This window comes from Drosophila willistoni (genome assembly GCF_018902025.1).
Source record: "Drosophila willistoni isolate 14030-0811.24 chromosome XR unlocalized genomic scaffold, UCI_dwil_1.1 Seg144, whole genome shotgun sequence".
NCBI classification, from domain to species: Eukaryota; Metazoa; Arthropoda; class Insecta; order Diptera; family Drosophilidae; genus Drosophila; species Drosophila willistoni.
Window position 1 is genome coordinate 4,635,251 of NW_025814057.1, and position 144,179 is coordinate 4,779,429.

The 144,179-nt window shown below is 37.1% G+C and overlaps 3 protein-coding genes, 1 long non-coding RNA gene and 11 other non-coding genes across 15 annotated transcripts; 5 read left to right on the forward strand and 10 right to left on the reverse strand.

Annotated features, from left to right (window-relative positions):
* Nucleotides 1-2,743: 2,743 nt before the first annotated feature.
* On the reverse strand, nt 2,744-3,617 carry LOC111519500 (UNC93-like protein). Its single transcript, XM_023180698.2, has 3 exons — nt 3,307-3,617; nt 3,054-3,250; nt 2,744-2,996 (listed from the first exon to the last, which is right to left on the reverse strand). Exons 1-3 carry the CDS (start codon nt 3,517-3,519, stop codon nt 2,759-2,761), a joined length of 648 nt encoding a protein of 215 aa, XP_023036466.1. The 5' UTR covers nt 3,520-3,617; the 3' UTR covers nt 2,744-2,758.
* A 3,193-nt stretch (nt 3,618-6,810) lies between these two features.
* Nucleotides 6,811-7,256, forward strand: LOC124460714. Its single transcript, XR_006954730.1, has 2 exons — nt 6,811-6,985; nt 7,047-7,256. It is a non-coding gene; the product is annotated as an uncharacterized LOC124460714 (long non-coding RNA).
* Nucleotides 7,257-32,903: 25,647 nt separating this feature from the next.
* On the reverse strand, nt 32,904-32,985 carry Trnal-aag. Its single transcript has one exon. It is a non-coding gene; the product is annotated as a tRNA-Leu (tRNA).
* A 2,427-nt stretch (nt 32,986-35,412) lies between these two features.
* Nucleotides 35,413-38,721, reverse strand: LOC124459663 (leucine-rich repeat neuronal protein 3). The gene is given in 1 exon segment (XM_047012234.1): nt 35,413-38,721. A coding segment is annotated over 1 exon segment (2,364 nt). The 5' UTR covers nt 38,552-38,721; the 3' UTR covers nt 35,413-36,187.
* Nucleotides 38,722-38,736: 15 nt separating this feature from the next.
* Nucleotides 38,737-100,719, reverse strand: LOC6639139. The gene is made up of 5 exons (XR_006954747.1): nt 100,653-100,719; nt 87,019-87,085; nt 70,893-70,964; nt 52,311-52,513; nt 38,737-38,852 (listed from the first exon to the last, which is right to left on the reverse strand). It is a non-coding gene; the product is annotated as an uncharacterized LOC6639139 (transcript).
* LOC6639138 lies at nt 73,011-74,710 on the forward strand. Its single transcript, XM_002062190.3, has 2 exons — nt 73,011-73,794; nt 73,850-74,710. Exons 1-2 carry the CDS (start codon nt 73,095-73,097, stop codon nt 74,683-74,685), a joined length of 1,536 nt encoding a protein of 511 aa, XP_002062226.1. The 5' UTR covers nt 73,011-73,094; the 3' UTR covers nt 74,686-74,710.
* On the reverse strand, nt 74,735-74,816 carry Trnas-aga. Its single transcript has one exon. It is a non-coding gene; the product is annotated as a tRNA-Ser (tRNA).
* Nucleotides 100,720-115,919: 15,200 nt separating the features above from the next.
* Trnal-caa lies at nt 115,920-116,046 on the forward strand. Its single transcript has 2 exons — nt 115,920-115,957; nt 116,002-116,046. It is a non-coding gene; the product is annotated as a tRNA-Leu (tRNA).
* Nucleotides 116,047-116,296: 250 nt separating this feature from the next.
* Trnal-caa lies at nt 116,297-116,419 on the forward strand. Its single transcript has 2 exons — nt 116,297-116,334; nt 116,375-116,419. It is a non-coding gene; the product is annotated as a tRNA-Leu (tRNA).
* Nucleotides 116,420-116,484: 65 nt separating this feature from the next.
* On the reverse strand, nt 116,485-116,605 carry Trnal-caa. Its single transcript has 2 exons — nt 116,568-116,605; nt 116,485-116,529 (listed from the first exon to the last, which is right to left on the reverse strand). It is a non-coding gene; the product is annotated as a tRNA-Leu (tRNA).
* Nucleotides 116,606-117,457: 852 nt separating this feature from the next.
* Nucleotides 117,458-117,581, forward strand: Trnal-caa. The gene is made up of 2 exons: nt 117,458-117,495; nt 117,537-117,581. It is a non-coding gene; the product is annotated as a tRNA-Leu (tRNA).
* A 1,990-nt stretch (nt 117,582-119,571) lies between these two features.
* Nucleotides 119,572-119,693, reverse strand: Trnal-caa. Its single transcript has 2 exons — nt 119,656-119,693; nt 119,572-119,616 (listed from the first exon to the last, which is right to left on the reverse strand). It is a non-coding gene; the product is annotated as a tRNA-Leu (tRNA).
* A 552-nt stretch (nt 119,694-120,245) lies between these two features.
* Trnal-caa lies at nt 120,246-120,367 on the reverse strand. The gene is made up of 2 exons: nt 120,330-120,367; nt 120,246-120,290 (listed from the first exon to the last, which is right to left on the reverse strand). It is a non-coding gene; the product is annotated as a tRNA-Leu (tRNA).
* A 2,237-nt stretch (nt 120,368-122,604) lies between these two features.
* On the reverse strand, nt 122,605-122,676 carry Trnap-agg. The gene has a single exon. It is a non-coding gene; the product is annotated as a tRNA-Pro (tRNA).
* A 15,538-nt stretch (nt 122,677-138,214) lies between these two features.
* Nucleotides 138,215-138,296, reverse strand: Trnal-aag. Its single transcript has one exon. It is a non-coding gene; the product is annotated as a tRNA-Leu (tRNA).
* Nucleotides 138,297-144,179: the final 5,883 nt, after the last annotated feature.

The following is a 144,179-nucleotide window of genomic DNA, read 5'->3' on the forward strand; positions in this document are numbered from 1 at the left end:
TTATTTTCTGTGTCATGTTGGTAAGTGTTAAACTAAATATTAAGTGACTATGAGCAAGTTGTGCCACAGCAAAATGACATTTTATAACCCACATATATTAAAAAATCAAAACTAAGAAAATGAAAAAAGCCACAAGAACCAAAAGTAACAAGTAAGAGTATTAAAAAACCCAATAGATACAAATGCAGTCCAGCAGAATGGCATAGCCCAAGAGATTTAAAAAGAGAAACCTTATGTACACACATATCCTCTGCTTTTGAGAACTATTATCCTTATTTAAAAGCAAAACCAAAAAGTCTAAAATGTTGTGTGACAAAATTTCCAAAGTAATTCTAAGTGTATTTTCGATATTATGTCTTTTGATCAACTCTTAAATAGAGTAACTATAATTTGTTATTGTAAATTATTCCAATTTCTTTTTTTTTTTGTAAAATACCACACACACATTTCCACCCGTGCCATACACCTCTACCTCTGCCCTGGGATAACCGCCAGCAATTTACATTGAATATATTTCGATTAATGCAATTTGCGTTTGCTTTTGCTTTCGATTTTCCTTGTTCTCTTGTATAAATTGAATTATGTGCGGAATTTAAGTGGAATTTTCCAGGGGGTATATGATGATGAAGCATAGCGAAAATTCTGCGAAAATCTGCATCAATTTGAACAGAAAGAAAATGATGGGTGGGTTAGATGGGTGATTGGTTGGATGGTTGTGGTCGATGGGTTGGGATTTCGTCTCTGTGTGTGTGTGTGTGAGTGTTGGAAATCTTCTAGAATTGTGTGGTATGTGAATGTTTTGTAGAGCATTATTGAGTTAATAAATCAAATCAGATGCCGTCTTCAATTATCGCCGCCGCATTTGTTATCTCGAAAAATTCCATTCGTTTTCACTAACTGAATGAGTGAGTGGATGGGGTGAATGGAAAAGTGAATGACTGACTGACTGACTGACTGACAAGCTGCTTTCGTTTCTTTTATTGGAATGTTGTTTTGGGTTTGGAGTATGCGACAAAATGTCATTACCAGCCACTTGAAATATATTCGAATTTCCTATTCAGATGCTAAATTTGCGTAATAATTCAAGGCACAGACACAGACACAATCACAGAAGGTTTTCTCTGTGTTTGTCTGTGTCTGTCGCTCTCTGCTCACACAGTCAAAACCAATTCGCGCTTGTTTGCCATTTTCAAAGTGTTGAAAATTGGGCGTATCGTTTGACTGATGAAAGACTGTACGATTGAATGAATGTCTCGAGACTGGTTTGAAAATTGAATTAAATTCTTTCACCATTTTGCTTTTCGTCTTCTATTTCCCCTGGACGCCCTTTAAAATATCAACTGCTTGAAATGCTTCTAGAAATCTTTGAGGAAATTACCATAGAAATCCGTACAACAATAAGACAGAGAACGCAAGGAGCGAGAGAGAGGGGAGAGAGGAGCAGAGAGCTTTCCCCATCAACAGACAATTAAAGACTTCATCTTGGACTTAACTGCACATTGTTTATAATTTATGAGCTCTTGCGTCATTGTCTACCCCTGCCAGCTCTATTTCTCTCACTCTCTTATTCAGCCTACTTTATGTTATATCCTATTCCTGAAAATGGCCTCTAATTTCCTTTCTCCATTGCCTTTCCCTTTTTTCTTATAGTTCGACTCCATTAGACAATTACGCCATAAGCTTTTAGCTTAAGCTTTCAACTCTCAGACTTTGACTCAGACTCCGATTCCGATTCCGGAGGAGTCTTGTTGTTTTTTCTTCTGGTTCCCTGCCGCCTTGAGGCGTGGCAGAGCCGAGGGGAAGGCTAATTATTTCTTAATGTCTGCCTGCCAGCGAAAACATTTCCGTTTCCGTTGTCAACTGAATGCCGCCATCATCAATCTATATATCTACAAAATATATGTATATATATACGGGAATGTATACGCTTGTAATAAAGACCCCATTGTCTAATATTTCAAATGGCCAAATGCTTTTAAGTAGCTGTTGGCATATTCGATTTAGTAGATCTTACATCCTAAACTAAGCACTTCCGAGTTTACACGAGTTTACCCAACTAGGACAATGCGCACTTGGGCAAACAAATTACATATAATTACATGGGCAAAAAGGCCATGGCATAGTTGAAACTACCAACATGTACATGACCTCACACTCCCCCAATCCACCCAGTCTCCCCCGTCGCCACACTCCACCTGATACCAGGTGCTGCATGCTTCTCTCATTCTGTCTCTCCCCCTCTGCCTGGCCACAGGCCAACTCCACTAACTGCAGGTGTAAACTGGCCCACTTTGTTGCAGGTGTGCTGCTGGGCTGGGTCTGTACTCGGTTGAGTGTGTGTGTGTCACTTGTTGTTAACGTCTGCGGTGTGAAGGAGAGCAGGATGATGATTGTTGTTGTGGCTAACTGGAACTGACTAACTGCCTCTGCCCACTGCCGCCGCCTCATTGGGGTGGCTAGGGAGAGGGTCAACAGCATAAACTGAAAGCCCTCTCTCATCTAATCAGAAATGCAATTATAAAGGTAAATGATATTGGCCTTAGTGCTTTTGGGTTTCCAGTCGAGTTTGTGGGTCTCCTCTCTCATGCAATGACTTTCGAGACGGAATGTGAATGTGAATGTGAATGGCCAAACAAGCAATGCTAGGAAATCTCATTTTTAGGCACCCTGATCTTAAGAGTGAATTGATAAATGTGCCCAAGAGAATAAATGAATAAAAGTTTCATCTACATAGAGACAGCCAAAAGATCACTTCTCGTTAGTGCAATCGAGAGGCAAGATACTTACCTAAACTGGATAATAAATTTCCAAGTGTATCAGCGTTTTGCCAGGCAAAGAAAAATATGCCAAAAAACAATGTGATAACAGCATCCAATTCCGAATCAGTTATTATCGAATATATCTGGCCGATTTGAGTTAAATAAGTGGCCTGAGCTGCCCACATTGGAGCCGCAGCAATTCCCAATAGAATTCCAGACGGAAGTAATGTATAGAATCTAGGAAATGTATTAATTAATTCACATGCAAGTCTTCAAGTGCTTAAATCGCTTCACCTCGAATGCAATTGAAAGCCTATATAGGGTAGAAAGCATGTCATACAAATGACCAATGTCCATTTACAGGTAACATAACGAATCATTAGGGTGGGTAAAACCATGCAGGATATGCCCATGGATAGGTAAATGCAAGATAAGGAAATAGTGCCCAAACCTTGTTCAGCATTCAAAGACGATTGCAAATTGAGAGTGCCCTATGAAAGGTGAAATACAGAATTGGAGTAGAGTAGAAGAGCAGGAAAGGACTTACCTGATAAGCTACATATTGGACCATCATGGCCAATGATATAACAAAGACATTCTTCCAAATGCGCCATTTTTCACCTTGATGAACATAGATCTTATCCCGATTGGGATCGTCCTCACCGACGTGGCCAACTTTGTAATATTTTTTAGGTTTGACCACAACCTCTAAGAGATCACCAGCATAGGATGCATAGGATCCTCGACGTGATTCTGGCATTGTGTGAAAGTGTTTTTCTTTTTCAAGTTTTTTTTTATTTTTCTATTTGTTGTTTCTCAGTGAAGCTGTGAAGTTATACTAAACTTGCTGTATCCCAATCGTCTGGAAGTAATATATTAATGGGAGAAAAGGTAAAGAAGTTAAAAGTCAAAGCCAACTTTTATATATTTTTTGATTTTCCTTTCATTAAGTACGCCAATTGCAATGCGTTGAGTTGGGTTTAATGACCTGCCATGTGCCATATTTTGCATTGTCTGAGCAAGTTTGATGCTGATGATGATAATGATAATGACGATGATGATGATGATGATGAGACATCTATGTACGTCGTTGTCTCCTAGCCATTGTCTGTGACTATTGTAGTAGCTCTTTGTTTTTGTGTGTGTGTGTCTGTGTGTGTGTTGTCTAATAAAAGCGCATCACAATGTGGGTCATTGTACCCGCAGTCAACATCATATGGCTTTGCATTTGTCAGCAACAGGCAAAGGAATAAAGCAAGCGTCTCCTTCTGCAACCATTTTACCCACATAACACACACACACACACACACACAGAAACACACACACACATACACATATATACAAATTTCAGGCAGCAGGCACTAGAACAAACGAAGCGCCTCTGCTGCTAATTGCAAACACACAAGTCGCTGCTGCTCCGTCTTGTCATATCCTTTGTGGCCTCGCCTCAAAAGTCACCATCAGCATCCGCATTCGCAACATCCGCAGTAGCAACAGCAGACGGCATCACCCAACCAATAGACGTCAACAGAGGGAACAATCAGAACAAAAGCTCACAAAATGTCAGACCGATTACGAATCGATATGGCATTTGCCTATAATTAGAATTTGATTAATTGTGCAATGGGGAAAAAGTGAGAAAAAACCAAATTTGGAAAAGGGAGATGGTTAGATGAAAAAATGTAGGTGGGTGGGGAGTGGAGAAACGGTGGGTTAACGGTATAAGCATTTATCATTTATTTATTCAATAATTGTGAAATTAAAAAGCAATATTTTGGTTGGAATTAAGACCAAATTAAATTCACTTTGCATAGATAAATTCAATTTTCGATTTAATATTTATTAATGCAAATGTTGAATAAATTTGCCAATTAAAGAATTGTGTATTTGATTGCATGCTTTTCGGCTGCAATCGTAATAATGCCAAAGCCGAAAAGTAGGCAGCTAATTTTAATAATCCAATTGTAAACAAATCTTAAAAACATTCAATTAAATTCAAAAAGATCAAATAATAAGAGGAGAAAAAAATCCACTTCATATTGGATGAATCATCAACAGGGAAAGAAAACACCTTTAATATTCACTTTGACTAACAAAGACTGAGAATTAGTTTCGATTAGTCTGTTTACTTCAGCAGTGCGTAAAGTAGTTGCCCGTGATAATACATTGGATTCTTAATTATATGTATATATATCCACATATATATTTGTATTATTTTGGCTTTAGTTTAGATGCGATCGTCATTGAGCCATCTCTTTCTTCTTAAAGAAGTAAATCGACTATAAAGCTTCGGCCTCTGCTTGTAGTTCGATCTCTCCCATTACGACCTATTGTAATACTGTTGTAACAGTTCTGCCCCATTTCATTTACATATAATTATAATTGATCGCATTCATGCCTAAGCACTTGTTCGGCTAAAATAGAATAAACCATGTTTTTGCTTATCTCTAATTAAAATATTTTAACTTACAGGAGACGTCTTTTGGTTGTCCTATCATTACTTAAGGTAAGCATTTGATTAATAAGCTGTAAATGAAAACATGATTTTAAGGTGATGTATCAAATTCCTTTTAGTTTTCGTTAAAGTGAGTTCAATTCAAATTTGTTAGTTGTTCATCAGATATTTCCTCAATTATATGTTCAAGCAATTCTTCAATATTAAGGTTTCCTGTCGGTTTCTTGCTGTCTCTCTCCTCTGTCTGCACTTTGCTACCATTATCTTGCCAAATTTAACCCAATGCTAAGAGGCAAAAAGGAAAAATCTCAGTTTACGTCAACTCAGCCTTAACCAGCATACATATATGTATGTCTTCATTGCTCAGACACTAACTGGCAGCAGCACACAACTTTGAGTATTCTATGTGGTACTCTCATAACGCCTTTAGGCTATGGAAATCAACGTTGCATTGTAGTTGGCATTAAATTGTAGCAGAAATCGATGGCCAGGCACTAACTAAAGCAGCAAAACTGCTGCTGCTGCTGCTGCTACGGAAGAGTGAAAGGCTGAAAGAAAAAACACAACACAAAACAAAACCAAAATCCACCTAAAACTTCAACTTGCTGCAGGAGAGAACTAAACAAAGCCAAAGCCAAAGCAGAAAAAAACAAAAAAAAATAAAACTATAATAGTTGGTGTGCAGCTGGTCGAGATCTTGGTAACCTGATTCAATGAGCTTGGAAATCTATCACCCAACCGGCAAACCAACCAACTGAGCCAACCATGCGAAGCCTTTCTTTTTGCACTTTATTGCAAACTATTTTAGCCTATAAAAACTAAAACTTGATTGACCAGCAGCATTTTTCCTCCGCTTTTATATTTTGTTTTTGTTTGCTGCTTACCCTATGTATACATATACATCTAAACAAAACCTTAATACTTTCTAAAGCAAATGCTTTAAGCTTGGCCCGTAGTTGTTTTATTACAAATTGGAAATTTGTCTCAAATGTGACCGCGATTTGCTAACAAAGTGGAAAAAGTCAGGGACAAAAAAAAGTTTGCATGCGGCAAATAAACCAAATTTCGTCCAATATTTTATCATTAGTAAAGAATTCTGCAAAAGATGATTCTACGACAATTGGCAATTGACCAATTGACGTTTTTTTATTGGCTCTAAATGATAACATTTTTATTATTTCAACCAATGAAATTTATAATTAATTTGTAGATTTCATTTTATGATTATTTTCATTTCATTTTACCTTGGTTTAGATAATCCTTGAAAAAATGTTGAAACATTTTAGCAAAGAACTGGAAGAAACTCTACACCTTTGCGAGTCGAAAACTATGTAACCAAATAAACTGAACAATATTTTACATTAAACAAAAATCAGATATAGGCGAAATTTGTGAGAAGTAAAAGATGACAAGGCGAAAATATTATAAATTCGTGAGTTTTTGTAAGTGAAATGTCTACTGAACTAAAATCTTTTAGAGTAGATAAACTTTTTTATTTTCCATTTAAATTGATGACTAATCCAATTAGCAACGTAAAATTAAATAACTGTGAACGCTTCTTTGTTTAATTTTATTATTTCCTGTGTAATACTCTCGTAAGCATATCGAATTACAATTCGTTCGTTCAATTATCTTACCTGCAACGACTATATAAATCAGCTTTAATGACAATTTTATAAAATAGTCAGAATGCAAGCTCCAATATCAATCTTGCTACTAGTTTTGGCCATTGTTAGTCAGTCAATGGCTAATCCAAATCCTGAAAGAGGAGGTATGTAAACCTTGAATTTATATTGAGAAACTCTTTGACCATAATTTTATTCCGATTCAAGGTGATAAAGGCAAATGGTGTCGTTTAAATTTGGGCCCAGCCTATGGTGGAAGATGCTAGTTAAAGGGAAAAGATGAAAATGAAATGAAGAAAATTGACCAGACACACACACAATAACAAAAATTGTGGAATATTTTCTTAAATAAACTTTAAAACTCATCAATTAAAGTGATTCTTAGACCTAAATAATAAAAGTTATATCACAAACACACAGACATACACACTCATTACATGCTTGGTGAATTTTCCACTAAAGTATAAGTTTTATGCCATGCCCAATTACACACACTCACAAACACACATATACACACAGTCGCCCAAATGTCTCATTATCATGGCATGTAATTCTCAACTCTCATGAGGAGTTCTCAGTTCTCAGTTTCTGTGAGTTTGTCGCTCGCGGACAATGGCACAAAACTTTTGTGTTTCGGCTCGATAAAGTATCTGTTAGATACAATTTACAATATTTTTTGGCATAGACACACACACACACACACACACCAACACTGGCAAGTGAAAGTTTCGCCTTCGTGTATGGCTTTAATGATAATGACTTTAGCTATGGCAGGCGAAAAAGTAGCACAAAAGTTTTAGAATACGCCAACGCCAACGCTTTTGGGGATTTTCGCTCAAAAATTCCAAGTGGTTAGAAGTTTTCTATAGCCAAAAAGATACGCAACACAATGCAACGAGTTGAGAGTTTTATGTCTGTATATATGAGTGTGTGTGTGTGTGTGTGTGTGTGTATGGGAGGGGACCAGAAAAGTTTGGCATTTTTTCTCTCATTTTAACGTGTTATTGTGGGTAAGGTGAGGTAGCTGGAGGAGAGTTCGCAATATGAAATTGATAAGACTGAAATATGAGAACTGTGAATTTGAAACAAAAAGTTAAGTTCAAAATGCGAAAGAGAGAGTGAAATTAAGAGAAATTATCAAAGTAAACTTTAAGCTAAACTAAGTTGTACTTACTTGCTTTATATTTCTTGTTCTCTTTTTTTTTTATAATTTTTACACTTTTAAGTGAATTATGTATGAAAAATTATATTAAGAAACAGATATGGCGAAATGGAAAACTAATATTTTTTAGCAAGACTTTACATTTTACAACATGAAGGGATTCAGAATGGTTGGGAACTTAATAACTCAATGAATACTAGTCGAAAGCATTATTCTCTTTTGTAATGTAGATTATGACTGATATTAAGTCGTATAAAGTGTGATTTGAAGAACAAAAGGTTCAGGTTGCAAAAAATTTAATAAATTCACATTTTGTTCCTCATTTTGGAATGTATAGAGTCTAGGAAGGAATACTTTACTCTATAGAGATAAATTTTTAACTCTAAGCATAATCATTTCCATGGAGTCTCTTGTCTTTCTTGTTACATTTACCCATCAACTTTATGGTCAGTTAGTGCATATTTTACACGTTGCTAATTTTCCAGCATTGCATTTTGCAGTTTCTTGAACAGTCTTCTCTTTAGCTGGCATTGGTTTCAACCTCTAGTGAACCTTAACAAATAGCGACGAAAATTGCAACAAATGTGTTACGAATGGTTCGTGATCGTGGCATGACAGAATGTCGCCGGTAACAACAACAACAAATGCAACAACAAACCGCAAAAGCTCTGATCTAGAGAATTGTAGACCAATAGAGAGAAGAAGCAAAAAAAAAGCACTAAAGAAACAACGAAACGATGAGGAAATCGTTGCCTTGGCTTGAACCACTAAACATCACGAGTTGAACTCTTAACAGCCTGAGACTAAGCTGTGACTGAGACGAAGTCTAAGTCTAAAACTGAGACTGAGACTGAGACTGTGACTTTGCTCCGCCTGATGAGCCTTAGGATGAAGAGGATGAAGGCAAAGTTGTCAACAGCAAACAACCGCAGCAATAACAACAACAACAACAACAAGATTAGCGCGTTGATGAGGCTGCCGAAATGCCAGGGCAAGTAACACAGAGATACCTTTAGAGTAACTGAAGAGAGACAACCAAGGTACATACATACATACATATAACCCATGAAGCTTCTTACCTCAATTGGTGGCAAAGAGTCTTTTTCTTGTTGTAGGCTGCTGCTGAGGTTGCTTGTTTGTATCTCGTAACTGAGTGCTGCTGATGCAATAAATCGCTGACATTGTTTTGCTTAGTTGTTTGCTGCTGCCGCTCTTAGGTCTTGGTCTTCCTCTCCTCTGTGATAAAATTAAATCGTTGCCCAATGGCCGCAAATCGTGTGAGTGTGTCTCGCTAAGTGTAAGTAGTGTAAAAAGAAGTTTTTGGCTCTAATGTAAAGACTTTAACAAGGACCCAAATTGTGCATACTTTGGAGAACAAAAGCAGAAACATCGAACTGAAATCCCCCATCTCTATCAATTAGAAGAACAACTACAAAAGAACTTTGGCTAAAATTGAAAGAAAAATTTTTACCAACCAACTTTGTCCACTATTCAAATATTGAATGCACTATTCATAGAAAATTGTGTTGTTCTTAAAGTTCTTAAGACAGATCTTAAATATAATCACCATATAAAATACAGAATGGAGTAAAAGATGTCTTACTATTACTATTGAATATTAAAAACTTATTACATAATAGTAAATTGTAAAGATAAAAACATTTCTGTGCAATTCTTGCTTTTTATTTTGTTGCCTGGAAAGTCTAATATAAATGTGGGTTAAATTTTTAACTGTCTTTTGTCGAATGAGATTGACGCTAAGAGTTAACTTAACACAAATGTCAGAGTTAATGCAAAACTATTGACGGTCAAAAAGTGACAAAACAATTAACATCAAGTTTCAAAATTTCATACATTTTACATTAAAATCTTGTAGAAATATCGGATTCTACAAAGAATTCTAAGCAACTTTTACCAAGGTACTCGGTGTCTTCAAAAAATTCCTATTTAGCAGGAAAAAAATTTACTTACTCCAATGATGATTATGAAAAGTATTTACATACATCAAATTTTTGGAGTTGATCTCATTTGCTTTCTAGTATTGTGCCTCTATGAATTGTAAAGTGTATAGACCACCAATACAATATGTCAATCAATATATGTACATATACATATGTACATATGTATGTAGATATATATGTATGTGTGTTTTCGCCCCTTCAATTTGCATTGTCTTTGCATTTATGGCACTTCAAATAATGGTCCACTAATTGTTTAATTGATATCCAGGTGCCACATCTCGCCAATGCCCCCCAACTATACATATGCACACACATACATACATACAAACATATCTCTCTATCTCTTTCAGTTGCAATTTGTGCAAATTGCACGCACATCAATGCTATTCCCCTTACCATTCCCATTCCTATTCGATTTCACATTGCCATTGCCAATGCCGTTGCTGTGTTTCCTCACCTAGTGGCACTTTCATTCCTGTTGCCCGAAAACCTACACTCAGACAGTCTATAAACATATCAACACCTGTTATAGGTTTGTCTCTCTCTCTCGCTCTATGTGTGTGTGTGTGTGTGTGTGTGTGTGTGTATTCATGTTGAATGTTGGTAACCTGCTGCAAATATTGAAAATCACTGACATCATTGTGTGTGCACATACGAGTCGCGCTCTCATTCCTGCCACTATATCGCCCTGTCTCTGGCGCTGGTTCTGGCCGTTGTTCCACAATTTAACCTAAATAAATTTTATTTGCTTGATTTTCGCATCAGCATTGCAACAGCAACAACAACAACAACTACAATGAAAAATAAAATAAATATATATATTGATATATTTGTATGTATACACACTGCAGGCTGAACGACGTGTGTTCCTAGTCAATCAATGGACACGAACTGGACATGAGTTGAAGTGGTGGACTCTCTGCATCAACCGTCAGGTGGGCATGGTTGTTAATCCCGCACGTTGGCCGTTTGACGCGTGCAAAAATATTTCCATCTGCACTGAGAAAACAACAAAAACACTGCTAATTTTTTTTACGATACATATGAAAAGGGCATGAAATGTGGAATTCTAAATTTATTTTTTAGCTAACTTTTGGATATTTTACCAAATTGCTGTTTATTGTTGTTCTAATTTTATTTCAAACTTTTTCTTAAGTCAGGTAAAGAATAAATTCGATCTCAGATTACTGCAAACGCATCTTCAATTTGAGGATTTACTTCATATCATTTATTTATGTAAACTATGATCTATCCTTAATCTTAAGATGTAGAAAATTTGAGTAAAGTTCTATATTCTTTAATCCCATATTAATGGAAGGGTTTTTGTTTTAAGTGTATTTTACACCCTTCTGCTCAGCCTTTTGCTTGTTGTTGCCTTCTCTTTTAGCTGGCATTGTCAATTTCACACGCGGCTAGGTCTGGACATTGTCCTCGTCCTATTTGATGCTCTGCTCTGCTTGTACTCTGCTGGCTGTCCTCGATGTCCTTGCCTGACTGACTGACTGACTGCCTGCCAGGCTACCCAGCTTGTCGCCTTGTATGGTACTTCCCGTAGTATATTTTGTTATTGCTAACCATTCGTGGCACGTTCAATTGATTGAATTGAAGTCGCGCTCCAATTTGTTATTGTTATTGTTGTTGTTGTTGCCTGGGCTTGTTAGGCCCAGACTTGTCCGATCATCGTATGTATGTATGTATATACGGACCTACATATATTCAGATACTGACTGCCGATGCTGCTGCTGCATCCTGATATGTCCTGCCATGTAACAATTATTCAATTTGATTTGCTTTCCACCCTTTTCCTCATACTCCACCCACTTTGTTCCATTCCTTTTCCCTTCTGTCTCTCGCTTTCTCTCTCTCTCTCCCTCTCTCTCTCTCTCTCTCTCTCTCTCTCTCTTTGTTTTCCCTCGGTTTCCTATGGTTTGTTGTTGTCACACTTGAATAGCTGCCAAATGTGTCGCCCGTTGGCGGCGTCACAGTTTACACCTGTTTCAACTAGAGATATGGAAATGCAGAGAAATACCCACAGAGAAAGAGAGACAGAGAGAGATAGAGATTGAAAGGGATGGAGAGGTGTGAATACACACAACGGAAGCGGTTGCAAGCCCCCAACCCATCACCTTCTCTTCTGACCCTCATCTCTTCTTTGACTCCATCCCAATCGAACGGAAGTGAATTTAATGCGATTGCAATTTGCAAACCAGTTTTAGTAAGCACATTAACACCATTGGAAACTGCTAGATTGATTATACATATTTTAATGATAGCCCACTCCCCTCCCCCTTACCCCTTAACGAATCCGTCCATTGTTTGTTGAAGCTATTAGCACAGGAAGATCTTTAAATCACAGTTATATATTTATGACAAAAACGTTTGTTAATCCATTGTAAATTGTTAATATGTCATGGCAGTGATTACCATAGATATTGCAAATGAATGATTCAATTGCTATCATATACATATCTATTTAATGAGATGTCTATTTTGTTCGGTTAACTATTAACGATTTAAGAGTAGAATCCTGTATCTAAATATCTTGAGCTTAAGAAACGATGACTTCTCCCTTAAAGTTGATTAGTTAATTTTTAATTCTTATCTACGTCATTTAACTAAATAGCTCTTAAATAGAGCGAACCGATGCAAATTCCATGAATAAAATGTTATTTAAACGAATATATATAAATTTTACAGGCCATTTAGAGCCATGAAAATCATGTAAGCTGTCTTTTAAACCCTCTGAGAGTCTCTTCAACACTATTATAAATATTTTTTTTTTTTTAGAATAAAACTCTCATAACTCTTGAAAGAATTTTTCCCAGCCCACTCAGAACGAGGGGGGAGGGGTGGGAGTGGGAGTGGGGGAAAAACCTTCTTCTCTTTATGCCACTTGCTTCACGCCACTTGCCACTTGCCACTGCACTGGCTGGCTGAATGTTGCCGCTGCTGCTGCTGCTGCAATTGCTGCTCTGCTCATTATGCTAATCATCATGAACATGAAAAGCCAGCACCAAAAGAACGAAAAGAAAACCTAATTGAACTTAAACGGAAACTCATAAAATGCACTTCAGCGCAAATGTAAACTGTTTACATGCAAAGCTCATTGAAGCTGCCACTTGCCCCCGACTGACAACTGACACTGCCAGCTGCTGTCTGTCTATCTGTCTGTTTGCCCGCCACAGTGAACCCACGCGATTAGTCCATGGAACATAGAAAGTAGCAACAAAGTAGCAAAAGAAGCAAAAAAAAGAAGAAGACCAAGCCTATGCCCAACTCAACTCAACTTAGTTTCGAGTTCACAACTCAGCTCGAGTGTCAATTAAATTAATATCAATTAAATGCGGCTGCAACTTGTTGCATCAACTCAATTTTTTTCATTTTTTTTTTTTTGTGTGTGTTCCTTCTTCTTAATGCTGTTGCAAAATTATGCACGCCTCCACAGTGTGCAGTGCAGTGTGGTGGAGTTGGCGGCGCTGTGTGGAGGGGGAGGGCACTTAATAAAGGGTTAGTTGACTAGCCGCTTGCTGCTGTAGAAATTTAATCAGCAATTTCCTGTGCCAACTTAAAGATACAAAATTGATGCAGCGTCTCTGTGGCACAGCTTACAGTTTGTCAGCGTCAGCAAGGATTAATAGAACATTGCAGGAGAAAGAGTAGGAGCACACATGACGTGTGAGTGTGTATAAGTGTGTAAGGAGGAGCTGAACTCTCTCAAGTTAAAGCCAAGACCCAGGGAGAAATGACAGCCAGAGATGCAATCAAATGTAAGCTCACTTAAGTCACCGTGATTGGGAAAGTCTTTACAACAAATGGAAACATCAATATAACGAAAAGGTTTCACATTTTCATTCTATTCTTAAAGGGAATCTATATATCAATATATAAATAGCTATAAATAGATATATCCATTGACAAAACAGTATCAAAGTTTAAAAGAAAGTAGACTAATAATACTTATAGTTAGAACAATAAATGGATATATTTTTAGAGAAAACTAATAACTTATTAATAAACAAACTTAATTTAGTCTTACTACTGAAGATAAAATTGCCGTGAAGAAGTTTAACCGTAATAAAATTGAGCTCGAATTTCGCTTAGTTATATAAACTTGTGTTTAATATGGTGTAGCAGTTACTGACGAAATATCAGTTTATTCCTGAGTTCCCAACATCATTATGAACATCATGAACTTCATTATCGTTATTATTGGCATCCCTGACTGGCACACATGTCACCATGTATTGAATGTCGCTGCTGTTGTTGCTGCTGTCGTCTCCATCTCCATTTGGTCGCTGCTTAGCCTGATGCCAAGGTTGTCGTTAGGAAGGAAGCAGAAGCTAAAGGGGGGTCGGCCCCCTCTCACCATCATTCCACTGACTTTGGCTACTGGTGCAACGTTTGCCCCATCTGCTGCTGATGCTGGTGGATGATGCTGCTGTTGCTGTTGCTGTTGCTGCTGCTGCTTCTGCTTCATCTTCAACTTACGCACGCACACGCATTCAACATTCTGGCTACATCCGTGGCAAAGTCAAGGAAATGTGCAAAAAGTTGTGCACTGGCAAATTTATAGCGACAAATGTTGACTTGAGATACGACAACGAGGACAACAGTGGAGCGCGTATATCGTTGCAAGACGTAGACGTACAGGAGACAAAGAGGAGGATGAAGGGGGGAGTATAGTATAGTATAGTATAGTAGACCCAGTCACTCGTAGAGCTCCATCTCAAATTGAATGTCAATCGATTTTAGTTTTTAATTTAAAAAACTACTACGCCACGTTGTCTTCTTCTTGTCTGCACTGCGTTGCATTGCATTGCGTTCCGTTGCGTTGCGTCGCCTTGTAATTTAGCTTGGCGTTTGCACTTGAAGAGGAAAATTGAGCTATGCGCTTGATTGCAGGCACCTCCATCTGCCTCCATCTTCTTCATATTATAGTTGTTCGCGTGTGTGTGTGTATGTGTGTGGGCGTGGCAATCAGGGAATAGAGGTTAACGGTAAATGAAACCACAGAGTTCAATTTCAATTTGAAGAGATGCAAACAATTACAAGAATAGAAGAAAATCTAGCGTTAATATCCTCACCTCAGAGTAAAATATATCAAGCATTTAATAGTTGATCACTTGAATCCATTGAAAATTCTCAAGGAAAAGCTATACAATTTTCAATTTCCAAAAAAAAAAAAAAGAAAAACCTTTAGCATGATAACCAATGCCCATTCAAAATTCTTAAACCATTAGGAAAAAAGTACATAGAATTTCGCTAGAAGTTTGCGACGCAAAGAAGAAATCATCTCTAGGTACCAGTAAGCTATAAGCAAAATCAGAAAACTATATATCTTGTTCTTCCAAGGGTATACAAAGTTCGTCCAAAGTTAGCTTGGCCTTCTGCTGTTTTATGTTAGTATAGCGGGTGGAGCAAAGATACATTTATATTTCTAAACCTTTTTTTTCGTTTTGTTTTTCTTGGAGGGGAAGTGCACGACTTTAGCATTTTTTGATGAATGCGACGACGGTTACCGAAGTCTCTGTGTCTGGACTATTGCCTGATTGCTGAAATTCACGCGACTGGACAGCAGCTGGAGCTGGAGCTGGAGCTGAAGCTGAAGCAGACTAGACCAGATTTAGACTGTACTTACCTGGACAGGGACAGGCTAAAGTTATGAGCTTTAGTTTTAGTTAAAAGGTTTTTTGCTTTTTGCTTGCTCATAAACAAATTTTGTGCCAAAGCCAATGGGAAAGTAATTTAAATGCAATGCGGTGCAGGCAAATTGTGGCCATTTAATGAGCGATTAGAGAGAGCACGTAGACCTTTCAGATGATAATGATGATGATGATGATCATGGTAATGATGATGTTGTTGTAGGTGCTGTTGTTGTTGTTTTTGTTGACGATGATGGCAAGCAGGCACGACAAATGAAGGGAGATAGACAGACAAGGGCTTCAGTTTGTGAGCATGGCATGGTGCAATAAGCTAACAAGTTACCGTTATGATTAGCAAGAGGATTGCCTTGTGGATGCCATTTTGGGCCAAGACATTTCCAAATGCATTCAACATGAAATGTTATAGCTAAGCAACAGATATATAAATCAGATATGAATTGTACGCAAATATCAATTTTCAACAATTGAAAATGTGAAAATTCTTATCAAACTATGTACTTAAAGTATTTTAATAAGGAAATGTAGTAATTTCCTGTAACTTCTTATTATTGTTGTTATCAGAGAGTGAATAGGAAATAGTTTACTCAATATTGACGAAATAACTTAGACTTGAAAAAAATCTATTAAAAAATATACTATTCCAAATAAAAGTCGTTTATTTTGGCATTTTTAGACCAAGTTGGGTTTATTTTAGTTCATTCACCTTCTTTCATTTAATGAACAGAAGAAAAAAAACAAAAAGAAAGCATTGTTAACGAATTGCCTATAAATTTTCCATTTCAATTGTCAAATGAAATCGATTGAAAACCCATTAAACCAAAAATAAATTCATAATTTCCACAATTTTCACCCTTTCGACTTCCCTTCAACACTTTTCGTTAGTTATGTTGGTACTTCAAAAGGAATTTAAAATATTTATTAGCGCTGTAAAATGGTTCAGCTCATGTATATATAAAACTTGGCCAGGTTGTAAATATTAATAAATAGAGAGAAAAACTAAAGGAGACATGACGAAGAGGGAGCGAGCAGAAGGGGCGCCAGAAGTTGGGAGAATGGAACCAATTAAGCGCACTTCAAGTGCTACAAAAATAACGCCAGGAAAATACTTAATAAGGTGACGAAGCATAGCCGAAAACAGAACTTCATTTCACTCCACTCCACTCCACATCATTCCACTCCACTCGACTCGACTATTACATAATGCAGATGCCCATGGGGGGATTAGAGGTACAATGTGTGTGTGTGTGTGTGTGGAGGTGTAGGTAGCTAGGTACAGATGATGCTGCCTTCTGTGGAATGGGGGGAACCCTGACATTGAAAAGTAACGCGTGCAGCATTGCATACAAAATTAAAAATAAACAGACCAAAAGATAGACACCAAGATACGGACAGAGGGTAGAGGCATGGAAAGATGAGTCGGCAAACATAAATTAAAACTACAACCAGCATTAAGAGATCAAACATAAAGTTGAGGGAGGGCGAGTGTGAAAAGAAGAAGGAATACGGCAAGGGGGCGGCAAGCAAGTATCAGAAGTTGTCTAACTGCATCTGCATCTGCCCCAGATGCCGGGGGAGCAACGAAACGGCTATTGAAATGTTGTAAATTTTAATTACAAGTGATTCTCAAAAAATAAGAGGCAACTGCAACAACTTTTTCTAATTACCAAGAACAGATAAAAAGTTAAAACATCTATTCAAATTCTAAGCAAATCAAATAGATTCCAAGATAACAAAACTTAGTTTAGTCCTAGTTTAATTGTTGACCGAATTCTATTCATTAGACCAGATTGATCTTATTTCATTACTTTACTTCTAACTAAACTAAAAATATATTTAACCGTTTTTTAAGAAATTTACTAAGAAATTCGTATTTGAAGTATTTAAATAAGCTAAAAGCATTTCCAAACAAATTAAAGTAACCACAAAAACAAATACATATTTATTAGATATTTCTATAATAATATTTTTAGATGGCTGTAATCTGTAATGTAGATACAAACATGATTTAGACTCTGTTTAACTGCTTTGGTTTACAGAAAATGCCGTTTAAAGCATCTCTTAGCCGACATTCTGTGTTAACCCTTCAGCTGAACTTCCTGGTCTCAAATTGTTTTAGCGGCTACAATTCTCTGCAAAATTCTACAATGTGCAATTGCCTGGCTGGCTCAACTCTACTCTAGGATGGTCATAAATAATAATCATTGACAATATTTAGCCCAAAGCAATGTGCAAAGGCAACAACAAAAAAAAACACAAAAAACGTTAACGTTTTGAAGGGGGGTAAGAAAAAAAATTAAAAGAAAAGCATAAAGAAATACTAAACTTCGTTGTCGTTTCGGGCTCGATTTGATGCCAAGCCAAGTCGAATGAATCTTGCGAAAGTCTCTTTGGTGTGGTGTGCCTCCTTTTGTCTTTTGCCGCAGTTTGTTGACATTGGTTGTTCTATTGGTCTATTCTATGGGAGCTTATCAACCAAAAAATAAAAGAAGAAAAAAAATAAGTCTAAGCGCTTAAGGAGAAGGAAAAGGAGTAGGAAAAATTGCTTGGATAGGTAAAAATTGTTGAGAGAGTGCTGAGGCTGTAAAGCAATAAACGAAACACAAAATGAAACTTACACTTTTCAACCGGCTGAGAGGTTCACAAATGCATCTCCGTCTGCTGCTTCAACTTCATCCACATACCCAGCACCCAGCTACAGTTTCAGAGACTCTTCTTACTTCTCCTACCCCTCGCCGACGTCATCCACTTTGCTGCTGGCATAGCCACAATTCTTGACATTCGTTGGCGAGATTAATGCGCCTTTGGTTGCAGCCGCCGAAGGGCTATGGGAGATGTTCTGTCTGGGTCTACGGTCAGCTGAAGTTCTCTCTACAGATACTCTATGCCAAGACAGATGCTTATGTATTGTAATTTTGCTAACACAACTTTTTACATGATCTAAGAGGAAAACTAAATTTCAATTAACATCTAGAATTGAAAATCATTCAAAATTCTTATTCTAAATAAATAAGTATATAAATTAGTTTCATGCCATTTGACAAAGTCTATGTACCCTTTATTTTTGATTACCTTAACCTTGTTTCTTAATTTTTTTCTTAGTTTGTTGCTGTTTTTGCTTGTTGCATTGTCGTCGAGCCAAGTCTCTCAGTCTCAGTCTCAGTTTCTCGGATTGCGCAATAAGAATCCGACAAAAAAACAAAAAAAAAAAAAATAAACAGAAGAAGCACAGAAAATAAGCAAGACAAGGAAGCTGGAGGAGCCACCACAGCAAATTGTTAAAAATAATTTATATTAAAACCCGGCACAAAAAGACATTGCAATGAAAATTGTGCAAACAATTCAGAAAACGAGATGCCAGAGATCTCACAATTGAGATAAAGGAACCCAGGGAAAACCGGGACCTACTACTACTACTACTACCAATTCCAAGGGGTCGGCATGATGTTGGGGCCAAAAGGCAGAAGGTAGAAGGAAAAGAAGCTGCAAACAAATGTCCAAATGATATTTTGTCATAATAAATGGCACAACTATGATTATTTATGACTTCGAAATGCGATCGCTCTCCACTTGCAGTCAATTGAAGTCTCATAATCGGCAAAACAGACAAGAGAGAGGGGGAGAAAGAGAGAGAAAAGGTAACACAAAGAAAAAAAAAAGCTAAAAGCAAAAACCTTTAGTCATGATTTCGATTTCTTGGCCAGGCATAATTTATAGTGCCAAAGAAGAGTATTGAACATGGACTTGGTTTGCCTTTGCAATCAAATCGCAGCCCGTAAGACAGAGAGAGAGAGAGAGAGAGGGGCCTAAGCCACGAACCAGCTTGGATAATATTGTTCAATTGTCTGATTTGCTATACGTTTAGGCTCGAATTGCAATTGTGATTGTTGTGAGCCATCATTAGAAGACTGTAAATCAACAAAATATGACTTAATGCAACTACCATTATGATTGAGTTAAACTGAACCAACGAAATTGCTTAGAATCGACTTGGAATCATTTTCCCAAACAATTAGCAAAGCTAACTCTAAAGATCTAACCAATTATAATTTTCAATAACCTATATACATATATCAAATGCCGACTTTTCTTAATGGCATTCACACGCAGAACATGGTTAAGTTATTGTTATTGCCATGCATAATTATAAATCATTAAAGCTCAATTAAATGTTTTGCAGGCTTCCCTAAACTAAATACCCTTTAATACTTTATAATACCAATCTCTTGCATTGTGTAGGCGATATTTGTAGGAAAGGAACATATGTATGTCTCGTCTCTTTAAGTTACTGAACTTAACTAAACCAAACATAACTTGGATTATATATGCTGGATATATGTTTTGTTTGAGGTTCCCTAAGAGAAGTCATGCAGGGTATACTGTAGTCGCCATTACTCGTCTTGGGTTGTCCCATTTGAATAGCCTTCATAATGTATTGGGCGCGCACCCACCACAAAATAGCAAAACACCTTAACCAAAATGCTATACAATTTCTTTTTTCTTAAGTCTTAAGGTTTTTTTTTTTGTTTTTCGACTTTGATAGTGCCTACATAATTATTATTTAATTTTGATTAATGATTTTTGAAATGGCGGCGATTAAAACGTGACTTTTTTTGCTGTATGAAACAATTTCTGTATTTTTTTTTTGCCAAGGCAAAAGAAATCATTGCCCCTCTGCCGCAGCCGCCGCTGGACTGTGAAATAATTCGATTCTTCTTTTCCCCCCCCTCCTAATTCAACCCACTCGAACACATTTCATGCGAATCGAAGCAGCATATTCTAGGGAATAGGAGCAGCTTAAATCAATATGTTCTTGCAACTTCCAACCATTGTCGCAACACCCCCAGCTGCCTCTTCCTCTCTCTACCTCTCCCTACCTCGCTATATATAAAGTCTATAAAACGCTTTCTGATTGTAAACAATACAGACGATTTAATATTGCTCCGCTCGTTGACTTCTCTCTCTTTTCCCCACACACACTCTCTCTCCCTTTCACTCCTTTGCCCTAGTCAAGTTTGACTCAACTCCCTGCGGAAACTTCAAATAAGCAAACAACACGCTGAGCACGCGGCATACCAGGAATCAGTCCAAACACATACAAAAAAAAAAAAAGAAAATTTATTTAGAAAAAAAAAGAGGAAGAAGTGGAATTGAAACGCATGTGCGCAACGGAATTGTTGACTACGGCAACGGGAGTATATAGTAGGGATGTGTGTGGTAGGGGAATTTTTTTGTCCAATGTGTGAGTGTGTGTGTGAATGGAAATGAAAAAAGTTTAAGTTTAATTTGAAATTGCAAAAAAAGCCGAGGAACACACAAAAAACCTTCAGACAGTAAGAGAAGGGGTTCAGAAATGATGAAAAATCACAAGAGCAGCCTAGATACAACATGAGAACGGAAGTATCTACATATAGAAGTACATAGATATTGACAGTTATGTGCAAATTTTTCGCTTTTTTTCCATTTGCTTTTCGCTGTCCTTTTGATAAGCAATCAAATAAGTTAAATTATAAAGGAAGAAAAACAGTAAATATGAACGAAAGAGATAATGGACTGAAATTGTCACCCTTCTAGCACAACCTTTAAGGTTTAAAGTAAATTCATGGAATCTCTTCTTACCATGACACTGAGTTATGATTCTTGTTTATTTCCCCTCAACTCCTAGTTGACATTAAGCGCCTACTTACTTTTTAAAAGGAAACTTGTTTCAATTAAAATAACCTTTAAGTAATTACAGCCAATTGATATTGGTTAAATATCAATTGGCTCAATTTCAAAGTAAAGTGAAAATAAAATGAAATGTTGACAAGTCGAAGAGACTATAATTTGAAAGGACAACAATTATTTGATCACTGTTGAAATTTAATACAAAGAGATGAGTAAAAAGGATACAGAAGACCATGAATTACTGAAAGGACTTTGTATGTAAGTAAGTTTGCATCTGTATTGTGTTGTGCGTAGGTGACAATGCTTAAACTGTAAATACAGACTTATGTGGGACTTTGTCTGGACTGTTGTCGTTTTCTCCAGGGTTTATGTGACCTTTCACTTTTGTAAGATGTCAAAATGTTGGACTTTTCACCTTTTTTAAGTTTTGTTAAAACATTTGGCCATTAAACTGATTATAGCTTGCGTCAACGGAGTTAAACTCGCTTATCAAAAACAGTTTCTGGCTAAAAAACGATTTCTGGTCTCATTTGAGTCTGACTAAGTGTCATTATGGCCCTTTCATGCCATCCACTTTCATATCAACTAAAGGGTTAAGAATTTACTTCAACTTTCTTTTTATAAGCTTGATGATTTAACATTCGGGAATATAGAAAGGAAAACCTTTTATTAACATAAACTGTATAAACTAAGCCATTAAATACCATAAACATAATTTAAGGTTTATACAATGAAAAGCCAAGGCGCATTTGGTATCTCTCTCCCATAACTAATGATGGTCAAGTTTACCCTAAATGAATTTTGTAAAAATTTCATAAGTCAAAAGAACTAAAGTGTCATGCTAAAAAGCTATTCAAAATGTTGATGCACACTTTAGTTACCTTAGAGCAAGCGAATTCACAGTAAGATTAAACGTAGATGCATTTTAATAGTTTAGCGTAACTGAGACAGGACCGCATTTAAAGGAACCGCAGGAGGGGGGCTAAAAGAGGAGCCGCTTCTCTAAACTCATTCCTAAACTAAGTAGTTGTATAGTCCAATATCTTATACGTTTTTAGAAAACTTACTAAACTATAAGTTAATTAAATTAGATCAAAAGCCATATTACATATTGTTTTGTTGGGAATATATAGTCAATCTTTGATCTCAAAAGATTTCAACACTTTTCGCCCTTACATTCATTCCCTTCATCATGAGGAAACTTCTGTCAGTTGGTTTCGCTCACGTTTATCTGGCAATAAAATGATTTTCCTCTCGGGCTGGCTGATAGCAATAATCTCCAACTAAATAAATTATCATTTTATTTTTCACAATAAAATCTCAACTTTTCAAAATCCCCCAGCCGTGTTTACATGCATGTTAAGCTAACAGAGGAGCAACTGGACAAAAAAAAAAGAAACAGTAAACCAAATATAAAAAAAAAATCCCAAAAAAAAGTAAAACCCACAGCAAACAGATTGTTTAAATTGCTTGTAAAGGCCAACAACAAAAATTGTACGGGGAAAAAATGAAATAATAACAACAAACAAGTAGCAGCAACAACAACAACAACAATAACAATGACCAGCACATTGAGTTTTTGTTGTAACTGTGTTGATTTTTTACAAGCCACGACAAGGACGAGAATGTTGATGAGGATCAGGAGAGGTGTGGAGAGTGGGAGTCGGAGTAGGATTGGGTGTTCAGGGTACGAGGAAGGTAAAGGCGATGGAGCCAGTGTGAAGAGAAAAAAAAAAGGCAGCAACATTTATGCAGCAATTGAACCCGCAAGGGCCAAAGGGTAAATGTGAAAAACTCCCTTTCTCAGGACATTCCCCAGCCCCGGCACCGCTAAATTTGTACAACGTAGGTGCCATCCCACCTCGTCCCATCATCATCATCATCATCCTCATCGTCATCGTCATCGGCGTCGGGGTAGTTGGACTAAGGCTAAATGAAATGCGCTTCGAGTTGGGAGTTCAACTTGGAAAATTGCATTTTATTACACGTTCGATTGATTTTACCAGGCAATCAGCAAAAGAAGTACATGTTGTGTCAGGGGTGGGGGGCTAGGGGTAGGGTAGGGATCGCCACTCGCCATTATTAAGTGGAGAGTTTATGTTTATATTTACAACAGAAACACATTTGTATCTGTATCTGTTTCTGTATAGGAGGTCTATGAGTGTGTGTTTTTGTATCAGTGTGTCCCACCACCACCGTCACCCCTCAGGGAATGTATCGCTTCAAATTGAAATTGTCGATTTAACATTTTGAATTATCGTTTAGCAAATGGTCAATATTTTCCCTTCTCTTTGCCGCCCCCCCTCGACTCTGTACACCGATTCATCCATCCATCTACTAACCGATTCGCCCCATTTGCCGTAACTCCTACAACTGCTACACATAAAATTGTGGCACACATAAATTGTATTGCCATAAACAATCAATTACTTTATATCTGTATGTGTATCTGTGTGTGTGTGTGTGTATACATTTACCACTCAAGGGACTTGGTCTGTTTGCAATTCCGTTCTCTTTATCAACAACTGCAAAACAAAAAAAACCAAACAGGAGAAAATCATATATATAAATATATATATATATATATGTGAAGAAGTTATTGTTGTTCTTTATAGTTGATGTTTACAATACGGATTTCGGTTTCGACTTGTGTGAAAATAAACACAAAACGCAAAAGAAACTTTAAATGGCCTTTTATACAATTGAAAAGTCAAGGACATTCATTCAGTCCATGATGAAGTTACAAACACAATTGAAAGATATTAAAAACTCAAGAAAAGTGGCCCAAAAGGAATTGACTCACAGAGAATAGGAAATATGTACTTCAATCAAGACAAGCAACTTAAAATCAATAAAATGAAATTTATTTACCCTTGCTGTGAATTTAGAATGAAAAAATTTGTAAAGAATATTAATTTAAGGCAACTTGAACTCCAAACTATCTTATTAATTCTAATTTTAATATTCTGGAAATAAGTTATATGCCTACCTATTGGAATTGTTTACTTTCTTCAACATTTAGCTTAAATTTATATTAATTTGCCCTTACTATTCGATAATTTAATATTCGAAAGATGATATGCTGTAGAAAATATATTAGAAATATAAATTAATCTATATGCATCTTAATACAATTATGTTTAAAAGGGATTCAATGGCAATGCCACAACAGAAAAGTACTTTTTAAACTCGTTTTTAAACTGTCTTGAATTTGTTCTAATATCAATTTAACATTTGTTTATTCACTAATAGTAGAAATGTTTATATGTACATTTGTTTTGTGACATTTATATTTTAAATTTTGTGTGTAATATTTCAAACTTTGCTTAGCAATAAGAAGTAATTAAAAATTTCATGGCAAGTACTTAATTTTTAAACTTATATGAATTTCAAGATAGGAAATGAGTATTTTGTTGTTAAACATATCGAAATTAGAAAACGTAATCATTAGCAATTTCATAATAATCTGAAAATTCAAATTTTTGATTTATTTTTCTCTTTTCTGTGCAATTTTTGCCAAAAATGGGCAACGAGATTTCGTAATAATAAATATTGACTATAGGGCCTATTACGTTATGTACTCGTAACGTAATCGATTAGTTCTGGTCGATTTCATAAATTTCATAAACAAATTTGTTCAAGTCTTCTGATTCTCGGTCTCTTTTTTGCCTTTATTCTCTCTCTCTCTCTCTCTCTCTCTCTCTTTCTCTCTCTCTCTCTCTGTCTCTTTTGAGTTCTGTTTCCGCCTTTCTCTGCCTTATTGAAAAATGAACAATGCAATTTGCTACACACAAAAAAGGAAAGAAAATCGAGGGGGAAAATGAAATGGAAACAACAAATTTTGCAGAACGCAAGGATAATCCATTGTCTGACTTTGACTGCAGTTAAGGCAATTATGTAATTTTTAATAGTTTTCGTTGTCGTCGTTGTCGATGTCGTCGTCGCCGTCGTTACGCAATTTACGAGAGGCGCTCTGTATAAAAGTCAAAGGATAATTTATTATTGTCAGATGATGAGCCAGCGACTGCTGCCTTCACCCACCTACTGTTTTGCCCCTCCCTCCCCTGTGCCAAATGAGAAACGATTAAATACGTCAAAAAATAAAAGTAGATTCGGTTGAAAGAGCCACCAGTCGTTGCAGGCACGTGACATGTGCATTGCTTGCAGGGATTCCAAAGGACTTCAAGTGTTAATTGTGGATTTCTGTCAGGGTGAGAACTGGTACGTGCTACATCCCCTAGATACCCAGAGCCACCAACCATTGAAGCAAAACTCTAATAAAATATGACTGGCCATGGAGGGAGCAGATGGTTGGAGTATCACACATACACTCGTACGAGGGTGGTCACAATTGTTAGAAGCACTAAATTTCTCAACTCCTGAAAACTTTCCGAAACACCCTCGCCCTATTCCATACATCCAGCATAGACTAGCCATGGAGTCTCCGCTGAAAATGTTGCCAGGACGCGTTGTTAAAACGAACAGAGAGATGAAAGAGCGTGCAAGTGCAAGCGTTTAGTATCCAATGGATCCATAAACTTGGGGATTTAACTAGCTGACCAAATGTGAACAGAAAATAAAAAGGAATATAAATGTATAAATATATATATATTTTAGTTTCAGTCTTGCAAAAATGTTAATATTCAATTGTTTTATGCAATTTCATTTCAATTTCAACTTTAAATTCTTATTAAAAGAAAATACACATACAAATACATATATAAATTCTTAACTTGTTTTTATTATTCTGCAGTTTCAATTCAAAGGAAATTCAATTCCAACTTTTCTAACATAAACAAAAGCAAACTAGACTTTAAATTCCAAAGAAATTTTTCTTTAAAATAATATGATTTAATGTCTTTCTAGAGTGAGTTATAAATGTCTTTTCTATCAATGATGGCAACTGTTTAAGACTTAAATTGAGATGGTAAAAAGCATTTACCAGATTAGTTAATATTTTTAGCATTTGCAAAGCGCATGAATTTTTAGTTGGTTATCAATTTGAGCAACTTTCATACTAGTTGTTTACTTTATTAACGTATCTATGGCAGAAACAAAAGTTCCAATGACGAGTAGTCAGAGTTTGTGTTCGTTTCATCATCACACTCCCCTCCCAAAAAGCCTTTGACTGACCACATCTCAGTGTCCGGTCCTAGTTTCGGTCATTGCCCCATATAATATCGTAGAGGAGTTAAACCCGAAGCAGAGCCAGTTACATATAGTCGAAACTCCACTCGAGTTGGCCCTTTTATGCCAACTTTGTTGCTGTGACTCCACCTGGCGTTGGCTAGTTAGACTTTGCGTATCAAGTAGCGACTACTTCAACGAGATTCCTCTTCACTCCACTTCAAACAAAAAATGGAATAAAAAACGAACGAAACCGCAACTTAATAATTTTTGCTTCCCCTAGTTTTTGTACCGTTTTATATATAAATTTTTTGCTTTTTTGGGTGCTGCGGCAATTAAAAATTTTTACCTTATTTGCTCCAGTTTTTTGCATGTGGCAAGTGGCGTAGATGGCGAGCAAGATGGAGATGAAGAGCGAAGGACTCTCAACTTTTGCTATCTTTGCGAAAAATTTGCATGGTCATTTACTCGTTTTTCCTTTTTTTTTTTTTTGTTTTTTTGGTTTTTTGCAGTTTTTTTTCTTTCATTCTTGATACTTGTTTTTTTTTTTTTTTTGTTAGTTTTGTCTGTTTTATTCTACTGTGTGACATCTAGATTGTGGTACGCAATGTTCGTCTCTTTCTGCATTCTGACCAACTCGCGTTGTTACTAATTAAAAACGCAAATGGGTTTATGATGTTGCACAAGTTGCGGTTTCGCCTTCAGGGGAGTAATGTCGTCGGAGAAGGGATGGGGAGGGGGAAAGGAAAAGGGAGATACTTTTTTACTGCTGTCGCTGCAAAAATTGCACAAAAAATATATATAGGGAAGAATGGTGAGAGAGAGTGACAGAGAGGGGGAAGAGAAAACTGAAAAGAAGTTATAAAGAAAAGCATAAAAAAGTGAGGCATTAAAACAAATTTTTGTTCTGCACAAAACAAGCCCTGGTTCTGGCTCTGCTTCTGGTCCTTTGCGGTTGCCTGTGGGCCAGGATGGCAAAGGGAGTCCGTTTGGATCCTAACCCCCCCTCATACCCGCACCCACCATTTAGAATTGTCAACTCTGACTTTATCGCCTTGCTGCCAAAAAAAAAAAAAAACAAAAAAACACAGAACAGAACAACAAAAAGGGATCTCAGAAAACAGTGTAGAGAGAGGAGCTGGTGGAGGAGGAGGGACTTTCACGCTTTTCACATTGCTGTGGCATGTTTTGTGTTTTATTAGCGTGAAAATTTTTCAAAGGTGTCAGCAGTTTTTATGTTATTTTCTTTGTTCCGTTTCTGTTTGCCATCCCTTCCAAGAAAAAGTGAGACTTTCGTTTTTTTCTTTTTACCCTGTGCTTCCGTAAGGTATATAATTTTTTTTTCTTTCTTTTTTTGCATATTAAATATGTTTCTTGCCAAAATACAATAATAAAGGAAAGTGGACATCTTGGAAGCTAATTTTCGTACCCTTAAGCAGCAGAATTATAATGAATTATATGGACTTGTAGATACTACGGAGAGAGCTGACTCTCTAGACTTTGATAATTAGGAGATAAAAGTAATCCAAACAAAATATGTGGTCAAGATATTCATTATCATAATCAAGAGTTGAGCTTTACCAAAAATAATTCAGAGAAATGAATAAGCAAAGTGATTGAACTACTGATTGAGCCTATAAATTTTTGCCTACCTAAATTTAACAAACGTTTCTGTGTGAAAGCAAATTGTTGTTCACTTTTAAAGAGACTTTTAAATAAATTTTCACCATTTACTTTGTTGCCTACCAAAACTAAATCCAAAGTGGAAAAAAAAACCCCAACTGGCCGGAAATCCTTACAACACGCGCCGCACCACAAATCCATGCCCCATCGCCTTTTTTGACCCTCCTTCCCTTCCCTTTCGACCCCTAGTTCGACGCGGTCTTCCACCACCACCTCCCCCATCATGGGTCGCTTGGGGGGCGTGGCCATTGTGTAATATCCGTTGACTATTATTCTAATTCATGCCGAAAATTAAAAAGCTGCCTATAAGCCTTGTTCTCGTTTTTCTCAGCCTTTTTGTCCGAGTTCAGCGAAAATTTCATGCAAAATAAAACGCAAAAAATGCCTGTTATGCCTTTTTCTCATTCTCATGCTCATTTTTTTTTTCGTTTTTATTCTATCCTTTCCGTTTTTCTATTCAAAATAAAGCGACCGCATCAACAAAATATATAAAATAGCTGGCACAAAATAATATTTCGACTATATATACATATATATGGAAGGAAATATGAAAACAACAACAGCAACAGCAAAATAAAAAACATAAAAAATTAACATATAAATTAGCACAATAGGCAGAAAGAAAAAAAAAACACAGAGCCTTAGGACAGGGGAGATAGCAAAAGGACAAAAGGGCAGGAGGGATAGACGACGAAAGTCCTCCTTTTGTTTTGAAAAACAATTTTTGGGTAGGTAGCATAAATTTCGGTGGCAATTAAAAATATTTTGTAATTTTTCTTAGTTGACCGCATTTTATGGGGTCTAGACTGGTCCAACCATAACAATAATAACAACAACAAACAGATAAATGGAAACTTTAATTAAATTTAATGAAAATGTCCTTGTCAAATACTTTCAAATTTCACTCGCAAATTAGTATCTCGAAGATATATTGGTTTAGCTTTGAAAATTATAATGATATGAAAATTGGATGAATTCTTATTGTTTAAGAATAAACATCGGGTTCATCTGAAGCGGCTTCACCAAATCAGATGCACTAAAGAAAATATAATACAACTGTACTTTGGCACAAAACAACTAACCTAGCATATGACTAGAATTACTATCAGCCACACGCGTTGTGGGAAAAAACACTTGTAATTGTAAACTAACCCAAACGATCACGACGGCAGGATGTCAAGTGGCCGACGCCGTGCCCAAAATAATACTAATTTTTCAACCCCCGAATGCGTGGGTGTGAGTCGTACTAGAATAAGATCTCCTTAAGAACAATTGTTACCTACTAGAGCCTAAGATTTCCTATATAAACTCCGTACTTTAGTAAATAAAATCAGTTCATATTTTGAATTCAACGAATGAAGATTGGGTTATTTTCCTTCTCCCGGAATCCCTATTCATTTTGGTCCTTCGAGCCGGATGGATCATGTTTGGTCCTTCGATAAAAAAGAACTCTGTAGTTTTCCCCCACCAGTGGTAAGAGACTCAGAGGTTCAATCAGCTCCTTAAGGTCTGAATTCTTACGATAAGATCAGATAAAGGTAGCAAAATAAAAAACTCTTGTTTTCCCCCACCAGTGGTAAGAGACAGAGTATAAAATTAAAGCAAAATATTATTGCTTAATAAATAAAAAATGCGTGCGTCTGAATTTAAAGGCAGTTTGGCTAGTGGAGCAACTGTAGTATCTTCAGCGGCGGGAGAGTTTTTAACCGATCTTAAAGGCAGTTTGGCTAGTGGAGCAACTGTAGTAATTTCGGCAGTGTATATGTACACTAATATCGTTGCAAACGCTGTATGTAGTTGCAAGTAGGCAACAAAGATCAGCAGCAGAGCAATGAAACAGTTGCAATTAGCCAACAAAGGACAGCAGAAGAGCAATGAAATATTTGCAAAGAGGCAACACGTTAGCAGAAGAGCAACAACATAGTTTCAGAGACGAAAAGGATGGTGCCAGGTGGCCGCAGGAGCAGATCGGAGAGGCGAGCGGAGTTCGAACGAGTTTAAGGAGAGGCGAGCGGAGGCAAAGCATGGTTTTCTAACAATTTAAAGGTCGCTTAAATAAAAAACTAATTACATACTATACAAATAAATCCCACTTGCCCCATTTGGTGGCCCCTTGCAGAATGTTTAAGAATAAACATCGGGTTCATCTGAAGCGGCTTCACCAAATCAGATGCACTAAAGAAAATATAATACAACTGTACTTTGGCACAAAACAACTAACCTAGCATATGACTAGAATTACTATCAGCCACACGCGTTGTGGGAAAAACACTTGTAATTGTAAACTAACCCAAACGATCACGACGGCAGGATGTCAAGTGGCCGACGCCGTGCCCAAAATAATACTAATTTTTCAACCCCCGAATGCGTGGGTGTGAGTCGTACTAGAATAAGATCTCCTTAAGAACAATTGTTACCTACTAGAGCCTAAGATTTCCTATATAAACTCCGTACTTTAGTAAATAAAATCAGTTCATATTTTGAATTCAACGAATGAAGATTGGGTTATTTTCCTTCTCCCGGAATCCCTATTCACTTATTATGATTTAATTATTCTTTGTTTAAGTGGCATTTGGATATTATTTTAAGTCATTTAAGTAGCGTCAACTATGTATATAATCATTAGACAAGGAGGTAAAGAGCCTAAATGAGTTTATTTTATTTATTCTCATCAGTTGTTCTATTAAATTGATGAACAAGAAATATCAGATAAGTATCTTTAACTATAGTTATATAGACATAAACTTGATTTGCTGTTAATCGAAATATACTTTCATAGTCATTAAATAATCATCGATGAATTGCCCTTTCGTTTTTAGCCGTGTAGTAAACTGGCTAGCACTTCTTTAAATACGTTTACGATTGAAGTGAAATTCAAGTTAAATTGGCTACATGTATTAGCCCTTATGTTAATGGTAACCATAATTTTAATGGGGCATCTCTCGAGTTTGCTTGTCTTCTACAGTCTGCTTCCCATCTTTTTATCCCCTTCCCCGTACGATATACCAGCAAAACGTTCGCCTTGTAAAACAATTTATAACTTTTGCGCTTTTGCCTAATAAGTTGGCATGTTGTGGCCAATAAGTTGTGGGCAACAACAACAACAACAACAAAAACAATGGCACAACAAAGTCATAGTAGCTCTTCCCTCCCGGCTCCCGTTTTGCCACTCTTTTAGCCAGTCTCTTTCTATAAATTTTGCCAGGGAAATGCAACTCGCTCTAAAACTAAATTACAAGTATAGCATCAGCAGCAACAGCAACAGCAACAGCAACAACAACAGCCGTTGGCAATGCGATATTCCCGCTACGCTTAACTCCACTCCTTTTTGCTCCCCACCCCCCTCCACCATCCTCATCTCATCCCTTACATACCTAGCACACATCTTGCCAACAAGTTTAGGTGCTCTCGTTGTTGTTGTTGTTGTTGTTAGTTAGTTGCTCTTGCTGCCTTAACTGCTGTTAATTCTTCTAATTGTGTGTACGTTGTTTGCGTGCGCTAATGTCGCATATGCACAAACAACAACAACAACAACAACAACATGAACACTAACAACAAAAATACCAACACCCAAAGGGAGGCAAACAACATGCAAATGTGTAGCACTTGTTCCTAGAGATGGGCAACTGTATCATTATCATAAGCATCATCATCATCATCATAATCGTGAGGTAATCCAAGTGAATTTGCATTTAATTGTGAGATTGAAAAAAAAGAAAACCATGTAAATGATCTTTCGGGGCAAAAGTGTTTGCGAATTTCGCTTTTCCAATTCTTAGTGAAATGAGAACTCGCAGTGAGAGTTTTCTAGATAGAAGATTCTACTTTCAAACTTTCGCATATTAATGCTTCAATTATAATTTTCGTATACCTTATTTCTACCTGAACTCACAAAAAGTTCTGAAAATATAACAAACTTTGTTTCTAATCTATAAAATTTGTATTATCTAATGAGTATGCTTAATGTTTTAGATATTATGATATTTTTTGAATAAATATTAAGAATTGGCAATTTCTAGAACGCATTTTTACTGGAAAACAGATAAGATTACAACGTTATTTATATTAAAAAGTAACTAAACTGTATAATTTGCACTAGTTCCCAGTTTGTAGAGGTATAGTTAGGACTTATAGTTTTAATTTATAAATCAAAGTGTTTTATCGTCTTTGTTGTACTTGAAATATATATAAAATGTACTAACGTATACGTGATTTATCACAACCATCTCTCATATCGTACGTACTCGTATTACTCACTTGAGATTTTTAGTCCGCATCACTTGACAACTTACATGGAGCAAAACCCAAACTCTTTCTCTCTCTTTCTCTCTCTCTCCCTCTCGTTCGCTGTCTCTGTCTACCCGCCACCCCATTTTGCTTATTAGCGCAAAACGTTGCACGTAGTACACGTTGCAGTGTGTTTTTGTTATTGTTAAATGTAATTAAATTATGCAGATGAGTGCCAACGATGTTGCTCCCTCTGCTGAGCTATGCTGCTGCTCTACTCTGCCCTATTTTGCTGTTTGCTGGCATATTAACTAAAATGCCATAGAAAAGTGTTTCTCTTTTTTCCCAGGTATTTGCAACTGACGTTGACACAAGGTACATAGTACATACATATATGTAGCTAGCTAGCTTGTAGTTACTCTTATCACACAACTTCCAAAAACCCTAGCTGACAGATTGCCTAACAAGCAAAATGTCAAATACAATTTTAACTGAAACAACAGCTTGTTTGTCATTTCACCTAAGTGTTGCCCAAATAATCAACAATTAAATGCATAAAAAAAAGTAATGCACACTTTGGCAGCGGTGGGATTCGAACCCACGCCTCCGAGGAGACTGGTGCCTTAAACCAGCGCCTTAGACCGCTCGGCCACGCTACCATATGTCCGAGTGTTAAAAAGAGACTATCTCTAATCGACACGGCAATTTGAAATTCTAAAAATATTTTTTTCTGTAATATATTTTCTTGATCAGGAAAATAAGCAACTTGCTATAGAAATCATCTTGAATAATTATTTAGCATCAGTTTCTGTTCTTTAATGACTAAAACTCTCTGTTTGGATCTGAAGACTATAAAATTACTGATTGTCTCTTAAATATGTAAGATAAGTAATTAAAATTTTCAAATTTATAACTTATTAGTAATACAAGATCATCCACAATTAATGCAGTCCCATTCTTTAGTTACAATAATTATTGGTAAAATAATGAAAAGTGCCAGCGCAGCAAATACAGTCTCAATTTAAAGTATACTCCACAAAATATCCAAGATTCATGAACATTGCCAGTTTAGACGCATACCTGTAGCTTCCCTTGTCAGTTTAACATGTGATATTGGCATTTGCATTATGTTCAAAAAGATGAGGAAGATGATGAAGCCATTTAATGGTGTTCTATCGATAAAAATGGTGAGAAAAATGTCATACTTTGATTATTTTTGAAGTCCTCGAGAAAAGAAAAACAATTGTCGTATTAAATGTGTTAAGTTTGCCGTTTATTTGATTTTATCTTCTAGTTCTTGAACATTTTTGGGGGATGTATTATCCCTTCATTATGCTTTGTTTTGTTTTTGTTTCTTTACATTTATGCATATAAACTAAGTATTTTTTGTTGAGAATTCCTTGTATGCTTTTGTTTTTTTTTTTTTTTTTTCTTTTGTTCTTCTGCTCCACTTTAGTGATACGATTAGAGATGATGATCCACATATTTGATTACTTTGAGTATAATTAGTATACTCATTCTATCTGTCTGTCTTTGCAGCTTAATTTTTTGTTTTCTTAATTTGCCAGAGCTGCAAACTGATAGCTTGTTTTCGGTTAAGAGGGATTCCTACGATCGATTCTCAGTCCTTTGGAAAGATAGTTTTTGGACTGATTTCTAGCTAGTATTAAACACCGAACTATAGCGAATGATAGGGGTACTTGGATAATGTGAATAATGATATGAATATCGTTGCCACATTCACTGGGGGTCTCAATCATTATAGTTATAGTGTTTCAAATCGAAACCGAATCAAGCATTGCTGTGTGATTGCAGCTCTGGTTATTTCCCTTGTAATTTACTTAAATTGTATTTTGCGAATGTAATTTTAATTTATTCATTAATGTATTTTCATTTGTGTGCTTTTTCTTTAACTTCATTTCATTTTTTTCATATTCATTTAGTTTTCTTTTGGTTTCGTATAACTAGATGAAAGATCGGTTTTTTATATGTGTGTGTGTGTGTTTGTGTTTATGAAATATATGAATATGGATTTACGTTTGAATAAGTTTTTCAATTACAATGCTTTTTTTCCACCCATTTCTCTCTCTGTGTGTTTGTGTGTGTGTGTGTGTGCATGTGAGTGGGTGTGTGTTTGTATTTATGTTTGTGTATAGGTTACTTTTAACTCCCTTGTATTGGTTTTTGCAATTTGTTCCATTAAATTTGTTAAATATGTACAGTTTTATGCCCATAGAGCTGCCAACTTGTTGCAGAGATAAAGAGTTGGCTGAATCGAATGAATACTAAATGAATGAGGAATGAATAAAAAAGTAAATTGTTAAATCCAATCAGCCAAATAGCCAAAAAAATAAAAATAAAAATAAAAAGTCAACTCAACTCATTTCTCATTTTTTTCGGCTATGTATTTTATATTTCGTTCTTTTTTTTTTAAATTTTTTCCATATTTTTGTTTTTTTGTTTATTATTTACACATACAATATTTCATAATTGTTTATCTTTTTCCACAAAAAAAAAAAAAAAAAAATGTATACATATGTATATGTATCTATATATATTTTTATCAATTTTGTTTGTCGTATATATATATATATATATATATATATATATATATATATATGTATATATATATATGAATATTGCATAGTTTTGCATAATTGTTGCTATTTTTTGTTTTTTTATTGTTATTTATTTAATCAATGTAAGTAATATAAGTTTATGGTGTTCTGAGTCTATTAACTATATAAAAATGGGCCGATTTTGTGGTTGATTTTATTTAAATATTTCTCCATCTTTGTCGTCTTTGTTTGCCTTTTCTATGTATTTAATTTATTTAATATTCTTGTTCTTTATTTCTCGTTTTGTTTTTTGGATTAGTTGATTTGTTGCATTTCTGTTAGGTTTTTATATTTTATTCTTTTGCAAATATCTTTTATACTAAATACATACATATTTTTAATGACTTGTGCTTAAGCGCGTAAATTATGTATAAGAAAAAAAATTTATTTATTAGTTATGTTTTGTGTGTTTTTTATGTGTTTTTTTTTTTTAATTTTTAAAAAAATTTTAATATTTTTTTTTTTTGTTTTTCGTATTTTTTTTTGTTTTGTGGTTGGAAAAAGCTTTAAATTATTTACAGGAATTTTTGTTGCAGTAATTCTTTTACTTCTTTTTGTGTTTTAAGCAAAACTTAATAATTAAGATCACTGGATGCAAAAAAAAAGGACCTTCAGATGCGAAAGAGTTTGAACAAAACGTTTTCAGAACCCATTTTTTTTTCTTATAGAGAATTGTGACTTTTCAGGAATTGAAATCCATTTAGGAAAATCCCATTCTTGCGATTTCAGGCATCTAAAAGCTGGCTGAGAGCCATTCCAAGGAGCTCTTTGACTTTGACGTTTACTAACCTGAAGTTTTGAAGCTATCTAGGATTGGTTTTTCCACTTGGTGGCTCTGTTATCCTGCCCCGTTCTTACACTTACTTACTATATATGTCCGCTTTCTGTTTATATATAGACATCTTGAATTCAAACCTCTTTTCGCTTGCGGTTCCCTTTTTTTGCCATCAACTAAAGTCTAATTTTTACAAAAATGCTTTCGCCTGAATACACGTAACGTAAATACACATATATAATAGGTATATATAAAACAGATATTATAAATTAATGGATAAAAATAAAGTACTCTTTCTTGTAACACAAAAGCACCCGTTCGCCGTTCGCCTTTCGCAGTCGACATCAGCAATCATCATCATTGTCCTTGTGTTCTCGTTTAGCCCTTGTAGAAGTGATACAATTCGATATCTGGATTGATTTTCGGTTTGATGGTGCGACCCATTGTGCCGCACGTTTTCAGTGAATATCAGTGATACCGTCGTAGACTCCCATTGTTATTGGTAGCCAAAATGACACCACCAGGACCAGGACCTCCAGATCCACCAGCATTGTGATTGTTGTTCGAAAGAGTGGCCACATTATTGTTATTAGCATTGAATGAACGTCTGCCCGTGGTATTGCCATGTATCATGGCCATACCGACACCATTGCGTAGTGGTAGAGCCGGCGGTGGTGGTGTCGGTGTGGGACTTGGTGGCATATCGTGATCCAGGGGCAGCGAGTAATGGGAATTGTTGTGTATGTAGCCGGGATCGTTCATGGCATCACAGGGCTTGGCATAGACGGCACCATTATGATTGAAATGATCCTGGGTGAGACGAATCCCGCCATGACCATTGGCAAGTGGTTGGCTATAGTGTGACAAGGTGCTCTCCTGCATGGCCCTGTGACGTGGCAAAGAGGCGGCATTTAATGGCTTGCCACCGCCATTGGCCATCAAACGCATATCCTGCTGGGAATGGTGGGTATTGCGCGTGGTTGCAGTCGACGCAGTAGTGGGCGAATGATTGTTGGTCATGTAATGGATCTGACTGAGTTGGGCAAATGCGGCATGATCGACGGGGCTGGGCACTTGTAGCTGCTGTAGGGTTGTGGGTTGTGTGGTGGCTGCGACACTCGTGCCTGTGCTAGATGACGATGTTGTGGGACCACCCCGACCCCGCAACTGAGGTGGGGGTGGTGCTTCTAGCTATAGCTCGGTCACTGGAATGGGCCGAGTGCTGCCCATGTATTGGGATTGTTGGGGATTGTAGCTTGGATAGCCCGACGATGGATGCACTCCACCGCAACCAGCGGGCGCTGGCCTCGTCATATAATCCTCATCCGAGAAAGTCTTCTGATACTCGCGTTCCTTGCGTCCCAATGCCGAATGGCCCTTCAACATTTCCCTTATGCGACGACGGCAAGTGTACAACACTAGGGCCAAAGTTGTTATCAATGCAGCGCAGACTACGACTAGAACTCCAATAATGGCCTGCTTATTAGCTGCTCCATGGCTGCAACCGATCAAGGGCTCTGAGAGTTGTGTCAATGGCAACTCCCTGAGGGTCTGAGGATAGGCGCAAATCACTGGAGCGAACTGACTACTCGAATTCTTGGTAATCAAGAGATTACGCAACCACATCAACTGGCAATCGCAAACGAAGGGATTCTCCGACAAGTCAAGGGTTTGCAACGATGTCCATGATATTAGACCCTGATCCAGTGTACTCAATTGGTTCTCCTTCAAGATGACTGTAGTCAAATGTGGCAGACTACGCAAAGCATTGGCATGCAATTCGCTCAACTGTTTGTTTTTCGCCAAGACCAACTGCTCCAGATTGGTATTCGAAGTGAAGGCATCGCTCTCGACACGACGCAAACGTTGAGCTCCAGTGATTTTCAATTGACGCAGCTCACGTAGACCCGCAAATGCACCCGTTGCAATTACCTCAAAGTCATTCTGGCCTAAACTCAATTGCTCAAGGCGTTCCAAGTGTTGTAATGCCAGAGTGGGCACTTCCGTGAGACGATTATCGGAGAGATCTATGTAACGCAAAGTTTCCAATCCCTTGAGGGCTTCTTTTGAAATGTTATGCAAACCGGCACCACGCAAATCCAAACGTGTCAAACCCTTGAGATCTTGGAATGCTCCATCACGTATGGTCATAAATGAATTTGTGCCCAAATATAACTCGGCCAGCTTTGGCAGTGCCTTGAAGGTCATCTCTGCTGGCACCGTGGTCAAGGTATTGTCATCTAGATAGAGCAAACGTAAATTGGCCAGACCATCCAGAGCATTGGGATCAATGTGACTTATGCGATTCTGGCCGAGATTCAATTCCTCCAACATCACCATGTGCGAGAAGGTGTGATACTCTAGCTCAGCTATGAGATTACCTCTTAGGTTTAACACACTACAATTGGATAGACCCAGGAAGGTCTTATTCGAAACTTGACCAATTTTATTGTTATTCAAGTGTAGCTCTTGCAGTTTCGAATGATAGGCAAATGAGCGTTCCGGTATGTTAATCATTTCGTTAAAGGATAAATCAAGAATCGTTAGCTGGGCATAGAACTGCATCGATGAATCGATGGTCTTAAGCTTATTATTCTTGATAACGAGACGCTGTATGGCCGGATTAAGGGCAATGGGCAAGACATCGAGCGTACCCTCACCGCAGTTGACCATGAGTGTGTCATCATCGCATTCGCAGCCATTTGGACAATTTGCCAGGCCATTTGCGGACACCACCAGGAGCACCATCACCATCATGGCCATGCAGAGCTGACTCAGGCCCGGCGACGACGACATGGTAATTGCCCTGGACGACGACCGTCGTCTGCTCATTATATAGGCGCTCTCTGTCCCGTCCCCTCCTCTGTCCCTGTCTGCCCTTTGCCTTCGACTCTGGCTGGTTTCCACTGTGTCTTCCTCCTCCTCTCGAACCTTGTTCGTTCGGTGGCTGTTTTGGTGTTTGTGTTTCGCTTTTTTCACTCTGCTCCTCTTTCTCCTTTTTGGTTTGTTGTATTTTTTTTATGCTTTACTTCTTCCTTCTGTTTTTTTTTTTTTTTACTTTTTGTTGGGTTAAATACGTTTTAGCCAAGTTTGCCAATGGCTTTCAAATTTAGCGTCCGACATTCGTAGAGCTCTGCAAAGAGATAGAAGAGAAAGAAAAAGGGGTAAGATGTGCGCTTTAAATTGATTTTCCATTAGAGTTCAAAATTGCTTGGCTTTTGGATTTTCATTGGATTTGGCAGCTGCAGCAATCGCATTGGTCTACTACTCCAACAACAACTACAACTACAAAAGCTTCTGCCCTCTGGGAGTTAATCGGTAGTTTTCTGTATTTTCGTCTGTATTTTCGTTTTGCTACGTTTTGTGGATTATTTTGCTTCGTCTGGTTTGCTGGTTTCGCTTTGTCCAGCAGTAAACAAATGAAGACAATTTAAATGGCCACGGCATAGACATTAGGAATTGGCATTAGCCAAAAGAATCAAAAGGGGAAATCGAAGTAACAAACAAAAAAAAAAGAAAGAAAAAAAATAAAATTGGAGTTGGCAAAATGGAAGCTAAAACAGTTGCAACACAGTTTAAGCTTTAATGGCTGAGGTTAAGTAGACTCTTTGGCGAATAGATTTGAACTTAAAGTTGCATCATTTTGGCTTAAAGTAAGCTAACACACACACACACACACACACACTCATACACATACACATGGCCTTACCCTAACCCCATTTACCCTTTCCTAACGATTTGGTTTTTGTGTGTCAACTCCAAAGTCCCCAAAGTCAAAACCTTGTCTCACACTCTTATCATTTTCCAGCTCCCCGAAGGCTCACACACAAACACACACACACAGTTGAAAGGGCAAAAAAACAAAAACAACAAAAAAAACTTAAAAAACAACTTGCACTTTGTTTGCTTTGGGGATATTTATCAGTTCAGGACAAATGGCAAACAAAACTTAATTTAGCGGCGGCAACTCTTCTCCCCCACTTTATCCTTCTCCTCCTTCCCTCTCTCTCTCTCTCTCTCTTGCTAGCTAACCCTCCCCTATGTCTGAGTGTGTGTGTGGTTGGCGGAGGTTCAAGGATGATGGCCCGAAAAAAAAAAATGGTAACCATTGGCAGATCCCAAAACTGGGACTGTAAAATAAATAAAACAAAAGCAAAAATACAAAAGGCTGTTTGTATTTCTCTTCGTTTTTTTTTTTCTGTCCTCTGTTAAATATTTTTCGACTTGGGCGTGGCTTGGCCTGGTTGTCGGAGGGGAGGGTTGAGGCCCCAAAGGCGCTATGAAAATAATCATAGATGTGGGTCATACTTCAGAGGCAGAGCCAGAAACAGAGACTGAGCGGCAAAAGGAGCCTTCCTTTGTCCTGTAACAACAAATAAAAAAATACAACAACAAAAAAAAAGAAAGGATAACTGCTGCCAGCAAACTCTTGACTCATCTCAACTCTCGTTTTTTATTATGTAAATATCGCATAAACACCCGGGAGCAACTCAGGCGCAATCATATGAAACAACGCCAAAAAAAAAAACATGAATCAACTTTCAGTTTTAAAGAGGCCGATTATTGAGTTACCCTAACCGAAGAAGGAACTACAGAAATCCTCTCAAACATATGACAATCTACCTCACTGAAGTGTAGCATATGCAAAGGGAAACGTGCCTACTTCAACAATATTTGCAACAATTTTCGGTAGCTTGCATTGGCTTAAGTAAGTAGAACTTAAGTTGGATGCATTTTGATTTGGTTCTTCAAAGATATTGCCAAGTTACCTTTTGGTCTGTCTGCTTCATAAGATGTGACTACTTTAATATACCCAATGGGCCGTATAGGGTACACAACAGCATAAACAAAGAAAAGAAGAGAGAGAGAAAGGGGGGCCGGAAAAAAAAAAACGAACGGAAAATGGCGCCCGTACAGGGACTTGTAGTGGTGGTGATGGGTAGTAGTAGTAGTCGTCGTCGTCGTTGTAGTCGTCCTCTCCATCATTATCATGCATATGCCATAAAGCAACTTGTTGAGACAGAGCAAGGAGGCGACGGCGATGGCCAACACTGACTTTTTTTCCTGGTTCTTTTGGTCTTGTTCTTTTGGCAGCGACTGACAACATTTTGTGTGAAATAAAAACAAAAGCAATGGAGTTTTTTTCCCCATTTCATATTTTATTTTTTTTCCTTTCTTTTTGGTTTGGTGGCAAAGCACAGCTGCTTAGACAGTCAGTCAACACACAGTAAATTTTTTTTTCTCTTTTGTGTTCCTTGCATATGGGTAGAAAATCAAATTTAAATTGCTAAAAATTCTGTTAAATGGCCAAAGAAACAATGCCGCTGGCATGAAAAAACAAAAAGGACCGTAACAAACTAGAAATTGGCCTTGTTTTGCCCCAAGAGTATAAACTGGGCTAAGAAAATGTCAGTTGAGCCGTTTGGGATGACCAAATGTGTTTACGCAAAAACACAAAGCTACCAAAAGGTAACACAAAACTCTATGGATAACAATACTTTGTTTAGATGACTCTTGAGCCCTATATTGCTAACAGTTTACATAATAAGACCTACAAATGATAGAAAATGCAATGGATAAAAAGGAGAGAAAGAGAAACTTAAAGTGATAGGATAAAATTTACTAAAATAGACATTAAGGTGCAATGTGAACAGAAAGAAAGAGAACTTTCCTCTTAGTGAATTTATAAAATTTAGTAAGACAGAACTCCAAAATGTCTATATGAATTTTTTTCTAGTGCATATTTGTTGTAGGAAATAGAAAAAGAATAAAATACAACAAGATCAAACATTTTCATTGTATCAGCTGATCGTTTTGGTATAATTAAGGTCAAAACAATTTGCAATTAGCTGAGTAATTTAAACAGCTTGAGTTGCATTAAATTGCAAAAAAAAAGATAAGAAACTACAGAACTATGCCGCTTTAATGTAATGCCAGTTGTCTCAATATTTAAGCGAATTCTCACAACAATTTAGCTCTCTTTCTTCTCCCTCTCTCTCTCACACACAACTTTTTGCTTTAACCAGTTTTCGAAATGAAGTTCTCTAGACAGAAATACTACTCCTACTCCTCTTTTTATAGTTGCCGTAATTTAAATTGTCACCCACACAAAATGTTTCACCTATTCTCTCCCTCACTCTCAGACTCCAAAAAGTATGCTCTAAATATTTTATAGCCACCCGCTGCTGCTGTTGCTGAGGTTTATTTTTTGTTTTTTTTTGTTCGTTGGTACGTTTTTTGTTTCAGACATTTTTATTTTGGTTTTTGTGCGGACCTCTTTTTGGTTCTTGTTGTTTCTTTTTTTTGGGGATTGCAGCTCTGCTCTGCTCTGTTGCTGAACTCATTTATTAGTTCCGCTTGTGCCCGTCCAGGAGCCGCCACCACCACCACCACCAGCACCACTGCCCACAGTTAGAGTCTCCATACTCTTTGTCCAAACCAAAACTGTGTCCATTGTTATAAATGTTTGGCTGTCAGTTGAACTCTAACTGTGACTGGACGGTCAGCCTTGCGGCCATGGCCCACAAAAAGCGACAAAAAAATAAGACAAAACAAAAAATATCAAAAGGAAAAGCTATTCGCGACGAGCCCGAATTATATATACTCTTCCTGGTCAACAGCAAAATACATACTACCAAATTGGAAAATGATCTTAGTTCATCGCCATCTCTCTGATATGATGATATGTTGAGAAGTTTCTCTCTTATTTCTAATACCCATTCACCTGTTTCCCTGGAATGTGCTGAGAACTTTGCGTTCCAACCAATTTAAGGGTATAAAAAGAAGAGAAAATAGAAACAAATAATAGAAAACTCTGGACAAAATAGAAAAAAACAAAAAATTAAAATAAAGGCAAACTCTTTTTTTTATTGTATCTGTCTGGTTCCGTCTTCTGTCTTTGTCTCTCTCTCTCTCTCTCTCTCTCTTTGCACCAGTCCGGATTTCGGTTGCTTTAGTTTCGCTTTGGCTATGACTTCCGCCTACACTTGCCTTCCCTGCATGCCCCCCACCCGCTTTTAACCCCCATTTTACACTTATTGGTTTTCTCATTTTTGAAAATTTGCCAAAACAACAAAAAAAAAAAAATAACCATAGAAAATAGAAGAAAATAGAAACTTTTTTTTGCCTGTATTTTATTTTTTGTGTAAGGGAAATTGCAAAATAAATGCCTTGTTTCTGGTTTAATAGGAAGCAGGCAAGACCAAAGAAAAAATAAAAGTGAAAAGAAGGTTGTGGGAGCGTTTAAATTGTTGAGTACAGTTGTGCTGATATCTATATACGTATATATATATATATTTGATGATGTTACAGAACCGACGCCTTTGATATTTTGAAAAGTTCCCTTTTAGGCTCGAGTTAGGCTCCAATTTCCACTCTAGTTCGTCAGCAATAAACTTCAACTTTTGCTTGTTTTCATATTTCAAAGTGACGCCAGCCAATATCCGCAACCAGCTCGTCTAACCCACTCACTTGTACAACCTACCCCTGGCAGGCACCAACCATTCACTCAGTCACCCACCCATTCACCAACACACACACACACACACACACACACACACCACCCCTTATGTTATTTATATGACAATTTCGCTTGAGCGCGCGTTAAAATATCGCTGACAATATTTTATGCTCAATGCCTTGGCTCATGTTTTGCCAACGAATTTGCTACACCCCTCCTTTTCGCACACTTCCCCCCTCCCACCTACATCCCTAAGGGGAGACAGAGCTGCTTCCTATGCATATACAATCTATCCAGCTATGATAAACTTGGCAAATTTATCCTGCTTTGTGCCATACGTCTTTTGGCACAGTTTTTCCTTCTTGCTAGAATGCGATACGTAAGTGGCGGATTGTTTTGCTCCAGTGCGGGATGGTGGGAGGAGGTAGAGAGGTTGGCATTAGTACAACAACTATTTGCACAGTTTACAGTTTCAAGTTTTTGTTTCTTCTCTTTTCTCTTAGTCCAAATATTTGAGACAAAACAAGAAAGAAAGAAGCTCACGCACGCTCCATCCAAAAAAAAAAAAGAAACAGGCAACCCATACCAATCACCCAATCACCCAACCACCCACAAGGAGAAGGCTGTGTGTGTGTCAGTGAAAGTCGGCAACTGCGGCCACAATCATACAATACAGTCAGTTAGTCAGTCGTCTGTGAAATAGAAAAGCGAAACAATGTCTGCCAGTGTTGGAGGGGCGTGGATCTTGGGGGCACAGTGAAGTGGCCGCCAGGGGCTCTTCTACAATTGCAATGAGACGCCGCCCGTTGCCGTTGCTCCCACCCTCAACGCAATCATTGGAAGTCATCCCAGTCGTCGTCGTCGTCGTCGTCGACGTCGTCACACATGTTACTTCAATTTTCAGTAATGGTAATCGGCAAAAGTTTCTCGGTCTGGTAGCGTTCATTCGTTCGTTTGTTCGTTTTGCCCAAGCAATTGAATTGGATTTGAATTTAGATTTTTGGGGGAAATTGAACTGGTTTTCTTTAACGATAGGGATATGTTTGTTTGTCTATTTGTTTGTTTGTTTATGCACCACACTTGCAAGCAACATGACTATGATTGTAATCAGTGTACAAATTATGGAAAGTTGAGTATACAGTATGAGCCATAAGGCCAAAGGCAAGAGGCAAGAGGATATTAAAATTTTTGAATTGAAATTGAAATCAAGACCTACTTTTTCTTTTCCTTTTAAGTCCATATACCCAAAAAGTAGGTTAAAGAAACAAGTTTCGTTAGTTAAATAACATTCAAATGTAAAAGGGTCCATTAAATTGGCAAAATATTACACGTTCAGATGTCAGAAACTTCAATAGTATATCTATACAAAGAAAAGTTTTCAAATATGTAATACATTATTTTGTTTCTCATTGTCTTATTCTCATATACTCTCACTCTTTCTCACTATGCCTTTGGAAAAATGAGAGGAGGAGACATTAAGTGCTCTGATCTAAGAGATTTTTAGAATTTTTATATCGTTTATGTGTCCATCTCATTTTACTGTCGCGTTTTCGTTACATCGAAATTCAAATTACAAGGATTTTAAAGAAGTTTTTAATTCAAAAATGGGCTTGTTCATGTGATGAAAAGAAGTCTCCATTTCTTTCCAAACAAAAGTTTATTAGAACCTTTTCTTGCATCTAATAACATGTAAGAATAACTAGATGCAGCAATGAAATTAACTAAACTGGTTTTCAGTTTAATCAAGGAGAGATATCTAAGCCATATATATATACATACATGTATATATGTGTTCAGACGGTATATCTTTACCTTAGCTATGCGTCCTTTGTTTGCCTTGTCTCAACATTTGTAGTTATATAGTATTTTTTTGTTTTTATAACCATAGAATTTATGTCTCAACTCTAAGCCAAGTTTTGCACTATCTCGCCTTATTTTTAAAGCCCTCTACACTAAACGTTCCCTCTCGAAAATCTCTTCATGGTGAAGCACAAAGTTTATGTTCGACATGCTGTTACGACGCCATATGCGCGTTTATCAAAGCTAAAATCCACCTTTTTCACCCGTCCCCCGCGCCAACCATCCACTTCGACCCCTCATCATACAGTTTGCCACACTCTAACTGAAAGAAAAATAAAGTAGAGCCAGAGCTAGTTTTCCGTTTGCCATATAAATTTGTTTAAGTCATATAGCAAGGATCAATAGCTTGGATTTATTGTCTGCCACACATAACTTTGGCTTGGCTTTAAAGTTTTCACTATGAGACAGAGCGAGAAAAAAAACAAGCCAGAGAAAGAGAGCGAGCGAGAGAGAGCCAAGGCAAGGTCGATGGGCAAAACTTTTTTACCTACTTTTTCCTTGTCGCCGTTTTTATGGGCATGGGGCCAACCCGAAAAAAAAAAACGAAAAACCAAAAAAATTATGGCAAAAACGGCGACGTCGTCTAGCCCATTCCAAGAAACTCGACTACGTCGTCGGCTTGCGGTCGTTTATATGTAAAATATTTGGTTTACTTTATGACTGCTTTGGGTATTACTCTTTACTTTCTTGCCATGCCATGCTATGCCACGCCATGCCATGCCAATTCGCCAAACGCCGAGCTCTCTGCTAGCCAAAAACTTTTTGGCTGGCAAAAAAAAATACGTTCTAACATGCTAGAAGAGAGAAAACCTAAAAAGACGGTGCTACGAATTATGCCATAAAAGGCATCGAAGTCGTCGCCGTCGTCGTCGTCGTTGGCGGCGTGGTTGTCGTAGTTCCAACTTTGCCAAATTCTTGGTTCATCGTCGTCGTCGTCGGCGTCTTGGTCGTCGCCTAGTCTCAATGTTCAAGGGACACATAAAATACTTTCATGTTGTTATTGTTCATGTTATGGTGTGAGAGATTACCGTTGAGGGAGTTTAGCTTTATAAAAGGAAAGTAGAGACCAACAAATGAGCTAGCTCTAAGGGAGGGCTCTTTAAGTGGTGAATTTTCAGTGAAAGTGAACTGCACTAAGAGTTAAGAATACTCGAAAATCTTTGGAAACTTCTTGTAGACTTGACTCAAACTTTTAACAAACAAATGCTCGCTGCCAACATACACGTTAGGACTTTCGTTTCTATTTCGTGCAAGTCCAAACCTTACCTAACCTTACCTTACCTTATCTAGCATTATCTAAATTTTCAAAATGATCCCAAAATTCAAATGAATTGCTTCAAGTACAAAAAACTTTTTCACCCATTGTTGAGCTTAGCAAATTAAATGGCCATTTCAGAGCCAAACGATTTTTTTTCTTCCTTGTGCAAGAAGGAAAAAAAACTTTTTGCCAAGTTTTGCCATCATTTCTGTGGCCTTATCGACAAAAGTCAGCAAACAGATCGGATTTGTATTTAAATTAAGCACTAAATAGTACAGCAAAGCTAAGGGCGAGGCCAATGGGCAATAGAAGGAAAGGTAAATGAAATGGAGCCAACTTAAAAGCGCGTAAAGGATTTACCCCAAACACAAAAAAAAAAAAAGGAAAGAAGAAAAGTGGTGTAGGACTTAAAGGCCTTACGACATTTTGCTGACAGGCATTAGAAATGGTGTCGGCGGAGTCGGTTGTCGGTTGTCCGTTGTCGGCAGACGACAACGATATTCCCTTCCCCCAGTTTACGTTTTGCAATTTTGTTGCTGACTCCAGCAGCAAGTGCAATGCAGCAACAAGCCGATGGTGGCGCTTTTGGGACAATACCTGCGACTAAGTAGCATCAGCCAAAACCATCGTTGACCACGTTGCTACCGAACCGTCGAGCGAGCGGGCTACCAAGCATAGAAGGCGGTGACCATAAATCTTTTGGAAAATCGCGACCGGGCGCAAAGTGCACCACAAAATGGTGAAAATTGCACGGCAAAAGGAAATAACAAGTAGCGTCAGCAGGGAAAACTACTGAATGCAAGGAGAGCATACAAAAATAGAGTGAGAGACAAGAATCTAACCGGGGACCGGAGCTTACATTGTAGTAGTCGTGAAGCTTTACGGTATGGACACAGACAGGGCAAAAGATAGAGTAAACGAGAGAGACACACAGAGAGAAGCGGATACGGGGACCAGAGGACCGGGACTGGAGTTTTTGGGTTAGGTTCTTGGCGTTGGCGTTGCGTAAATTTAGTGCGCTTGAAATTTAGTTGCACAGTTGCGGTGATTTAGTTGGCCATGCCAACAGTGGGGCAGGTGGACAGGTGGGCAGAAAGATCTGCTGCTGCTGCTGCTGCTGGAGGTCACCAAAGTAAACAATAAAGTAAGTGGACCAAAGGTAGCAACAACAATGAAACAAAAGAAAAGTTTTCCGCCCTTCCTACCCTTCTTGGCTATTAAATAAAATTGAAAAATATGCTGCTCTCTAGGGTTATTTACGTTGCGGATAATAAACTCGCTCTTCGGTCGCTTATTTTGCGCCAAAATTATTAAATGAAGACTTTGATCTCTGCCTTTTCTTTGGGCTATCAAATGAACAATGTTTTCTATAAATAACAAACATTTCTGCTTAAGTTTGTTCCACTGTGCATTTAAAATGTTCCATATTGTTTGCATTTGCTTTTAAATTTCCACGCTCAACATTGTAGAACAGAAAGAAAAAAAACTTTTGCCTACTGTCGACCATTCTCTCCTTTCAACTCCTCCCTCCTGTTAACATCATGATGATTCTTGGGTCCCCCGCTGAATTTAACATGAAGGAAAGCAGCCGCCACCGCCGTTGCCGTTGCCGTTGCCACTGCCGCATCCACTGCAGAGGAACGTCACATGTGTGCCAGCGTTGTCGTTATGTGGGGTAAATGGAGGGGCACATGGCAGAGGAGTTGAGGATAGTTGAGGTTTTTGCTTTAAACAGCGTCATTGTTTATGCACAGAGAGCGACAGTGACAGAGAGAGAGAGGGAGAGAAACACAGGGGCTGGGGGGCAATAGAGAAGAACAAAACCAGACTCATTTAAAGAGAGAGACCTCGAGACATGAGTTAAGTGCGATGGTAAAATTTATGCGAAGAATGCAACGCGCGGCAGCAATATGTGCAGCAGCAACTCCAATCCCAGGCAGCCACATGGTTTTCTGTGTCGGTTTTGCTACCACTCTGCCAAAAGACCAGTAAGGCGCCAGGATAGAGTCCTTTCCTTTATTCTTGCATCCTTTTTTTCTGCCTCTTTATATACATATAGGTATATATATTTTGTTTTTGTCAGAAAATAAGCATTTGCTGTGCCCAGTGGTTCTTCTTCTTCGTCTCTCGTTTGTGGCTTCAATGTGTGAGTAAGTAAGCTTTATGGGTAATTTCTGTGTTTCCTTTTTTTCCTCATTAAAGATATTTACCTAGATTTCGAGTAAAAGTTTATCAAGTAACTAATAGACTATTGATTCGATTTTCCGAAAGCCTTTAAGCTGCTTTTGAATCCAAAAAAAAAACACAATTTCATTGTTTTCTTTTGCATTTTCATCAATTAGCCATTACCTGTAAGTCAGTTGGTAGTATTAATTAAGTGTTTGGCAATTCATTTGCTTGTCAAGCAAACGAACTTGTGGCTTTTTTATTATTTACCCCGACTCTCTGGTCAAAACTACAGAAATATTACTGCCGACTATATATCCAAGTATTTCCTTTCTGAAAGGATTCTGTATATTAAAATATTCTAGGGTATATAAACGACTAGTTTACCCAAAATACGTAACTTTTGCAGTACTTTTTCATTACTTATTCTTTTTTCTTCTTTTTTTTTTTTTGCGTTTTGCTTGCTATTCCCTTTTCACTGTCCTTCATTGTTCCATAAGATGATGATTCTTCGGCTATGCATTCAAAAACTTAATAAGATTTTAATTGAAGCGCAAGAATTTAATTAATACAATTATGAATTTATAAGCGGATTCAAAGACAGAGAAAAGGCGAGTGTCAGATAGAGAGAAAGAGAGTGAGAAAAACTGTGAGAGGACTATAGAAAGAATATGGATTCAACATGATGTATGTGTGTACATATATATTCGAGACATTTGGAAAAAAAGTTGTCCTGGCTTGTAAATGTGAAATGCATAATGTCTAGGGTATAAATCACTCACTTTGTATATCAGTAAAAGTTATTTTTAATTATTTGTTAAAGCATTTAATGCCATCTCAATAAATTCGTGAAATTTAGAATAATTGGCTAATCCAAAAAGATATCTGTCCAGTTTGCCACAAAAGGAAATTAGAATGTTTTTGATAGGAAAAGGATAAGTCTTCTATGCGCTTTTCTAGGATGTTTAAATTAAATTAAACTCCGATCTGAAAAACTTTTCGCTTCTGCTTTCTAACATTTCTTTAAAAAAATTTTACTCATTACACAATTTTTGAGTGTCCTTGTTGCTTTTTTTTTTTGTATAATGATTCTACAAGATTTCTTTAAATTCTTTTGACTGTATTACAGAATGCTTTAGTTTTTATTTTTAGGAGTATTATATCAAGTAATTTTTTTTTTTTAAGATTTTTGTGTGTGTTTGTTATTTTGTTAAACTTCTTTTGAACTCTGTGTAACTTATTCCCTTTGACTGGGAAAAGTTATTCGTGACTTGGAATTTGGCTACGTGCCTTTTCATATATTTGAACGGTTTTTCCTTGTTTTCTTTTTCTTTTTTTTTTTTGAGGTCAAACTTGCAACAGCAGCGAAACAAGAACAACAACAACAAGATGAGGAACGACTAAGGAAACTGCCCCGAACACTAATTGCCAACTCAATTGAAAATCTTTGGTGACTTTAAGAAACTTGCAAAGTAATATAAATCACCCAAAGGTTCAGGAAAGTAACCCGAAGCTGCTTTTGCCTTCTTCCCTCAGTGAACAGCAGCTAGAAACTTGAACGTTTTAATATTGTGTTCATTTTTTTTTCGTTTTTTTTTTTTGTTTTTCGTTTTCCTCCCGTTTGCTGCTCTGTGTGTTTTTCATTCGCTCTTTTTTATGGTCGCTTGTTTAATGACGCAAGTAATTGCAATTGCAATTGCAGGGTAGTGTTAGCGGGGGAGCGGGGTGAGGTGGTTAGGGGCCCAAGCTAGACTTAATGAAAATCAAACAAAACAAAAGAAAACAACAATAATTCAAAGTCGGTCAACTGCGCCGAGAAAAACGTGGACGTTGTCGTTGAAGTCAGAAGACCTAGAGTCGCCGGCATGCCAAACAATAATTGATAAACGAACAGATGTACAAGTGTTTTAAATGAATGAATGATGATGGGCAGGAGATGGCTACATACATACATACATACATATGCTCAATGCTGATTGTATGCAACCCAAATCAATTGATTTATGCAGTTGCCAACTTTTTCCAAGTTTTCCATTCTCCTGATGAACAACCAACATTCAGACATGCATTTAATTGAAAACAGTAATTAAATTAATGACTGAAGAAAACTTGAAACTGCTGCTTGGTCTTTAATTAAGTTATGGAATGACATCCTCTCTAACTAGAGCGTATACGCATTACTTTTGTGAGGGGATGGATGAATAGATGGATGGATGGATGGATGGTTGGATTGGAGGTATGTATAGCATGTAGGAGGTGGTGTAATGTAGCGATCTGTAGACACATTGGCTGGGGCCATGTGAAAGTTTTGTGCGTTTTCATAATTGTCACGCAATTGGAGGAGGCCATTGGCCGACGCTGCCGCCGCCGCCGCCATCAACAACCAAGAGATCTCAATGCGGAAGCCAATTCATGAGTGTACTAGAGAGTACGAGTAACGCGTGCTTTTCCAACTGATAGTCACCAAGCATTTTACGAACGTGACCATCAAGTTCATAGAAGTCATAATCGATACGGTAAATAAATACAAGTAAAACAAAAAACAAAAAAAAATACTTATAACACTCTATCATTATGGGGATATTTATGATTGAAAAAATGACTCAAAAGTAATCAAAAATCAATTTCAAGTTAAATTTCAATGTCGTAGTTTTAGTAATTACACTGCCAGCTAGCAATTGTCACGTAGTCGAGAGCCTTTTAATAGTCATGAATAGAAAATCATAAAAAATATTAGCAATATGACACGTTAGTCATTTACATAAACTAGTTTAGAAAGATTAAAGATAAAAAGCAAATATCTAGCAAAGTTTCCAGTAAAAACTGAAACTGTTTATTCTCAAATGAGATCTAATTACACTATCTATTAATAAGAAAGAAGGTAACATTACCCGCGCCGAATCATATATATCCTTTAAGTGAAAATAGAAGATACTTCTATAAATTTCCTTAAATAAGTTTAGTTTTCTGAATAAATTTTCAATAAACCTACTTTTCAAAAACTGTTATACATACTTCCACTGGGTTCTTTCTAAATGAAGTAGGTTTTTTGATCTTTGGCAGTTTATATTATAAGGGTCGATCCAATAAATTGTCTAACTTAATCTCAGTCGAATAATAAAATACTTAAATACCATTCGAGTAGCTCTCTAATGGAGGACGTATAGTTGGAGTATAAACAGACAGACTGATTAAGAATATATATGTATAGTTAATGGGGTTGGAAACGTCTCCTTCTCTACAAGAATATCAAGATTATGACAATTACAACTTGAATTTTTTGTATGTGATCGTTTTCCTAGTAAGCTGATCTTCATTCGAATTTTCGTGTATCGAAATTAATGACAATGTCTGATCCATATATCAAAGTCAACCGATCCTTTTTTGCTAACCTAAACTCATGCGACCTATATTCATTGATTGGGATTCCCATTTAAGTAAATGACCCTTGGGCATATGGCATATGGTTTAATGTTTTATTGCCCGTATGGATGGTTTGTGTTATCTGTCAGTTTTATTTTATTATTTTGTTTTTGGATTGCTGTTAATGGACTTGGACTTTGACACACTGACGACATGTTGTCACCAATTAATTGTTTGCCTTTAGCAGAAAGCCAAAGATGGAAAATGCAAATGAAAATGAAAGGGGTAGGAAAATTGCATATAAACTGACAACATCAATGTAAATTACAATTATTGTCGAAACTGTCCGATTGTCCATTTGAATTGCATTGTGTCTCTGTGTATGTGTGTGTGTGTGTGTGTGTGTGTGTGTGTGTGTTGGGTATTGTTGTTGTTGTTGCTGCTATTGGTGTTGGTTGTAATGCAATCAGTTTCGATTTGATTACCTTTAATTGACTTTTCAGCATTCAGTTGAATAATCGACGCTGACATTTAACAATTTTTGCTGCTCATTAACAATTCAAACGGCGAATATTTGTCCGTGTGTGTGTGTTTCTCTTATTCTTATTTATGTTGTTAAATTCAATTTCAATCGATGCTCCGGAACTGTGTGTTTAAACATATTGTTGTTGTTGTTATTATTATCGATCTGCAATGAGAATAATAAGCAAAAATATATATAAATATAAAAATAAAGAAGAATATGAATTTATGAATTATTTCAACAAACAAGAAAAAACATATATGTATACATATATGTATATGTATACAGTGAAACCTCGATATAACGAATCTGAGGGGGATCGCAAAATTATTCGTTATATCTATTGATTCGCTATAGGTACTGAAATGTAAAACCTTAGTCCTTTCAAGGGACTTAACAAAAAATTCGTTATATTGGGTTTTTCGTTATAACGAAGTTCGTTATATCGAGGTTTCACTGTATATGGACTACAGTAAATTGTTAATAATGTCACAACAAAAATTCTGCAAATGAATGTCAAACAATTTATGATGCGCTTAAAATATGCATTAAAATCATTTTTCAATGGTTGACATTTTTGTTGTATTTTATGCATTTTTTTGTTGTTGTTGTTGTTGTTGTAGTTGTTGTTGCATACCCACTCAACATTTTTAATTTATTTATGTTAATGTTTTAATGGTTGAATTGGATTGATTGAAATCCAATATAATGACAAATGAATAGACCCTTCAGAACTTTCTATACCCTTTGCCAATATGCACATGTAGGTAGAAAAACTGGTTAGAAATTATAAACTGTGGATCGTTTATGAGAGGATTTAATTATAGCATTCAATCGACATTGATATGCCTGTCAATTAAATTGAAGTGAAACAAATATGCACTCACAAATTTGATAATTAATATGTTGAATACATCAAATTGCATAGTCGAACCTTGAGATAAATTCATTTCTGGATTCCATTTTCATACTCTTCCCAAAAGTGGGTATCAACTTATTACAAAAAAAGGCTATAAAGGGTATTTTGCAATGTTTCTATTTCTTTTTTTATCCTTGCAAAGGTAATGATAACATATTTCAAATGTTTCGAACGAACAGAAGAAAATAGTTTTGAACCCAAAAACTTATTTTTTAACAGCATCAGAAGTCGATCTATCGATATATTGATCTATCGTACTCAATATAAGAATTTTGAATATGAAACATTAATTTTTTTAACTTTGTAATAACATTGGAAGATTCAGTTCTTGAATTAGCTGGATCGGACTATGTCTATATCTATAAAAATACATATCTTTTAGCATAAACAGTCACAGACAGCAAGAGTATATAAACTTCAGCATGGCGAAAACTTCTTTATAACATCATTTTTTTTGTAGTTTTCATTAATTTTGATTTCCCCCGTTGACCAAAGCAATGTCAAGCATAAACAAACACTAGATAATTATCGCATATTCAATTACTCAAAATTGCAATTATCCATTTGAATAAACCAAACAGAGAGAGAGAGAGAGAGAGAAAAAAAAAGAAGAAAAACCATTTATATTTTAACCAATTGTTTAGGCATAATTAATAAAAATGTTTCATGCATAGAAAAAAAAAATAATAATAGCAATCCACCAACAAAAAGAGCACACAAAAATTGCCACAAAAAGCAAATGTAAAAATGTGAAGAACTTGTAGAAGCAAAAAAAAAAAAAAAAACAGAAAATAATAATAAAACGCTCAGCCCTGGCGGCCACACGGCATCTAACCACCACACTAGCCTCCATCCATAGATGGCAAGTGTTGTAAGTATGTGCTTAAATACGCATTTATTCATACAAATATGGCCAGGAGGCGGCGGCTGGCTATGGCAACAGCAGGAGCAGCAAGTAGCAAATGCAGAGGGACCAACCAACCAACCGACCGACACATAGTAAATGGGTAAAAACAATAAAACCAAGTAGGGGGAGAGAGTCAGACACATGGGGTTAGCTATGGTAAGAGAATTTTGCTATTCAACGGGTCGACTCGATTGACCACCTAGAAATGTTATTCAAATTTCTGAAATCTAGAAATACATTCCAGAAATACTCGACTACTTTAATTCTAGTAAAAAAACTCTTAAAGAAAAAGTACCTATTTAAAAGTCTGAAGAAATCTCTGATATGTTTATAAAATCCTGGCATACCCTTTCTTATACCCTTTTTCAGTATTTTTTTTATGTCCAGTCAGTGGTTCCTATAACAAAACGCAGAGTGCACAACGCAAATTTCCATGTCGTCGTCGTTGTCGTTGTCGTGGCTGTTGCTCGTTAGTTGCGCATCTGATTTGGCCCAAAACGACAAATGTAGGAAGCAAAAGCAAGAAGTGCCAGCAGATGGGAAGAGAAATGGTTAAAAGGGGAAGGGGGCCAAAAGTAGTAGTAGTAGTAGTAGTAGTAGGTAAACCAGGACTCCTTACCAACTAGGGCCGGACGTTGGCGGTGCCTAGCTACCCCATGGGTCGGATTCGGGTTCGGGTTGGGTCTGGGGTCTGGTCTGAACATGGCGCAAATGTGACAAATATGGTCATGAAGTGTGCAAGTGACAAGTCTAACATACTTACAAATTTTCATGGCGGTGGGCCATGAGAGAAGTCAGTGAAGTGGGAAGGGAGGGCACGGAGGGACGGCAGACAAGACCCAACCACAGAAAGAGAGGAATTTTGCGTTTTCAAATATATGTTAATGATGCTCCAGGAGAGGCGGAGTAAAAGCAGAAGCAGTAGCAGCAGGAGACCGAAGGGGACAACACACAATGATATCCAGTTTTTTTTCCCCCCACCATCTGCAATTTTTTTTCTTTTTTTTTTGTTTTGTGAGTTTTCTTTTGCTCATTTTTCAGTTAGCCCCACGTATTTCCTGTCTTTCCGCTACTTACCCAACACCTTTGTTTTAGTGTTTTTATTTTAATGATTTCTTCTTCAAACGACGCGTCACATGCCTCACCTCCCCTTGCCACTTGAAAGAGTTGATTTGAATATGTGCTAACTAATGCCAGTGATGAGGCTGCGCTTTTTTTTATCTCTTCGGTGCTTTTTTTGTATTATTTTGCAAATTAAATTTCAATTTCAATTTTCAACGGAAATGCTTTTGTTTGAGGATGGTTAAACAAGTTTTTTATGTTTGTTTGTTTGTTTGTGAATCGCACCGAGAGAGAGGGAGGGATTGAGGAGGGCGGATAGTGTGAAGATAATGTGATTTAGATATTGAAGGTTTCATTTTGCAGCCATTTTTAATTGAGAATAAATCAAGGAGAAGATATTTTACCAAATGAGTTTTGAATTGCGCTGTGCCGCTCTTTTGATTTGTTATGGGAACTTAAATCAATGAGAAAATACTTAAATTCAAGACAGGTTTGTTGAGTTATTTTCAGATTTTATTAATTCATCTGACATCATTTTTAAATAAAGGGCGTAGACATGCGAATTATAGATAAATCAAATCGAAATATTGTAGTAAACATAAAAAAAAAAGGGGAAAAGAACTTAGATTTTAGTGAAATCATTTGTTAAGCGAAGACCTTTAATCAGCAAAGGATCAGGACTAGTTTTGCCTCTGTGGATTTGGTCCTAAAAGGGCTTAAAGTTGCTCAGCTGACTTCCTATTGGCTATATTATACTCTCGTTTCCAATTCAATTGACCATGGCATTACGATTATGAAACGAATCAAGTCTAACGAAACTGTTTCGAAATTTTGTCATTTCAATTTACGTTCATATTGAGGTACTTAATATCGATTGGCTAGTGGAGCGCCCCCTTCTCCCATTACCTTATGAGGCGGGTGCAGGGTATAAGAAAAGCTTCACACAAATCAGTATAAATTACTCATATACTTTGGTCGTTGTTGTTGTGTGTTTTTTTGTTTCTTATGGTTTGGAAAATTTATGCGTTTACTTTGTGAACTAAAAACAAAACGTTGTCTGTACTCTCAGTGTCCCTATTGTCACCTCAGTCAACAACAACAGCAACAACAACAACAATTTGTGTGTTAATTTATGCCAACGCGCAATGCAAAGTCAATGTCGAGCATGAAAATGAGACACAACGAAACGTAACCAAAAAAAAAAAAAATAAAAGCGAACAAAAAAAAATACAAAAAATTAAAGACACGAAAAAGCATTTATCTGAGCGCAAAAAAAAAAAATGGTTTAAATATACGACATGTAAATATCCTACACCAAAAGGTTAGGTAAAATTTCTAAGCTTTTTAAGACTTTGTTTTCGAAATTGTTTCTCTCTCTCTCTCTCTCTCTCTTTAATCAAACTAAAAAACTTCAAGTCTATTTTCTATTTCTACTTTTTCTCTTTAGATCTTAGATATGCTCTTGAAATTGTTTTCTATTCGAGAGGTATCAAGTCAGATAATTACAATTTATTGTGGGTAATTATGTAATTTTTTTGTTTGTTTATTTGTTGGTGCTGTTGTTGTTGTTGTTGGCGTTTTGCTTTCCTGAACAGAGATTTTTGTTTTGTGACAAAACGCAAGTGCGTGTGCCCTTCCCGACCCCCTCACCCTATTCCACCTTGCCATTACCTTGGGAAGGGAAATAGACAAACGAGGGAGGCAGAAGGTCCCTAGTTCTTGGGGGCAATTAGCATTTGGTGGCATGCAACATGCAATTGTTGAAGCATTTACAAAATTGTTCTCTTCACATTGAAACTAGAATTATTTGTCTAGATGGTTCTTCAACTGATTTGATAGTGGAAATTGAATGAAGAATGAGTTCAATCAATGCCAAGTGCACACACACACATTGACCTTTCTATATGTATGTGTGTAGGATGTAATAGACATTCAGTTGACCTCTTCCAATCAAGAAAAAGTGTTTCAATAACTAAAAACGTCTGCAATTGATGGGCGACAAAATGAGACCAGAATCTGCTTTGATTCTGGCTCCTTCTGCCTGTCTCACTCATTTATTTATGATTGAACTGAAAAGCAATTTCAATAAATAAACAAATTGGGTCAATGCATTTTTCATTTTCTTTTCTTTCATTTTATTTTATATTTTGTTTGTTTTCTTTTGGGCGTTTGAATAGTTTTCCTCAATATCTGTTGCTAACTGCAATAGCCAAAACTGATTTTTCCTTTTGTGTGTGTGTGTGTTTTTTACTCTTTCTTTCCTTCTTTTTTTTTGTCGGTGGGCGAACCAACAGCTTTTGCAGCTCATTAGGGTCAGACAGCAGCCCCCCTCCCCCACACACCCCTCTCATAACCGAAATTGTGCTCTCATTTATTATGGACCATATAATCTAAAAAAGTCACTCAGTCAGCTTTTATGCAAAAAAGAAAAACTAGTTATGCTCTTTTGTAAGCTGCATATTTAAGTTGTACAACATTTTAAATGTCCAAAACGATTTGCATATATAATAAGCTACACATATAGAGTTATATATTTAGATACATTTTTCGGAAATGCACAATTTATAAAGTTTAAAATGCAAAATCAATGGAAAATAAATGCGCATAACGTTTAGCGTAATTACATTGAGGCAACGGCAAATAGTTTTCTATATATGTAAATCTATATGTCTCTCTCTCTCTCTCTTTCAATATATTTCTATATATATTGGGAGTGTTTTTTATACCCTTGCAAAAAGGGTATATTAATTTTGGTCAGAAGTGTGCAACGCATAGAAGGAAGCATCTCCGACCATATAAAGTATATATATTCTTGATCAGCATGACGAGACGAGTTCATATAGCCATGTCCGTCCGTCCGTCCGTCCGTCCGTCCGTCCGTCCGTCCGTCCGTCCGTCCGTCCGTCCGTCCGTCCGTCCGTCTGGATCAACGCAAACTCCTCCTAGACCGTTAGAGCTACAGAGTTGAAATTTTGCATGAAGGCTTGTATATACTGCAGGCGTTGTATATCTCGGATTCAGCCGGATCGGACCACTATATCATATAGCTCCCATACAAATGGCAAAGTCACGAACAGTGACTTTTCTCAATATCTTCGTTATTTTCTGAGCTATTGTCGTGAAATTTAATATTGGTGAGTTAATTACACATATAAACGACTATGCCAAATTTGATCAAGATCGGGTGACTATATCATATAGCTCCCATAGGAACGATCGGTCGAAAACAGTGACTTTTGTCAATAACTTCGTTATTTTTAAAGTGATTGCTTTCAAATTAAATATTTGTTAGTTTTATATATCTATTAATGTCTGTGCCGAATTTGATAAAGATCGGGTAACTATATCATATAGCTCCCATAGGAACGATCGGTGGAAAACAGTGACTTTGATCAATATCGTCGTTATTTGCTATGCTAAGATTGTAGGCCGTTCTTTCGGAAACAGCTTTTTTAGATAACACGTTTTTCCACTTTAATGGCTATAGGTAAGGAAAGAGTTACCAAAAAAATTGCAAGGGTATACAAACTTTGACGCGGTCGAAGTTAGCCCCGGCCCTCTGGTTCATTGATAAGCGAGCTCAAAAATGTCGTGCGTGTGTGTGTGTGTGTCTGTGCTTTTTCGAAAAATTTATTGCAAAGGTTAATTGGGTGTTGATGAGACAGACACAAAAACACGAAAGCGATAATGAGCAGCTAGGAAATACGATCAGACTTACTTATAATACAAATATGCAAATAAATATACATATTAATTGTGTTTGTTATACAATTCTTGGAAACTTGGCAACTTGGCAACTTGAATTTCGCTGACATTGATAAATATTTCTTGATTTCTTGAGAAATGATGATAAAAAGCCATTAGTTAAATCTTTAAAACTGTAGAATAGAATATGATACAATCTTATCTTAATTTTTTTTTTCCCCCATTTCGATGCTAATCACTAAGAAAATAAAATATATATAGAAATTGGCACTAACAAAGCACTAACTATTAAAAAACATTTTAGCATTTCAAACAAAGGTTAAAGTATATATATTTTTCATATTAGAATGTGTTTATCATGGTCATTATGGCCAAAGAAATCTAATTATGTTATACTAATGTTAGAGCTTACAAGCAGATACTTGATTTGAAGAAAAAATATCAATTAAATGTGAAGAATTGCTGGAAAAGTTTTAAATTTGAATAATTTCCTGTTGTCGTCAAAGAGAGGCAGAGAGAAAAAAACTTTCCTTATAATCTTCTCACCACTTTAATGTCCATTTTGATTAGCCGCCCATTAAACATTTAACTGGCCACGCCCTTGGATTACATATATATTTTTCTCCTCTTCTCTTTGGCTTGCTTTTTTTGTTTTTTGTTGTTTTTTGCATAAATCGATCTGAGGTCTAGAGCTGTCTCCGGCCATTTACTTATTTATCACAATGACCCAGCCTTATTTCTGGCCTCCAACTTAGACCACACACACAGAGACACACACACACACACACAGTTATGGGGAATGGGTCACGGACACGGGGGGACATTGGCAAGAGGGAATGGGAGACAAGCATCGAGTCTAGGGACAACAACTATTAGTTTTTGTGCCCGCCCAGTCAGTTCTTCTGCATAGAGATGGCCATTACGCCTCTGTTTGCTTTGATAATGTTTTCACGTTTCCCTCAGCAAGAGAGAAAAAAAAGATGGGAACGAGGACAAGGATGAGATGAGGATGAAGAAGTTTCTGGCTGGCCTTTTTGTCATTTCAGTTTTGTTTGCTAGGCAAAAAAAAAAACAAAAACAAGTAGGAATAGAAAATGGTTAAAGGGAATGGTGGGGAGGGGAAAGCATCCCATCAGTACCACATTGGGTTTGGGCCTTCAGTTAGTGTTTAACTTCGGAGAGACTTCAATCCAAGCAACTTTCCTTACATTCTCACCCTCTCTTGGCCCTCTCTGTCAGTTTGGTAAATAATTTATTTATGACTTGGTCTGTTTATTTGTTTATTTGTTTGTTTGTTGTCCTTCTTAGAAGGTGCCAAGAGAATGACTTTTCTATATACACACACATATATAAATACATATAGATATATATGTATATAAAGACAGAGGGAGAGAAATAGTCAACTTTATAAATAAGATATCAATTGATTTTTATTTACAACATTTATTTTGCTCCCTAAGAAGCTTAACGTAAGCAGAGAATCCATTTGCAAGCTCAATTTGTGTGAAAATTCCTCATTGATATTTATTTATTTTTCAATAAAAGTAAAAGGATCTCTTTTCATCTCTCTTTCGCTCTTATTCTCTCTCTCTCTCTCTCTCTTTGTCGCTGTTGCATATGTTTCGTCTCTTATATTGCATTTGCCTTTTTAATGATGTTTACTTTATTTTTCATATGCTTTTCCTTGTTTTTCTCCTGATTCTTTTTCACTTGCATTTTAAAAATGCATTTCACTTCTTTCTGCATTTTCTTGTTCATATGCAATTTTTACGGCAAAAGATTTTCCTCAGAATAAATTTTTCTTTTCTCAAAGTAAGCAGTAACCGTAAAAGGATATTGATTTAGAATGTCGTCTCTCTCTCTCTCTCTCAGTCTATCGAATACTTGAATTGAGACTCATTAACAGTTTCTTTACATGGCCATTTACATAGAATTAATGTTGTGAATTTCATTTTGAATTCGCGAACTGAGTTTAGTTTGTCCTTTTCCATATTTTGTGTTGCGAGTTTTCCAAACATTTCCTCGTTATGTACCTAACCAAAAACCATTTCAAATGATGGAACTTTTCCTTGAACAACGGGACAACAACAACAACAACAAAAAAGGAGGGAAAAAACAAACTTTTCACAAAAAAAAAAAAAAATAGAACTAACATCCAACAGTTTCCATTAGCAAATGCAACCACAAAAACTGTTCATCGAGGTTTTCTTTACTCTCTCTCCCTCTCTCTCTCTCTTTCTCACTCTCTCTGTCTATTTCTCTATCAACCCCACCATCCGTCTGCCCCACCGTTTTACTGTCTGCCATTCTCGCTCTACTAATTTCCAACCAATAATTTGCACTTAACTGCCAACAGAGAGCTAAGCTCAATTCCAGGTTTCAGTTACTTTCATAGAAAATTCCCTTTCATAAACAGCACATAAAAAATTCTCGGCAAATTTCTGGCGAAAGTTTTTTTGCAGATGACGGCGAAGGGGCGGTAGTTGGTAGGTGGGGCTGTAGTTGGGTAGTGAAAGGAGAGCGAAAAGGATGCCATTACGTGCACAGCACAATAGTTCAAACCTAACAGATACATGTTGGCATTTTCGGAAACGAAAACCTCAAACTAGTTGAAATAAAACGAAAAGTGCAAGGAAACAACCAGAGCGAACCAATAAGGTATTTACATGAAAGAGAAGAAAAAAGAAGGGAAACTTGAAACCGGAGAACGATTATAATTTGTTCTCCTCTAGTTTTAGTTTTGGCCAAATTTCAGTTTTGAATGTAACAACAATTTCTCTTCTCGTTTTCCCATTCAAGATATTCAATATTATCAGGACAAGAAAGTATACAAAAGTTTTGAAAAAGTGTCTGATATAATTTATTATTTTTTCGATATTTATTTAATTTTAATGATAATACTATAGTTGCCATAATTAATGTAATTAAATATTTTACGTGTTATTTGTTTTCTTTTCTGCGTTTTTGCTATGAACGAATCGAAGAATCTAGAATCGCATTCATTGAATATTTTCTTTCATTGTTAAATTTTATTAATTTAATTAATTTTTTAAATTTGATTTACTTGAATTTCAAACAAGAAATATATATTTATGTTTACTATTACAACTATTTAATTTTATATTTACATTCTGAAACGGGGAGGAGTGGCAGGTTGTTATGGGCTGAATCAGGGGCGGAGGTATACAAACACACACACACACACATATACATATATATGGAGTATCAATACAAATACTGGGTTCAGGAAGGCAGGAAAAGCACACATAGAAAATATTTCCGTAGTGCTAACGGCATTTTATTTTTTTCATGTTGTCCTGACACTACACATAAGTTATTATTTGCACTGACAATAGAGTGTGGCAAGGCTAGGGGAACTGGAAGAGGAAGTGTAGGAGTTGGGGCAGGATGTAGTCTCTGGCTTGGCTCTAGATTCAGTTCAGTTTGCCAGTCAATTGGCGGTCGTCCCCTTGTAGTTTTGTTTTTTTTTTCTTCTTGCTCTCTTTCTGTTACTCTCCCCTCTGGCTGTTGTCGGCCTGCCAAGTGTTGTCGTTGACTTGGCTTTGACTCTTCCTTGCTCCACTCTTCTCTCCCACCCAACCGTTGGCATTACCATTCTCCTCCTTAACTCCACTCTAGCATTCGAATCTACTCCGTTTTGGTTTTCGCTTCGATACAATACAATTTTCATGGGCCAGCGCTTAAGTTAAGCGCAGAGGGTTTCTTCATAAATATCTGACATGATTTTCCATTTTCGAAAATAAAAATTTGGAAAAGTCAAAAGTCGTACAGAAAGTTTTCAATCTGTTCATTGCCAAAATAGCTTAAAAAAAACTTCAAGAATAAAGTTAAGAATCAAATAAGGTTCAAATTACTGCACAATGAATTGAAGAAGTGTTAATCAAAATCATTGGAACTTAGACATAACTTTATAAATCAGTTAAAAAGTCGTTATCCACGATGAGCTTGAAATATTATAAAACTTTCAGAACTTGGCAATTCCCCTCTCGTATTTGTATAACATTTTTCTAAACCAGATTCTCTGGCTTTCTTGTTTGTTTTGGCTAGCTACAGAGATGAGGGGAGTTAAGTTGGAGGTTGGAGGGCCACACCTCTCTTTTCTCTCTCTCTTGCTCAGTCGACTCTGACTCTGGATAAATAATGGTTAGTTTTTGATTTCAAACAATAATTCAATGGCAAAACCAAGTTGGTGGGGAGTCATAGACGTAAAAGTGGATGTTGAAGATGAAGATGAAGCCAAAGCCGTTGGCCGTAACTGGAGCTGGAGATGGAGCTGGAGCTAGAGAGTTGGATTCGGAGCTGTTGCTGTAGGGGAGTAACTCATGGTATCCGCAGTCAATTTAGTGGCGCTATGTTGACCATTTTTGGGTGGCCCAGCCACGTTCAAAGTGGAGAAGCACGCGTTGAATGTTGTTGCCATGTTGTGTTGCTTTTGGCCATAAAAAGTAAGACAAGTTCCAGAGCGACGCGTTGCCAACTTCAGCGACCAAACTCAAAGTGCTGCTGCTGCTTCCTCCATCTACGTTTTTATTTTTTTTTTGTTTTCTTTTTGCTTGTCAAACGTAGCTGTTAGATACAATTACAGTTAGCTAGAGATGTACACAGCATCGCAAAGACTTCGACTTCGACTTGGACTCGGACTTTGAGTTTGGCGGCACATTTGATGTGTCGTCTGGTTCCCTCAGGTCCTTCATCTCTTGTCTCCGCATTCGTCTTCGTCTTAGTCATGTGAAGTTATCTGATACAAAAGCAAAAAAAAAAGTAAACAGACGCAGAAATAAAAGCCAAGAGTCTCGTCTCAGCTTTTATTGTTTCAAGTGTAAAGTTTTCCCCGCTCCCACACTCTCCTCTACCTACATTTGCTTGCAATGCTTCGATTTGCTTATCTTGGAACTGTGACTACTGTTGCCTTTGGCCAATTGCGAAGTGAACAATTTGTTACAGAAACAAAAGTAATACATACCTGAAGCTAAAAGAAGTGAAGTGTGTGAATCATCCAGTTTACTTTATGGTCATGTTGCACATTAAACTGCGACAAGTGTTTCTGCCCCTCCCACTCCCTTTGTCTCTGTCTCCCTCTCTCTCTCTCTCTCTCTCTATGTATCTCTTGCTGTCTCTATATAGTTTTTATTTATTCCTTTTCGTGTTGGAAAATTGCATAATTGCCATGTTCGTAAAAGATAATCGTCGAATGATTCATCTTTAAAATGCGAGCAATTTAATGGTAAAGATGAACGAAACCGAAAACGAAAAACAACATGAACAGAGGAAGGAATTGCCTTAAGCCAATTTAGGTTTTGTCTTGATAATTATATAGATTTCAGTTTTGTTTTAAACTTTATCTTTTTTGCCTGGGCTTCGTATTTTTTCCTTTTCTTAATTTTATTCAAATAGAATTACATTAATCTGGCCTTATTCTGAAATAATCTCGTGTATTGTTTGTTAATCAATCAATGGCATTGGCATCTAGATAGTATCGAAAAAACTAACAAATAAGTTAGTTCAAGTCCTGCTTAGAAATGTAACTATAAAGAGCTTAAATTGGACATATATGTTTCTCGATAGAAAATAACACAAGCCACAAGATTTTCTTTTTCAACTGTTTAAACCATAAATACAAGATGCCAAAAAGCACATAAGAGAAATACCGATCCAAAAACCCCCCTCTCAGAATACCAACACAAGCAAAAGTTCGTAAATAGTCAAAATGTATAGGAAGCGAGAAAGAGAGAGAGAGAGAGAGAGAGTTGGGGACAGAAAGAGACAGCCGAAAAGCAATTAAAGATTAAAGTCTCACAGACAAAACGGAAACGGAGAACTCTGGTCCAGTGCAAAACAGATGACCCACACGTGCTAAGCTCATTAGATGCTTTGATTTCTCATGGCAAAACACACACACACAGACACACGCACACACCAATATATATATATATATATATACCTTATATATATTTATATAGATACAAAAAAATAACTTTGTTGGCTTTAAATTGTAGGAGGAACCAGACCAACAGCAACAACTAATAACCAATAAAAAGTCTTAAGCCATCTTAAGCTTATAAATGCTATTTTAAAATACATACAAGTACACACACACACATATGAACACACACACACTTAGATGGGGGATAGGAGCAGTGAAGGGAAAGATTTCGGAAGAGTTCGTCTATAAAATAATATAATCCAAGTGGCCCCGGGAAACCATTCAAGTTGAAAAGCCCTTTTAATAAGCATTTTAGCCTGGACTCTGTTTCATTGGAACGAGAAAAAGGGGGCAAGTGGGTTGGGGAGCAGCTGGAGAGGTCTCTTCAGTGTAATGTTTGAGTGAATGGAGTCGAAAGATGAGCAACAAATGCCAAGCCAAGCCAATGATTGGCAAGTCAAGAAGACTGAGTGAATTGGGCAAGAGAAGACGAATACCGAATACCGAAAACCAACAGCCAAGACTAAGAACTAAGAACTAAAAAGTAAGAACCAAGAACATGACCGAGACCGAAACCAAAACTAAAGAGCAAGAGCAGGCCGTAAAATAGAGCAAGCAACAGTTGCCTCAGAGTTGCGGTTGTTGTTTGTAGAGTTGCAGTAGATGACAGCCAGCGAGGGTTACTTGAGTAATTTGCAAGTTATGCAGTCACTGCATCATTTGTTGCATGATGTTTTCAAACTTTTCGATTCACCCATTCGATTCAATTTAGTTCACGGAATAATTGTGTGGCAGGCAAAATGCCTGCAACGTTGTTGCTGAACTTTTAATTTGATGAATGATATACATTTGTCTCGAGTGCGAGAGCCTCTCTTTTCCTCTACCCCCATCATCATCATCTTGCACTTCAACTCCGACTTCATCTTTTTCTTCTTTGTCGTCGTCGTCGTCGTCGTCTTCTGAGATTTCCCGCAAGTCCAAGTAATTGTCATGGATTGCAGCTGGAGTCGAGAGTCCAGCTTGGCAATATTTGCACAAAAGCGCTCATCTCGTCATCTCTTCACGTCGTCCCCTTCTGGTCAACCACAATGCTCTAACCATCAGAGCTCTTGTGGATGACACATGACTGTGGATCTTTCTCTTGGTTGGTGCTGCGGCTATATAATTTTGCTTAGCTGCAATTATGAGATGTGGCGGGCTGATCTTGAAGCCAAATATATGTATGTACATACTTCTTTTACTCCTGCACCGGAAGCTTTCTTGGTCTGTGGAAAACTTGTTCTTACGGTTATCTGTTTGGTTTTTACAAGTGCCTCGAGTGTCTCTCTACCTCTGTCCCCCATCGTCTCATTCATCCGTCTGTCTGTCTGTTGGTCTCTTGGTCTGGCATGCCAACCATACAACATCCTTAATTATGACAATCATCTCGCAGCTTGATGTTCATTTCTTTGGCTTGGTTTTATTCTTCTCTGAATATGTTGTTGACTTCTGATCCAGATCGGTTGCAGTATGTGTGAGTTTGTTGCTGTTGTTGGCATGGGAGCTCGGGCCCCCATTTCTTTGATATAATCAACAAGGCCTCCGCTTGGGTGAGGCAGAGAGAGAGAGAGAGATTGCAGAAAAAGATCTGACACAGTTTTTTGTTTTCTTTTTTTTTTTTTTTTGGTTTTGTGTTTTTGTTTTCTTCTTTTTGGTACACTTTGGAATGTTTTGATGGGGGTTGATTTTATTGCATGGGAAGTATATGGTGGATGGAATGAGGTGAGAGGAAGATACTCTTAGCGTGAGACCTAATTTCTGTATAAGATTTTCGAACTCCAACCAGCTCAGAATCTCATAACATTCAATTATAAGTGTTTATTAATCTAAAATCTAGAAATGATGGAAATCTTTGAAAGAGAAAATATTTTTACTACAACACACGCCACGTTGAGGTCACCAAAATGATCAAATTTACTACTACTAACGCGAAGATCATGACACATACCTAGAAATGTTTTGATTATATGGTTTTGTTTCAAATCATTCATGACTATGACAGATGTTTCAAATGTACATAGCTGAAAGCTCTATCAAGCACATGGCACATCGGGGTCACCACTGGGACGATCATGACTACTGCAGAAGTTTTGAACTAAAGGCCAAGCCCATGTCCAAATCAAAACCCCAAATATATCACTTTCGCTATCGTACACACCCCACAAAAAAAAAACAAACCAAAAATCAAATAAAACCAACTGAAACCCGCAAAAAGTCATTCAAAAGAGCGCGTGGTGATTGATTACACAGCAGCAGAAGTAAGCAGCAAGCAGCAGCAGTGTCAGCGGCAAACAAAATACAATTAAAAGCTCAGCTTTCACCCTCGAGCCGCAACAACTAATTACTTTCACTGGGACGACTTGACGTCGTCGTCGTCATCATCAAATCAACTTGCAAATAAGCCGGCAGTTACAAATCGAGCACGCAGTTATCAACTGGCTACATCATTCAGTCAGGAGGCCAAAAGGTTAATATGGCAATTAGCCAACTCCAACATTATCTCGAACAGCAGCTCAGAAAAAGAAAGCCAATTAACAGCAGGCCTCTACAACAAGAAACAAATACAAAAAATCACCTAAAAACTCACTCTCATAACTTTCAAATGCGATTAAGGTCGATGAGCTGCCAAAGTTTTGGTATCTCAAATCACAGAGGTTCTAACACACAAAAATAATTATGTTGTTGTATTGAATGGATGAACAACAATCATAAAAATACGAGCACACACTCACACAAACACACACTCACACACACACACACAGACAATAGCCGTGAGGTATAAACCACCAGAACGGATGCTGGACCGCAAAAAAAAAAAAAAACTCGTTGAATTTCAACAGGTTCACGCCTCTAACAGGGTACAAAAAAAAAGTATCTCAAAGTGTGTGGTTGTGTGTGTGTGTGTGTGAGTGAGTGTGTGCAACACACATTAAATGTAATTTTCAAAATGAGAAACATAGATAGAGAGGAGGTGAAGACAACGATCCACAGCAAAAATGAAGCCGAAGATGTAAAAAGAAATGTAATTGAAGGGGGCAACATACAAGAAGAAGCCGCCACAAAACACAAAATCGAAGTAAGTGCTGGACATCAAAATTTGAACAGTTTTTCAAGTGTTTATGACGTAGATGGTACAAAGACGTGAGCCAAGCAAAAGATTGCTGTGTGGCAAGGGGCAGAGTGAGAGAGAAGGGGGGGCCTGACAGGGTCGTCATGATTATCGCAAGTAAACTATCATCTCTCAGCTGGGTTTTCTTTTCTTCTTTCCTTTTTTTTTTTGGTTTTTATGAAGATGAATTTCTTTTTTATTCGAGATTTGTGCCTCACTAAGTGCTGCTGCTGCTGTAGCTGTCCAAGAGGTTTTCTGTTTGAAGCTCCAATTACTTCACTCACTCTGCTGCTTATGATTCTTTCCTCTGTGGCCGTTGCTTTCTGATTATGTTGTAGGTTTTTGTAGTTTTTGGTGGCTTGTTTGCCACAGTTTACGCAAAATCAATGAAAAAGTGATGAAAAAAGAACTATGCAATTGAAAAAAATAAATGAAAATTATATGAAATTATTTACATCAAAACCTGAAGTAACAGAAAATTGATGTCCAAGAGTAGGAAATTTAGCTGGGCATTAGTGGTATTTGTCTGATCTCTATTTCTAATCGGCATCGAAATGCATAGATAAGTCTCTGAGTCTTGGCCTAGTCTCAGAGTTTCCATAAACGATATGAAATGCCCTTCAAATTCATTAACAGACTATAAGGCTTACATTTAATCCCTCTCTTGTCATAAACCTTCATTTCAATATCTTATCAGCATCATGATTTTTTTCCTTTTAAGCCCCCAACTCCAAAAACTCTTTCAACAAGTGCCACTCGAATCTACACAGAATACACCTGTAGCTTAACTATCTAATTAGATCCCAAGCTCCCTCGGACTAAGGTCATTTTTACAAAAATATCATACAATTTACATAGAATGCCCATCAAAACATCTTGTCTAGAGTTTATCATTTTCAATAAACCGCCTCGTTTCGTTCATATCTTTAATCTTCATGTTCTGCTTCTATTTTTTTGTTGGCATAAATCAGAGCCACCAACCAGTTTTCAAATTCTCAAATCTCTCAAAAAAGATCTCAACCTATAAATTCAAATTAGATATATGTATATACTTACATATATACAAATGTATGAAAGAGAAAAAAAAATAAACTTTTACCTCAAAAAGAGCAGGTGATTTAGTACTTAGCCATAACAGTTGCAGGTGTTTCAATTTGAAAACAAGTTTCCAGATACAATTCTCGAGTTTCTTAGACTTGACATATTTGCCTGTGACTCTGCTAATTTTTGTTGCGCATTTTTGTTCGTTCTCTTAGCCCCCTTCTTCGCCCTCTCCTTCTCCCTCTCCCTCTCCCTCTCCCTGAAAAGGCAAACAATGGAGGAGCTTTGGGTGGGGTTGTCTGTGGTTTTTTTTTTTTCTTGAGCCTATTGTTTGCGGGGGTCTCACAAAATGACAATTACATGTAGAAAATTTGTAAGATAAATACAAAAAAAATGTATAAGAAATATTTGTTAGCTCGCAACAAATTGCCTGTCTGCTTTGCGATGATGTATTGTGTGGTATGAATTTATGGTATTTGTTGGTAGAAGTAATCATAAACAACCAAAGGAAAAAAAAACAACGTATATATAATTGTTTCCATATACAAATTGTCTGAAGGTCATTTATATAATTTGGTTTTTAATGCAACAAGTTTTGCCAATTTCAAGTTAAGTAAGCTAAGCTAAATTATTATTTTTAAACATTTGCATTTAAGTGTGATCTCAGTTTTGGATCATTAAGTAAATGATATCATCGCAAATATGCAAATGACATTTGTAAAAAAAAAGGAATTTCATCTCATTTTCGCATGATTTCAGATGAACTTAAATATTGGTGACCCCGATGTTGGAATATGAAAAGCACCAAAGCTCTAGGATTCCCAAATGTAGACTTTAACCTATGCTATTTGATGACCTGAACTAGACATTTGAATACATCTGTATCTGTATATTTATAGCATCCCCATAGATTAGACTATTTTCAGTTGTTTTGCATTTTGTCAACGACTTTAGGAGTAGCTTTTCATATTCCCAGTGCGCCGAGCATTCCCCACCAACGACAAAAAAAAAGCCTTGCCACAGGATGGTTGGTTGGTGACAAAAATTTGACGCCATGCGAGGCGTTTTCAGCGTTGTTTTCGTTGTTCCTTACTTCTTTTTCCCTTAGTTTTTGTTTTTTTGTTTTTGGATTCTCAGCCTGTTTGTTATTTACCGACAACTTTATGGCCACATGTCGACGACGATGAGAAAAAAAGAATGAAAAAATTTTGTCATCATAAACAATGCGAGGAAAAAAATTGTTGCTTAAATTTCTGCCTTTTTTTTTTTACTGCTCTCAGTTTATTTTTTCTTCTTCTGTTTTTTTGGCTTTTTTTTTTTTGTTTGTTTGTTGACGCCCATGTGTGAAAAATAAGCGAAAAAAAGTAATGTGGGGGGTGTGGTCGGTTGTCAATGGAAAAGCGCGCCTCAACGGCGTCTATTTAATGAAGTGCCTGGAGGCAGATATGAGGTTTTTCTTCTTTTCTCTTCTTTAACATGTACGTGTGTATGTTTGTATGTACATATATATGATGGTTGTGTGAATTTTCACATTGAGATGCAGTTAGAAAACGTTTAAAGTGAGGTCTTGTTTATTCAAGGTGGGGTTAACTTTTCATATGACTCGAATGAGGTTAAGTAGAAGAACATCGGGGTCACCTAATCCATATAGCTTATATCCACTTTAAAATGTCTAAGAAATTTAATTAACTCGCCACAAAAATAGTCTTTACAAATGGTTTCAACATATGTTTAAGATCAAAAAGACTAAAACCTTAATCCACTTAGAAAATGGAAGAAAAAAATGGAAAAACTGAATGCATAATCTCCATTACTTACCCGAAACAAATTTACTTTTCTTCTAGAATATATGTTTGTATCCAATCAAACTCTCTGTCGTTGTCGTATAATCTGTAATGAAGAGCAAACATATAAATTTAATAAGCTGTCACATAAATTTCTCCTTCAGCACTTATATACACGATACTAGAAAATCATTTAAAAAAGCTAAAAATACTTAAGACAAACTTAATCCACTTAAAAATGGGAAACCTCCCGGAAAATAAAGAAGATGTTGTTGTTGCAGCCAAAATAAAATGTTTTGTCATCTGTTTCGATTTAAAGGATTGACATCTCTTGAGAGAGAGGGAGAATGATTCGATAGAAGGGAAATTTAATACTTTTAACAATTGCAATAAGAACACTGACTAAGTGAAAATGAATAGGACTAAAGCAAAAGAAAATCTCTACCCACTGAAAACTTTCACTTAAAATGACTTTTTGAACTGTTGAACCGAACACTCACACTCTCATTCATACACACACTAACTATGAGTGTGTTCATCGAGACGCATCATAAATAATTTGAAATGTGTCTCTGTAACTGACACGCTGATGGTTCGACTTATGGAGGGAGCTGGAGCTGTAGCTGTAGCTGTAGCTGGAGTAGAGTGGAGTGAAGTGGCGTGTAGTAGAGTTGGTGGGTTGATAAGTGCGGTGGGGTGGGGGAAAATACCCCGCCAGCATGCCACAGCAAAATTTGTGTGGTGACTTCTTCAAACATTTTGACACACTTAAGTATTCGGACAGCCCCCATCACATGATCACATGTGATGATCGGCGGCGACGGCGGCGGCGGCGGCTTGCGGGAACGATAAATTTGAAAATTATGAACATAATTCTTCATTAAAAGCGCCTCCGTTTCGGTTTCATGTATTGTGATGAGTAGGCTGAATGAGTAAAACCGAAACCAAACAAACTAACAGCCAAAAACCGATGAAAGTGAAATGTACATCTCTTGAATCTTTGGGCCTTCTACCCACATACAGAGTCTGTCTCTCTCTCTCTCTCTCTGCGTGTGTGTGTGAGTGTGTAGGGCTTTCATTTTTACCTAACGCCTAGTGATAAATTGCCAATGTATTACGGCAGTCAGATTATTTCGAATATTTTCGCTTGTGGGCGTTAACCCCACAAGAATGCCAAACCAGAAGCGCTTGACATCGAATATCGGAGGGAGAGTGAAAATGGTGGGGGGCGGGGAGACAGAAAGAGGCCTGAAGCTAGAGCGAACGTTTGTTTGGCATTCAAATCTAAAATAACGTGATTTTTGTGGTCCACTGAACGAAGCTGCCGGACACACACAAAAGCCTGACATAGATTTTTGCCTCCATCTATTTCAGGGGGCGGCTATTGTTTTGCGGTTTTGCGCAGATTTTTTTTCTTCTTTTCTTTTTTTTTTTTTTGTGGGGCTTGACTGTATTGAAACGCACTATTTTATTTGAAATGGGTGTGGGCATATACTATAAAAGTCGATGTATGTATGTATGTATATAGCCTTTTGCCCTCGGTTACATTGTGGGGCATTTGCTGAGTTTTAACGTATTAGGCAAATTGACTTGAAAAACAGATATCTAACATTGATTTATAGCCATAACGTAACCCCAGTGGAAAAAGTTACTTTCGCCGTTTGGGGATTTTTCATTTGTATTGAATCTGCTGCTACCTGAGAGATTTAGACCTATTGCAATTGTGTTTCTTTCTTTTTCGTTTACTACTACTAAAAGTTATGATCGATATTACAATTTTCTATGGCTCCCCTCTTATCGACCGACATTACGATTTCGAAATCATTCCTCTTATTCCTCCACCTCGCTCTGACTGCTGCGCTTTCACAGTCCAATTCACTTTGCCACAGAAACCGCAAGGTGCGTTTTCCCCCAAGTTTTTTTTGTAGCTGAAAAGCAATCAGACAACAACAGAAACACAAGTTGCTCTATAAAGAGCGAAAAAAGCCATAAGAGAAACAATTACAAAAAACAATTCGATAGATGCGAGAGTAAAAGGAAAATAATAATAAAAGCGTAAGAATACAATTCCATTTTCCATAAACATAGCAACATTTTGTGCTATTATCGAAACGAAAATCAAAACCGTTGAATATATATAAGAAACATTATCGGAGAACAGAAAAAAAAATTCCTTTTTGTTTCGTTTTTATTAAAATTTAGATAGCTTGAAAGTACATAATATTAATGTTGCACCATGGCTAGCGATAATGCCGAGCCATTGACGCCACGTCGCTGTGTCATTTGCGGGATTGAACCTCCCGAATTGGATGCCAATGGCAAGAGTGCCTATCATTATCCAAAGACCATGGATGAGGCACGCATCTGGCAACGTAGCATGGCCGCCAACAATGTGTGTCTGGAGAGTATACGGGACCAGTGTTGCGTTTGCATTGAGCATATACCAGAATTTGTGGCACGTGCCCACAAGCAGTGCGCCAAGTTCAAGGCCAATGAGGAGGCCGATGCAGAGCTCCGTGCGAAGCTGCAAAGCGATGCCGAAGTCGATTTGTGCCAGTGTCCTGATGAGGGCATGGACTTAAATCGGCCATCCGTCAATGTTTTGCTACTTCCGGGTGCCACGTTGCCATCGTATTTTGGCAAAGCTTTTGCCAAGAATTGTGATGGCGATAACAACAACAATGCCAATGCCAATGGCAATGAGGGCGACGGTGGCGATGAACAATCGTGGAAGGGCAATCAAGATGGTGTGGATAAAAGAGATTCAGAATCGGATACCGAAATTTTTGTACTCGAATCGGATTTTAAAGACAATGGCGCCACATTTCCCGATATCGATGAGACAGAGGTGACTGTTTTGCGTACACCGACCCAAGAAGATCATGAACTCAATCTGTTGGCAGAAGAATGCGAAGAGGAGGAACAATCATGTCTAGGTATGGCCAATTCACTCCAAGTCTAACCATTCATCGACATCCTTGGTTCACTTAGGTCGTAGGGATATGTGTTTGACTGGGTGCACGGATGTTTTACTACTTGGACGTGGCCTACATTCGACCGACGTGTGCCCTTGCGAGTGCGATCAGTGCACAAAGAAACCGACGGCGGCTCTCGACGACGATAAAATGTGTTGTAATCCGCCATGTTGTCCGGATCCAGCGCCACCGGAATACTTTGATCAACCACCCTGTGGTTGTGAGTGCGAGCAACAGGTGCGCCGAGAGCTCGGTCGGGTTATCAAGAAGCAAAAGAATCGCATACGCGAGCTCGAAGAGTTGCTCTGCCGTCAGCACAAGTTGCATCATTGTTTGCAGACGAAGGTCGATGAGTTGTATTGTGAGTTTGGACGCGTCGATGAGGATGATAGGACCCGTTTACGGTGTTGCGCCAATCGCGATCCACCCAATTGTGCAGAGGTACAGAGGCCTAAAGAGACACCAGTGCCGGTGCCAGAAGCAACCAAAAAGGAGCGATCGAAAGCACAGAAGAAACGAAGGACTGCTCCAAAGATTCGAGACCCCGAATCGGATGCCATTGAAGAAGAGCATAATTTGCCAAACCGTGTCCATTTGTATTCAACGAAAAATCCCGATTTCAAGAATACCGATCGCACACGTCATCCCGCATGGGTAACAACTGTGGAGAGTTCAGATAGCATTGATTCAACAAATACGGAACGCAAACGAAGGCAAATTCCGGAAGAAACCAATCCGCCAGCACGAATAACATTGCCATCGGAAAATATTCGAGATGCGCGTCATCATCATCAATTCGAACGAAACGTAACTCATGAAAAAACTCAGAAACTTTCAGATACTAAAAACTGAATAAAATTTTTCCGTATACACCAAATTGAAAAAAAGAATTGCTTAAATTCGCAGTCGGTAGGATTCGAACCTACGCTCCCAGAGGGAATCTGATTTCTAGTCAGACGCCTTAACCGCTCGGCCACGACTGCTGCCATAACGGTTCAGTCTTTCTGGCCAACAAGAAATGATAAAATTTTATTATAAATAAAAAAAAAAGCTTTTAAGCCAAATCAAAGGGGTGTCTCTTCTTGGCTATTATCTATCGAAACACTTGACTAATCGTATACGAGAGATATGACGTAAGAAAATTTGCTATTAATAGATTAATTTCATGTTGGCCAATTTAATTACATATATTTTTATTCGTTTCTTTTACAAATTGCATAACGATTGATTTGGTGCACAAGTTATGACTGAGTCCTCTCCTATCTCCTTTTTGCGTGGCCATCATAACGGCGCTCAAGTCTCGCACTACATGCCACACGCCACTCAACTGGCTGGCTACCTCCTCCTCTTCCTACTCCTCCTCCTCCTCCACCTCCTCCACCTCCTCCACCTCCTCCACCTCCTCCTCTTTCCTCCATTCATCCATCCATCTCCTACTTTTGTTACCCATTCATCATCCCACTCTTTCATCCCCCGTCTCCCCCCACCCTACTGTGTGCAATCATGCAAATAAAATATTTTTCTTTTTGTTTTTTGTGCATTTTTTGCATTCGTTTTTTATGTGTGTGTGTGTGTGTTTGCAAAAGTTTAACCCAAATATTTTGTAGACATGCAATATTTATGCTGCAACAACAATTACAACACTTACAATAACAGTTTTTTATACTCTTTGCCCAAAAGTATATATCCAATTGGAGCTCAATGATAACAAAAGCTGCTGCTCTAAAGATTTTTCCAATGGAATAATTTATTTGCCATAAATTCAACACCTCTGCAGATTTTATATATTATTTTTATTGGATGATCTAAGTGAGCTAAAATAATGCAATAAAAAAAGAAACACTGGGACAAGCTTTTACTGTCTTTTAGATGGAATCATTGCCTTTTCTAGTTAAAATTTGTCTTTTTTAAATTCAGTTCAAAATATCAATCCACATTGATTTTTCTTAATGGTTTTTCTAATAAACTTGAAAGTAGCTAAATTAACCGAGAAAGCTAATCCATAAAGATCCAGAGAGAGTATACAAATCTCGACTTGATCAAAATTGATCGTTCACTTGAATATTTTTGTGTAAAAATTGTTGTAACCCTCCACCGACCACTCGACAAGCAGCCACCCCTACCTTTTGGCTCCCTTTGCCTTTCCCTTTTCCGTCTCTCTCTCTCTTGCTCTCTCTGTCTCTGACACTGGCTCGTTCTCTCTCTCCCTCAACTCACCTGAAAACCAGCTGCCATTCATTTGCCAATTTTTTTTTTGTTTTGCTTTTATTTGTGTATTTTGTTGCTGTTAATGTTAATGCCTAATGCAGGCAGTCAGCCCCTCGAAATGCAGCTGTCCCTCATCGTCAACCGTTTGTGTTGCATTGCTCCTGCATTTAGCGAGCAATTTTCACATGCTATTCTAAATTTTCATAAACCCATTAAAATGATAATTAAAAGAAATAATTTTATATTTTTTTTCTCTGTTTTTTTTTGCTCGCCCATTTATTTACTCTCTGTTTTTGTGGGGCGTCGACTGTTGCGCTTCAGCAGCAGCGGTAGAGGCAGTGGCAGCCGAGTTACTGCTGCATCTGCATTATTTATTTATTATGTATGCAAATGCATTTAATTGCAATGCGAATGTTGCAAAATATGAGAGCAGGCGGGGATGATGAAGTATGCGAATGGAGGGGCCGAGTGCAGGAGGGGGGAAATATGCCAGAATGCGTTGAGGTATGAGGGAAAGGCAGAGCCAAACAATTTGCATATTTTAGCATGTAATGAAATTTGTAATAATTCTGCAATTAATTGCGTACGTGTGTCCTTCCCATACGTGCCACAACCGCAACACCAACAACAACAGCAGTGGCAACAGTGGGAGTGGTAGACAGGATAGTCAGGTCCAGTTTCCTCTCCGCCCCTCTACAAGCTTTAGTAACTTTTTTCGCTTACCAATCCTCACCAGTCCTTACCAGTCCATTCACTGGAAATAACAAGTCTCTCAATGTTTTTTCACTAGCTACTGAAGGTCACAATTGAATGAAGAAAATTTCGAGTGACCTAAGTATATAGAAAGTAAAATTTAAGGGCAAACACAGATGCCATAATCGGTTTAAATAAATAATAAGGGGCATTAGCATAAAGTTAGGTTTAGGGCTAGAATTTTGATGGGTATGAAATGGAAGAAATTAAGGATCATAGTTAGTCGAATGAGCCAAAATTAAGGATAAATTTCTGTAGATTGCAAGAAAAGCTTTCAACTTAAAAATATAATTCCCTCACTCAGAAAATAAATATATTAAAATTTACTTGGTGAATAGGCAAATCATTTGGAAACGTAATTTTTCTGTGGTATTGTGTCTCTTAAGGTTTATATCCGCATTGAGTTTCGTTGTTTTTTTTTTTTTTCGTGGTAGATATAAGATATAATATCTTAATTTTTTTCCGTATTTTGCTTTTGTTTCAAATTTGCAACGATTTGAACTTTCATTTATCATCAGGCGTGTTTTTCGAAAACCAACCTTTTTAATTGTCGAAAATTGCTGCTAATTTTGAGCGTTTCAAATTTGTTCGCATTTTGCACATGACTTTTGTGAATTGCGGCAATTAAAGCATTTAACACGCATTTCGGTTCAGCCAAAAACGCACAACTCATTTATCATCATGATGGAAACAAAATATATACATACACAGATGGATATATGTATATATAGATAACTATTTTCAATATCTTTGCTGTGTTTCCCGCGCCAACACCTCCCCTTCAGCCGGCGGCTGTGGCCCACCTCTTGAACATTTAATTGGCTGTGCTCTCAAACGGCGCGAAACTAATGAAAAAATCATCATCAAAGACCCAAAAAAAAACAAAAAAAAAAAAATGAAAATACAAAACAAAATACAAAATATAAATAAGTAGAAAAAATAACAACAACAACAAAAAGGAAACAAAGACCAAGAAAGACAAGAAACATAGAATTTTAAAGTCATTTCTACTAATTTTATTACGAATTTGTTTTTTTTTTGTTTTGTTCTTGCACAAATGATTATGGGCTGGCTATAAAAGAAAACAACATCTGAGGACTCGCATCAGATGTGGCAAGGGAATGAAGAAAAAGCAAAACGAAACCATTCTTGAAAAGGAAAACAGATGAAAATATACGAAAGCAGAAAGCAGTAAAGGAAACAACGAGTTTTTCGCACTCACCACTCACCACCCGCCCCCCAAAATCCAAAAGCCTCGACTTTAAGATACCCTATATACAGGCTTTTAATACCTTATACTCACTTGAGACTTAAATTCTCATAGATAACTAGAGAGAAACAACATAGAAAAAGTGAAAAGTTACTTGGCCAGAAAAAATATACCTCTTAATAAACGAGTCGAGTCCAGGGTGTCTAGGGTAGAAATGGCCAAAAGAGAGAGAAAATAACAACAAACAGCAAATGATGCCTAGGACAAACACGAATCCGAATAAATGAAAATAAGGGAAAACAATTGAAAAACATTCAAATATCTGTTGCAATTTGCCCCTGTAATCGGGTCGGGCATCTTCAACGCAAAAATTTTCAATGACCCTGCAAAATGAAATGAAAACATAAACATGCAAAACAATTAAAAATAAACAACAAAATGACCAAACAAACAAACAACAAACAACAACAACAGCAACAGCAGCAGCTTGTTATTGCAAATCAACTAGATGATGATGAGGAGGATGAGGATGAAGAGGCGGAGGCGGAGGAGGACGATGATACAGGTGGCTGGCTGTGGGGGAGATGAAACAACAAAAGCAGCAACTTCATTTAGTGCATTTGCAATGGCAAAATAAATAAATATTCATGTCGAAAATTTACTTGTAAACATGCAAATTTGTAAGGGCCAACTGGGCAAAGGTCTGGAACATAAACACTTGACTGTGTTATGATAGTTGGTAAACGGGGTTGGGGACAGGCTGAAGGCGGTGACTGAATGAATGGCAAACTCAACATCCACAGACAGACATCGTCATTCAAAATCAATACAATTCCACAAAATGACTAGAAGTATAAATATAAAGTTACTTTTGTAGTGAGATTTATCTTCAAGGTTTGTTGTTTTCTCTTTTTACCAGGCACTCAAGACAACATAAAGGCATTAAGAATAAAGATTAAATGGCAAAGACTAAAACCTTTCAAGGGTTTTTAATAAAATCTTTGCTTTGATTTATCTATGGTAAGTTTAAATTTATAATTTTATGGCCAAAATTAATTATGCTATCTAAGTTAGAGAAACTTTACAATATGAAATCAACTTATCAAAGAGATCTTAAAGTTCTCATTGGAAATTTTCTTTTCCCGCTTTCATTTGCGTGAAAGATTTTTGGCATAATTGAAGAAATTTATGGGCAAATATCGTACTGATAGTGATATAAATAAATAAAATAAATATTTGAATAATAAAATTTAAGCAATTTCAGGCAATTCTTTTACATCTTATTGAGAGCTTTGCTTTAAAAATAAATTTCTTCTTATTTATTATACCCTTGCAAAAAGGGTATATTAATTTTGGTCAGAAGTGTGCAACGCATAGAAGGAAGCATCTCCGACCATATAAAGTATATATATTCTTGATCAGCACGACGAGACGAGTTCAAATAGCCATGTCCGTCCGTCCGTCCGTCCGTCCGTCCGTCCGTCCGTCCGTCCGTCCGTCCGTCCGTCCGTCCGTCCGTCCGTCTGGATCAACGCAAACTCCTCCTAGACCGTAAGAGCTACAGAGCTGAAATTTTGCATGTAGGCTTGTATATACTGCAGGCGTTGTATATCTCGGATTCAGCCGGATCGGATCACTATATCATATAGCTGCCATACAAATGGCAAAGTCACGAACAGTGACTTTTCTTAATAACTTCGTTATTTTCTGAGCTATTGTCGTGAAATTTAATATTGTTAAGTTAATTACACATATAAACGACTATGCCAAATTTGATCAAGATCGGGTGACTATATCATGTAGCTCCCATAGGAACGATCTTTCGAAAACAGTGACTTTTGTCAATTACTTCGTTACTTTTGAAGCAATTGTCATAAAAATTTATATTTCTCAGTTTAGCATAACTATTAATGACTGTGCCAAATTTGATTAAGATCGGGCGACTATATCATATAGCTCCCATAGGAACGATCTTTCGAAAACAGTGACTTTTGTCAATAACTTCGTTACTTTTGACGCGATTGCTTTCAAATTAAACATTTGTTAGTTTAATATATCTGTTAATGACTGTGCCAAATTTGATAAGGATCGGGTAGCTGTATCATATAGCTCCCATAGGAACGATCGGTGGAAAACAGTGACTTTGATCAATATCTTCGTTATTTCCTATGCAGAAGAAAAACTAAGATTGTAGGCCGTTCTTTCGGACACATTAGCCCTTTTAGCTTAAACGTTTTTCCACTTTGAAGGCTATAGGTAAGGGAGAACTTACCAAAAAAGTTGCAAGGGTATACAAACTTTGACGCGGTCGAAGTTAGCCCCGGCCCTCTGGTTTTTATCTCTTTTGCCTAACAAAAAGGAAATTGCGCAACAAATAACCAGAGCCCAAATAAACCCTTAAATGAAAATACAAAGGAAAACAGTTGCAAAAAGAAATAAGAGAAGAACAAAAAAAAAACAACAAAACCAGCCCAAGGTCCTGGAAGGACACACTTGCTTACTCACACACATACACACACACACAGATAGACACAAACACACCGGGGCCGAAAAATAATAGTCAATAAAATATTTGCACAAGCAAAAATCGTTCAAGCGCAGCAACAGCATCAGAAGCAAGACCAGAAGAACTTTTATAGATTTCTATAGCCAGTCATCGAGCATACATAGATATCGGTATACATATGTATGTACATATAGTATAGTATAGTGCAAGATGTGTAGCTACAACTAGGAGGGGGTGGCGGGGGGAGAAAAACTTTTTGAAGTGCACCAAAAAGATGACAGAGACAAGAGACAAAAAGAATTTAACATAAAGAAAAACAATTTTCAATGTTTTTGCTTCTAGTTCGTTCTTCTGGAGACGTTTTATTCAATGCCAAAGCACAGCAAAACAGAAGAAAAAAAACCTGCAAAAAAAAATCAAATAACCAGCCAAAGAATGAATGAACGCAGCGAAAAGAACTCTTTAGGAAAAGTTACTCTTGCTCAGACTTTGCTTCTGGTTTTTCTTCTTTTTTTTTTTTTTGTTACGAACAATTTTTACCCATGACTGGACCTCAGTCAGCAGGACCTTTATAACAAAGGCCAAAATGGCGTACACTGCCAAAGAAGACGAAGAAGAAGAAGCTGAAAAGAAACAAAGCAGGAAATGGCTGCCAGGATATTGACAATGGCCAAGGCGTGAGAGAGGGCGTGACTTGTCGTGCACTAAGCGTGAAATGCGACAACTCTGGCAGTCAATGTAACGTGGCTCAACACACACACACACACACACACACACACACTTAGAGATGAGTGTCGTGTCACGTTGGCCAAGTCCTTTTGAAAAACTTTCTAATCATTCAGCTAATTAATGCCACTAATAGCTTATTTTTCAACTGCTACAGCTTTTTGGCAACTAAACCATTTCTTTTTAAATACTTTAGACTATAATTTAACAAAATATTCATTAATAATTTAGAAAGAAAGCAACTATCGTATTTAAGTGAAGAAATTGAACAATTTGGTTGATATTTTGAGTACTTTGAACTTAATATGGAATAAACTATTTTACTGATATCCTTTATTGGGAAAACTAATTCACCTGTTTGATCAACGGGCTTGGAAACGTTTTTGTTTACCTAAAAAGTCTTCTATAAACTAAAGGGAATATTTTTATTTGAACTAAAACTGCTAAAGTGATATAAATTTCAGTAGGTCGTGAGCCCACTGACTTTGTTCATCACTGAGATGTATCGCCCACTTTATAAAAAGAAATCAAATTCGGTATTTTTTTTGTTTTGTCCAACTGTATCAAAAGATAAACAAAAGTTTGAATTCAGTTCCACTTGTAGCTCTCTTTCTCTCTCTTACTACCTCTCTGTACCCTATACTAGCCCCGCCACTTAAACAACGTTTCCAGCTACTTATGGACATTTTAGTTAAATTTTATGACAATTTCCCAGATAGCCCAGATTTTTAAAGACAAACAACTCGAGAAAGAGAGAGAGAGAGAGCAGGAGCAGCAATGATGAGGGTGGGCAGGAGAAGGCGATGAAGGTTGAGGCGGAGGAAAAAGGAGGAGAAGTAGCGAGACTGAAAGCCAATCTATTGAAATTGCGGTCGAAGCTCGAAGCGAAAAAAGGTCAACACATTAAATTTATAATGCGATTGAAAAAAAGGCAAGGAAAAGCAACGCAACACGCAAAAGCAAAAGGATGGGGTAAGGGCAACGCAAGGAATGAAAGGATGGACGGAAGCAGCAACGGGCGGACGGGCGAACTGGCGGACGGATGGACGAAAGCAAGGATTGTGGGCGTAGCATCAGCAGTAGGTCTGTGTGTAAGTGTCCTTAAGTAGGTCAGTTTTGTCTGTCATAAAATGCAATTGGAGCGCATTGAAGTGTCCCGCGCGACTGGCAAGTGAAATGTCAAGCTGTAAATAAGCGACAGAGGGAGAACGAGATGAAGAAGGACCAGGACCAAGACAGACAGACCAGCTCAGGACGACGTGGAAAAGCGTGAGGATACGCGTTTTCTGTTTTCTTTTTTATTTTTTGGTAAGGAATGAGGGCTATCTCCGCTTTTTTTGGAAGGGGGAGCAGAGGGCAGGGGCGTTGCCATCAAGCATCCTCCTAATGGCACAAAAGGGTTGCCACTTTGATGGCACTTTGATGATAGCTTAAGAAATGGAAATGAAAAATCAGAACAAATAAAAATCGACTCACTTTTCCTCCTTCGCCTCCTTTCTTTTTGTTTGTTTTTTTTTTTTTTATTAGACTGTAAATTCGTTTAGGCTATACACTTCAACTATGGAGATTCTATTAACCATAACGTAACTGAAGGTCACAAAAGTCTATGAAATTTCCGTAATTTTTATATCGTTTCTATCTTATAATAGAAACGACCTTCATCAAAATCAAATCAAATGGAGACAAAATGCCTCTTAATTTTATTTTTATTGTTAAAATGCAAGTCAATATGTCAAGCAGAAACCAAACCAAACCAAAACAAATTCAACACCCAAAATCTGAGTTCCGGTCGCCCAGCCCCCCCTCCCTGCCCTCTGACCACTGACCAATGTCATAAATTCTACACAAAAAATATATATATATAAATAAAAAGGGCTGCTGTTCGATTCATTTTCAAATTCAAATTAGCAACAAATCAAAAATATGTCACGAGCAATGAAGATGGAAGACTACCAAAACGCCAACCATTTGGCCAGCAACTCATAAAAACCTAAACAAAAAGAGCGAGAGAGAGATGGAGAGAGAAGCTATGGAAAAACCAATGAGGAGAAACAAAATGTTCATATACATATATTAAAAACTGACTACCAACCGGAGTCGTCTCGGATAACAATCACAGACCATAAAATGTGTGGACAAAATATTTGCATATAAAAAAAAAAAGAAGGAAGCGAGAAAAGGCAAAGCGAACCAGAGGAGAGTCATTAAAAAATCGCCAGCGACTATCAGAAACTAACTGCTCGGGAGACACTTTTTTTCCTACAGTTTTTCTTTTTTATGGCAATAGTTTGAAAAACGGGTAACAAAAAGGGTAGCAATGTGGGGAGTTTTGCGATTAGAAAGAAAATTAAAATTAATCTAATGAAACGTTTTAGATTTGCTAACTGAAATCATCTGCTGTTCTCTAGCTCTGCGATAGATCTGTCTGGCCTTTAAACACTGACTAGTTAATAGTCATTCGTCAAGTGTTTTGTGTATAGTTGGTCTCTTTTTTCCTATGTAATTAAAGTTTTAGCTTCTAATGCATGAAATATACATTTATACATAGGTATCTATTAGTCGACTACTCTTGACCTCAATTTGGCGTATTTCTGTTCGTTTGGCTTGTAATTAAAACTTGTTGGCAGACTGTCAGGCAGCAAGTTAACAAGTCGGCGGCTTCACACAGAAAGAAAAAGAAGAGTCGACGGCGACGACAACAACAACAACAACGTTGAAGAAGAGAGTGTTGTGTGGGGACCAAATACATATATATATATATATATATATATAGCTGGCGAAAATATTATTTAATTGTCAGGCCAGGCGCTAATTAAAGACCATGCCGAGAGTCGGGTTTGAGACTCAAGTCGGTATAAAGTGGAGACGAAATGTCTCTCAACCAATTCGACCATAAAGCCAAACACTTAACGATGCTGCTGCCGCACTATGAACATCATTTTGTGGCTGATATTTATGTTTATTGACTGGTAGCCTACGACTGACATCATCATCATCATCATCATCAACAACAACAACAGCAGCAGCAGCAGCAGCATCAGCATCACACAGCATCAATTCCAGCTTTAGTCTCAGTGTCAGCCTGAGCCTCAGTTACCAGTCTCTGGGTCTCAGTCTCTGTCACAGCGGTAGACTTAACCTCAGCGTCAGCCTTAGTCATCATAACACTTTTACACACAATCACACACACACACACACACCCATAGAGAGAATATCTCCTTCAAAGTGAAGATGTCATGGCAACTTATGGTAATTGTTGCAAATTATTTATTTATTTATGCAACGCCTGATTATGTGCTTATTTATAAGATGATACCCCAGGTATCTACTACTACTTACATACACTACATACACCTATACATACATACATACACACATACATATTTTCATATAAGGATATATTCCACGCGACATGCCACTAATGAGATGCAAACCAATGCCGCATATGAATATCAATTATATATGGAGAGAAGGCAGATCAAACTCGCTATCGTAATTCCAACCTGGGGGCTTAGTACCCAAAAGGAGGGGATGAAGGAGGGGGCTTAGAAGACTCAATGTTGGTGTTTGGTGCTGGAATTGGAGTCTGACTCTCTACTCTCAGTGTGGTGAAGTGCTTTTTGGAGCAAATTGAAGTGTTGCCACTAGAGTAATGTTGTTTTTGTTGTTGTTATTATTGGTGATGGTGTTAAAAACAGACGTCTAGACGTTGGCTTTTTACGGGGTAGGTCATAACAATGCTTTTAAGGGAAATTGTGTGTTTGTGTGGGTGTGGGCCATATCCATTTGCATAGAAAATGCAAACAAAATATACATAATAGAGTCACCAGAAGCCACAACACCAAAGCCAAAGGCAGTTGCAACTATATTTTCCATTATCACTGAGGCAATAATCATAAAAATTTCCAAAAATATAATAACTTTTATCTAAATAAATAAATTAGAGCTTTAGAAGAAGAAGCAGAATTTGCAAGAAATTTTCTTACTTCCTTGACTATATATAAACTTATTTATAAATTGTTTGTTACCGTTTGACTATATATTCCCAAGTTTAATGTCATTTTTACAAACTTAACTAATGATTAGACATAATATATGTATATATAATTAGTTTCCGTTTACGCCACGCCTCCTTAACCCCATCATTTATCGAAAATGATTATTAACTTGAGAACTCCAATTAGAAATAAGCAAATTGCCATTTCCGCTTCTTTTTCTTTTTGGCAAATGTGTCGAAAACTCTTTCACACGTTTTTTTTTTGTTGTATAGATTTCTTGTTTTTGGTTGTTGGCCCTCTCTTTCTCTCTTGAGATTGGTAAGAACCTCGATTACTGGCCCAGGTATCATCGAACAAATGTTATGCTGTCGTTTGGTATTCATGTTTTTTGCTCACCCCCCTTACCGCTTCCCCCATTTTCATTCGACTGACAGCCGAATGCCTTTAGATCTAGCCATAAAATATGCAATTGCAAGTGCCGGAGCCAGTGCTGATGCCGATGCTGATGCCAATGTCTCGTTGCTGTCGTTGCTGAGGCTGTTGGCTGTTTGCTGGTCGTAATGCCCCGCTACAGGTACGACAAACAGCAAAAATTGTACCGTGCCGCGCGATGGTCACAACTCAAGTGATATATCTCATGGAACTAGTTTACGCAACATGTGGCATGCATTTTGCATGCCACACACACCACAAGCAAGGAAAGAAAAAATAGAAAAGAAACCAAACCAAACTAAACTAAACGTACAAAAAATTGACATTTTGACATAACTGGAGAGGGGCAAAGAGCGAAAGAGAGATAGACAGAGGAATGGGAGGCTAGGTGGTATTACTTATAGATTTTTTCTCTTGAGATAAACTACAAATGGCTTGCATGGACCGGTTCGGTATGGTTTAGTTTTGGGGTCTCATACGCAAAGTGTCTTTTAAATACAAATGTTATCTTGCAAGATGGAGCAGAAGATGACGTTGAGAAAGAAGAGAGACAGAGACGGAGACAGAGAGAGAGAGAAAGAAGCAAAAAGTACGTGCCACATTTGTTGTTGCTACAATTTTCGTATTTCGTGTTTTATTTATTTATTTTTTTTTTGTATTTTTTTTTTTAATGGATTGACGGCAGACAACGAATGCACATTAGAAATCCAAACGGCAAACCCCAAAAACTTCAAGTCGAACCTGAACCCCAAGTCCCCAAGTCATGCACACACATGAGCTGGGGCATGTTTGTTCCCTAGTTTCGTCTTGCCTCTTGCCACTTGAAATTCGTCTTGCTCCTTGGCAATGTTTGCATGCCAAATTTTCTTTCGTTTTGGCTACTGCAACTTTTTTTTCCTCTACTCTTTGGCCAACCTTGGCAATAACTGGCCAATGGTCACTTGAACGGATAACGAAGACGGCAAACGATGACGACGACAACAGCAACAGCAACAACGAGATGGTGGAAGTTTTGTTAGGCACGTATTGCATAAAGTATCTTTGACTGGGTAGGGATATCAATTACATAGCTTCAGCTTCAGCTTCAGCTTTAGCTTCACTCCACTCAAAACCATTCCATTGCACCATTGGCAGTGGACTCGAGTGTCAATGGGCGGATTTCTCGATATTGCATATATTTATTTTAATTGCATTTAGTGTTCAACGATATATATATATACATTGAAGTGTTTTTTCAGGTTTGACTTTGAAATTGCTTTTTCGCATTTTGCATTTTGCATTTTGGCAGGAGGCCAATTAGGTGTCCAAGCTAAAAGTTTCTCACGTAATCAAGGTAAAAGTAAGCAACTTACCACTATAAAATTTGACAGATTGTCTATGGGTGAAATGTTGATATTGACAACTCGTTTTTACACATAACTGCAAAGAGAGAGAGAAAAGGGTTGAAATGTAAAAATAATAAACAAATTAACAATCAAATATATTGATAATGGGCTAGCAACTAAGAGACTTAAACAAGTAGTTGCTTGTATTTTATAAAGTAGTAGTTTTTAGAACAAGCTATAATTAATAATATGATTTCTAAATACATTCTAGTCTCTTACCTATACACTTTGATAATCTGTCCAACTAATTCCTTAGTCAAGTTGACTTTAAGTGCAATTTTTGTTTACCTAATATGGAAATTTTATACTTTCTCAAGCGTTATTTCCTTCATAAAATGGGAAGTGACTAAGAATATTTTTTACAATGATTCAACTAACTGTAAACAAAGTGAATATTCTAGCAAGTTAGTCTTATCTGAGAATTGGTTTCAGCACGTTTGTTTAATTTCTTCAACTTTCTTGGCGAATAAAATTGCCTTGCCACATTTAGTACAATAAACACTTTATGAGCCCGTTATCGTGTCAAGAGAATTGCCTTCTTTTTACTTATTTAATTCGGCTTTTCTCTCTTATTTTGGTTTCTCAGCATAATTAAGCACACTTTTAAATATTTTAACCTATGTGGTGTGTGCTGACTCGTAAAAACTCGTACTCGAGTCATAAAAATGAAGCTCCAAAGACCACCCTAGAAGACGTTGCGTGGGCTCTTGGGCTCTTGATGGATTCTCATACTCTCTTTTACTTTTTCTAAGCAAAAATGCCCAAAAATGTAGCAAAAAGCCAAGAAACCAAAAAGGGTGGTGGGAGGAATCGGAGAGAGAGAGCGAGAGAGAAAAAAAAAGGTCAACAAATTTTATAGCCATTTTTCGCTTGCGTTTCGACTTTCTAAGGTGTTAAATAATAAATACGTCAAGGCAACTTGGAATTGGTCTGTCAATAAAAACGGGCGCACATGATTTACAAGTTGCGTGTTTTCTCTTCTTATCGTTACAGTTCAGTGGGCTCTATATATCCAAGATCCACCAAGAAAAAAAATTAAACCGAAGGCTGGGGGGGAGGTGTGGGCTGAGTTGGGTGGGGCAGGGTCACCTCCAAATGATGACATTTTAATAGCTAGAGAGAGAGAAACCAAAAGGCAATAATAATATTTTCGCCTTTTACGACATGTCATAAAAAAACATTGAAACAATGACGAAAAGCTACAACAACAACAAACAGCCTTCCATTTTGGCCAAAACGGGGGTTAACCTTATTTCCCTACCTTCATTTTCTCCTTTTTTTTGTTTTTGTCTGTCAAAAGGGATGGTGTGTGTGTGTGTGTGTGTGTGCGTGTGTGTTTATTTTTTTTGTTCCTTTTCTATGTTAGTTAGATGTAGTTTTAATGGAATTTTTGAGCACGTTAGGAAGCTCAAAGAAGCGTTAAGAAAGGGTTTTAGGAAATGCATAAGCCATATTTGTTATTAATTGCTTTATTCTTTTAGCCAACACCAAAAACAAAACGACGACGACGACGACGATATTCTTTCCTTCCTAAGCTTTAAAGTACAAAAGCAATTAAAGGCGTCGACCAAACCGAACCGAACCGAACCGAACCGAAGGAAACGAAAGCAGAGAGAAAGCTAAGTAGAACCTTTTGGCTCTAGACTAAAGTAATTTAATTAGTTCAGGCTACATAAGACTCGAGGGTTGGGTGGCACAGGGGCATGGCCAGGGGTGGCAATAGTGGTGGAAATTGTTCTGGCTCTCAGACCTGTCCTGGGCAGTCAAGCGTTTAGTTAGTCAGACACTCCAAATGAAATCAGACAATGTCTAATAAGGTGCGCGAAATGAATAGAATTTGCGTAGAGCAAGTTAGAGTTAAAAACTTTAGTTTAGAGAATGGCACAAGAACAAAGAATTTCATTTTACAAAAAAACTCATTTAAGACCACCTTCTCGTCCGATAGATAGTATAAAGACTTACAAGTAAATGTACTAACTAAACCTCTCATTTCTTTGAGGCAAATTTGATTTAATATAGGCAAAGAAATAATTAAAGTTGCTAAAATGTAGAAAACACAAAGACATAAGATATAAAGTAACTCTGGACAAAAAAGAAAAGTTGATTAAGATTAAAGGCAATGCAAATGAGTTTTACTAATATTTGTAAAAAATTCGAATTGCTTCTTGATGTTATACTTAAGTTGGCACATTGACTTATCTGCCTTGTCTGTGTTGCTTTAATTCACATTAGAAAGAAAGATTTCTTTTAGATCTCCCACTTAACACACACAATTCAGTCAATTAAGCTCGCCTAATTGCCTAACCCTTGAGTTATGAGTATGTATGTTTCCTATCTACATTGTATAACCCTCTGACCCCCATCATAGAGACATGAAGTGGGTACTAAATGGTGCAAAAAAAATTATAATGAAATAATAAAAGATTCCTAGTATGAATTTTCTCGAGGCTTACTCTACAAAATGAGCTTAAAGTATCATTTCAAGAGTCAAAGAGCAGCAAAAAAAAAAAGAATAAAATAAAAAGTCGTAAAAAATGCCAGAGCAAAAGTTGAATTACCAAAAAGACAGGGGCAAAATATTGTTTGTCTGTATGTTGTGTGTCTATGTATGTGTGTGTGTGTGTGTCTTGTGAAATAAAATGCTAAAATTATTCATTTTGCAAATAAGCAGCGTAAATATTTAATTAACAACTCAGCAAGCACACAATTTACTGAGAGAGGAACGAGGGGGCAATGTCTCACATTTGCGTTGTCGCTAGTCTAAGGTTTCTTCTATCCCCTCCCCTTTGCCGTTCACTTGGCCAACCTACTCCCCCGGTTGATATGTGTGAGGGTAATATAATATTTATTTATATGTCGCAGTTTGTGGAGACCCTCTCTCTCCCTCTCCGTGAGATTCTCTGGGTCTCAGAGTCTCAAAGTCACCTATAGCAAAAACCAAGGGACGAGACGGCTAGGTACATACGAAGCCCATGGAGCCGCCTTGGCAATTGTTGCTTTTTAAGGTTTTCGGATTCCAAACCAAGTCAGTCGCTCTCTCTGTCTCTCTTAAGTCTAGTCCAATGACTTGTACGAACATTTTGATGAGCTAGCCGGCTAAATTGGGCATGCCGGGAAAGGTCTGCGACATAATTAGATGTGAGCTTTTGCCAAGTTTTGATTGAAACATACATTCCATGACTTAAGAAAGAATTATGTACTATGATTATTACTTCTTCATCGTATACTTAACATTTTGTACAACCGAAACTATTAACAAAGGATAAACTGGCTAAAATAATTCTCTAAAAGTTCGTAATACACACAATTTCGGCTTCCAACAAATTCAATAAAGTATTTTTTATTGAAATTCTATTAAAGATCCAAGATTATTTCTTAACAATAGTATCAAATACATCAACGTTTTTCTTTTAAAAATAAAACAAAAGTTTTGAAAACTATTAATTAGCCCACTGATTGACGAATTATGCAAACAAGTCAATTCTCCCACAACCTTCTAATTTGAGGAGTCATAAAAATCGTTTTATGGCATTCAATTTTAACACACATTTGCATTTAACTTTCAGTTTTATTTATTTTTATTGTAGTTTTAGGTTTTTTTTTTTTTGCTCTTGTCTGTTTTATGTTCACTTTGATTTCTTACGCTTCACATTTTGGTGTCTGTTTGATTTTTTGTTCATTTCCCAGGCAAGCGAAACGTGTTTTGCAATAAACAAAAAAAAAGCACACTAAAAATAAAATAAAACAAAAATTACTACATAAAATACAAATTTTTGTATGCGAGTAAGAAGAGAAAAGGCAACGACATGGCGATGCCCTATTCCAATTGAAGATACTAACAACATGATGACACTAGATTAGGTTATTAACGATGGACTTAAATATAATAGTTTAATATAACTAGCCATAGGAATCAGGAGCTAACTTTTGTTTATTTTAATCATAGAGATTAAACAAAGAGACAGAAATTGGTTTATTAAACTCATCAACATTTCATTTCTATTGTAGTTAATTACTTTATTTAATATACCTTTTGATTCTATGATTACAGGGTACAAGAATGACATTCACAGTCGTCCCAGAGTCAACTCAAGTCGAGTCGAGTCGAATGGAATGGAATCGAGACGCTTTGCATTATGTGAAGTAAAGTCGAAATCGAGTCCAAAACGAGAGTGTGAACAGATCTTTGGCTTCTTAGTGCTATTTAAGCTAATGACTTCATTTTCTTCTCTTATTCCCCTTCTTCTTCTTCATCATCATCAACATCATCTTCAGGTGCTTGTTCATTCCTTTGTCAAGGTAAGTCAAGTTGTTTGTATTTAAATTTTACGAATTGAAAATCTTCAAATCAGAAACGAACGTTAGACAGAGGGAGAGAACTTTTGCATAATTAATTAATATTTTTTTGTGCCGTTGGTTTTTTTTTTCTTGTGCAGGTGGCGCCTCAAACTAGTTCATGGGGAATATATATTTAAATCAGTTACATTTCAAGACAACTATATATGTATCTGTATGTAGGTAGGTATAGACTTATCTGCGCCGCATTTTAAAGCAAATGTTTTTGATAGAAATATTTGGTGTAAGGGTTTGAATTTCGTACAAACGGGAAATTTATTGATTTCACTTACATTCGAATTTTTGCTGATTTGTTGTTTTTCTATTTGTCTATTTTGTTTGTTTGTTTGCCCGTTTGTTTGGCTATTTGTTTACCCGATTGTTTGCTTGTTTGTTTGTTTATTTTATGTTTACCTAATTATTTGGGTTAAATCAATAACTTCAATCCATAGCAAACGACTTTTAATCAATGAATAGTTCAAAAGTAAGCTCATAAAGATGACAAACAAGACAAAACGAAAGGAAAAATATTTTGATGAAATTAAGAGAGAGAGAAGCGAAAAGCGGCAACAAATTGCTTCCTGGTCTAAAGTCGAGGGAAACTTGAATTCATTATCTTTATTGTCGCTTACTTTAACCCACTTTTTTTTGGAAATCTATTACTATTATTATTATCATATCTATCTATATGACATATTTGTGCATTTTATTTCTAATCTCAAGTTTTGTCGAGTACTACTTTCTAGAAATCTCAGCAAATTGTCATCTAGATAATATAGCTTAGGCCTTTTCAATCTTGTTACATCTAACACATAATTGTGTAGATATGATTAAGCTAATTATAGTTTAAATATATATTTACTCTACTTTTTGAATACAAACAATATATAGTTACTCTTCACCTACATTTACATTCGATTTGTGTCCCACATTGAAGCTGACCCATCGTTAGTTAGGATTGATTACTATGCAGATTCAAATATTTCTTATAATGTCTAATTTTCCAAGTTTTGTTTTTGTCGACTTGTCAAAATGATCTTACTCATTGATATATTAGGAACCTGAAAAAGCTTTATGCGTTATTCTTTGTGACACATTCACAAAACAAAAGATTATAATTACTCTGCTGGTGATTCATAATCATCGAAAAATCGTGTATAGGTATATCTATTTATTAGATCGAAGTTTAGATACCCTAATTGGTTTTTCGAAATGAGAATGAAATGACCTATATTAATATCATCCTAAGATTCTTCGATATACTTTTTCTGAAGAGAAAGATAAAACCAAATTTCGTAGCTTAATATTAATAGATTTTTTTAATTGAAATGAAGCTGTTCAAAGTGTAAAAATTCCTTTTACATAATTATTAAGTTCATTGAACTTATTGACAGCTTTTTAGTGGACAGGCAACCTTGACTGATCTGTCACTTTGCTAACTCTTTGCTTCACACCATTTGAGGGAGACAACAAAATGATTTTTATTTTGCATATCAATTATGAAAATTGAGTTGCCTTTGAGGCATTCTTTTGTATCGAACGCGCTAATCATGCGATGATGTCGATTCATGATTCAAGTCAAAAAGTCTTTAAGTCTTTTAAGCGGCAACCTTGTCAAGACACAAAGATCATCATTAGTGGAAGTAACTAACTAATAAAAAAAGCGTTTTATTTGCTCACCTTCCCCCACCCTCTCATAATTATGCTTAAAGCTAAAGAGTGAGTTTAAGCAAAACAGAGAAACACGCAAACACAATGAGAAAAGTTTGCCTTAATAATTTCTCATTTCTCATCGAATTTGGCTGCCGCCTGTAAAATGTTGATGTCTCAATTAAGTGGATAGACTGATGTGTGTGGGGGAGGGGTGGGGAGGGACTGGGAAAGTGATGTAATTTTAATTAATTGCCATAAATGTTAATTGCTCATACGCCACGTTAGACAAACTTTAGTTGCCTTAGTCCTCCGCCTCTCCGCCATTGTCAATATTAGTTTCTTACCACCTATTTATAGGTCTGGGACCAAATTCAGGTTCGGGACCGAGACCGAGACTTGGGCTTTTTGTTTGTGTTTCATTATGTTTATTTGTCTATGTGTAGGTAAAAACTATGGCTTATTATTGAAACATTTCACGACAAAATGTTCTCTCTCTCTCTCTCATTCTATGTCTTTGTGTTTGACTCCTTTTGCGTTTTCCCTTTTTCCTGTGCCTTTGCTCATACATACATACATACATATATCCCTATATACTAATTGTCTGTCCTTTTCTGTGTGTGTGTGCGTTCTGAAAGTTTTTGCCAGTTAATTAAGCAAATATTTTTTTTTTTTTTGTTATTATTATTTTTTTTTTGTTTTTGTTTTTTGCTGTTGTTGTTGTCGTTGCTTTGTTTACTCAGTTAATTTCACTTTGTAGATGTCAAGACCCCCGAGGAGGAAAACCCAAAAGCGAGAACACAACAGAGAACATAACGTTGACATGTGCGGGATTTGTGCTTTAGTTAGTTTGTGAAATTAACTTGACTTAATTTGTTGCTGGATTGCTGTTGCTGTTGCTGTTGCTGTTGCTTTTGCTTTCGGGCTTTTTGTTTATTCGGGTTGAAGTTAGTGGCAGTAGTGGGTTAAGTAGTAAACGACTTAACTGGGCTTCCTGACAGAAAAGGCGATTATGGAAAATATTGTATTAAGTATAACTTTAAAAAGTTTTTAAAGAAATCTGATTAAGAGCCCCTTAAGCAGTTGTAGAGCTCTTTGTTTTAGTTATTTAATTGGCTTCCCTTACAATTTCTTCAATGATTTTTAGCATAATGAATTGGTTTCTTTTCCTACTTCGTTTTGCTTCATTCATTCATTCATTCATTCAAGCTCTTTCAGTAAACATTTCTCATATCGTTTCTTTTTGGGGGCTCAGTTTAATTGCACGATTCGGCAGAAATGGTAGAAAACCCATTTCTCAGGCCCATCCATAGAAAGATTTGTATATTTACAGATTGTGTGGTTGATTTTTTTGAGTCTTCTATTGGGCTTGAAGAAGGGCACAAGGGGAAGTTTTCGGGCATTGGATTTTTCGTGTCGTTTTCAGTTTTTCCCCCTCCTTGCCCCCTCTCTTGCTCTTCTTTGAAGCTGATAAAGCAAAAATTTGTTTGAGTCTGTCTCTGGTTTCCAAGTATCAATAAACCCATAAATTTAAATACAGAGCAGAAACAGAGAAACTTTATAAAAACAAAAACAAAAACTGAATCGAAACCAAACCAAACCGAAAAAAAATATAAGCAAAACAACAATTGGTTGTTGCTTTTGTTTTTTATAAATATATATTATAGCTGAGAGGAAAATTTGTTGTAGTCAGCCCATATTTTCATATATGCTGTCTCTTTTTTTCTTTTTTTTTTTTGGTTATTTTTTTTTGTTTGTTTGAGTATTTGCCTTTGCCTCTTATTTATGGTCTGACATTGTGTTGTAGATTTTGTGGGCGTCAACTAACTATGTGGCCACAACATCATCTATCTATTCTATATCATTGGCATCAGAGTTGAGCCGGCTCACCCAACTTCCTTGCCCCACTTTGCTTCACCTCGTCTCACTCCATTGGTGTCTCCCCCCCTCTGTTACGGTCTCTCTTTTTTCTTGTCAAGCTTGGAGTGTAACAAATTTTTGCATATTTTGTCATAAATTTTCAGTCTGAATTCTGTCCCGTTGCCATTTTTATTATCATCATGTTTGCAAGCATGTTTCTCGGTTTTTGTTTCTTTTTCCTTTTGGTTTTCTTTATTTTTGTAGCTGTCTTTTGGTTTCTTCATACTTTATACCCTGCACAAACGAAAGGGGTATATTAAATTTGTAGATAAAAGAGGTCGATTGTTGACAGGTTAATGCAAAAGAGCTTGAGCATGAGCACAATAAAAAGGATGGAACTTGTCTAGGCGTATCCTAAGATCGTAATGAAGTAATGTTTGACTATTTTCCATTTGGATTTTAATTGAAACAAACAGAAAGTTATAAAATTTCAAAAAAATTCTATGTCTCTATATTAACCATATTGATTATGGGCAGAGGGCATTGAATTTTCGTTACAACGGCATGAGTTTCAATCAGTTTCACCTCTTGTTTACCCCTCGTCTTAAATGCCAGAACATTATTTTAATGGATTTTCATTGTTGTGTATGGTCAATGTGTGGCAGTGTATAAAATTAGAAATGTTTACATTTTCAGATATACACTAAGTATATATATGTATATATTTTAGTATATCATCAAAACGTAAACAGATGGAAGAACCGATGTCTGTCTGTGTGTGTCTATGTATGTCTATGGTCGTGAGCGAATGAATTATGAACAAGGAAATTCAAGTTTAGCAAATTAAAATGAGTTAAATGAAATGAAAAATCGCTTAAATATATACTTATGTATACAGATGGCCAGCTGACAGAAATGGGGGCCATAACCATTGATGGCTCACTTACTTATTTTAAAGCTTGGCTTTAATCATATACACCTCTTGGCCCATAGGAAACTTTGGACTGCTTTGTTCTCAGTGTATTACGGAAATCCGATTGAGACAGCGCATATTCTATTATTATCTTAAGTAGAACTCTTTGTTTGTCTTTGAAGCAGTCCCAATCTGTACTCTCTCACTCTCTCTGCTTTGTTTATGACTTTTACCATTTGCTTACTCTCTTACCAATATGTATTTATCCTATCTATAAATTATTTCTTCATTATTTCTTCAACTTCATCCATGCGCTAAGCCAGCTTTTAGGTAACTCACTTCTACTCGGTCTCTCTTTCTCTCTTTCTGTGTGTTCTTAGGGTCTCGTCTCTCTTTGTGGTATTCCCCCTATACCCGCCACCCGTTCCCGCCCCCATCACAATACACAAATATTGACCAACATTCAGTCGCCATAAATAAGTAAGAAGTCCATTAGTAACGGCTACTCCGCACACCTCCGCATCATTTCTACACCGCCTTCGCCTTTGCCTTCTGCCTTCTGCCACAATCAGGCTTGCACAACACAATTGCAGGTCTCGCACACAGTTCTTTTATGTATATATATTTATATGTATGTATGTAGGTAGTTATAGGTATAGACTGAGAGGAAAATCAGAAAAATATCGAAGACCAATGCGTCGTCGTCACACCCTAGAATCGGGAGTAAGTTTATCTTATCGCTCACAGTTGGCGCCTTATCTCAAAAGCGTAAGGTAAACAAATGATAAAGAGCAACCAATTCATTTGCCTTCATGACGCATAGACCGACCGACCTATTCCTATTCCTATGCCTCTATATCTATGCTACAACTATGTTTCAATGAAATGTAGAGCAATGTACCCCATATACATATGTATGTACACACTCAAATATATGGCTATAATACCTTTTGGATCAAAAAATTGACTCTTTTACTCTGGCACAACGTTTGGCACGTGCCGAAAGCAGCTGCTCAACTGATAGGAGAAGAATTAAAATTAAAAATTCTACAATTGTCTCACTTTCCATATGTTTTTCTCCCTCTCTCTCTCTTTAGAGTACTTTCAATTTTCCCTCACAAAAAGCTATGAAAATATTTCGTCTCATTTTAATTAGAGCAACGTGATCAAAATTCGAATATACAAAATTATTCAAACATCGGAGATGCCGCCGCTCATTCATTCATTCAGGCAAATGCGCATCCGTTTTCCGTTCAACAAAATTATGTTAATTAAATTTATGATTGTTTTTATTTCTCATATTAAAATAGTTAATTACATATTATCGCATGTTGTTCAAAGTTCTTGCCCGATGATTTCACATTGAAGCTTGTAAAAAAACGAAACAAAAAACTTAATGGCAAAATATGTATTTTTAATAGACTTGCTTGGTTCGGTTTGGTTCGTTTGATTCGATTTGAATTTTGGGTGGCTTGTTATTAAAAGTGATTAAGTCTAGAAATTGCTTTGACTTTGTTCGAGTTCGAATATGCTAGTATATATATATGTATATATATTGTAATTGTTAATGGTTTTTAGTGGGTTATTTTATGGCTGTTGGCTGTTGTTTTTTGATTTGTGCTCGAAAGCAATCAACTTGGCTTGAATAGTTGTGGTTAATTGTTGTAGTTATTAGAATTATTATATAATTTCTTACATACATTTATTATTAATGTCAAGGCTAGTATGAATTACAAATTAAATGATCTAGTTGATGTTGTTTAAAACTTAATAACATGTTTCTAAGTAAGTTCTTGTTTTACTTGAGTCCATCACTTTGATTATTACAATGTTGCGACTCTTTGCAACTTCAACTTGAAAAGTTAGGGCTAATGAGCCGCACTAAGAACATGTAAGACGGACATCGTCTGTCGATGTTTGCAAATATTGTTGTTAAGTTATTAACCCTCCATGTCAGGGTGTTGCCAGCATTGGGTCGTTACATAAAATTATCTGGCTAATGAACTAAGAGCCATTGTAATTAGGTAGAAGCACGTAACAACCTAGTCATAGATTGCAACTGCCACTGCCACTGACTTCTGAGACTGAGATGCTGCCTCATCAGTGACTTGAAATTAGTTTTACATAGCTTAAGGGAAGACTTTAAGATCTTTAAGTAAACTTATAGCATCATCTTGCCATATACAGTTCTTATCACACTAACAAGGCCCATTTTCAAGGCCACATTGTGTCTGTGTCTCTGTGTGTGTGTTTCTTTTAGAGGCCCCCCCAAAATATTTCAACCTGCATTAGCTAATCTAAGTAGACACAAGAGTGGAAATGAAAACTTTTTAATTACCAACAGGAAAAACATTTAAGATAACAGACGGCAAGAGAGAGAAAAAAAATTTAAGAGGAGTTTGGCAGTCAAAGCAGATTGCAGGGGGGGTAGGTCGGGGCTTGAGGCCTGCCAAACCAAAAAAAAAAATTTACATAAATTTAAAATATAGCAAGTTCAACGAAAGAAAGAAAGAGAGGGAGAAAGATATTTCAACTTTTACGCAGTCCGAGAGTCTACCTTAACCTTTTTTTTCCTCGTTGTTGTTGTTGTTTTCTTTTTTTTACTAACTTGGCTCTAAAAGTATTTATGACTTGTGTAAATAAAACAGAAAAGAGAAGCGAGAAGCAGCTTTTAGCCATCTTAGAGGGCTACAAATTTTTACAGCTTAAATATTTTTTAGCCATTAGATAAACAAACAACGCAAGCAAGTGAAGAGAGTTGTAGGGCGAGGAGAGGGATAGGAGAGTGAGGGGAGCGAGGCGCTTGCAAAAGGGAGTGAGAAGTGCCACAAAAACGTAACAAAAATATCTTTCAAGTACAATGTTAGGTAAATATAAACAGCATCTTTTTGGGATGTGCTGCACTTTGCTGCTGGCTGCTGGTTTTTTTTTCTCCCCCCTCTTCTCCCCCACCACATTTTTGTGTGAGTGTGTGTGTGTGTGTGTGTTTATAGGTACCTTCTTTTCAGCTACTTAAAGCTTTTAGAGCATAAGATGTAATATAAATTACATTAGCTGAGTGCCAGGCGGCAATTAAAACAAAAAAAAAAACCAAAGTGAAAGACAGAGAGGGGAAGAGTGAAGTTTTTTTAGAGAGGCGGTGGAGGGAAACTTTTTCCTTTGCCCGGGCCTTTGTGTGTGTGTGTGTGTTGTGATAATGTTGTTAATGATGTTGCGGCTGTTCCCTACCCCAAGAACCGCCACCAGCATCATCATCATCATCAGCAGCATCATCGTCATCATTGTGATTATTATCAGCCTCATCTCCTCGCCACCATTAGCAGCATCATTAGAACGTCAACTTAATCAAGGTTAAAAAGCATGTGGCTGGGCCTCACTGGAACTTCCTCCTCCTCGTCCGCCTCATTTCAGCATCTGCTGCTACTTGCTTCTTGGGTAATAATTTTTTGTTATTTGGGGGTGGTAGGGCCAAATTATAAATATAAATACACAATATATGTCTATTCCCACTTCAGTTTTCTGTTTTTTTTGATGTCTTTATAAACAAATATGGTGGATAAACAATGTTTTCGATTAATTTTCCATCTTTGCAATGTGATGAAATCGCAACAAGAAAATTGGTTGGTTAATATGATTATGCAAACTATTTTCAAGTTGCCAAACACATTTTGACGCAATGTTTTTGTTCAACTTAATTTGTGTGTTTTGGGGGAAAACTTTTCATGGGTGCAAAAATTTGAGTGTGAACAGTTTAAACGTTTGAAAAGTCTTTTGTCTTTCAAGTTTACATTAAATTGCACAATTTTATCTATCAAAAGTGGCCACAATGCATTCAAAATGAAGTCATCGAGCCATTAAGTGCTTAATTTAGACTAATATTTAGTAAACACTTGAAACTATAAACAGTTTATTTCTCTATAGAAAGATTAAAAGTTAAGGAAAATGAATTTATTTTCTTCTTTGCAATTTAAGTCATTTAATCATTATTATTGAAATTTAATTACGTCTCCTTACTTTAGTTACATTCTTTAGGTTTCGTAAGGAGTTTCTTCTTAACTTTTTTCTATCTCTTTCTTAGAAATCCTGTCAAATTAATTAATTAGTCAGAATTCACTTGAAATTCCAAATACATATTAATTAGTGAGAATTTTAAAGACAATTCCTTGGGTAATTAAAACTCTTTCTCCTACACAGAATCAAGAAACAAGATGTCTATATAGAATTTAGTTAGTAATTTATCTTGTCACACGCTAATTGTCTATTTCATGCAATTTTATGTGTCTACCTTAATAAATCTTCTTGGAAAACCACTGACAAATTCTTGTTCGCTTTTTCAATATGAATAGAGTGAGACAGAGAGCAGTAGTAGAAATGAACTAATGTCAGACCATTTGAATATTTATGGCCACAAATATTATTCTAACTCACGTCTTGGACATTAACTGAAACTCTGTTCAAGAATGTATCTCACTTGGTTGCGACTCCAATTCATAGAAGTGTCAACCCAGTTACTCATAAAAACCACAACATATACATTACTCGAGGATGCCCAACCAACCATCCGAGAGCCTCAGCCTCAACCTGAGCCAAGATTCACATCTCTAACAAGTTCTGAGAATTGCACAGAAATAACCAAAAAAAAAAACCAAGAAGGTTGGGGGAGGTAAAACGTAACTGAACCTGTTTCCAAACCCCCCAAAATGCAGACATATATAATTAATGATTTCAAACAAAAAACTCATAAAACTTATTGATTTTCATTTCACTTGAACAACACACAAAAAGTCAAACTTCATACAAACTTAAATGAAAAGATTCAACTTAATTACAAGGAAAAACTTACATTCTTGAATTCTTCTTTCTGTCCAAGTGTGTGTGAGAGAGATAGAAACACTCGCGAAACAAAACACCACAGAAAAAAAAGGGAAAATAAAAATTTTGAAAATAAACAAACGAAATTTCGCACAAGTCTATGACAGCGGCGAAGGCGACGGCGACGGCGACGTCAACGTTGGCAGTGGCAGCCTTTGCCGTTTTAGATTGAAATTATGAAATGTATCTATTAGATACGCGACACACGATTCGCACTCGTAGGAATCATTCATAAAAACGGCGCAAAATTAGGCATTTCATTAAACAAGTCTTTTGATTATTCTTTGATTTTCGATTACTTGTTGTTGTATTAATTTTTTTCATACACGTACGACGCCCCGAAAACAAGTTCTCCTCACTAGACTAGACTAACAACGATTAGCAGTAGCTTGGCTGGTGTCGGCGCGGGGGGTGATCGAGAAGACGGATCACACCGGTGCAGAGGGCAGAGCGGGGCGGGTTTTTAGTATTATTGGCGATGACAAAAAAAAATAAACAATTTTACACGCGCGCGAATCACTTTGGTAGCCTGGCTGATGAGATAAATTTCTTGTTTGTGAGATTGAACTATATGCCTAACGGTTCCGTTCGGTCCATGTCCATCCATACACGTTCACGTACTCGACTCAACTAACGGTCGGTGTGTGTGAGAGAGACGCGAAACGACAGCGACAACGACGACAGTGCCGACAACGACGATGCCTACTGCCGAAGCGGGCAACGAGCTTCAAACGAAACGACAACAAAAACGAATGCATCGGCAAATTGTGCAAAAACAAAACAAAAAGTATCTGAGAGTACGAAATGTATCTGCGAGCTCTCTCAGTTACAACACAGTGAGGGCGAGAGATAGAGAGCGAGAGCAAATCCAACCGGCAAATTCCTTCTCCAATGAGTAAAAACTCAAATTGGATTCTCACCGACAATGAGTTAGATACATTGAAACTTGGATGGTTTGAAACCAGACTAACTCTAGTCACAAGGTCTATTTTTGTTTTCTTCTTGTTGGCTTCAAATGGAAATGGTTTTATGACACGCGTGGGTGTTGAATGCTCAATTGGTTTGACGATTGGGCGAGCGTGTGTCTGTGTGTGTGTGTGTGTGTGTGAGGTGTAGGCACAGGTGTGCAAAAAATGTTTTTGGGCGGTAGTGCAAAGTGTTGTATGACTATAAAGTTGTTGACAAAGTCATAAAGGAACAATTGAAGGGGCATGTCGACGATAGGCCAACTTAAGCTTAGTATGTTGCTAGAAAGTTAAGCTATGCGGAAATGTATAGATATCAAATGCATACAAATATATTCATATATACATATATGGCCAAGATATGACCTAAAACAGCAAAGAAAGAATCTAAAAGTAAATCATAGGGATTTTCGGATCATTCGTTTAAAACTTAAACTAAAGATTTTGATTTCTATAAGATTTAGGTACTTAGATGTGTAATCGTTTGACTTTTTCTCATTTATCACTAAGGAAAGATTGCGAATTTAAGTCAAGCTTCTGCTGAAAAAGGTTTCAAAATAATCAAATTTTTAATAATAATCGATTTTACCAGAGTAAATTTTTATTTGTATTGAGAATACTCATTCAGATACCAATGATATTTCATTCTTTAGTCCAATAGATAAAGAATATAAATTCTAAAATCAAGAACTTTGTCAAGGTTCTTTTAATTGAAAAAAATAAACAGAAATTTAATTCCAAAAATATCCCATACACTCCTCTTTTTTGGTTTATTTTCCAATAGAAACAGTATTCAGATTAGATATTATCTAGTTTTGACGCTTGTTCTAACAGAGATTGCCTCCCTCTGGTCGATCTTTTTCCCAATTAATCCACTTAACTTCCTGTCGTATTGGATCCCAAAGCACACACCTTGCCGCGGCGGAAGAGTTCATTGGACGCTTCACCCACGCTTTAAGGCCGCAAGTGCTTATCAGACTATCAGATAAACAAAACAAAAAAACAGTGAAGGAAAATCCAATTCAATGCAACACCACAAAAATGAGGCGGCATTCGACATGGAAATCAAAAACCCCAAAAAAAAAGAATGAAATTTTTCTGTTATTGTTTTTGTTTTTTTGGGGTTTTTTTTTATGGGGAGCGGTCCGTAGGAAACAACAAATTTAAGGAAGAATGCAAATGCAAGCAAGACCAAAGATAAACAGAGAAACGGCAACTCTCTCACTCATTCTCGCTCTCTACCTCTCTGTCTCTCTCATCATAGATAAAAATGCATAGGTTAGATAGTTTCTCCCTCAATTTCTCAAAACTTTTTCAGTCTCTCTCTCTCTCTGGTCTAGTTGCGCTAAATGCCAATAGATGGCGCTCAAGTGCCATAGATAAGAAAATGCCGCCTGAAAATGCATTTGCCTTGCATTGCATTGCTTTTCACCGCGCCATAAGTAAGTTGGCTTAGACGGGGTATGGCAAGGTGATGAATGGACGGAGGGGATTTTGCAGTAAGTGTGAGAAACGCGATTGCATTCTTAGAAATGTTTGCAAAAACCGTCGCCGGTTTGGATTTTGCTTTTGCTGTTTCTCTTGCCACAAATGCCGCGTAATCACTTTTTTTCGCTTTTGCAGAATATGTCGTCTGCAGCGTCGTCGTCGTCGGCGTCTCCGGAAGTTGCAACACGTCGTCTACGCATATGCCACCAATGTGAAATGCCACACCCCAACAATTGCAACCAACCACCCACCCAAAAAGCATCCCCATCCCCATCCATTCCCCCAAACCGCCTAAAACTTGTGACGGTATTAATCGCAAATTTTCAAAAAAAGAAAAAACCCATTGTACTTGAAAGTTGCGGGAGTTGAGTTGAGTTATTGCTCGGGTGGGTTTGCTTTTTTCTCTTTAAACAGTCAAGGGTAGACAATGGGGGCGGATCGAATAATTTTATGGCCTGCGAATATGCCATAGGTGTTTTACAATCACCTGAAAGGGTCCTCTACAATAGATGGAAATGTTCGTCTTGGAAAATTAGATCAGAACTTGATCATCCATCATGCAGGAAAAGATGAGTTTAGCAAGCTTTGCCCTTTATTTGTGTATCCGATGTAAAATGTTTAGGAAAAGGTAAAGATTACCGATCAATTTATTTGAGTTTAATCAAAGTTTAGATATTTTGCTGTTTTTATTCTTTTTTTTAGATTTATATAGTTAATATAGGTAGGAATGTATAATAATGATATTTAGATAAATTGTATTTGCTCTATCTGGAAATGTCTTAACGACTTTGTTGTCGAAACTAGAATCAGCCGGGAGATTGAATCGAATTGAAGTACAGTAAGAAAATCACACCAAAATAGGTTGAAATATTTAAATTTTGGTCTACCTTTATTCTATAAATTAGCAAAATTTTAAACTAACTTTAAGCAAGGGGACAAAAAAACTAAAAATCGTGCTTGAAAATCTAAAGAAAGATACAAATACAAATCCATCGTTGAACTTGCAGTCAATAGATATATAAATTTTCAAAGAGAATCAATCCATGACATTCTTTGACCCAAATGAGTGCTGTTAATCCAACAATTTTGCCACTTAACTCTTTTTCGTAAGCCTATTTCCTGTGTTAATAGTTCCATTAAGTCCAATGGGTAAATTTGCAATTTGCAAGTTTTTGGCAATGCCGATAAACACCCCCTCAAGCCACTCCTCCCCCGCAGTCCGACGACCACTCAAACCACATCTTTTTCTCTCTGTGTGCGTTTTTTTTCTTTTTGCGATTTTGTGAACATGTGTGAACAACTTGAGTTCTTCAGATGCAACCCCCAAATGTATGTATGGGTATAATGGGTATAGGTATATATATATATATGTATATGGTTAGTACGTAGCACGTAGCACCGTTCGCCCAACCCTCGAGGCTGCGATTAATCATGAAATTTTCACAGAAAATATCCATTAGATACGAATTAAGACATAATTGAGGAGTGCAAGAGCCCAGAGAGTCGAGTGCATGTTGCACACTTATACACACACACACACATACAAAGGGGAAAAATTTGTTTTTGGGGGTTGGATGTATGTGAGAAGTGTATGACAGAATGCGGCGCTGCCTTTGGGCATAAATGAAGTTCGCCCTGAAGGGGCTGGAGCGCCGACTGCATCAAGTGTCTGCGACATATTTATTATTCAATGTTGGAAATATGCTTTCAAGCAGAAATTAAAGATCTCATTGTTTGGGAATTGGGGAATATACATATATACACCCATACACACACACACACATCTCTGTATATATTCAAAAGAGTTCCTTCAGGCTTTAATTACACTTTGAGTGGCATTTTTGGGGGGTGCTTTTCGAGTAGAGAATTATGCAACGAAGTGACATTAAAGCCATCCTAATATTAAAGTCATACACACTTTGGTTAAAAAATTTTTAAGCTAAAAAGAAATCACAATGTACTTTTCATTTACACAAACTTGACTAAATCATTAAAAAGATATAATAAGAACTTAAGAACTAGATTCAACCATTTAAAATTTGTGAAATTTCTATTCATATAACAGTCTGTAACCCGATTACATATCGTTAAAAAACGAACCCCTTTGGTAAACTCTAAACTGCTTAGAAACCAAATTGAGTTTGATCACAAAAATGTTCAATATTCTGATGAAATTCCACATCAATTTGTAATCAAATAGACCAAATAATTGTAAATTTCCTCTCATAGAAGTTTAGCAATTATCTCAAGTGTCCTTGAAAAGCTGTTGGAGCTTTTGGCTCTTTTACCTTTTTAGCCCTCTTTCTCTCTCTCTTTCTCTCTATCTCTATCTCTTTCGATCTAACTGTGTTTTTTCTCTGTACTTTGCCACTCGAATTGCACTTGATAAAATGCAAATCACAGAAAGCTGACTGGCATATCAAATTTTCAAACATATTTCTCTGCCCATTTACAAATTGCTCAAAATGTCTGAATATAATAAATTATTTATGTATGTGTATATGAAATTGTGTATAAATTTGTATATGTATATGTGCATATTACGTCGTTGTCAATAAAGACATAAGTACCGCACAATCAAAAGCAAAACCCAAAACAGATTGACACACCGACAATGCGAGGGGTGGGGAAAGGGGAGGGCAACACCAGCAATTACTACCACTAACAACAATAAAAGCGCAGGCAAAGTGCAGGCTATAAAAAACCAAACACAAAACCCCCGAAAAACAGAAACAGAAAACTCTGAGGAAAAACCGAAATACATTTGACACCAAAATCAAATTAACATACACACTTACATATGGACAAACATACCGAAAACAACAAAGCTTTTTGTCCACACGAATAATAACAAAAAAAAAAAAAAAAAGGCAAGAAAACCCAATGCCAACGACTTGTAAAATACCCTCTATCTTTCAAGATGACCCATTTGGTAAGAGAATTTAAAGCTGTTTGCTTACAATCTTGGTCTTTAAGCTGCGAAATTGGTCATACGAATTCAGGCTGGAATCCTTGAGTTACCTTATACCGATCCTCAAAATGCTGGGAAAACTTCATATAGGTAATTAAGGATATAAAACAGATCGTCCAGTGGTTGATCTACGGCAGAGAAATAGGTGGAATTTCCTTCTCTAGATCAATTTCCTCACAAAACTTTTCAAAATTTGCCCCTAGGCTCTCATAGCCTTAAAAAGTATATAAATATGTGTCTTACAACTGTTGCACTTCCATATCAATAGTTAATATTCCCCATTTGAATCAAATGGCATGCAGGGTATAAAAAACGACTCACAGTGGGATGTCAAAGACCTGTCATATAACACTTGTAGGTTTTGGTTTTTTTTTCTTGGTTCCTTTTCGCCTGTCTTGCGCCTAGAAATATGAATAGTTTTGGCCGGTTTAGGTTTTTTGGTTTCTCAGTTGTTGTTTGTTGTATGACTTTTGGTTTTTGTTTTGGTTGGTTGTCGTTTTGGCATTTTACAGAATTCTTGTGGCTGCTTGTAGCTGGTTAACAACAAATTGGCAGGCAAACTTGCCGGAAGCAACGATATTTATATACCCTGCCACAAATCTGCAAAATTTGTTATTATTTATCATATCTTTTCTTTGGGTGTTGAGCTATTGAGCGACTCTTAGGATTGGGTGTCAGTTGGGTCTTATTTGCAGTAAATGAAAACCCGCAATGCAATGTTTGGACAGTAACAATTTTGACATGAAATCTGCTCCTGGCAGGATGGTCAGTTAAAATACTTAGTCTAAATGAAATTTAAGAATTAATTTAATACACAACTATTGCAACAATTGTCACATATTTTCTCTCAATGTTAAACTAAATAAAATAAAAAAATTTGGCAAATTATTTGACAAACTCTTGCAAAGAAAAGGAAAAAAAAAGTAAACAAGTGAAACCAAATTCCAATTTTTTTTTTGTTTTTATTCGTTGATGACTTTCAATTTCATGTTTCTTGTTTCATTTTCCGGTCTCATAAATCACATTTCATTATGCGATTTCCATTCGCATCATTCATTCCGGGGGAAAATGTGTAGAGAGTAGTCCTAGTTACCTTATTTTTGTGTCTGCATAACATAATCAATTATTTTTCCGAGCCCCAAAACAAAGTCATTTATTATGGCCACCAAAAAATTTGTCACTATTCTACACTTGTTCTTTTTTCGCCTTTTTTGTTTTGCCCCGTTCATTTGTTTGTTTGAATGTTTGTGCTCTCGTTCTTGTTCTTGTTTATCAGACCAGAAATCTCGGCCATAATTAATTTGGCCAAACACACACACACACACCGAAAGCGAGAGAGTGAGGAGGGGGGGAGGGGAAAAAAAAGAGGAATAAATAACCAAACTACCGTTTGCCGTTTTGGCCTCCAAACAATGGCAAACAAATTGATTAATGACAGCGTATTAAACAATAATCGAGATAGGCCTCCGGTAAAGCTCAAATGGAGCGATATAGTTTGTAGGGGCAGGGCCCGAAGGGGTGAGAGGCATGCGGAAGATTCAACGCCCACGCGCAAATTTTTTGTTTCTGCTTTTGTTACAGAAAAAAAAAAGTTGCTGCTGCTGTTGTTGTTGTTGTTGCTGCTATCATTATAGTTGTTTGGGTCGCCTCAAAACAATTCATTTAAATAAATAGCCCGGCCACTTCGCTGGAAAGGAAACAAATCATTTTTCATATTCCTGTCCGTGGCGGAAAAAAGAAACAAAAATACAAAAACACAGAAACAAAAAAAATTACGAAAATTAATAATGTGTAATTAATATTTTTGCTTAAAGAGCACAGGCACGGATTAAGACTTCAATCGGGCCGCAGGGGGGCGATGCTCTATTAATCTGTTTTTGGAGATAAAATCCATCCATATTTGCCTATTAACACTTGCAGAAATCAAAGATCGAGTAATAGGAAAAAGTTGTTCTTGTATTCTTCAGTTTCTCCCTTGAGAAGTAAAACACTTCTTTAGCCGACCCTGTTTACAATAAAAACCAAATTTATTACATGAGAAAAAAAGGGTCAGGTGAAGCCTGTAAAAGTTCACCAAATATTTGTTAAGGAAAACAACCATTTAACAAAATTATAAAGATATTTGCCACCAAAGAACCTAAAAAAGTTGAAAAGAATATTAAAGGCTTTGCAAGTTTCAAATGAATTAAAAGAAATTAAAAAAAGAGAATTGTAACAATTACTTCTATTCAATTATTCTTTTTCTCTCCATGTCACAGGAAATTGCATAATCCTAAGAAAGTCATATATATTTCCTAATATCTATCTAATAATCAAGAGAAGAGAATGCCTTTAAGTTATAGAAAATCTCCTAGATATCCTAATCGATAATTGACCCACATAAGTAAAAATAAAAAGCCCATCAAACTTGCACAGAAAAACTTTCGCCAGACTCCCGAGAAAATTGAGCGACATTCACCTGGTTGGAAAATTGGTAAAAAATATATATGTACATTGTAAAAAAAAAAAGGGCGGCCACTTTGATGGCAAAGCAAATTTTGCAAACCATTTTTGGTAGGTTGGCCAGATCTTTCACTTTCTATTTTGCCATCGAATGAAAAGACAGAATTTCGCATAATTTACTTGCCATGGCATTTAAATGGAGCACAAGTGTAACTAATCTCGTAAAGCGACGACAACGTTTCGGTATTTTTTGTTTTCGCCTCCTTTTTTTCTGTGCCTTTCACAAATAGGCAAACCAAAGAAAAAAAAACAAACCTGAACTAAGTTTAGTTGAATTTTCTGTGTGTCTGTCGTTTTTTTTTTTTTTTTCATCTACTTCTTCTTTTTCTAGGTTAGCCGCACAGAGCCTGAGTGCTAGCGAGAGGCACCTGCGGCCAAAAGCCAAGAAAATCCACAAAATGAAAAAAAAAGCAAAAAGAAGAAAAAAAAACGAAATATGCCAAAAGCCGTTGACATTTTCGTGCAGTTTTCGTTTCTGCAATTAGAAGGCCGGTTAAATGCATCAGGCAAAGACTGAAGACTGAAGACTGTTGAGAGAGGTGGAGGTGGAAGTGGAAGTGGCATAGAGACGATTGGAAAGGCAAGTCAAAAGGAACGGTATGAGGTAGGGTCAGGGCATTGTAATTGATTTGCCATGTTGGAGATTGCCTGTGTAAATAAAAGCTTGACCAAAATTGAATTAAATATTGAACCAGGGCAAACCAAGCAACCGACCGGCCGGACAACTGACCGATAGACCGACCAGCCGACCAGCCGACCGAGCACTAGCTGTACCTGTGCCTAGGTTAACATTTAAATTTTCTTATAAACAAATCTTTTCCATTATCTAAGCCGGGCAGTGAGCCACGTAGCAAACACATGCACATGGATATGGACATGCATATGGAGTCGAGGTCAGTGGAGGTCTGAACGAGGGTTCCATACATATGAAAGCTACTTTGTTATGTCCACTTGGTGGCAAAGAGGTATATGGGGTGGTGGGGTTGTCTAAAAGGGGGGGGCATAAAGTTGAACTGCATGCAAAACTATTAAAAACTTTGACCTAAATATAATAAAACATAAAATTTACTTACCCAAGGCTTTCTCTGGACTCTTCTTTGTGTTTTCGTGTGCGTGTTCTGCAGGATGTGCCCCCTTCCTTCTCACTCTCCACTCTCCCATCACCACCCGCTCTTTCTCTTTTACTCCATCTGTGTGTAGGTACAGGAATGCTGGGAAATTGCAAGTTAAATGCAAAGAGGTTTAGGTCGGGAATATATTTATAGTAAAGTTGAAGCCAGAAAGGGAAACGAAACAGCAGACTTTGACTTCTACATACCATATTAGATATAAATTTAGGTAAGAGTGTAAGGCACATTTCATAAAATAATTTGCACAAAGAACTTTCAAAACAGAGCACAATAAACGTATAAAGATAAACACTCAAAGTATTTTTCACATAAACTATCAGTTTAAACATGTTTAAATAATTATGAATTACAATTGATAACATTTTTCAAAAGAAAATTTCACTGGGCAAATGTAAGTGCAGGTTACGAGAGACAATTTACGAGCTCAATTTAGTCTGTGTATTAATGAATGAATTTATTAATTGCAAAAGAAACTAACCTAAGAAGGGGTTTCGATAAGGTAGATAAACACAGAATTTGAATAGATGAAAAAGCAGAACGAAATGGGGGGGGGAATTAGAACTACATTTATTATGTCATCTGAGTATAATCTGAAAGGGAGCAAGAATAACCCAAAAAACCGAAATTGATATTGATAAGTTTAAAGAGAGAATGGCTATGAGGAAAGAATTATAAATAATTATAGTTAAAAATTATAAATATTTCATACATTTTCACTTTAAACGCATTTCAAAGTTGAAAGAAGTTTATATTAAGTTAAAAAACAATCTCAAATTCAATACGTCGTGTTCGTGCTCTCATACATAAATTCTGGGCAAAAATTTGTACTTTGAATAACTTGAATGCTTGCATAGACCCACCCACCCAATACCTATAACTTGTATGTAGTTAGTTTTCAACACATACATACAAATATACATACATAATGTTGGATAGTTCTATATAACTAAATACCCACCTTTATATGCAGCTGTTAGCGACTCTCTGGCAACTTCAAACTATGTATGTATGTATGAAAAAGTGGAACAAAAAGGTGAGAAATAAAAAGTTATGATTTAGAAATTAAAGTTTTGCATATTAAAGTTGTTTCTTTTTTGTGGATGCGCATTGCGCACATGGCAAAAAAGTTTTTCCGGGGCGTTGTTGCATCATGATGTGGCTCGTGCCATGCACAAGAAGCCTGCTAATGACAAAAGTATAAGATTGTCAGGTTGTTGGAATTGTTGTAACTACATACATACATAATCCATATGGAATGCACTTCCGAAAAAGAAAACATGCATGCAAAAGTTGAGAGGACGAACTAGGTCAGTGTGTTTGGCAGTATTGGTAATGGCCGAAAAAGTCTATAAAATGTTATAAAATAGTATTGGGAAGAGCAAATGCATTCGATACTACATAAAGCTGAATAGTGTGCTTGAAGTAAAGTTCGATTAAATGCAGTTGCCCGTATGTGCCTCTATGCATATACATCATTTAAAACTAGCAATCAATTCATATTGCCAGTGTTGGTAAGTGCCACAGTAAAGCCACTAACCATAATGGCCAACTCACACACGACGAGCACATTAAAAACAATTGCAAATGCATTTTAACTCCATTTCAATGCCAAAATTAATATGCTCACATAAACTACATACACACAATGAATGAGTGGGGAATGGGGGAAATGGGGAAAGAGGTGGCTCTTTAAGGGGGCGGGTAACACTAGTTGGTAGTGAGTGCACTACTACTATATTTTGGGCAATCCGCCCTCTATATATATATATATACATATATATACCCCAGCAATAGCAACCACAACTATGCTCACAGCCAAGAGAATATTCCCCCAGGTGAAAGTATGTGAAAGCATGCCATAAATCGTTTGCCTTACCAGTTGGGTGGTGGTGTCCTGGACTTGGACCAAAACTGAGACCTGGAACTGAGACTGAGACTGGGCGTGGGACCACATCGTCGGGGCTATACAGGCGATTAGAATTGATGTGGGTTACTAAGCAAACATGAAAGGCTATTACGTTAAGCGTTACGTTATGTTATGTTACGTTGTGCCCACTCTCTCTCTCTCACTCTGTCTTACTCTATTCTTTCTGTATTGCAGCATTTGAGCAAAAGATAAGATGGGTTGGAAAATGAAAATAATAATGTGGCAAGCTCTTTTTTCCCCTATACACCTGATATTCATCTGCTTATAATTTAATATATGCCAAAACTATTTGAAAGGTTTCGCTTTTTAATGCTCAACTACAACAATTGATTGTGAATATAAAATTCGCATTACCATATAACCATATACAATATACTATATATATGCATGTCGTTTGCATTCAGAATAATCTGCCATTGTCTCTCAACTCTAAACTCATTTGCATTGAGACTTTCGATTATACATTTTGTTTGCTTTTACTTCTGGTTTTTGCTCATTCTAGCACGTGCACACACACATCAAAAGCATCGTTTGGCATCTCAAAATGCTGCTAATAGCAACCTCAGTTCAACGTTTTGCTTTAGCAAAAAAAAAACGAAATCAAAATGATGTTAGACCTTTTTTTTTGTTGTTTTTTTGTGTATGTGTGTTTGTGTTTTTGGTTTTCCTAGAGTCGAAACTCATTAAAATACCTAAAATCAAAAAGATAAACCCGCACGCAATCAAAGCTAAACAGAGACAGAAAGACAGAGAGAGAGAGAGAGGGCAAAAAAAAAAAGGAAGAAATTCCAGGAAATCAGGGTGACAGCGCTCCCACAGAAGGCATTTTGGTATGCGTCCCCATCTCATTGGCATTGATTACAACAAGCGAAAAGCCTACACAGTAGAGGCTGAGGGGAGACAAACATGAGTGGCAAACAAATTATTACAAGTGCAGTTGGAAAATATGTGGCGGCCTTTTTATCAACATAATCAACAACAAATACCTGGACACGCCTGAGTGCAGAAGGCCCAGAAGTAGTTGACTCTTATGGCGGCTACCTTTGTGCCTAGTTGAAACCTCTGGAAACCTATCGACAGCACCCTACCAGAGAAATACCAGAAGAGACTTTGCGAAAAGAAAAAAAAAACGAAACAAAAACAAAAACTAAATACAAATAAATATAAGAAAAAAAAAAGGAAAGACGAAAAACAGCGAAAAGCAAAAGACGTAGGTAGGAAGGTAGGTAGCTTGATGGTTGGCTGGTTGGGATAGCATGGGAGAAACCCCAAGGAACCAGAGACAAAGATGATGACGCCGCCGCCATGTCACACACACACTGTGGGGTCTTCTCTTCCGTAGCAGGCAGGAAAGTGAGTTGTTGTGTAGTCAAAGAGATTGGGCTTTGGGATTGCAATCAAGCGGGAGAGGCACCACTGAATGACTGAGATGGAGCAGCACTGTGCCGCTTCCCGTCGCTTGTCGTCGTCTTTGTCGTCATCGTTTCATTTCGTTTCGTTTCGTCTCGTTTTTTTCGTTTTTTTCTTGCTTTTCTGTCAAATGTTTTGGCTTAATGATGGCATTGATGGATGGATCACACGTAAGCGGTAGTCATTTAGTAATTTATCTCAAGACATTTCAAATTAATAGACTGCAAGCAAGTCACTTTTCGTCGTCGTCGTTGTCGTTGTCGTTGTCGTCGTCATCGTCATCATCCTGATGGTGGTAGTCGTCTTCTTTGATTTTCCGATTTTTATCTTGCATTAGAAAATTATGTGCAATTTTTGTTAGTTTTTATGAAAATTTATGGCATATGACAAAATATTGTAAAAGGAAAGGGAAGTCTCTTTTCGACAGTCAGTCGGCATATGAGATTCGAGTCGAGAGTCGCGACCGTAGTTTACTTTCGTCTCTCTACTACTGTGAGAGTTAAGCTAATTAGTGCAGCTGCTGCCGCCGCTTGGACAGTTTCAAGCACGATTAACTTTTAATTGAGAGCAAATTAGTTAATTGGTTGAATGCCGTTGCCTTCCAACTGATATGCAGATTGAGCAGCAGGCCGAAGCAACCATGTTGTGATGTGTGATGTGAAGGGGAAGGGTCAGTGATCTGAATCAGAAATACATAGAGTTGACTTTGCTAGGACCTTTAAATTAGTAGCTAGAACTTTTCGCTCAAGAGGTTGGATATTGTCTTCTGCTTTATTGACCATAACTTTGTGTTCATTGAGTGAAACGATAGAACATGATATTCAACAATCATGCCAAAAGCAAGATTTTAATTCATAAAGACTTTTTTCATTCCTCTAGGATCGTGTGATGTCAAAATTAGGGGAAACCCACAAAGAAAGCCAAGAAGACATTTAGATATGGTTGAGGTCTTTTTGGGATCTAATTAATCTACCCATGTAGTTTTATGGATCATTGCAAGTAATTGAAGAAAATTAACTCAAGACTTCATATTTCGAAATTGGATTGAAATTTATTTTGGAAGTATTTCACTTCTAGATCGTTTGATCCTATACACTCCTCATACTCCTCAAAAGCCATCAAATTAGTGCTCTTATGATTAAATCATTCCCTGTCCATTTGAATTTAAATGTTCCCCTATTCACAGGGCCAATATCGATCCCTTGGGTTGACCTCTCACCTTCAGACAGCCGCAAAGAAAAATAAATAAAAAGAAGGAATTCCTTTATGCACTCCTTCAATAAATATTTAACCCACAAAACAAAAGAATGCACAAATATTTTAAGCAACAACAACAACAGAGGCAAAAAAGAAGAAAAACAAAATTTTTATTTTGTTGGTTTGTTACAAGCTCTCAAAGCGAAGAAAAAGAAGAAAAAAAAAAAAAGACAAAAATTGTGCTGACACTGACAAGTCGTGTGAAGCACACCTGCAAGCAAGAACCGCAAAACCCGAAACGAAACCGGATCGAGGGAACGAACATGCATGCATGTTGCAAAATGCAATGCAATTTCAGTCCACCTCAAGTTAGAGAGTCAGCTGTGCGTCTCGTTTGCTTGGCCTTAGAAATGAGTGCAACACATTCTATCTACAACCCCCTACACACCGCTTCTCACTGCTCACCTACTCCTACTTACCTTCCCCCAAACCCCGGTTTGTCGGCGGCTACTCCTGCTTTCTGCCCAGAGGCTGGCGTTGCGCCAAACTACATACACACATACAAACATGCATTGCCAACTTGAAGTAGACGAAGAGACGAACAAAAAAAAAAATGAACACAAAAAAAAAGAAACAAATGTTGCACCGCTTGATTTTCTTGCCACAGGCCTTTCGCTACTTGAGCACACACATAGTAGCACAGTCGGAGCTGTCGGAGCAGTCGGTGTGGAGCAGTGACAGGGCAGTGCAGAGCAGAGCAGAGCAGAACACGCATAGAGTGGAAGGCATTGTCATTGTCCTTACCGCGAGAGCGTGCACAATACGGTAACAATGTTGCACACTCAAGAGATGCGCTAGGTATTTGGCTAAGGCGATAATGTGACAAGGATAACGAGGCATTCGGACCAACGAGAAGGCTTGTTATCAGTCCTTCTCCTCATGCTCCTCCTGCTCCTCCCGCCACACTCATCTTCCCAGATTCTCTGTACCGATGTGCGTAATGCGCTCATTACGTGCCTGACATCAACTTCGCATCGCATCGCATCTTTGCTGGGGAATGCCAAGAGCCATGTGGCTTAGGACTTTGTCGGTTCGGCTTCTCTGTCCCACTCTTTTTCTCTCCTTCTTCTTCTTTTTGGCTGTTGTGGCAGATTGGTCGTCCAACATGGCATTGCCATGCCAATTGCATGCCTTTCCTAATACCTTCCACTCCTTTCTCTCTCTCTAGTTTTAGCCATAGTCGTTGCCGTTGTCGCCGCCAGCTAATTAGAGAATTGCATGGGTAATAAGGTAAAACGGTCCTATGCAATGTATCCTTTTTTTCCCCTTGAATTTTTATTTCATTTACTTTTTTTTTGTTTAGCTTTTGGTGTAGCTGCTGTGTTGACATTTTGTCGTGTAGTTTTAGGTATTGTGTGTTGTAAATTGATGGAATTGTTTAAAATGCAATCGTTGGGATGAGGTCAGGGTTCCAACATGGCCATGAAACAGATACGCAGCAGAGCTGAACAATTTTCTAAAGTGTTGTAATTCTCGTACAAGATTTCTGTTTCATCAAATAAAATAAAATAAATAAAAAATTTTTTTTCTTGCTTTTCTGGGGTTACGAAAAGTTAAAGATCATCTTTTCGTTTGTCCTTTTCCATATGTCAGGATGGCCGAGCGGTCTAAGGCGCCAGACTCAAGATTTTCGACAGTCTTGCTTTCTCAAAGAAAGTTTGTGATGAGCGTTCTGGTCCTCTCTGAGGGCGTGGGTTCGAATCCCACTTCTGACAAATACTTTTTTTTTGATGTTGGCTATTATTGTTGTCAAGTGAAAAGAAAAGATATACCAAAAACGTTAATAGAACATAAACATTTGAATATAATCATAGAATATCGATTGTCTTTTACTTTTAATGTCGCTAGTAATGTGAGCAAGACTATCTATGAATGCTTTTTCATTTTTTTTTCTTTTTTAATTCTTTTTTTTTATTTTTTAAATCCTCTAGCCCAAGTTGAATGCTCTGCTGGCCATTATCACATGTCAGGATGGCCGAGCGGTCTAAGGCGCCAGACTCAAGATTGAAAATCTTACTTTCTGAACGAAAGTGCGTATGAGCGTTCTGGTCCTCTCTGAGGGCGTGGGTTCGAATCCCACTTCTGACAAATATTTTTTTTTCGTTTTCCCCAAAAAATATTTTCTAATCAACAAAATAGAAAAAAAAATTATTTGTCAGAAGTGGGATTCGAACCCACGCCCTCAGAGAGGACCAGAACGCTCATCACTCCCGTTTAGGGAGTAAGACTTTAACATCTTGAGTCTGGCGCCTTAGACCGCTCGGCCATCCTGACATATGTCTCATATCGGTAGGATATACCACTGACTTCTGATCTACAAATAGTATATATAGGTAGGATTTATTAGGGTTCTTATGCTCTAACTCAGCCCATAAATAGACTATTTTTAGGCAATATTATTTTATATATTATTTTTCGAGATTCTCCTGTTATAATTGAACATTTTTTCTTTTCAAGTTTCTAAGCTGTTAGTAGCACCATAAAGTATACAAAAATGCGAAAAGCTTTATAGAAATCTGTTAGAGTGTGATCATTTTGGCCTCTAAAGCAAGCTAAACGCCTAAAAGTATGCAACAAATACCTTTATATTCCCGGTTAAACCGCCTTTAGGCATGCAAAAATGTTTTTCTAGACCCAAGTGCAAGCTAGACTACATAAAAGTGTGCAAAAAAAATGTTGGCTTTTACAACGAGCGTCAATGCCTTAGAGTATGCAGCACAAATTTGTTACGCAAAAATTTGACCCAAAATAAGCTTGTAATAAAAACGATAATATGGAGCGTGAATAAATATTATAAAAACATATACCTTAGTTTAAGGCTAGTCGTTGAACTACTAAAGACCCATATATAACCTAAACTAAACCATTTCAAAGACACTTCGAACGTAGTTAATTTCGATGATTCCTACATTTTCTTGATATTAACTGGTATTTACCGGCATTCAAAAACATTAATATACATAAAGTATAAATACAAATAGAAAGTTAGCTAGAAAATCAATCTAGTTATCAGTTAATACGTTAGAAAATTAAAGTCTTATCTATCATATCTATAAATTAAATTTATATATTATCTACTATTCGTAGATCGGACTCAGTGGAATATCTGGCACATGCGAGACATATGTCAGGATGGCCGAGCGGTCTAAGGCGCCAGACTCAAGATTTCACAGTCTTACTTTCTGAACGAAAGTGCGTATGAGCGTTCTGGTCCTCTCTGAGGGCGTGGGTTCGAATCCCACTTCTGACAAATAATTTTTTCTATTTTATTAGATTTATTGTTTTTTATATTGTTCAAAATGTAAAGGTGCCTTAACCATTTTTTATTTAACATTGTTAAGTTTGTTAAATGATAGCAATTGAACGATTAAATTGTAGTTTATTAAGGTATAAATTATAAAAAAAAACTTTATTTTGTCTAACAATAAAACATTCCCTCTTTTAATTAACTTTTTCAGCAAAGAACAAAGAAATCTTTGGAATGCTTTTGATCTCTCTCTCTTTTTTTCTTTTACACAATGATTTTTGTCCCTATCACAATACATTTCAATGCACTTGTCAAAGCTCCCATTGCGCCCACCTTTAAAAAAATTATACCACAACAACAACAAAATAATAGAAATGTGGGAAAATCTACACAATACATATATTACAAAGAAGACAAGAAAAAAATGGATGTCACGCGTGGCACAATAGGCGGTAGTCAACCAACCAACATCCCCTACTAGACCCCCTAGACCGCCCACTCCCACTTCCTCGACCTTCTACGCCCTACCGCATTTCAATGGCCAACTCGAAACTCAATTTAAATCCAGTGCATATGCAAAGTGTCACGTAATTTCAATTACACAGCATGAAAGATAGATAGAAAATGGGGAAAACAGAAAGACACTGAGATAGAGAGAGATAGGGAGAGAGAAAAATTGGAGAAGAGTAGGAAAAAACGAGTGTTTTATAAACTAAACCAAGTGACGATGGTGCGTGCCAGTACCCGTGCCGTTCCTGCGCTTAAAGTGGGCGCCAAACGCGTGTTGCATGTCAATCACGACTGTTGCTGCTGCACTTGTTGCCCTCCAACGACAACGACGACGACAACAACAACATCGTCGACTACGACGGAAAGAACACAGTAAAAGAGAAAACGATGGGAAAGAAGAAAAGTGGCAAAGCCAAAGAGTCGACAATGGACAAGAAGCGGCTTAGTGACCCATAATGCGTTTGCCAAGACTTGAATCGAGTTAGGTGCCACATCGGCGCACCGCCCCATCCTAATTCAATTGCACTCCCACACACACACACACACACTCAATCCTGCTAACCTTGTAATCTACATCTCAAACGTCGCCTACGCAACATTGCTTGTTGTCCTCTTTTTCTCTGCCTCTCTGCCTCTCTCTCTCTCCCTTTGGTGGTTTTTTCTCTCTTTTTTTTTTGTCTCGTTCTTCTCCTGCAGCTGCATTTTTGGCGTAACTAATTTGTTGGCGTCACAAATCCGTTTTAAGCGTTGTTACTTGTTACTGGTTAGCTGAGCAGGGAAATTGATTTTGTCTCGTTGTTGTACAGGCTTGACATATGGACTTTTCAGTGGCCAAGAGCAAAAGCAACCACAAGCCTTTTGTTCGAACGTTACACGTGTCCCTCTGCCCATCCATCCCGTCCGTCCGTCTGTCCGTCTGCTCATTCGTTCGCCCGTGTTGTGCTCGACACCTGCCCCATGACTGATACACATATTTTTGTGACAGCAACGATGACCATGGCCTGTTGCATTTCGGGGGTATTTAGCGGTTTTCATTGCATCATTAATTTTGATGCGCTGACTGGAAGCAACATTGTGTTTGGGTTCATTATGGAATAGCTGGGTATGGGTACTAGCACAGGGCAGGCATCGGTCCGTTCATACTAGGTTGTTGAACCCACTACAAAATTTTGTTAAACGGACCGGGGGGCAGTAGTTAACTGATTTTACCACATAGCAACACATCTACAGACAGTGACAATAAAGTGTGTGATAGAGTGGGAAGCCCGTTAATTGGTACTCAAAATCGTATACCATAAATTTACACTAGTTGTGAGTCATTCTCGAAAGGAAAGGTAAGCACTTAAGCTACATATTTGACAATATTATTCGTACATTTAAATGGTTGCTCAATCTTCTCGTAGACTGTTCAATAAAAAATGTATAAAGAAAAAATTTTTGTAAAAGTAAAAGAATATATTTAAAAATTTATCAAAAAAATTTTTGTCAGAAGTGGGATTCGAACCCACGCCCTCAGAGAGGACCAGAACGCTCATACACTTTCGTTCAGAAAGTAAGACTGTAACATCTTGAGTCTGGCGCCTTAGACCGCTCGGCCATCCTGACATATATTTTACCTCGGTTTCAATTGTCGTCCAGAAGCTACAAGAAATGTTATTGTGTAAATAATTTCATTTAAATATTGTTAAATAATAATTTATTCGATTTGATTAATTTATATTGCTTTATACTGCAAAAAAAAGAGTACTTTATATGCACCACGAAGGTGTCAATATGGAAGACACATTTTTCAGCTCATGTAAATTTCTGTTTAGGTTTAGCAACAAATTCTAATTATATCAGCAAATATATATGTAAATACATAAAAATTAATTAATTTTATTTTTTTTTATTTTATTATAAAATTCATTATAAACATAACTCTTAACGCCATACAAATGTCAATTTGGTTGAAGAGGCAAAAATTTCATACATGGCGCAAGGGCTAGAGACTTGGTCTAACAATAAAAGGTTAATGGTTCGTTTCTCAGCAATAACTTCAAAGAATTTTTAGATATAACACTTTTTTTCATACTCTTTTATGAGTTTCAAATATTATTCTAATAAAAAAATATTCAAGTCATAAAAATTAAAACAAAAAAAATAGAAAAAATTATTTGTCAGAAGTGGGATTCGAACCCACGCCCTCAGAGAGGACCAGAACGCTCATACACTTTCGTTCAGAAAGTAAGACTGTGAAATCTTGAGTCTGGCGCCTTAGACCGCTCGGCCATCCTGACATGTTGAACGACGTCGTCCAAAAAGTCAAGTAGAGCTTCCCTATTGATTGTTTCGCCAAAACAGAATTTTATATATTAAATATTGCCATGGAAAAGTGCGTTAGATAACAAATTTCTATATTTAACACACTCAGCGTGTGTGTGGGTGCATGTGTGTGTGAGAGTGTGTGTTTGTGGAGGCGATAAAAGCTTCTGTGTTTGTTTGTTGCTATGTGGTTAAGTGCCGAGTTGTGCAATTGCCATTTGATGCTTGGCTAAACGTTTAACGCAAACGTAATCGGTAACCTGAGCAGCTCGTTTCCGGCACAGGGCAATCAAAACGATAGGGCGAGAGTGAGAGAGGGAGAAAGGGGAAAGAGAGCCAGAGACGAGATGTTGTTGCCTGGGGCCTCATCATAAAAATCACACAAAACCGCAGCAACAGTCCCAACAATTGATGCGCCACGAGTTCAAGTCAATTGGAGAGCCCGCAGGCAGACGGGCCAACACATAGTGTTGGTCGGTGACGGGAACGGGGAGGGGATGGAGTGAGGCAGAAAGCAGAAGCGCGTGTCGTTGTTCCCCCGCCCCCATCCCGACCAATTGTTTCTCTGGGTCTCTTTCTGTCTGTGCCTAAAAACCACAGGTTTAACCCCCTGCCAGCTGTTGTGATGTATTTGTCAGTTGCAAAAAAAGAAAAAGAATAAAAATTGAAACACAAGAAGAAACAAATCTGAATACGAATCGGAATATACCCTAGCCAATAGTTTGGGAACAGCTACATACAAACATTACTTTAATTTGAGGTTAACAAATCAATTAATTAAGTTATTACTTGCACACCTTAACTAATCCCAAGAATATGACGTAGTCCAAGAGACTCTGTCAATGTAAGAGTATAATCATATGATATGCAAAGAAGACTAACTCCACAATACATAAGGATATGGCTATCAAATGCAGCACCAGCAGCAGCAACCTAGTGCCAATGCCAATGTCAGAGCGCAGAGACGGAGGGAGGATGGCATGGGATGGAATGGGATGACGATGGCGATGATGTTGGCATTGAAATCGAATTCGACAACCCAAGACACTTCAAACGCATGCAAAAACGCATGGAAACAATGAGATTTACGTGCTTCCAGCTGTTATGGACTGCAATCGGATACATGGTATCCCAGCTTGGCGAGACTGAGGGGTTTATGTATGTGTATGGAGAGGGGGCCGGGTTATTACAATGCCACTCACTGGGAGGCAAATGGTATATTTTCGGACTCCCTGTGCATGTTCAAAATGTACGTAATGACATACAGACGGGGCGGCATAAGCTCAGCTCTTACTCTCAGTCATTCTCCTCTGTCTCTCTGTCTGTCGCTCAGTCTGCCTGTTTGGTCAGCCAAGCCGAAAAGTTTGTTGTGTTAATTTTCAATGCATAAAATTCATACGATGCTTGGCCCCATACCCTTAACCATATGAAATGAAAGAGGTAGAGAGAGAGAGATTGGGTGGGCATGGGGTCTAGACTCGTCTCGAGTACATTGCATGGCATCAGTTTTCAATGCAATTGAATATGGATGTATGTATATGTTAAATTCAGTCGTCTGCATTTGGCTCTTGGTAATCATAGCCGCCCTTTTGTTGGAGCCGAGGTTTCACCTTTTTGTTTTGGGCCAAATTGTCCAAACACCACCTGTCCGACTCTGGCAAGTAATTCAATGCCTTTAATTGTTAATATTTAAAAGGCTATAGAAGGCATATCATTTGACTAATTGTCTTTTTCGACCTCACATGTCTCGTTGTGTGTGTGTGTGTGTGTGTGTGTGTGTGTGTGTGTTGACAGCAAAGTTCGCCAGGGGGTTATTCCAGGTTAAGAGTGGTTGTTAGTTTTATTTTACAAATGCAACTCAGGTGTTAAATGAAAAGCAAAACAATAAAGCGTATTATAAATGTCAAGTGTAATTTATACTGAAATTACATGTACTTATATTACTTTATTTTATTATTTTAGCTTTGATATATTTTCATATTTTCACAAATAAGTATTTAAAGAAAAAGTGTTAAATATTCTAATAGACTTTTCCTTAGAAATGTTTCCCCCCAACCAATTGCGAAAATCTTTACGCAATAGCTTTTCAAAGAAATGAGTATAAATAGCAACAAATAATATTATAATATATGCATAGACAACAACAAAATCTAATTTGGATAAATTTAGATTTTAAGAATATAAAAATCGAAAAAAAAATTAATCACAACTTGGGCTCGTCCGGGATTTGAACCCGGGACCTCCCGCACCCTAAGCGGAAATCATACCCCTAGACCAACGAGCCAGTTGAATGGAGCAGTGCCACATTTAAGTTTTTTACTCCATTTGATTTCAAACACGAATAATTTATGCTGATAATGATAATGGGGCGGCTGGGCCCCAACATCATCTCGATCGAAATGCATATATAATTTTCAGCCATAAAGTGTTTTCTATGTGTATGTGTGTGTGTGTGTGTGTGCTTGTGTGTGTTATCAATTAGTTAATAGAAAGGCCAAGATTTACATTCCCATGGCCCCAGTTTGCATGTAGCTTGCACTTGACCCAACCAACCAACCAACCAACAAACCAACCAACCATATGGCATATCCTCAAGTAAATTGCATTGATTTTCGATAGGGGAATGGGCCATATGTTGGGCTAACGATAAATCTGCGGGACAGTACAGTGAACCGAACCTGCCCGGACATAATGCCTTCTCGTTGTCCATTTGCCACTTTGCAGTGCGCGATTATATCTGGCAACAAAAAAAAGGAAAAAGGAATAAAATTCGACCCCAGATATGTACATACATCCTTTGCCTTATGTCACTTGATTGTAATCTCAGGGACCGCTGCTCGTTAACATTATTGTTTGTGGTGTATGCATTGGTCTTTTTTTTTTTCCTCTGTTTTTTTGCAATGTTTCTTATGGGTAAAAAAAAAAAAATTAGGGGAGGTTAACCCGCATTTACAATAATTTTTGAATTCCTACCCAGCATGCCATCATCATCATCATCGTCGTCGTCATCAACATTGTCGTCATGTCCTTTTCCCTCTTTCATATTTGTTTAGTACCTTTTTCTTTCAAGTTTGGCAAATATTTGCTTGAATACTTAAAGGCAACATCAAAAGCTCAACTAGTTAACCTTATATGGTCAGTCAAGTCAGTCGGCCCACCATTCCATTCCATCTTTTCTTTTTTACTTGTACTTGAAAGAAACTTGTTCACCGAAGTTACGTGAGTTTATAGCTTCATTAAGGCCATGCACTACTGTTTGCCCATTCTCTTACCAATCGGCTATTCTACATACAAGTATTTCGAGGGTTGAATTCAACCCAAAAACCCGCAGCGGCGACAAAAAATGTTTTATGTCTTAATTTCTGGAGTGAAAATTTCAAGTGGTTGGAACCACCCCGCTGTTATCCATTTGTTACATCACAGCTGTTAGGATTTTTCCATGATGAGGTCGATGGTCGATGGTCGTGGATGATGACGATGATTATGATGAGGATTTTTCTTTAGCCTTTAACCGGCGGTTTGTAAGTGTTCTTGTAATTAATATGCTACCCACTCTATCCTAATCAAAAAACAAAACAAAAAAATACTCAAAAGAGATGAAGCTTTGCGCCAAACAGTTCAAGTTGGTGGCTCATTTGAATTCATTAGCTTTTTTTTGGACCGAAGAGCCTTTACTTTCTTCAATAGTGCGTAATTTTGGTCTTGCATTTTTGGGGGACGAGAAAATTCTATTATTCATTTAAATTGCGCATTATCTGAATGCTGAATGGTGAATGGTATAAATGGCACAAGGTAAGGGTAGCTGGCATACTCTTTCTTCCCATTCCTGGAGGTGACAGGGTCGTCTTTGGCATTGTTAATGGTTCGAAAGCCTCTTGGGGGGATTCTCTAGAGTTCCTCTGACTCTGATGAGGCGTAATAATGTTTAAGTAATTATGTATGTATATAAATATATGTATGTACGTACTTAGTTATGGGGTTAAACGGCAAGCCCAGAATGTGAAAATTGTCAAGGGAAATGTATTGAAAGCATTCTTAATCGAGGATTATATGTTGAAATATTTTTATAACATTCTTTGGGCAAATGAAGCTCTAAGCAAACTGATCAATAAGTATAAGAAATCAATTAATCCGAGCAAAAGAAAGAAAGAGAGAGAGAGAGATATTCATGTGAGAAATTCTGGAAGTTTATATTTATGAGAGATTATGAGTGGCTTCTCGCAACGATTAGTTTTCAAACTCTTTGAGTAGATTTTTTTAAAAACATTTCCTAATTGTTGCTCAAAATGCTTTTCAAGAAGTTATCTAAAGTTATGTTCAATAGCTTGCTATAAAATTATATCACATTTTATCACTGGCATATAGAAACGCTTTATCATGTATTTTCAATTATCTTGTTGTTAAATGTGAAGGCATTTTACTTTCATTAGATTGCTAGTCTAGAGGCCTAAGCCACCTCAAAACTAACTCGACATCACTTTCAACTTAAACTGATTGCAACATTAACACTTACTACACACATAATGTCTGCTGCGCTCCAAACCCAACCCAAGCCAACCCATCTCGTCCGTTTGTCTGCCCGTCACAACCTTTGCCCTCTAGCCACCACACACATTGGCACACACAACAAGCAACTCCATCTACGACGTTCATCTTCATCTTCATCGTCGTCGTCGTCGTCATCATCATCATCATCAACGCCTGCCTGAATGCCTTCTCGACTGCCAGCTTGGCCTTTATCAATTCACCTTCTTCCACTTCTTCTGGCTGTTTACATAACCCAGGCGGCGGCGGCATGCCACTTTAGTGGGCGTAACCAAAAGAAAAAGAAAAAAGAGTTTTAAAAAAAAAGAGAACGTTAAGAAATATTGTGCTAAAATTAATGCACGACCACTTCATATGCAATCCTTTCGGATTGCACACGACTAAACTAAAGTGCCCTTTCATCAGGTTTGTGCCTGTTTTTCCTTTGTTGTTCGTATATATACATAGATAGATATGTATGTATTTTCCGCCAGCCAAGCCACACAATGTCGATCATCAAGCGTAGATTTTTCGAACCCATAATTAGGCGATGCAACATATACACACATATATATTATATATATATATATATATATGTTTATATGTATGTGTATAGTAAAGCATAGCAACAAAAATTGCAAGAGAAGAAGAGCCTAGATCTCTAGGCAGCACGTTTTTTGTTGCTTGTATGTTTGTATGTTTGCCTTGGCCAGAAGATGATTTTAACATGATTTAAAAGGGCAGAGGCTGAGGGAGACACAGTCCATCCGTCCTGACTATGCATTGGTATGGTTGCTTACTCTTGATGGCTGCCCCCAAAAAGTGATTGTACTTTATAGATTGTGTTTGCTTTGATACATTGTTGTTGTTGTTGCTGCTGCTGCTGCTGCATGTTTATTTAAGAAGACTTTGCAACTTTGGCGGCTTTAGAAAGAAGTTTTCGAACTGGAATGCATTGTGAGAGAATACAAAATCATTTAGAATATGAAAACGGGCTTTATATGCCATTTATTTCAACAGTTGTAAATTTTTTTTATTATATTTCATATTTAAAGGCTAATTTAGTTTGGCTGATTTTAAGAAATCGTGACTGTCACATTAACTTGTAGTTTTTTCGTCTGTTGTCAGTGAGATGTTAAATAAATAAACAACATTTTCATAATTTAGCTGGCATTGACTCATTTTAAGTTGATGTTTTTGATGAATTTGAAATCATTTTTACAAACTTTTGTTAGACATTGTCATTAACTTTCAATGGAATATTTCTCCCATTTGAATTTCTTAATTTATCTTATAAAATTGGCAGATTATTTCAATTCAAGAGTTCTTATTTAAATCGCTTTGTCTAAAAGTGAATATGCCATTTGTTACTAAATATAAAAAATAACTATCTAAAAAGGTACAAAATATTGCTTTGAAATGCCTTAACCAAAACTGAATCCTATGATATATCTGTCATATGCTTTTGTTACAAGCAGATATTTCTGGCTAACCGTTAGCCTAACTGTACTTTACTGAATAAGCCAAATATGCATCTTTTATCTACGTAAAAGTCTGTCTAAAGCAAAAATCTATTTCCTTTTGGCTTATGACATGATGCAACAAACAAAACATGGGGAGGAGGAAAAACTGCGATCTAATTTTCATGTTGTTTGATAGAAAACTCTTGTTGGTGTCCTCTCTCAAAGAATTTATCAAACAGCAGCAACAGCAACAGCAGCAACAACAACAACAACAACATTGCTAAATTGCATCAGAAATCAGTTTATGCTATTTTGGTGGGACTCCCCCGAACCAAATCTGTTGTGCCCTCTGTCTCTCTCTCTGGGTTACATGTTGGTAAGTTGTTGCTGTTCCTCATCTTTTCGTTGTCTTCTTCTTTTTCTTGGTGCCCTGCACCCGACACTTTGCCCCATCGCCTGGATGGGTAGAAATATTATCAAAAATTGTGTATCTTAAGGCTGTGGAAGCTTCCTGAATCTCATAGCAAACATGCTCATAGTTGTTAACCCAGAGAAAGAGAGACAGAGAGAAAGAGATGCTTGACTGGCGATCGTAACAACAGCAACAGCAAGAGCAACAACAAAAACAACAGCAACAGCAGCCAGCTTCAGCCTGCTCCTTGGCGCTGTGTACGAGATTAAACAATGATTGCATTTTCATTTGCATTTTAAGTCACGGTGCAAAAAGCAACAAAGCAAAGCATAAGAAAAGTCGAGGGTCGAGATCTCACTTGGCAAGTGTTTGTTGTTGCTGCTGCTGCTGCTGCTGTTGTCCATTGCCCGTTGCAGTGGCAGCTGCTGCTGTTGCTGTTGCTATTGCATCTTGACTTCCTTCCCCGTCAGCCTTTCCTGTATACCCATCTTATGCTTCATTTTGCGGTCTGTGTGGAACAGGTTTTTCTTTTCTTTTTTTTTTTTTTTTGTTATGCCAAAACTAAACACATGCCGCCAAGATTGAAATGCAAATCAGTTAATGTTGCTTACACCAAAATTACAAGGTGCATTCGGGTATGCCCAACATCACGACAACTAGAATATCTTATTGGATAGATCATAATAGCAAAACGCAAAGTTAGTCCTGGGTAGTTTCCTAGTCGAACTATTTGTAGAGCTGTTGCAATGTACTCAGAATGCAGGCAACATTCATTCTTTTGAGTTGATGATGTACGTGTTTACTTTTGCACATTCTACACACACTGGCCATTCGGTTGACTTAACCCACTGTGTTATTATATAATTGGCTAGACCCAAAAAGGCTCGCGGCGCCAACAAGAACAACCAGCAACTGACAACCAACAACGAGGTCCTTTTGATAATACTTGAGCTTTAAGGGTCTCTCTATCTCTCTCTGTCCTCCATTCGGTTTTTTTTTTGTTAACGTTTGGCTCATAAAAATGAAAATTTGTGCGACAAAAAGAAAACGAAATGCCTGGACCAAGGCTAATCTTTGGCAACAGCTGCTCTCTCTCGGTCGTTTGCTCGTTTTGTTGTCCCGTCCTGTGTGTCCACTCATCTCGATTACGAGGTGTAAATTTACTGACGCACATAAAGCCATTTGGCAAGCGGTTAGCTCCTCCTCTTCCCTCTTCTGCCTTACATACATTCGTTTGTTCGTTTACTCACTCGGCGCCTCCTCCCCTGCACCTCGCCTGCCTCTCTCTGTTGCCCTTACTTCTATGCTTTCTTTCTAATCCCATGCCAGCTCAAAATCCAATTCATATATTTACCGTTTTGCCACTCGACTTTTTGGGGGTATTATGTGCGTTAAGCTTTCATTTTTTTTCTTTTTTTTTTTTTGGCTTTATAAATTTTGATGATATGTGTGTTTGTGTGTGTGTGTGTGTGTGTGCGAGTGTGTGTTAGTCGGTGTGTAGGGGCTCATTTTGTAGCTCAACGTGTTGCTGCGTAATGTGTTGGATTTTCCAGGGCTTTTTCCAAATGATATATGAGCGGGTTTGTGTGTGTGTGTGTGTGTATGTTTCTCCCTTTTTTATTTCTATGTGGGTACAGTTGATGACAAAAGAATGTTATAGTTTTCAATCCCTATGATTGACTTGAAAATTGCCATATAAAAAACATTTACTTTCTATCTTTTTGCTCATATTTCGTTTTCATTATGTCCTTTCGTTATTTCTGATTCCTTTTTAAGCTTTAAGGTCGCCTGGAGAGTTAGTGCGAGGATAGTTTAAAGTTTAGAAAGGTTTATCAGACAGATGGTTGGACTTTTATTGGCGTTTTCTAAACTAAGATAGGTTATCTGGATAGCCTCGTAATTGTTGATTTAGTGATTGATTAAGCCAGCCCCTAAATATATATTTTCAGGACTGTAAGACAATTTAGAGGATCACTTTCCAATGTGAAAGTTATAACATGAATGAAAATTGGTCAAAAACGGTTGGCAAAAATAATGGTTTTGGTATTTTGGTTAAAATGCCTTTTTGATCAGACTGGATTTTGGTCAATTTTATTCCATTTCAAAAAGTTATACCTCTCTAAGCAGCATATTTTAAAATGACACCAAATTCTTGGCTTTTTAAAATTTTATCGAGATTTAAAAATATTGATTTTAATGCAGATTGAAAAACATTCGATTTTCAAAGTAAAGGCATGCATTTTTCAAATACTTCAAAAATTGACTAAATTTTAGCTTCCTGAAGCTAAGGTTTGTGGAAATACTTTGCTGCTATTTGACATTTTTTGTCTCCATAGAAAAGATGACCTGCTAATTGGCGTGACTTATCTTTGAATTCAAAATTTAAAGGCATTAAAATCAGATATTACTTTACGAAAATTCGGATAAAATATGGCAAAGTTACAGATTAGCAAAGCAAAGTTAAAAGTTTTAAAGAATTTTCAAGAAGTTTTTATATCCAAGATTTTATCAATTTTGCTTGTTTGATTAGAACTGTGTTTCGGTAAATAAATGAACACGAAATCAACTTTTCAGACTCACGAGTTGCGGGTCCTGCCACATGGCTAATGCGGCACTGATTAGATTAACTTTCCATTTTCTTTTTATATGTCCATGCTAGAACTACTGTCTGAAAGATCTATCTGTCTATTTAGGCATTAGCCTAACTTATCTGATTGTAGTGTATTCGCTTTAGCGCTTAACTTATCCAATTAGTTGAAGTTGAAACATTTTAAATAACACGCCAAGTTCCGCTCTTTCCTTCACTGACCTATTCAGGCACTCACACTTTTAATTTCTATCTCATTTGGGGACCATTCCCCGCCACAATTGCCTAACTCAAGGTTAAATGCCTGTCCAGTTTCTACCACACACACACACACAAACATACACCTAATTGGCAACGCCTTTTGCCACTGCAAGTGACAGGAAACTTTCGGGCCCCGGCAAACTAATTAGCCTTAAAAGAAGCAAACCAAAAAAAAAAAAAAAACAGCAAAAAAATATGTTTTTTTTCCAAGGAAATGATACAATTTTGCGCGCTCGACAATCTGAGGACGAGATACAGCGTAAAGAGGCCAAAAAAGGAAAAAAATACACACAAACAACTATAAAAAACAAAATTTTTTAATTTAAGCCAGTCTACAAAACAAAAAAAAAAAAAAAATACTCACACACACAAGTCCGAAACAGAAACAACAACAACAAGAACAAGCTTCTGCCTGGATGACAAAAAATGAAGAGGAAAAATGTGATGATAGAGATGGGAAATTGTCACGGAGAGAGAAAAATATTATGCTCTGCTTTGAGAAAAAAATTGTGAAAATATGGAATATTATTTGAAATACTGCCAAGAATTTGAAGTAGCTGAGGGATCCAAAAGGTTCTGTCATTTCAATGAAATCCAAGTACGTTTCGATTATCAAGAATTAAGCGTTTTCATTTTCAATCCTAGAAATGGAAACGAAAGTAGGAAGAGTGTATTTGATAGCGCATAAGGAGGCCCTTGGTCCCATCTCTAAGGTAAAGCTAAGCCGTCAGTTTTCACTTTTTCGCATCCTCCAGTCTTCTAAATCCTCATCCTCATCCTCATCCTCATCCTCATCCTCGTCAAGGCCGTTCAAACCGCACACAACAAACAAAAACACACACAAGGCCTCCAACCAACGAACCAACGAACCAACCTGACAAAGTCTTCGACAAGTTCTCCACACACACACACATTATCACACGGTACAGGGACAACCCAGTATGGTGTATACATTCTGTATGTAGATCTCCCACTGCTGTTGCTGCTGCTGTTGTCCCACATCCACTTTGTTGTTGTTGTCATCGTCGTCATCATCATCATCATCGTCGTCATCGTCATCATCCTTCTTCTCCTCAACGTTGTCGTTGTCTGCGTTTGTCGTTTATCTTGCCTTCATTATCGCTTCATTAATTGCTAATTAACCATGTTCTACATGGCCTCCAGTTCCCAGTGATTCCCTCTTGCTATCTCTCTCTCTGTCTCTCTCTCCCTATCTAGGTGCCTTTTTCTCTTTGTTTTTCTCTGTTTCTCCACTCACTCTCTCCCTTAGTCTCTTTAGCCCTCTGTGTGTGTGTGTGTGTGTGAGTTTTTTATAAAATGTGCAAGGCGTGGAAAATATTACCATGGTGCTTGGCCTTTTTGTAAGTGCAAATAAGTCGAAATCATGCCAAGTGAACGCGCCCCAAGTTTATCGCGCTTTAATCTAATGCAATTTGTAAATGGAAGACCACAGTAAAAAAAAAAGAAGAAGAAGATATACCATTGAGTTTTGTCACCGACATTTAATTACCCTATGTATAACTTCCATGATGTCTAGACTTGTCTTAATTGCCATAGATTCATCTAGACATTTAATAAGGATGAATTGTAACTAAATAGACTGTGATTAAAAGGATCTGAATACAAAAAGGTATAGAAGAATTCTTAAGGTAACAACCAGAAACTTAAATTTAAATTGAAAAGTAAATATTCTTTTGCAAGATCAGATTGTTTAAGCCTAAAACTCTCATCAAACAATTTCCGAGACCTTTTAGGCTATAAAAGCGTACTTAGTACATATATTGCAAAATGATCAAGGATATAGCAAGGCACTTTAAGGATATGCATATGTATGTGCCCTAGTAAAGGGTATAAACCAAAAAAAAAAAAAAGAAAAAACAAAAGGAGTAGGGTAGCAACTAGAAGAGAGAGAGTGAGAAGAGTCTCATTTTGCTTTTACTTGTAAATTAAAGCAAATATTTTGCTTATTATTTGCTGTTTTTGGTTTGGTTATTTTTTTTTGGTGTTGCTGTTGTTGTTGTTGTTTTTGTGTTGTATTTTGTTTTGCCGTTTGTTTTTGCTGCCACTGCCGCAGGCCAATTAATTAATTTATTAAAGCAAATAAACAAATGTACGAAGGAATATGAAAGAAAGCACAATCAAAGGGCATAGGAAATGAAGTGGAGTGGCTTACCGCAAAGTAAATTGAGGAGTACTAGAAACGACTGACAGACAGACGCGCGTGAAACTTTCAGTTTAGTCTAGTCGAAGTACATAAACTGTAAATGAATTGAAATTTTGAGCGAAATGTTCTCAAAGAATGAATACTAATTTTCATCTAAATCCATTAAGTTTCTGTGTAAAACCTGAAGTTTTCCCTCATTAAAGACAAGCCCAAAGATAAAGATGGGCGCAACATGATGAGTCCTTGCTCTGCCTCCTCCGCCCTCTTTCCGTGTGTGTGTGTGTGTGTGTGTGTGTTGACTTGTTAAGGCCACGTAAATAGGCAAAAAGGATTTTCCACTTGAAGAGTGCCAAGCTAAGAAACAGAAAAAAAAACATGAAGAAAGGAAAAGAGCACAAAGAAGAAGAACTGAAGCTTCACCAGTGAGAGGTGAAATTTGGACTGGATTGGGTGGAGGGGGGGTTGGAGGGCACTTCCACTTGGCTGCCTTGGGTGCGAATTTTGTTGGCGCCAAACCGCAAAAAGGAGCAAAGCGAGCCCGCCAGTGACGGGTTAAAAGATTAAGAAGGAAGCCAAGTCAAGTCAAAATCACGATGGTGGCTAAAAGTGACCGTGTTGGCTTGCCTGCTAACTGATGATGAAGTGCTAGCCTTCTTCCTTCTCCCGGTTGCTGGTGACTGGGCGAGTCTACGTTTAATTAAATCAAACTTAATTAATGCTAACGTATTCATAAACAGGGTCATCAAACACCAAAAAAAAAAAGCAACAACAACAACAATGAGAGAGAGAGAGAGAGAGTGGGGGGAAGCAAGTCCTTGTTTGCTTCTTACTTTGTGTAATTATGTATTTTTCAAGGAGCAAAACCTCCTGAATATGCAACACCGCAAGTAGCAAGTGCCAAGGAGGTTGCTGCCTGTCAGAAACAGTAGCAATAACAGGAAGTAGCAAAAGCATTGCACAAGCCCCTTATCTTTACCATCTTTATTGGCATTTCCCCCCTTCCCCCGTCCCACCGTCCCTCTACACCAACCGCTCATCTACGCTAATTTATTCGAAAAAGGCTTACAACAACTTTTCTTTCGACGACGCGTCGTCGATGTCTTGACTTTGTGCAATTAAAAATACATTTTTCAAATATTTTTATACTTGTTCATTTATTTTTGATATTTTTTTTGTTGTTGTTTTTGGTTTGCCCTTGTTTTTCCACAGATTGTATGTCATATTCCATCATCCTGTGTGACCTTATCTTCAAAGTGGGACATGGTTAGACAAGGAATTTAATTAGAATTTGATCGGATGAGTTGGGTAGGCAACCATGATGTTGTCTTTTGGTTTTTCCTCTTTCTCTTTTTTTTTTTGTGTTTTGCATTTTTTTTTTTGTCGCGGTATTCACTGGAAACTGTCAATGTGCTGAGAGGGGAGGGGACAACAGACCATGATGATGAAAGAGATTGCCTAAGTTAATCGGAAATTCGAATGGATTTAAAGCCTTAAAGTTAAATTTGTCTAATTTCATGAGGAACAGAATAATGTGACACCCATCGGATATTGGTTCTATAGAAAGAATTACAAAGTCTTTAGCTTTAGTCTCTTGACTAGAACTATATTTAATATTTGTAGTTTATTGTAATTCAATGAATGATAGATTACACTTACTGTACATATAACTTAATCGATTACAATTAATGGAGATAAATTATAAGTTCGACATCATTTCAATCCGAATTATTGAGACCATAGACATTAAGTATAACCAAATTCCATAATCATTTACACATATCAAAGAGAGTCATGAAACAAACATAAAAAAAGTCGACAATCTCATATGCATATGCATTTATGTACATACATACATACATACATACATATTTATGTATAAAAACGTAAAGGCTTAAATGGCCAAACAGTCGGTTCACACCTTAAGCTGGCCATTTTTGAATGCCTTGAATGAAATGCCAGGCAATGCATAAATGAAATCCATTTAAAAATGTTTCACGATATTTTAATTTTCATATTTTGACACGTACCAAACGCAACGAATTCCCCCCCAGTCCCCACCAATCCCAATATCAATTTCAATACCCCGACCAAAAGAGCATAAAAATAAATCAACAAAATATAAAAATAAAACAACCAACAACAACCAAACAGTGAAACAATGAGTTGGTTTATTTTTAAATATATGCACACCAAAAGCAACAGCAACAGCAACAACAACAATCAAATGGTCGAACAAGTGTGCCATTAAAAATCATAAAATATTAAAAACATAATCCATAGACAAGTATATTTTAAGCTTAATTATCGACAGCGAACACATCGCGCGGGATAACATCATGTAATGCAACTGAAGTGCCCCGCACGAGTGGAACCAGCTAACGCATGGAAATTTATGTACAAAACAGTTGCTGTGCTACCCCTCCCCATCCCCCTCTCCACTTACCCACTTACCGACCCACCAACACGATCTATGTATGCAAACAGATAAGATGTTGTAATTGCAGCTGCCGGGAATAAGGTGGAGAGGAGGGAGTCTTACATCGGGATTAATGTCATTCAGACATTTTCAAATAGATAGATTTCCGACGAGTTGATTTTATTTTAAAACAAATTGAATCAAACCAAATATTGGCATTACATCAATATTATAATTATTTTGATTGAAAAACAAAGTAAAAACTGAGGTAAAAATTTCAAAATTAAAGCAGTTCATCAATCGAACTAAAAAATCTTAAAAATGCTGCTCTGTGGCATTTTTTGTTTCGGTTAAAAAGATAAAATTAGGAGTTTTCAAGAATTTGTAGAAGTTTTCAGGTCAAAGATTTTTTCAATTTAGCTTTATTGCTCAGAACGTTATTTCGGTAATCAACTTTTCAGTGATCAAAAATCTTTTCTTTCGTTCTGTAGACCATAAAATGGTTAGAAGGAAAAACTATGAAAAGCGTTTGGACGAATAGATTTATAAAACTGTGTCTTAAGCCTTTACAAGTCGTAGTTATTGTGAATCAAAAAATCTGTTTCCTTTTTCAACTTTACTTTCTAAAGGGCTATAACGACGATTATTCAACATTTTGATGTCACTGAAGATGATATTCATGTTGGCAGAATGAATAAAATGCACAAAAAACACAAACAATCCCAGTGAAACAAGACAATGAACAAGTTTTTAAATGGCATCCATTGAAAATTTGTTTTGTATACGTAAGAGAATTTATTATTTAGAGATTTCATTTTGGTTTATTTTTTGTGTTGTTTTAACTGTTGAAACTATGCACTAGGGTATAAAACTTGCCACTGATATCCTTCCCCCTACGCTGCATACTAGCCAAACTATGTATACACACACAAACACACAGACACAGACAGACACATACACCAACACTCATATAACTATGGCCGTCTATCCTAAGCAATAAAACATTCAAAGGATTAAATACTTTTTGGATACGAATAACGCTTAAAAACATTTCGCAGGGAAAAATAGTTTTGGCTCAACTAAAAAAAAAAAAAAAAAGAAAAGGACAGACAAACACACAAAAAACCAATAAACCAAAAACAACAACGAAAAAAAACTCATGCCGGAAAGGCAATAACAAATGACAACAAACAAACAAATTGGTGAATTTTTTTTAAAGGGATTTTGTGCGCCATGAGAAGGGGCGGGACAGATCAAAACTGGGCGTAACTTGTTGATATGAAAGTAAAAATATTTACACATGATGGTTGAAGTTTTTCGTTAAATAGATTAAAAACCATATAAATTATGCAAAGCTTAGCTCAAACATCAAATGCAAACCTTTTGGGTCAACATTTTGTCGCAGAAAAAAAGAAATGAGTAAACGGGAAAACTATATGCGAAAATCACTTTAGTTCAATTGGTAATTCTTTTAAAAATAGATTCAAATATGGACAGTTTAAGTGCTTTTAAGATACTTGGCACTTATTTCAAGTATTTTCTAGTTGACTGAAGCACTTTTAGCACATTTCATCAACATACCAAAAGGATTCGAATGCATTTTGATCTGTTATCTAAATTCTTCATTGTGTGCGGTGTGTGTGGATGTGTGTGTGTGTGTGTGGAGTGTTCTTTGGGCATTTGCTGATTTGTGCTGTGTGCATGAGCAGCGAACGCATTTTGTATACCCATTAGAGAGAGGGTATATATAGTTGGGACATAATTAAGTGGTAAGAAGTTAATAGAATGAAAAAGTCAAAGTCAATGATAAAGTTAAGACATTCAAGTCAATCGACACGCCTACTTTTACTTTAGAAATTTAACAATTCATAAATTGAAAGTCTGAAAAACTATAAGCTCTTCAATAAAGGGTATCATTAAGTCGATTCTTTTGCTTCACAAAACAAATTGCTGCTTTCTAACGTTTGTTGCATTCAAACGAAAAATACTAATAACCTCACTGGGCACACACACATACCAACAAATAGTGTGTGCAAAAAAAATGTTTGCCAGCCGTCTCTTTTGCCTAACAACTACCCACCAAGACCCCCCACCCCCCCTTTTGGCCCTTTTTGCAGGGTGTGGTAGGGTAGTTAGGTTGGTAACAAGAGAGAGGGACTGGGTTCTTCTAGCTTCAATGTGCGCTTTGAAGCGTGGCTGCATATGCAATTACATTTTACAGCAACAAAGTTGATAACAAACGTAAAAAAAAAACAGAAAAGGAAAAAAATTGTAGCTGGAGATGGAGGAGCAGCAAATGGAGGACGAGTTGTATGCAAGGCATTCAGCAAATTTTCAGCGTCAGGCTTCCTTTTTTTCCTCCCCGCCACCTTTTTTTTGTGTTATTTTGCGTTTGTTTTCTAAGCTTGCATAACAAATCGCTGCGAAAAGCTTTTCAATTCAAATGAATGAAAAAATGTTTTATGCATGTCGAAGCCATGGGAAGGTGCGGTGTGGGGGGAGAAGAGCCAACTGGAAGTAGCAAACAAAGTGTGAATGATGCGCTTCAAACAAAATACAACAAACAAACACACAAAAACGACAAAAAAAAGGCTTAAAAGGGACCAAGGGGAATGGCCACTCGATGCTCAGTTTAACATGCCATTGAGAAATTTATCAAAAAAAAAAAGAAAGAAAATAGAGAGTTGAAGAATATATAACCAAATAGTATATATGTATGTATATATTCTTGTATTTATGGGTCTGCATACATATGTATATTGTTATGAAAAAGGCAATTAAGGATATGTAAGTATAAATGTATGGTGGGGGGAAGTGTTTCGGGGAAGGGGTGTGGTCGGTCAATGGTCAAAAATTCACGATGCCAGCACCTTGATAAAGCGCGTGACTAATGGATAGAAGCAAAAAGGACTACTACCAAGAAGCAAAAGTCGAGAGGGTGGAAATGGGGGAAAAACGACAAAAACTTAATGCAGAAACACAGGAGAAGGAGGAGGAGGATGAGGAGGTAGAGAGGTTAAGCGGGAGGTGAGGAATGGTGTGTGGAATGCATTAAAACAAAAGGCACCATGAAAATTTCATTAAAGCCAACTTTGTTTTTTTTTTTTTGCTTAGGTAGAGTGTGTGGGTGGGGGGTGAGGGAGTTAGTTAGAAAAACTAGGCCAGAGTCATATGGCCACAACATGTGCTACACGCATATTACAAGCAGACCGTCGATAGTGCGTGGCGAGGAGAGGGGAGGCGGGGTTTTTGGGTATGGCATAATTCATTAACGATTATGCACAACACCCGAAAAACATTAGAACTAAAATACACTGGGACTGGTTTGGGGGGAAAAACATTCACCCCACCAACCCACACACACACACACACACACACAGGCACACACACACGTGATTAGATGTGAAAATTTTTGCGTTAATTTCAGCAAAGAGTCCTAGGCGAAACGGGGAATAGGTTATACATATGTCTGGACAAGATTTATAGATTTTTGTAACGAGTCATCGCTCATAGACTTATGCATGGTCTTCAAGTTTAGTGACCCTTTTTGTAGCCGGGCTAGACGACTTTAGGTCGTTTCTTATACATACATATGTATATGGAGAGACTTAAGAATATACAAATGTATGTATATTTTTGGGATAATAATAATGAGCTTTCTGCATGCCTTGAAGAGTTTGGGCCCAAATGACTAAGAAAAATTTACTTAAAGTTCATGAACTTTACAATTAAGCCAGTCACTTTTACTAAAGTTCTACTAAATGAAAGTTTAAAGGATTTTAAGTGAAAATGAAAAGCTATAAATGTTGTATTTAAATAACAGTGAGACCTCCATATAACGAACCCACGTTGCTTTGTTATATTGAGTTCATGCAAGTGGAAAAAAACTAACTTAAATCATCTTTGTTTCCCAAATAGAAATATCTGCTAAAATGCAAAATTCTGTATAAAATCTTTCACAATTTGTGTAACAAAATGGAAAATATTAATCCACTTGGCAGCGGTGGGATTCGAACCCACGCCTCCGAGGAGACTGGTGCCTTAAACCAGCGCCTTAGACCGCTCGGCCACGCTACCTTACGGTGTCACTCAAACGGAAAATTCACAGTTATTTTTTGAGAAGAAAGAATTGAGAATTAAATTCTATAAATTCTATTTTCTAACATTCAGAAAAGAAGAAAAAGAAATTGTTTTTATATTCCTATACTATTTGCAGGGAACAATTCTACAATTCTCTCGATAAAGTGAACAGTCATCGTAAAGAATATTCAATTTGACTTACCTTTTCTACCCTTAAATTCGGTCTTTGAGTCCTCATTATAGATGCTAATATTGATGACAAGTCCTCATAAATATTGCATAGATTGAATCGTAACGCAATGTAAAATGTAATGCCAAGACAAGATCCATTAAACCTCTTCAAATAATAGAGAAAGACAAGAGAGGAACACATGTATTCCTCATAAATTTAATAGACTCCCGCCCCCTCCCACTCGTGCAACTTCCCCTTCTTCATATCCCATCAGCTTTTTTTGGAAGGCCCCAAACTCCCCAAGGTGCTACCCGTCAGCCCTATAGCCTATTATTATAATAAACTTGCCACCGCAACAAGACCAACCCCCTTACAATTCAGTTCAGCAGTTCTAAAATGTAAAATCAACATTATTTCCTTCCACACAATCAACGATGATTTCTTAATAAAATGCCCCCCCTCCCCCCATTCCATGGCCTTTCTTTTTTGGGTAGTAAACATACTGTGAACCGAAAAAAAAAAAAAAACAACTTGTGCATAATACAATTTTTGACTGACTGAGAGTCAAAGTAGTAATGCTTCGTTGACTGGTTGAAAATACTTACTTAGGATGGGAATTAGAAAAGTAGAGGGAGAAGGAGTAGGAGGGTTTCTTGACAGCGGGGTTGGTTGGTTGGTTGTACTCTGGCATTTTTTAATACCCAAGTGTCCCCCAAGTCGCAATAAGTGCGCTGCGCAACACTGCACGCATACAAATGAGACTAAGACTGAGACTGAGAGAACTCGAAGACTCGCCAACAAGAGCAAGATTTCCACTTTAATATTGGTTTGAGATAGAGAGAGGGAGTGGGAGGAAGATGGCAGGGCAAAATTGCTACGGAAGCTGAGAAGGTATGTATGTGTGTATGTGAAAAAATGCACGGACATAAATCGGAAATACATAAATTATTAAATATCATATAATAAGTCGACTGTCTTGACTTGGAGCTTGGTGACGACATTCCACGTGGGATATTTTGTCATTGCTAATGAAGCTTTGCATTTTGTTTGTTTTTCCTTAAAGGTTTATGCCAGAAAGAATATTGAGAGAGTTTCTGGTAAAAGAAAGCATTTCTCCTTTTAAATGTGAACTGACATTTGTTTGACAAAAGTTTAAAGCAAATAATTTTTTATAATTAATATTCAATTTAATGTTCATAAAGGCTAATTAAGAGAATGTCAGTTGTTCTAGTTGACAGCTGCGTCTAATAAATTTTGATTAATGATTTGCTTAATTTTAGTTCAATTAAAAAGAACAAATATTCACACAGATTTAAGAAAATTCGTATAATGAGTGACGCAAATTGGGTCAAGTTTTGCAGAAACTAAATAAAGACTATAGACTTGGAGAAGGAAGTGGCAGATGTTGTAATGGGGATCAAAAATTGAAATCATATCTTAGAGAAAAGTATCCTTAATAAATGGTTATTTGTTATAATCCACAATCCTTTACATTTATTAACAATGAAACTATCTTTCAGAGGGCAACAACTGGAGCATCATTAAAGAATACTATTTGACTTTTTACCAAATAAGTAGACTATAGTTTTCTTTCAAGGAAACATGAAATGATGGAAGAAAACTTTTCTAGAAAAGTGTATAGACTATAGACTAGAGTAGAGACTATTTTTGGAATCGTTTTATAGATTCGTGCTCTGTGTTTGAGAGAGAGGAAGCGAGGGGGAACCCCAATTTTTATGTACCCATCATTAAATTCGCAAAATCTCCGCCCACGCATAAACATTGTCAGCTGTCAAACAATAATTGTCAGTTGTATTCACGCTCTAATGTCAAACTTTTCTTGTCTCTCTCTCTCTTGCCCTTTCTTTCGCTGTTTTTGCATGTTTTTCCTTCTTTTTTTTGCCTTACATTTCCTGTTTTTTCCCTACCATACAATATATTTGTGTATATGTATATATATTTTTATTTTATTTTTGACAACTTCACTCTGACGACCCTCTTGGCGGTGTGTGTGTGTGTCTTGGTGCGAGTGTGTGTCTGTGTGCATGTCAAGTAGCAATTGAGACGAACGGCATTTTTTTTTTTGCTGGGTGTGTGTTGGACTCGTATATGACATCTGACTTCCACTTGTCAGAAAATATTTGCTTTCAAAACACAACGGAATCAAACCTTCAAGACCCCGAAGAAAACCCTCTCCCACCCAACCAACCCAACCAGCCCACCCATCCCACCATCCCCTTCTTCCCTTTCACCTAAAACTTTACGCACGAGTTGCAATCTCTTCTCTTTCCTTAGTTTTTTTGTTGTATCTCTCACTCACTCTCATTTTGTGTCTTTGATTCCTGTTCACCAGAGAGATTTTCACTCTGGTATGGTCTGGTCTGGTCTGAGTTTGGTTTGGTTTGGTCTGTGTGTTTCGTTAAATTGATAGAATAAATGAGCATAAATTGAAAAAAGAAATATCGATGAAACAACCCAAAGGGGAACTAAACAGGGTGGGTGGTTGGATGGGCGAGCTTCAGTTTGCTTGGACTGGGATGTATTGAGTTGGGTTGGGTTGGGTGGTTGCTCCTGGGGCCACATATGGGCAATTATTTAGTGCTTTGGCACGAGAAGAACTCCCCAAACAGCAGCAGAAGCAGCAGCAGCAGCAGCAGACCGCCATTACTATCGATTTGAGGGTGCATTACCAATCCAAAACTATCGCAGGGACCACCCAGGAATGTGAGAAGAAAAAAACAACAACAACAACAAGAGGAGGAATCAAAAGGAAGTAACCAAATGAAAGAAAGAAAGAACTTTCGCATTCAATTGCATGCAATCAAGCAACTGGCTTGAGTCCAATTCTGTTTGTGATGCTTTTCGGCATAAAGTAATTTAAAGCAGCCCATAATTCTAAGCCGTTTACACTTGCAAAAATGGAAACTAAAGTGGTTAGAATAAACAAGGTAATTGGAATTATTGAGAATAACTTTTATGTGTTTTAAATTAGTCATTCGTTAAGTTAAATTGAAGTTTAACTTACTCAATTGTTTGGTTAGTTTAGGTTTCTTCAACTTTTCTGTTCCTTTATCTCGTCAGGCTATCCAAATCAGCTGATCTACAGCTTGTTATTTATTTAATTTATGATGAAACATTTCCAAAATTTTTTGGCTAAGTGTATCGCATGCTTATTATTCCTGGACGTCAATTCGCCAATTCAATTCTTGTACGCCCAACGCCCTACTACGCCCTACGCCCAATCGCGTGTGTTGCCAATTTGTCGACATTCATTGACGAAGCGTCCGTGCGCGTTCCAAAGTCCGGTCCGTTCGATCTGCCTCCGTCCGTCTACCATCGTTCGTTCTGCATATTGTTACATACGTACGTAGATATGTTTGTACGTACGTTTCCCTCACTCGCGGCTGTCGTCGGTGTTTGTTCTCAAAACCAAATTTAGACGTAATTAAATGTGAATTGTTTATTTAAGGCGCACGCTCTTCATCCATCCAATCCACCGCAGTTCCTGAGGCACATTTTGCCAACCATCAACCTCACACCCGGCCTCCCCGCATCTACTATGATGTCGTGTCGTTCAATCAAGCGCAGCACTAGCTATATACCCCCCATTACCGCCGCCGCTGCCGCCACCACCACCATCCGCATCCCCAGTCTCTCATTCCTATCTAACAAACACTTCCTTCGACACTATATAGGTAGGTATAGCTATAGCTATATGCAGCAATAACATTTTCGACGGCTTTTTCTTTGGCCTCAACTTTTGCACAATGAACTGCAATGGTTGCCACTCAAAAAGTTTTCAAACTTGCCGCCGCTGCCGCTGCCGCCGTCGCTGCTGCTGCTGCTGCCGCTCGTTCATTTGTTTATTGTTGTTGCGGGTGTAAAGGAAAGTCCAATGTTGTTGCAATTATTGCCCCGTGGCAAGTTTCAAATGAAAGCAGGTGTGTCAAATGTAAACCCAACAGGAAAGCCAGTACTAGAATGAATACGCCAAGCCAAGCCAGACCAGTCCAGGTAGGCAGGCAGAGGCAGCACGAGGCTGGGGCTGGGAAGAGGGTGTAGATTTTGAGTAAACACCGTCATGACTTGATTGGCTTAAAAATGCATATACATAAATATATATATCCTTATATATATATATAGAGAGCGCATACACATACATCTATAAAGCCAAATGGATAGCTTGAAGGCAGCTTTTTGGGGGGCTCAAACAGGAGCAAGTCGCATAGAACCAAGTTAAGGTAAAGTGCAGAAGGAGCTGGAGGTGGAGTAGGAGGAGGCAGTTAATAGAATTTTTCATGAGCCAAGAAAGTACACACTCTCCCATACACACACACACACACACGCACACACACATAGTCTTAAACTTCTATGAAATTTACTTTATAAGTAGTTAATTTGATTGGCTAAGTAAGAAAGGGAAAGAGAGTTTGCAAAAGGAAGAAGAAAAACCAGGTAAAGTTTAGTTTAGTTCTGGCCCTAATCGCTTGGGAGTTAAGTTTCGTGATAATGTTTAGAAAACTATGCGAAGAAGGTACTTCCTAAGCAATAACTAACTCTAAACTTCATGATTAAAATGCATGTAAATTAGTCAAAAAAAGAGCTTCTAAGGACAATATTACTGTACACTGAGAGAAAGAGCAATAATAGTTGAAATTGCCGTTATTAGAACAATCGAAAATTACAACTACAGCAGAAATCTGTTGAAAGAACAATATTAATTAATCTAGAATAAATATAGTTGATGCCAATCTGTAGAGATCGTCAAGGACATCTTAGGAAAGTCTAACTCCGGTACAAAGGACATATCAGTAGTCCTGTAGAGAGCTGAGATATTAAAGATTTTATGGTTTTGGTCCAATTATTTGGCTGCATGGCTCAATTTGGGACTTCGAAAAAATTACAAGTCCAAAAAACGAAAGAGTGTTCATAACTCTGTCATTTTAAGGACGATTGGGATACACTTTGGTCAGCTTAAAGTCCTTGTCCATGTCTATCGAATGACATCATCAGGTCCTGGAATGTCCTTTGAGTAGCTGAGAAAAATTACGTTTTTGGAATATTGCATGTCCTGCATCCTTAGATGACCCCAACTTTTTTTGATGCCAATCTGTAGAGATTGTCAAGGACATCTTAGGAAACCATGTCTTTTTGTCCTGCGGCAGGATTTGTGGACTCTAGAGCTAAAAAACGAAAAAAGGATATTTTTCTCGAGACCATATCTCCGCAGGACATTAGTCGAATTCGACAGGACACACTTTTTTGGATTCTCCAGGAGCAACACTATCGATCTGCATTCAAGGATTTTCACTATCCTTTAATAAATATTGCTCGAATTTTTGTAAGGGTTAGTCAGAAAAATGGCCAAAAATCGCAAAAAACACATAAATGTCCTTATAACTCAGTCATTTGAAGGACGATGAGGATGTCCTTTGGTCAGATGATAGTCCTTAATGACCCGCTTCGACTGACACTTACAGATCCTAGAAAATCCTTCAGGAAACTGAGATAAAAGGACTTTTCCGTTTGACGAAAAATGGGAAATATCTCGCGTGTCCTTGGAAGGATCAGGACGAAAGTGGTGTCATAAGACTCCAACTATCAAGGTCTATCTCCGGTGCAAAGGACATCTCAGTAGTCCTGCGGAGAGCTGAGATATTAAGGATTTTATGGTTTTTGTCCAGTTTTTTGGCTACTTGGTTCAATTT

What these genes read in the sequence shown, in the direction of transcription:
- LOC111519500 (XM_023180698.2), bottom strand. Translation starts at nt 3,519, where the DNA reads ATGCCAGAATCACGTCGAGGATCCTATGCATCCTATGCTGGTGATCTC. An exon ending in TCCAATATGTAGCTTATCAG is followed by an intron (nt 3,251 to 3,306) that starts GTAAGTCCTTTC and finishes CACCTTTCATAG; the next exon opens with GGCACTCTCAATTTGCAATC. An exon ending in GGCTTTCAATTGCATTCGAG is followed by an intron (nt 2,997 to 3,053) that starts GTGAAGCGATTT and finishes TACATTTCCTAG; the next exon opens with ATTCTATACATTACTTCCGT.
- LOC6639138 (XM_002062190.3), top strand. Translation starts at nt 73,095, where the DNA reads ATGGCTAGCGATAATGCCGAGCCATTGACGCCACGTCGCTGTGTCATT. An exon ending in GGAGGAACAATCATGTCTAG is followed by an intron (nt 73,795 to 73,849) that starts GTATGGCCAATT and finishes TGGTTCACTTAG; the next exon opens with GTCGTAGGGATATGTGTTTG.